This window comes from Dromiciops gliroides, chromosome 1 (genome assembly GCF_019393635.1).
Source record: "Dromiciops gliroides isolate mDroGli1 chromosome 1, mDroGli1.pri, whole genome shotgun sequence".
Lineage (NCBI taxonomy): Eukaryota > Metazoa > Chordata > Mammalia > Microbiotheria > Microbiotheriidae > Dromiciops > Dromiciops gliroides.
In genome coordinates, this window is record NC_057861.1 from 161,542,530 (window position 1) to 161,686,708 (window position 144,179).

Sequence of the window (144,179 nt, forward strand, 5' to 3'; positions counted from 1 at the left end):
GAGGCTTGGTAAAATTCAGTTAGTTTTCTTCCATGCTCTCTTAGAAACAACCAAAAAATAAATGTAGATTGTGTGAAGGGGGTGAGAGCATAAAATTCTGTTTTTCTAGTGTATTTCCTGCTCTCTTAAATGCTACCTTCCATTTCAGAAATCTAGAGTACTACACCCACTTTGGAGAATAAGGAACCTAGCCAAAATAAATTTAAGGGTTAATAGGACTATATAACTTTAGTGATGATGGGATTTCAGAGATTATCTAATCTGATCCGCTCAGTTTATAGAAGAGGAAACAGGCCCAGAGAGTTTTGGTGACTTGTTTAGGGTCATTCAGTTATAATGGAAATAAAACCAGGAAACAGTGAGATCTCAGAGTTAATGAGTGCCTAAAGTGGGATAGGGGAGGTTACATGACTTACCCAGGGTCACACAACTAGCAAGTGTCTGGGTAGGATCTGAACCCTGTCTTCCTGACATGATACTTCATACTTCATGCTTCTTTGGTAGAAAACGTGCCATACAAACACAAAATGTGCTTATCCTGCTATTTTTTGACAGAGGAAGTCCAATATCTGCCTCAAGTCTTCTCTATTTCATCATTTTGTCCTGATGTAACTTTTTTTTCCTGTTTGTACTTTAGGGCACTGTAGTGCCTCCCAAATTTGATGGGAGACAGATTTCTATTTTTAAAGAAAAATCATATTTAGAGAATTGATTGTCATTTAAGTCAATCCAAAAATTGAGACAATGACCACAAAGAAGTCAACACCATGAGCACAAGAATGGATTTCAGGTAGCAGGTCTGCACTTAAATTCCTAGTCTTCCTGAGAGAACAGCTTCTGAGAGCCTGTATAGGATCTGGGGTAAAGTTCAAGAAAACACTGATTCAGGAAATTAAATGTTGCTCCTCACATCCATTTCACCAAGTTGTGCCTTAGGAAGCAAGAATGACATTGAAATTAAATGGGTCTCTCTGTCTCTAGTTCTGGCTCTCTCTATGTCTTTGTCCATGGCTCACTCTCTAAAGTGGTTCGTTAGAACTCAGCTGGCAGCCAAAATATCTGAGGGAGCCAGAGGAACGCCTAGTGTGGAACAATAGATACATTCTTGGTGTCAATAGTAACCTTTTTTTAAATAATAAAAAATATTTCCTCTCTGTGATGTGACATTCTTCATGTATGAGTCAGTTTTGGAGTGATAAGATGAACAAAATGTTATCTCCCAGAATCTACACACACACACACACACACACACACATTCAGCTAAAAAGAAGAGCTATTTCCAAAAACGTAAAACCCAAGGATATTCACCTGAATCTCTTTTACTTAAATACATACCAAAGCAAGAACCAATGCAAGGCCAGTTTCCTATGTACAGCTTCTTCCTGACATGATCATGAGATCATAGCTCTAGAGATGAATGGGACCTCAGAGGTAATTTGCTTCAATCCTCTCAAGTTATAAATTTTACACCAGCCCTAGCATCAGGAGGATCTGAGTTCAAATTTGACCTCAGACACTACTAGCTGTGTGACCCTGAGCAAGTTACTTAACCCCAATTGCCCCCCCCCAACCAAAACAAAACAACATAAAACCAAACCAATGTTGGGGTTTTTTTAAAATTAAAATTTTAAAAGACCTAGTGACTTTTCCAAGGTCACACAGGTAGTAGCATTAGAAATCATCTCTGAACCCAGGTCCTCTTGACTCCATAACCAGTGCTCCTGCTGTGAGGTAGATAAAAATCCAGGAAGACCCAGTTTCATATGCTACCTCTGATAACTCACAGGCCATGTGACCCTTTGCAAATCTTTAACCTGTCAACCTAGACAATTTCATAAGGCTATAAATTGCAGAAGTTGCCCATCTGCACTGGTGGTGAGAGGTTCCGCACTTAGATGGAAATTTATTTTTTAAAAATTTTTAATCTTTCACTATTAATTTCCCTTTTCCCTGGGAATTTCTTTCTACCCATCTTCCCCTCCTCCGTTCAATTTAGTTGATCTTTACCTTTCATTTCATATTTGACTTGTTGTCATGCAAACAGGGTGTGTTGTCAATACTAAGAAAAACACCCCAAAGCAGAAAAACAAGAATATGATTACAGTTACATCTGTTTCTCCTCTTGCAGGGACAGCTACTGTCCCAGTCCCTGGTCCCTCCCTCCTTCCCCCTCACTTTCCCCTGGCCACTTCCTGTGCCCCAGAGTTTTCATAGCTTTGGTTGGGACTGGGGCCAAATCAGCACTGCCCACTGGAGTAAAGGGGGAGTTAGGCCCATGGGCTGCTGCTGCTGCTGCTGCTGCTACTGCTGCTGCTTCCTTGGCTTCGGCTGCAATGCCATTTATTTGTTTGCAAATCCCAGAGGGCTCATTGCCACGTTAGGCTGACGGTGTATGAGCACATCCACCTCTTACGTTATTGAGCTTCAGAAGTGAGAACTTCATCTCTAAATCCCGGAGGAGATAAGACCCCAGAGGGGACGGGGTGATAATTCAATTCCAACCTTTAGAATCAATCACATCCACCCCTGAGAAACAGCCAACAGTCAGAGTGTCCCTGGCTTCAGATGAAACAAAACATTTTAATATTGACCCATTTCTTCTTGCTCCCCAGAGATCCTTGGTGGCAAGCAACTCTGGGTGATAAGGGATTCTTTTGTTTTGTTTTTTAGATTTTTGTCGCTCTCTTAACCCTTAACCTCCAAACAAACTTTATTCATGATTTTAGGAAAGATTATGAAAGAGTCAGAATTCTGTAGCAAAACTGGCCCAAGACAGCTAGAGTCCATTGTAAGGTTTCAAACGTCAGGACTCTGTGATAAAGGCAGACTCAGTAAAACTCCATACAAGCAGGGTAGAAAAAAATCTATATTCTGCACTTTAGCCAAAATCTGTCAGAGACAACTTCTTAATATATAAGCATTTCTGCTTGGAAAGAGGTTCAGATGAGCCAAGACTTAGCAAATCAGAGTACCCTCTGACCTAAGCAATTTGTAAATGATATTTTATAGGAGAGAGATGGCCCTGAAGTCAAGGAGACCTGAGTTCAAGTCTCACCTCAGACATACCCTGGCTGTGTGACCCTGGGCCAGTCACTTATTTAGCTGTTTTCTAGGCAAGTCTCTGAGGAGATTAATTACAGAGAAAGTGGCAAATTGGAAAAAGTAGTCAGTCAACAAGCATTTACGAAGTGTCTACCTATGGGGGGTACCACAAAAGGCAAAAGACAGTCCCTGTTCTCAAGGAGGAGGAGACAACAAGCCAACAAGTATGAACAAACAAAATATATACAGGATAAATGGAAAGTAATCAATGGAGAGATGGCATCTGCGTCAAGGAGGAGAGAGAAAGGCTTGTTACAGAAGGTAGAATTTTACACAGGACTTGAGAAGCCTGTAATACCAGGAGGTGACAATGAGAATGGAGAGAATTCCAGGCTTGGGGAAGGGGAGGGGAATGGGAAAGGGAGGAGAGATGGGGGAAGGGCAGGGAGGTGGGGGAAGGAGACCAGACAGTGAAAATGCCGAGTCAGGAGATGGGAGGGGGAGGAGTAAGGTGGAAGAAGACTGGAAAGGTAGGGAAGGTGTCCCGTTAGGTTAGGAAGGTCTTTGAATGACAGAGGATTTTTTGTTTGATCTTAGGGATGATAGGGAGCCACTGGAGTTCATAGAGGAGAGTGAGTGCTGTGGTGAGAATTCCCTAAGGCAATGAAATCCTAAATCTAGTTGTTATCTCTATCCCTGTAAAACAAACATTCCATAGCGATGTAAAGTAGAGAAGCAAAGCTTAAATTTTGAGAAAGAATGCTTGGAGATAGAAGACTCCGGTTCAATTCCTGCCTCTGACATTTACTACTTATGTGACCTACATCAGTGTTATATGCTTCTATAATATATATTAAAGGTACACGAGTCACTCACCTCCCTGCAATGCAGCTTCCTTCACTGATGGCCTCTGAAACACCTTCCTGCTCTAATTCCATGATCCTATGATTTACTTAATTGACCAATGGGGAAAACGACAGGTGCCCGTTTAGCTGGTCAGAGGTAAAGTAATTGGATTGAACAAAGACACTCCCACTCTTATAGGCAATCAGGTAGCACAGTGGATAGATGCCCAGGCCTAGAATCAGGATTAGAAGTAAGTTCAAATTCTACCTCAGACACATATTAGCTGAGTGACCCTGGCCAAGTCACTTCACCTCTCTCTGCCTTAGTTTCCCCAACTGAAGAATAGGAGAAATAAGAGCACCTATCTCATAGGGTTGTTGTGAGGATAAAATAAGATATTTGCAAGGCACTTAGCATAGTGTCTGGCATGTAGAAGGTTCTATATAAATGCTATTATTGTTGTTATTATTATTTTAGTTTGACCAACAATAACCTGATGATCTCACCTAGGGAATTAAAATCTTTCCCTGACACTGATTAAGTCTTCTATTCAAAGGAGACTGACTAGATGATCTTTTTAAGTGACACTATTCAGACCAGGGCATTGTTATAATGTAGTTTCTCAATTTTAAAGCGATTAAGTACTTTAAACTGGGGCCTCAGTATTATAACTTCCAAGCTATACATTAAAAATATCTTATTAGCTTCTGGGGTGGAGCCAAGATGGCAGAAGAAAGGCAGTGAGCTCTCGAACTCATGACACAATCGCTCCCAAAAACATCCAAATAATGCCATAGGACAATTCCTGGAGCAGCAAAAATATCTTATTAAACTGTTGTTTTTGTCGTTGTTGAATTGTTTCAGTCTTGTATGTCTCTTTGTGACCCTATTTGGGGTTTTCTTGGCAGAGATATTGGAGTGGTTTGCTATTTCCTTCTCCAGCTCATTTTACAGATGAGGAAACTGAAGCAAACAGGGTGAAGTGACTTGCCCAGGGTCACACAACTAGTAAGTATCTGAGGTCAGATTTGAAGTCAGGAAGATGAGTCTTCCTGACTCCAAGCACAATGCTCTATCATTGCCCTACTGAGATGCCCCTCACCTTATTAAATATCTTAGTTTTAAATCTCCCCACCCCCTGTATTGATATCTAATTCTACTAGTTGTACTCTTGTCAACACTCCCATAGAGTGTGTTGTTTTTTATTGCTGAGATCTGAGAACTAGGCACTCGAATTTGGAACATGGATTGACTTCCTTCCCATGCCCCCTCCAAAGAAGGTGTCCACTTACTGGCAAATGCTCTCTTAGCTTGAAATTTATTATCATAAGTGAAAGAAAAAATACACACCTTAAAATAAAACCCAACCCTTTATAACCATGATACAGGTATTATATAAGAAAAACTCCACCAATATCTTTTCTTTATTTTTTTTAAATCCAAGGTATATGTACATACACACACATACATATATGTATATATATATATATATATATACACACAGACCTTGGACATTTCTATATATTTCTATGTGTTATAGAGATAAACATACATATACAGAATATATATGTATACATAAAACCTTAGATTTCTTTTTAAAAGGGAAACAGACAGTGGAGTTTTTCCTAATATAATACCTCTATCTATCTATCTATCTATCATCTATCTATCTAATCTATCTGTCCATCTGTCCATCCTTCTGTCCATCCATCCATCTATTCATCTATCTATCATATATGGATATAATACCTGCATCTATACATACACATATATAGCAATTTAAATGTGTATTTGTATTTTAAGCATTGAAGGTAAGATCTGAATGCAGGTCCTCTGACTCGTCTGTGCTTTTTCCTACCTTCCCTGATGTTTCCTACTCACATCAAAAGGAGCCAGGAAGAAGAAAGAACCAAAGAACAATAAAAATCAAGCAAAAAACCCTAAATGTTACCTGCAAATCATGTGCTTAGCTAGAGGTTCTACATGACTGAGCATTATGATAATTCAAGGCCAAGATTCCCAAGCCTGCCCTTGTCTTAAGTGACCGTTGGTGTTAGCCCACAATATTTTTGGCAGATAGACAGCTGCAATGTCTGTTAACAACCGATGTAATTCAATGCTCCATTTTTATTAGCTTTGGTTGTTTTTCTATGGGGGAAAAAAAAAGCATGTATATGCATGGTTACTCGACTTCAACATTAACAGGAAGGAAAAGGCTAGGTAATTAGCACGGGCTTTTCTTTTCATCCATACAACAACCTTCCTTTTATTACAACAAAGTGATTCACATTAATGATGAGGCATGCCTCTTGTTGCATGACATGTAAAAGGTTTAAAAAAAATACCACCCAAATTCCCCCCGCCCACTCACAGCTCAAACATGGCAAGGTACAGTTTGTCATTCAATGACAACTGCTGGCCTGTTGTAAAAAATTCTACTTCTAAATTCTCTTCACTTATTGTAAATGTGACCCCAAAGGTCAAAGTGGCTGTCTTGCTAAAGAATAAACAGCTCCTGTCAATTTACTGTTAGAGATATGATATATGTACACATGTGTATACATATATATTCATTTTATCGGAAAACACTTTTTGAGACTTTGGGGTATGTGACCTGTCTGATTTAGGGTACCAGGAAATGAAGCCTTTATCTAATGTGTTGGGGCCTTCCCCAGTCATGATAAGAACAATAACATTGCACTTTCCTTTCCCCTGACAGCCCCCTTTCTTGGCTAAAGGCATACAAAGGCAAAGTCAGAAGGAAGGCATTACATATCTCAGATTTAGTCTTGATCGAGCAAAATCTGATGAGAATTTAGCTTGGAAATTTTTTTTTAGTCAGGTAGGCTTTCCCTAAACAGCTTTCCCAGGATTTGCAAGATTTGGGGAAAGTCAAGATAAAAGGTATTGGGAGCTTTCTCTCCTCCATACAGGAGATGAGAGATGTAATGACAGCCAGAAGCTATCTGTGTTGACATTAACACCCTATTCTGGGCAGCTAGGTGGCCCAGTAGATAAAGCACCGGCCCTGGATTCAGGAGTACCTGAGTTCAAATCCGGCCTCAGACACTTGACACTTACTAGCTGTGTGACCCTGGGCAAGTCACTTAACCCCCATTGCCCTGCAAAAACAAAACAAAAAAAATACACCATATTCTTTTTTCCCAACAGGCTGCATTCCTCTGGATTTCTCCATCAGGCCCCAGGAACCTCTTCAACCTGGAAGATCACTTTAGACCTGGGCATCACACTGATGCCCTGTGGGTCCCCTCCCTCTATTTGGAAGGCCAAAGTCTCCTCTTAAATCCTCTATTTAAAGAAGGCATCCAAACCAGCTATCTCTTCATTTCCCACCAAACAGCACTCCTCTGGACTTTCCCATCATACTTTGGACTAGGTATATTCTCTCTCCGTCTCTCTGTCTCTGTCTCTCTATCTCTGTCAGTCTCTCTGTTTCTGTCTCTTTCTCTCTCTCTCTCTCCCCACTTCCTTTTATCTGTAGTCTTCCCCATTAGAATGTAAGCCTCTTGAGGACAAGAAACATATTTCTTTTTGCTTGTATTTGAATTTCCAGCACTTAACTCAGTGCAAAAGTTTCATAAATGCTTGTTGACTGACTAGTACAACATGAAGTTCATGAAGGCAGGGATCCTGTTTTGGTTAAGTTTTATAGCATTCTCAGTGCCTACCTAGCAAAGTGCTTTGCACACAGTAGGAACTTAATAATCCTTGTTCTTTTTTTTTTTTAAGTTTGTTAATTTTTAAAAGGCTAATCAATAAAAAGATTCTATCACACTTTGTCTAATGTGCTTCCAAACTGCTAAAAAGTGTAAAGCCTTCCAAATTTACTTTTTTTTTGGCGGGGGGAGGCAGACTATTAGGGTTAAGTGACTTGCCCAGGGTCACACAGCTAGTAAGTGTCAAGTGCCTGAGGCTGGATTTGAACTCAGGTCCTGTGGTTTATCCACTGCGCCACCTAGCTGCCCCCCCCCAAATTTACTTTTAAAAAAACCTCTCTTTAGAAATAACTTTCAGCAGTTTGGAGACAGGAATAGGGACTGCACCTGTGATTTCACTGGCAGAGGTTGCTCCCAGTGAAGAACATCCCTTACCAATGCATGTCAACACCTTCTCTCCACCCGACAGTCACAGAGAATTTAGTGGGAGCATTGAGAAGCTAAATGACTTTATCCTGCCAACAGTGTACCATAATAATAATGATAATTATAACAATAACTAGCATTTACAGGGTGCTTTAAGATTTTGCAAAGTACATATGTTGTCCCATTGGATACTCACTACTCTGGGAGGTAGATATTATTTTTCCTATTTTTACAAATGAAGAAATTAAGGTACACAGAGATTAAGTGACTTGTCCAGGATCATACAGCAAGTCTCTAAGGCAGAATTTGAACTCAGGTTCTCCTGACTCCAATTCCCACACCTTATTCAGGATATTACCTTGCTGCCTGTAAAATGAAGTTCCATCTTTCTCCATTTCAGAAGCTTTTTTTTGCACTGGGGTTCCCATGGTCCCAGGTCTCACGCATGAATCCAAATCTTCCCAGGAATGAGTCAGAAAGAGGACTTAAGGTCAGTTCTTCCTGGCTTTGAGCCTAGTTCTCTATCAACTATACTAAGCTGAAAAAAAAAAAGTAAAATACGGGGCAGCTAGGTGGCACAGTGAATGGGCCCTGGATTCAAGAGGACCTGAGTTCAAATCCAACCTCAGACACTTGACACTTACTGGCTGTGTGACCCTGGGCAAGTCACTTAACCCCAATTGCCTCACCAAAAAGCAAACAAACAAACAAAAAACAAAAATAAAACACTCAATGTCTGGAGAAACCACATGGTAGGGGGGTTTAGTTTTATAGAACCAATGATCAGTAGTGATTCTGTGGTGGTGTTTGGTCATAACTTATTAACAATGTAATCGTGAAATGACATTAGTCAGGGCCACTTACATATTGCTGGATTAGCTGAGACCATGCCATGTAACAGAATTAAAATATCCTTGTCTCTCTAATCTATCTCAATTATCTTGGATTCAGTTGTTACACCAAAAGAATAAGGGGGAAATGAGTCCAGTGGAAGAACTGGATTCAGAGGATCTACGTTACAGAATGGGATTTTCACACAAGGCGTTTTATCTCCATGGGCCTCACTTTCCTCACTGATAAAATGAGAGGGGTGGAATAAATGATCCCAAAGGTACCTTTCAGCTCTAAGTACTATGGCCCTAAAAGTGATTTTCTGGATTTTTTTGTTAATTTGTAAAGAATGGAATTGACCTAAAGTTCTCCCAACTCTGAAGACAAATTATGGACTTTTCCCCCCCAGGAGACAGAGAATTCCTCCTGAATGAATGAAAGCATTTATTAAGCACCTTACTAAAGTTCTGAGATTATAAATACAAAAAAGTCAGTCCTTACTCTCAAGGAGCTTACATTCTAATAGGAGGAGGCAGCAAGTATTGGGGAGTGGTGGTCAGGGAGGGGTTCTCAGTTTAGGAAATAGCAAGGGATGGTGAGTGAAGTTAACCCATATGTTTTTCTTCTAGAAACAAATAGTCGTATTGATTTGATTAGGTCTCTTAACACAAGAGGTAGCGATGGTTGGTCAGGTGACTAGGGCAGATGGATAAATAGGACATGAAGCGGGGTTTGGTCCATGAACTTGTAAACTATATACTGTAAAATCCTTGTTCTGTACTTTGGGGGTATGAAAAAGTAGTAATTTTTAAAAGGAGCAGAAATTTATAGACTAGAATATTCCTTATCATTCTCTAGTAATAATAAAACATGATGTAAGCACTGAATTGGACCATTGTGAACTTTCCTCTTCTGGGCAACCAGAAACTTCCTACTTGTTTTGGGGTGGAGTAATTAAACTCACAAAAAAGTCCTGAGTACTCATTAACACCTAGCAATCTAACAACTATTTTAGTAATAGGAACTAACTACCTATTTGTTTCTAGAGACGCGTGTAGCTCTAAAGAAGGTGAAACAGTCATTACTCTGTAACAATTTCTTTTTAAAAATACATATTTATTGATATCTTCTGTTTCTTATATCATAAAAGTTATACCAAGTTTCTAAGGTTGGATTATTTAAGATCCCTATTTGATATTCTGATAATTTGAATATTTTACATTTTGGAAGGTATTTTGCTGTTTCTTTTGTGTTCTCAATATGTTCTGATTATTCTTAAAAATTTCTTCTTACTTAGCTGTGATTTCCCCTTGACTATTTGCTATTTTAATGATTTGGTTTTCTGTTCTCTTATTTTTAATCAGATTATCTAAGGGTTTGTCAATTTTATTAGTGTTTTCAAAGAATAAGGGTTTAGTTTTATTTATCATTTCTATGGAGTTTTTTGTTTCCAGTTTATCTATTTCCCTTCTATTTTTAATAGCTCATCTTTTGTGCTTATTTTAGGTTTATTTGTTGACTTTCTGATTTTTAAAAAATGCACAGTCAGTTCATTAATCCTCTCTTTTTTCTATTTTGTTAATATATGTTTGTTAGGATATGATTTTGCCATGGAAGACCAATTTAGATGCACTTCAAAAAATTTTGCATGTTGTTCCATCATTATAATTTTATTTTACATAAATATTCATTGTTTCTGTGATTTGTTCTTTGACACATTCATTATTTAGGATTTCATTTTTAGTCTCCACTTGAGTCTCCACCTAGCTGCCACTGCATGAGTCTTTTTTAAGATGTGTTTCTTGCTTAATATCATACTAGAAATCTTAGCTATAGCTATGAGAAGAAAAAGGAATAGAAGGAATTAGAATAGGCAGTTAGGAAATAAAACTATCATTCTTTGTAGATGAGATGATGTTATATTTAGAGAATCCTAGAGAATCAACTAAAAGCTGCTTGAAATTATTAACAACTTTAGCAAAGTTTCAGGATACAAAATAAACCCACATAAATCATGGACACTTTTATGTATCAAAAACAAAGTCCAGCAGCAAGAGGAAGAAAGAGAAACTCCATTAAAAATAACTGTAGAGAGGGGCAGCTAGATGATGCAGTGGATAGAGCACCAGCCCTGGAGTCAGGAGTACTTGAGTTCAAATCCAGCCTCAGGCACTTAACACTTACTAGCTGTGTGACCCTGGGCAAGTCACTTAACCCCAATTGCCTCACCAAAAAGAAAAAAAAAATTTTAAGGGTCAGCTAGGTGGCGCAGGGGATAGAGCACCGGCCATGGAGTCAGGAGTACCTGAGTTCAAATCCGGCATCAGACACTTAACACTTACTAGCTGTGTGACCCTGGGCAAGTCACTTAACCCCAATTGCCTCGCTAAAAAATAAATAAATAAATAAATAAATAAAATAACTGTAGGGGGCAGCTACGTGGCACAGTGGATAAAGCACTGGCCCTGGATTCAGGAGGACCTGAGTTCAAATTTGACCTCAGACACTTGATACTAGCTGTGTGACCCTGGGCAAGTCACTTAACCCCCATTGCCCCGCAAAAAATAAAAATAAAAATAACTGTAGACAATATAAAATACTTAGGAGTCTACCTGGCAAGACAAACCCAGGAACAATATGAATACAACTACAAAGCACTTTTCATACAAATAAAGTCCTAAACAGTTAGAAAAATATTGATTACTCATGGGTAAGTCAAGCCAATATAATAAAAATTATAATTCTACCTAGATTAATCTATTTATTCAGTGCCATGCCAATCAAATTATAAAAAAGTATTTTATAGGGCTAAAAAAATAACAAAAATCATCTGGAAGAACAAAAGGTCAAGGATATGAATGGAATCAATGAAAAAATGCAAAGGAAGGCAGTATAGCCATACAAGATCTCAAACTGTTTATAAAGCAGCAATTATCAGAACCTTCTGGTTCTGGTACTGGTACTGGTACTGGCTAAGAAATAGAATGGTACATCAGTGTAATATATTAGGTACAAATCGAATTGTTGTAAATGATCATAATAATCTAGTACATGATAAACCCAAAGATCCAAGCTTTTAGAACAAAAACTCATTATTAGACAAAAACTGCTGGGCAAACTGGAAAACAGGATGGCAGAAATGAGGCATAGACCGATATGTCACATCATATACAAAGATAAAGTCAAAATGAGTACATGATTTACACATAAAGGGTGGTACCATAAGCAAATTAGGAGAGCGTGGAATAGTTTGTCTGTCAGATTTATGAATAAGGTGAGAATTTAGGACCAAAGAAAATATAGAGAGTATTACAAATTATAAAATAGAAAATGTTGATTATATAAAATTAAAAAGCATTTGTACAAATAAAACCAATAGAACCAAAATTATAAAGAAAGAAGAAAACTGGGGGGGGGGGGAATTTTGCAACAGGTATATCTGATAAAGACCTTATTTCTCAAATATATAGAGAACTGAGTCAAATTTATAAAAATAAAATTTATTATCCAATTGATAAATGGTCAAAGGATATGAACAGTTTTCAGACAAAGAAATCAAAGCTATCTATAGTCATATGAAAAAATGCTCTAAATCACTATTGATTGGAGAAATGCAAATTAAAACAACTTTAAGGTACCACCTCACACCTATCAGATTGGCTAATATGACAAAAAAAGCAAAACGAAGGTTGTTGGAAGGGATGTGGGAAAACTGGGATACTAATGTATTGTTGGTGAAGTTTTGAACTGATCTAACCATTCTGGAAAGCAAATAAGAACTATGTCCAAGGACAGCTAGGTGGTGCAGTGGATAGAGCACCGGCCCTGGAGTCAGGAGGACCTGAGTTCAAATCCGGATTCAGACACTTAACACTTACTAGCTGTGTGACCCTGGGCAAATCACAACCCCAATTGCCTCACCAAAAAAAAAAAAAAGAACTATGTCCAAAGGGCTATTAAACTGTGTATACACTTTGATCTAGCAATACCTCTGATAGCTCTATATCCCAAAAACATCCAAAAAAGGGAGAAAGGACCAATTTATTAAAAAAAAATTATGGCAGCTCTTTTTGTGATGGCTAAGAATTTAAAATCAGAGTGATGCCCATCAATTAGGGAATGGCTAAACAAGCTGTGGTATATGATTGAAATGAAATATTGTGCTAAAGAGAAACTCATTATCTGATTCAAGATGCTAATAATAATTCTCAGCTTGCTCTCTCTCTCTCTCTCTCTCTCTCTCTCTCTCTCTCTCTCTCTCTCTCTCTCTCTCTCTCTCTCTCTCTCTCTCTCTCTCTCTCTCCCCTCTGTATTTCTGATGCAGTCAGTGCTTCCACAAGGTAAGCATTCTAGACTCTCTGTTCTAGTTGGTTTCTGCTACTGTCTTGTAAGGCTTGCCCCATGGATTCCTCTTTTCTATAGTGCCTCACTTCCAGAAGAATGCCGACTATTGCAGGTGTCAGAGAGGACACTATCCCATGGTAGGAGCCTCCCCCCACCATGTCCCTGATTATGCAGCCCATCCTTGGGTCTATAACCTCCCCTGTTTACCTTTTTCCCCCCAATTGCCTAAAAATCTCCATTCTAAGTCACTGTTCTACCCTCCAAATGCCAGATGCCGTTAGGAGTTCCAACTCCCCCCTCCCCCTAAGGCAGGATGAGGGCTTTTCAAGCACTAATTCCCCAATCCACCTTCAGTACAAGGTCCTTATAGCTCTTCACAGACCATCTCTCTATACCCATAGGAGCCTTCATCAGTAGAACCCTGCCACCACTAAAACAAGGTTTCCTTCCTTTCCCTCAATCCTTTCCCCTCCTCCTTACCCATTCCCTGTAAGATTTTCTCTTTCTGAAGCCACAGGGGTCACCTTCTCCTCAAGCTAGCCATTGATTTGTCCTTTGCACAATGCAATATCCTCTCTATCTCCCTGCTCCTTATCCCCTTTTATGTATCCTTCCATGTTGTAATGCAGTCCCCCAAAATAACATCGATCACCTGTAGGCAGGCTTTGTCCATAATGCACCAGGCTCACTTCTTAACTGTTATCTCTACCATATTTCCACCTTCTCCCCTCTCTCCTTATGTTCATTTAGAAAGAAGTTTCTTATTGGTCTCTGTTGTTGCTCTGTTGCTGTTTCTGTCCTTGCCTGCTACATTCATTCACTCTTTCATTTCTGTTATTTGGGATGCTTGAGAAGCAAATAATCTCTTTAGTTCTGATTTTCCTTTTTAAAATGTTTCAAATTCTTCTTTATTACTGAACATCCATCTTTTTTCATATAAGGTTAAGCTCCTATTTGCAAGGTAGGTCACATCAGGCTGCATCCAGAGCACCACTGGTCTTTGGAACACATTATTCCATTGCCTCCTATATCTTCTGGTGGGTAATTTTTTGTTTTGGAGAGGTTTGATAGGTTGTGAGGATCAGATAAAATGTCTAGTTCTCTATCTTGTTGCTCATATGACCCAGAAGTCCCTGTTGTAATCATTTCTGCTTATCCCCAGTACTAATTTTACTTCAAACTAAATGAGAATTTTAAAATTAATAAAATGATCAATAAGCATGCATTAAATGTTTACTATGTGCCAAGTACTTACCGTACTAAGTGATGGGGATACACAGGAAAAATTTTAAATTGTCCCTTCCCTCAAAGAGCTTACATTCTAATGGGAGAGATTCCTAAATAGATACATTGTAAGATATGTACAGAGTAGATAGAAGATACCATTATAGGGAAAGGCACAAAACCTGGGGGGGACCAAGAAAGCCTTCCTTTGCAGAAGGTGACTTTTGAACCTATTCTTGAAGGCAGCTGAGGATTCTAAAAGCTGAAGTGCATTCCAGGCATGGGGACAGCCATTGTAAAGACGTATATGTATGTATGTATGTATGTATGCATGTATGCACACACGCATTCATAGACATATATAGATTCGTGGATATGAACATGTGTATAGAGACATGTTTACGTATAGAGACATATATAGACATACACACATGCACATGTATACATGCATACAACATAGATCAGTGTAAATTTGGGAAGAAAGTACTAGCAGATAGGTAAATTAGGAAAGACTTGATCCTTAAAAGAAATTAAAATTTCTAAGAGGAGGAGGCAAGGAAAAAGGACATTTCAGACCTTGAGGACAGTTAGTACAAAGATACAGATGTGAAATGGAAAGCTGTGTATGAGGAACTGTTTAAAAATAAAAAGCTAGTTTGGCTGGACTGTATAGGAAGGGGAGTAATGTACAAAGAGAAAGGAAAAAGTGAATGAGTTATAAACATGCCCAGGCCAATTCAGGTCAGAATCTGGGGCGGGGGGTGGGTAATGGAACATTTTGCTCTGTATTGTTTATACAATTCTCAATCACAGATCTTATATGCAACAGGTTTTTTGACACTATACTAAGACAGAATGTAGAGGCATTCACTGGAGCAGATGCCCTTCTCACTGAATTAGTCAAAATGGACTGGGATTATAATAGGTAGTTAATAAATAACTACTGTGATGGATGGAAGGATATAGATGGATCCATCTACAGAATCATGAAGACTCTGAAAGAATTAATTTATGATATTCACATTGAGGAACTTGAGGAAAAGAAAATGCATTTCAACAAGAGTTTAAAACAGTGAACTTTGTCAAAGAAGAAAGAAAAAGTTCATTATCTATGCTGCTGAGTGAGTTGGGGTGATAGTGAGTAAAGGCATTGAACTTGATAATTGAAGATGTGGGTTCAATTCCTGGTCCCACCACTTAACAGTTTTTTTTTTCCTAAGGTAAGTCACAACCTGTCTGAGACTTGGTTTCTCATCTGTAAAAAGAAGGGTTTGGGGGGCAGCTAGGTGGCGCAGTGGATAAAGCACCGGCCCTGGATTCAGGAGGACCTGAGTTCAAATCCGGCCTCAGCCACTTGACACTTACCAGCTGTGTGACCCTAGGCAAGTCACTTAACCCTCATTGCCCCACCAAAAAAAAAAAAAGAATTAATTAAAAAACTAAAATAATTTTAAAAGGGTTTGGATTCAGGGATTGTTCCATCTCTATTGTCGTTGTTGTTGTTGTTGTTGTTGTTGTTGTTGTTGTTGTTGTTATCCAGTCATTTCAGTCATGTCCAACTTTTTGTGAGCCTATTTAGGGTTTTCTTAGCAAAGATACTGGAGTGGTTTGCCATTTCCTTCTCTAGCTCATTTTTACAGATAAGGAAACTGAGGCAAACAGGATTAAGTGACTTGCCCAGAATCACACAGCTACCAAGTGTCCAAGGCTAGATTTTAACTCAGAAAGATGAGTCTTCCTGACTCCAGACCTGTCCTAGCTGTTCTCCCCCATCTCTATTATAAATGAGATGGCAGTTTCTCTTCAGAGCTTTTACATCTTTATAGGATCTGCCAGAGTTTATACCCTGCAAGACAAGGGGCATGATTTGCATTTCATAATGAGGTATTAGAGTAAGACTCCAGTGGAGAAATGTAGCTATGTATCATTATTGCTTTTTTTTTTAAATGTAAGAGGCAACCTTTGACCCAGCAATACCATTATTAGGTCTTTTCCCCAAAGAGATAAAAAAAAGGGGGGGAAAGGACCTACATGTACAAAAATATTTATAGCTGCTCTTTTTGTGGTGGCAAGGAATTGGAAATTGAGGGGATGCCCATCAATTGGGGAATGGCTGAACAAGTTGTGGTATATGAATGTAATGGAATACTATTGTATGTAAGAAACAATGAGCAGGAAGAGTTCAGAGAAACCTGGAAGGACTTGCATGATGAGTGAGATGAGCAGAACCAGGAGAACATTGTACATAGTGTCAACAACATTGGGTGTTGATCAACTGTGATAGACTTAACTTTTCTCAGCAATAGAATGGTCCAACATAGTTCCAAAGGACTCATGATGGAAAATGCTCTCCAAATCCGGAAGAAAAGAACTATGGAATCTAGATGCAGATTGAACTAAACTATTTCTATTTTTTGTTTTTTGTTTTTCTTTTTGGGGTTTTTTTCCTTTTTGCTCTGATTCTTCTTTTGCAGTATTACCAATGTAGAAATATGTTTAATGTGATTTTATATATATATATATATATATATATATATATATATATATATATATATATATATATATATATATCCCATATCAGCTTGCTTGTTGTCTTGGAGAGGGAGAGAGAACAATTTGAAACTAGAAATCTTATAAAAACAAATGTTGAAAACTATCTCTAAATGTAACTGGGAAATAATATACTTTTATGGGAAATAATGTAAGAGGCAAAGATACATGAGAAATCTGGGTTTTCTTTCAAAATGACAGTTCTATAGACCCAGAAAGAAACCACCCCTATCTATAAAAAGTTCAAGAATTTTAAAAATATATCAAATTGGCTGAACCAGAACTTTCAAACCTTTTTTCATTAATTTATATGTATGGGAGTGGCCATGGCACACTTAGGATGGAAAAGGAAAAAAAGGCTCCAAGTCACCAGATGAAAATTGGCACAGAATCAAGTGCTAGGATGGTGGTTTGAGGAAGGGAAGTTCTCTTTTTTTAAAAAGAATAAATTTGATCATAGTAGGATGGGAAGAAGAGGGAAGAGGAAGAGGAGGAGGAGGAGGAGGAGGAGGAGGAGGAGGAGGAAGAGGAGGAAATTTATGCAGCTTGCAAGGTTTACAAAACACGTTATTTAATTTGATCCTGACGACAGCCCTATGAAGTAAGTGATATTATCATCCCCATTTTACAGATGAGGAAATGGAGGCTGAGTGAGATTAAATGATTCATCCAAGGTTACACAGCAAAACTGAAGTGGGATTTGAGCTCAGGTCTTCTTGACTCCAAGTCCAGCACTTTATCGACTCTACCACCTAGCTGCCTGTGTCTCTTCTAAAGACAAGAATCCTTTAGATTGAAAACTCTTCAACAGCAGGGACTGTCTTTCTTTTTCATATTTGTATCCCCAGAACTTAGCATAGTGCCTAGCACATACTAGGCACTTATTGAATGTTTATTGACTGATTTTCACGCTATAAGCTATGATCATTCAGTCAAAAAATGATTTATTAAGTATCAGTTATATACCAAATATTGTTCTAGGTAGTACAAAGACAAAAATGAAATATTCCTTTCCCTTGAGGAGCTTTTTCTATTAGATGAGCTAGTTAGTGTTGTTTTTTGTTTTTGTTTTTTGCCAGTGTAGAGTTTCACATATGGAGTTTTTTACAGTGAGGTATATCTATATATAGGAATAGCATGATGGTACACACCACAAGATTAGAACAATTACAACTGGAAAGGAGATGTGCTTCGGCAAGAGACATCAAAAAAAAAAACTCAACATTTTTTCAATTATCTTAGGGAAAAAGAGGACCAGAGAAAATTACACACCCTTTTTATAGACAGGAAGGGAAAACTAATAACAGAGGACTGTAAATAGTCAGAGGATTTTAATGTCTTTTTCACTTCTGTCTTTACAAAGATCAAATGTAAATAGTTGACCACGGCAAGTCTTAGTTGTGAGAGAAAAATGAAAAGTCAAATTAAAATAAGGGAAAAAATAGTGTATTTACAGAAACTGGCAGGGCCTGATGACAATTCATGAAGCACTAAAGGAAATCCTTTTGAAAAAAATGCTGAAGGAATTGAGGGTTCTTTTGGTCTGGTGAAAAGAAAGTCAAAGGATAAATTGATGGTCACCTTCAAGGACGTAAAGGTCATTTTTCAGAGTCCTCTACTTCATTATGTCTGATAAACACTAAAGGGATGAAGCAAAAGGCATTGAATAAGTTCTTCATAAGGGCCAAGTATTGCACTAAACAGGGGGGTGTAAATAGAAAAGCAAAGACAGTGCCTACCCTCAAGGAGTTTACATTCTAGCAAAGGAAACCTAGGAGAATGGGCTTCAATTACAGTCTGAAGGTTGAGATGCATTTCTCACTTCTCAACCTCTATACAACTTCCCAAAACATTTGTTAGTGTATTGAATCCCTCTGCTGTGGTAACAGCACCATGGCCCAAGGAGGAGCTTGAGTATTCAGAGCTTAAAGAGTAACTGTAGGTTACACATATAACAGCCCTTCAGATATTTGAAGACAATGAATGCATCCCCTGCCATCTGGAAAATCCATGTAAATTTTTTTGGCCTTGTGATAGGGAAAGGCTTTTTTTGTTTGTTTTGTTTTTAATTTTTTGTTTTGGTTTTGGTTTTGGTTTGGTTTGGGGTTTTTTGGCAGGGCAATTAGGGTTAAGTGATTTGCCCAGGGTCACACAGCTAGTAAGTGTCTGAGGCCAGATTTGAACTCAGGTCCTCCTGAATCCAGGGCCAGCCACCTAGTTGCCCCCTTCTATGATAGGGAAAGTTGAGGGGGAAGGGATAACTATAGCCCTTTGAATGTTTCATGTTGTCTCTCCCATTAGACGGGGAGCCCCTGGAGAGCAGAGACTGTCTTTTGCCTTTCTTTGTCTTTCCAGGACTTAATACAGGTCCTGGCACATGGCAAGTGCTTAATAGATGTATTTTGACTGACCAAACACCCTGATTTTTTTCAACTGATCTTGTAATGGTTTGATCTTGGGGCTTCTCACCATGCTGGTCACTCCCTTCTGGACACTCTGTAGCTTATCAGAATTCTTCCTTTGGTATCGATTGGGAGACATGGGAGACAATGGCACAGGACTGCCTAGCATGGCATGTCCACATCAAAGAAGGGGTTGTGCTCTGTTGGCAAAGTAGGATCTCAGTAGCTCAAAAGAAATGTACAATGTGCAAATTTAGAGACGTCTCCACCCCAAATGTTCATATGGACTATTTGTGCCCGACCTGTGGTAGAGCCTTCTGAGTTCGGATTAGCCTGATCATTCACAGTTGGATACGCTGTTGGCCCCAACATAGTGTTGTCATTTTGGTCCTCTTCGAGCACAAAGTACAACAATGGATTCTTCCTTTGTCTTTCTATACCTTGCCCCTGGTACATAGTAATGAATCAATGCTTGATGGTTGATTGATTTGTTCTGTTTCTTCCCCAAGGACAGAATGAAGACCCATAGGTCATAGGATCATACTTCTAGAGATAAAAAGGAACTAAGAGGGAATCTTGTCTAATCTCTCATTTACCAATGAGGAAACTGAAGCCCAGAAAGGTTAAGTGACTTGACCAAGATTACTCAGTCAGTTTCAGAGGCAGAATTTGAACCCAGATCCTCTGACTCCAGAACGAATGCTCTTTCCACTTTACCACATTGAGATGAATTTTTGCTCCATATAAAGAAATGCTTCCAGGGGCAGCTAGGTGGCCCAGTGGATAAAGCACTGGCCCTGGAGTCAGGAGTAACTGAGTTCAAATCTGGCCTCAGACACTTGTCACTTACTAGCTGTGTGACCCTGGGCAAGTCACTTAACCCCCATTGCCCTGCAAAACAGAAAACAAAAAAAAGAAAAGAAAAAAGAAAGAAATGCTTCCTAACAAACTGATTTTGTTTTGTTTGGTGCCCAAGGGCAGTATTTAAAAGTCACCATTGCATTTTATATATATTATCTCATATGAACACCTGCATGATAGGTGCTATTATTTATCCCCTATTTATGAACCTCTATGAGGCAGGTGCTATCATTTATCCCCCTTTTAAAGATGAGTGAACTTATTTGCTTGTCATGACTTGAGGAAAAAGGTCAGAGAGGTTAAGTGCCTTGCCAAGAATGGCCAGCAAGAGTCAGAGTCAGGATTTGAACTGAGGTCTTCCTGACTCCAAATCCAGATCTCTATGCACTATGGCCATCTGGCTGCTTTAGTAGCTTTTGACATGATGTAGGGAAAACCTTAGAACTATTTAAAAAAATGGAATGGACTGCCCTACAAGTGTCCTGCACTGGAGACCTCTAAGTAAAGGCAACAAGACCAATTGAGGATTCTTGTTCCAGATACTGCTTGGAAGGGGCAGCTAGGTGGCGCAGTGGATAGAGCTTCCAGGCCCTGGAATCAGGAGGACCTGAGTTCAAATCCGACCTCAGACACTTACTAGCTGTGTGACCCTGGGCAAGTCACTTAACCCCAATTGCCTCAGTAAATTAAAAAAACAAACAAACAGATACTGATTGGATTGGGTGAGCTGAGGATTTTTCCAGTTCTTCTAGAATTCTTCTTCCATAAGATTTTGTTGTTGTTGAGTCGTTTCAGTCACATCCAGGTTTTTGTGACCCCATTTGGGTTTTGGTTTTTTTGGCAAAGACACTGAAGTGGCTTGTCATTTCCTCCTCTTGTTCACTTTACAGATGAGGAAATGGAGGCAAACAGGGTTAAGCTAGTAAGTCACACAACTACTAAGTGTCAGAGGATGGATTTGAACTCAGGAAGACGAGTCTTCCTGACTCTAGGCCCGGCACTACTGTTTTGGAGAATGTGCTCAAATAAAATCTTAGAATCATATAAGGATATAGTTTTCCTAAATATAATAGAAAACACAGGTGCATAGGTACCTAGTACTGATTCCTCTATTAGAAATGAGGGGTGTGAGCACACAGGAGTTATTCCTCATTCATCCTGCAAGTATCTTGTTTGTACACATCTGTTTGCATGTTGTCTCCCCATTAGAATATGAGCTCCGTAGGGGCAGCTAGGTGGCCCAGTGGATAAAGTGCCGGCCCTGGATTCAGGAGGTCCTGAGTTCAAACTCGACCTCAGACACTTGACACTTACTAGCTGGGTGACCCTAGGCAAGTCACTTAACCCTCACTACCTCACCAAAAAAAGAATATGAGCTCCTCGTGGTATATGATTGTGATGGAATATTATTGTGCTGTAAGAAATGACAAGCAGGGTGACTTCAGAAAAATATGGAAAGACTTACATGAACTGATACAAAGTGAAGTGAGCAGAACCAGGAGAACATTGTACACAGTAACAGCAGTATTGTACAATGAACAATTGTGAATGTCTTAGTTGTTCTCAGCAATATAATCATCCATGACAATCCCAAAGGACTCATGATGAAGCATGCTATCTGACACCAGAAAAAAAAAACTGATACTGTCCGAATACAGACTGAAGGACTCTATTTTTCATATTCCTTCCTTCTTTCCCCTCCCTCCCTCTCTCTCTCTCTCTCCTCTCCTCTCCTCTTCTCTCTCTCCCTCTTTCTCTCTTCCTTCCCTTTTCCCGTTCCTTCCTTGCTTTCTTCCTCCCCTCCCTTTCTCCTTTCCTTCCTTCCTTCCTTCTTCCCTTCCTTCTTTCCCTCACTTCCCTCCCTCCCTCCTTCCTTCTTTCTTTCCTTCCTTCCTTCCCTTTCTCCCTCCCTCCTTCCTTCCTTCCTTTCTTTTTGAGTCTTCTTATACAAAATGACTGATATGGAAATGTAGTACATGATTGCAAAAGTATAAATTATATCAGATTGTTTACCATCTCAGGCAGGGGAGAGGGGAGGGAGGGATAGAATTTGGAACTCAAAACTTTAAAAATTGTTTTAATATGTAATTGGGAGAAAATATTATAAATAAAATTTTGGGGGCAACTAGGTGGCACAGTGGATAAAGCACTGGCCTTGGATTCAGGAGGACCCGAGTTCAAATTTGGCCTCAGACACTTGACACTTACTAGTTATGTGACCCTGGGCAAGTCACTTCCCCTCATTGCCCTGCCCCCTCAAAAACAAACAAATAACAATTTCAAAAAAGGTGAGCTCTTTGAGAGTGGTGACTCTGGTTTTTGCCTTTCTTTGTATCCTTGGTGCTTAGCATAGTGCCTGGCACACAGCAGGTGATTAATAACATCCCTTTATTTCCCAGCTCCTCTCCTTGGCACCTATCTTCAATCTGTTGGATTCACTATAGACATTCCCCTGGATCAAGCTGCTCCCTATTCTAAGGAACAAGGACAGAGGTGCATCAGATATCCCAGATGGAGAAAACTACTGACAGAGACCTCATGGATATTTTGGCCAGCCCATCAAAGAATGAGGTGCCATTATGGTGTTTCCTCAGTCTATCCTAGCGGGCTACTAATAAGTCTAGATTAAGGAAGCATAGTCTGATAACTATGGTGTTCACATTTTGGTTCAGCCCTTGCTTAAAAAAATTAAGTTTTAAAAAAGTGAAATAGTGATCTTCAGGTCTTCTATCCTCACCCTAGACTATCTTTCCTATTTAGTAGCATCCCTATTCCTTCTTCTACTCTAAATATCCCAAAAGTTCTTTAAACAGCTTCAGGCCTCAATTTCCTCATCTGTAAAATGAGGCGCTTGGACTAGATGGTCTCTACAGGCCCTTTAGAGTCAAAGACCACCTTTTTGTCTTTATCTAGAGAGGGAGCCATTGTGTAATAACTAGAGTTCTGGATTCAGTATCAAAAAGAACTGGATCTGAATTCTTCTTCAGAGCCTTACAAGCTAGATGACCCTGGGCTAGTCGCTCAGCCTCTCTGAACCTCTGTTTTCTCGTGTGTAAAAGAGAGATGATAATGGCCTTTCACCTCACAGAACTGTGAGGACCAAATAGGAATGTCTGTAAAACACTTTGGTGACCTAAAGAAATGTGAGCTACAATTGTTATTCCCCATTGTCTGGTACACAGTAGGTGCTTAACAAATGCTTCTTGAATCTAATATTACTTCCTTTGTAAAGAGCCTATAAATGGAACATGTATCATGAGGCCTTTGGCTGCCTGCCCCCTGCCCCTTTGATTTTCATCATCATGAACTTTTGGGTGAATACAAATCCAAGAATCACAGAAACTCTACCACATGTGCAAATGTGTATGCGTGCATGCACATACACATACACACACATACCAGTAGACTCTAGTTCAAGAGCAGTTCTATACCACTCATTCCTTTGGCAAGGAAGCTGAGAGTCTTTGGGGTCACAGTTCCCTGTCACCTAGCTTGGCTTTTCATTTTTTCCCTCCCAAGAATACCTTCTTCAAGGAGTGGGGACATGTTAAGGACCAGGGGGAAAAAAAAGGAAAACCTGTTCCCCAACAGAATGCAGTTGTGTATCTCTGGTCAGAACTCATAGTGTAGCAACTTTTCAGAGGCCTCACAAGTAGCACTGAAGGGGATGCAATGAGTAAGATGGTGACCCCTGCTTTCCAGAATACCAGATAAGATTGGAAGCTCTGGGACTTAGTTTCTTCTTCTGTTAAATGGGAGAGTGAACTAGCTTGCACCTGAGGTTTCTTCTAACTCTTTAGCTATGATCCCATGAATACCAGTGTCCTTCCATACAAGTCATCCGATTCACAGGGTACTTCAACATGTAAAGTAAAGGGGCCAACAAGCATTTATTTATCAGTCATTACCAGACATCTGGAACAATGGGTGAAAAAAATGGCATTGTGCCGTATTTCTCAAAACTCTCCCATGCTTCCATGATCATGGACACTAGACTTACCCTTGAAAGGACTGTAAGATTACACATTTAGAGGTAGAAGGGAATTTAGAGATCATCTAATTCAACCCCATTTTACAGACAAGGAAACTGAGGCCTAGAGAGAGAAAATGACTCACCCAAAGCCACATAGGTAGCAAGTGCCTTAGGTAGAATTTGAACCCATTCTCCTGATTCCAACCAAGTTCAACACTTTCCACTGCACCACATTGCACCTAGCACTAGGACTCATCCACAGCCAGCACTTAATCAATATTTGTTTAACTGGGGGAAAGTTCATCTGAGAAAAGAATTTCTTCAATTTCTTAAAATTGGACTATGTTGAGAAAAACTTGGGGGCAGCTAGGTGGTGCAGGGAATAGAGTACAGGGCCTGGAGTCAGGAAGAACCAATGTCAAATCCAGCCACAGACACTTACTAGCTGTGTGGCCCTGGGCAAGTCACTTAACCCTGTTTGCCTCAGCTTCTTCATCTGTTGAATGAACTAGAGAAGGAAATGGCAAATCACTCTATTATCTTTGCCAAGAAAACCCTGAAATGGGGTCACAAAGAGTTGGACATGAGTGAAACAACTGAACAACAAAATAGAAAAGCTTTTAAAAAAAGCCCCCCACCCCAAAATTAATCCAGGATGTGCCTTTTCTACTCAATAGGCTTTTTAGCAAACAGCTGGGCACCACACAACTAAGACTCAAAATTGTCCAATAATCTTGGCCACCTGCTAAAACACACACTAGAGATGTGCCTATAAAAATTAAACTAGACACTTCAGGAAAAAGCAGGTAGTTTTGCAAGTGCATACTATTAACTCTTCATGATTTGAAATTTGCATGAGTTAGGACAACTATAACCCCAAACTTGCAGCTGTTCATCCACTGATCAGCAGAGTCTTGTCCCTCTGAGACAAAGTCACGGAACAGGCAGCTGCAAACTCATCTTTTCTGTTTATTTAAGTTGCTTATTCCTGTGCAGTAGAACAGACACCTAATTCTGGTCCTGGGTAAAATGCAGTTGAAATCATTTTATCCCTGAATTGCAGTCTCATCTTATAACCTCCCCTAAGGGGCCTAGAAAAATATGGAGCAAAGTGTCAATCATTCTATGACCATTTAGACCTTTGTGATAGGATATTTCCAATACTTGAAGCTTGAGTCATAAGCCATGCTGCTCTCTGCCCCATATCTTCCTTACTTCTGGGGGTGGGCCACACATAAAGGATGCTGGTATGTGAAGGAAGGCAATCACGCCTAAAAAACCGCAACTCCAAGACCCCTCAGGAGACTGGTTTCTTGATTTCTCCCCCTTTCCCTGAGCATTAAAAGGAAAGGGAAGAGGAACTTCCTTCTGAAGTCTTGGTGATTTCTTGTTAAGGATATAAATACAAGCATGTTGAAAGCATATTCTCAATAAGATTATTAATAACTCCATGTCAGGATGGGAGGAGTCATCCACTGAGTGATCACAGGGTTTTGATTCTCAATCTGTTCCCTATTTTTGTGGTCTAGCTGTGGGTATATACAGGATAACTCTTTAAAAATGGATTCTTTAGTGCCGTGTAGGTGCAAGTGGGCTTATGACGATGTGACTGAGTATACACACATACACACACAAAGCTCATTGTAAATTAATCTGATCATTATAAACATGACATGTTAAAGGCCATGGATGACAGAAGTTAAAAAAAAAGTTTTTTTAAAAAGGGCACTATGCCATCCCTCAAAAGGGTAAAGTTGTACCATGTTACTCCTAAGAGGGAGCTTAGGGGTCATTGAATCTAATCCCTTTCTTTTACAGAAGATGAAACTGAGGCACGAAGGTTAAAGTGACTTGTCTGGGTGACATGGTATTACTAGCAAATTCCAGTCTAAAATCCAAGTCTCTTAGTTGCTGGTCCATTGAACTTTCTACCAAACCACATTGACTGCCTTACACACACACACACACACACACACACACACACACACTTTTCCCTGTACATATTGAGAGTAGCTCTTAATACATAATAAAATGGAATTTTAATTTTTAATTTAATTTTTAATAAATGGAATAGTGAGCCCAAAAATATTGTGGAAAAAACCCCACTGAACTGAGTCTAGTCCCCTCTCTGCCATGAATTCACTTGAGCCAGTGACCCTAAGACAAATTGCATACTATCACAATAGACCCATTTTCTCAGTGGTAAAATCAGGGCACTGAACTAGGCAATCTCTGAGGTTCTTTCACAGGACTCATTATATGATGCCTAATTGGAAGCCTCTCGTGAAGTTCTGAGAGTAGGTAAATGCAGATGTTTCAAATGAGGGGAGGGGAAGAGAGGAGAAGAGGAAGATGAGAGGGAGAGGGAAAGGGAGAGAGGGAGAGGAAGATGGAGAGAGTTATATCTATAGCTATTTACCATAGTAGAAGTTAAATTTTTTAAATGTTTAAAATGGCAACAGTCCCTATATTCAAGGAGCTTACATTCTAGTAGAGGGGAATGAGTCAAGGACTAAAAGTAATTCTAACTCAAGTTGTTCTCTGAAATCAAAATTCTATCTCTTCCCTCCATGCCTTTGCATTAAACTGTTTTCTGTTCCCGGAATACACCCCTTCCTTATCTCTACCTCTTATAATTCTTAGAAGAAAGGAAAGAGAAATAAAGAGAAAAAGAAAATATAAGAGAGGAGAAGAGAACCGTTACATATCAACATAAATAAGATTTTTATGAAAAATAACTTCCTCTAATTTAAAAAAATAGTGAGAAAGGTGACATTGTTTTATATACTTTTGCAAATACTTTAGATGTTTCACTTAATAGAAAACAGCTGGATTCTCACATCAGCTTTATTGGGCCTGTTGCAATATATTGTTTTGGCTGAAGTATATGAAGAAAATCAGGCCTCACACAGCTATGTGGTTGAAAAAGGAAGGAGTATTTTAATAAGCAAATAGCATATTAAGATGAAAGTAGTTTTGACCCCACAATCCCCCTGAAAGGGTCTTGGAGGATCTCCAGAGAAGCCATGGAGCATAATTTGAGAACCACTGGTAGAGGGAATTCACAGGTGGAGAAACTGCTTCTACCAAGGCTGGTCGGTATCTTGTCAGCAATTTACCATCTCAGAGCAGCAGTTTTTAACTTTTTTTTTTTTGGGTCATGGACTCATTTGGCAATCTGTTGAAGCCTCTGGACCCACCTTAGAGTACTGGTTTTAGATGCATAAAATACATAAGGGTAAAAAGAAACCAATTATATCAAAGCACAGTTACCAAAATAATTCAACACCACAAAAATTCATGCCTCCCCCCTTCCACTCCCTCCCCAGGTTAAGAACTGTGGTCATAGAGTTGCTAAGAACACACTGAGGTTACATCACTTGCCAAACCCACATAGACATGCAATCCTTCCTGGTTCAAAGGCCAGCTTTCTATTCACTATACCATCTTGCCTTTCTAAGAAAGGGGTCCATTTTATTGACCCATGATGGGCTGAGACAGACTCTTAGGAGAAATCTGAGGAGCAGCCAATTCCAAACACAGGCCTCCAGTTTCCACAGCCAGGTTAACCTTTATCCTGTTTGTTCTTTTGGATTAGTAACCTCAGTATCATTCAGTGCTACAGAGCTCTAGGGCAGTGAGCCTGGGCCAGATGTAGCCTAACTTATAACCTAACACCCCAATGGCTACATCTTACCCAATAAACATTCCTGAGTTCCTACTACCTCCTTCCTAATATTTCACATATAAGCAAAGCTCAGCAAAGACCAAGGGGTATTCGTTGGAAAGACACAAAGGAAACAGGGCAAGGGACTGATCCTAATAGGTTTGACACTTCATTTCATGTAGGGACTAGCAGGGGCAGAACTGTGACTAAGCCATGGACCATGGTAATTAATAAGCTGTTTACATGGCAACATCCACATGCAGAAGATAAACACGTTGATAAGTGATGGCGCCTTGGTCTATCGACAAACTAATCAGTTGTTTTGATAATGCCACCTCTCCAAACACATCCATATAGATTGTTTGCCTATAAAGCTGAACTTGGATTTGGTGGCTCCCCCCACCCCGCCATAAAACCAGGCTCTGTCTCAAATGCTGTGGTAGCTGGAAAGATGCATTGGGCGGATTCTACGTATGTAAATAGAATCAGCATCATTACCCATGCTGTCTCAAGCATACCTACTGTGAAACCTAAACCAGCATTTCGAATATTTATTGAGGAGCTGTTTTGGGGGTTTTTTGTTGTTGTTGTTTTGGAGAAACATTCCTCAGGGAGCTATTAAGGTGTCATCACTGACAACATATTCTCAAACTCTTTCCATTTCTCTTGGATAAGCCAATTTTTCCATGGACCACAGTCCCATGAATTCAGGGGAAAATGAGAACGAGTTTGTATTCAGAAGTTAAGCCTGCCACCTGGAGTCCAAGGGCCCGAATCCACCAGCTCCTGGCCTCTCCTGCCTTGGATTTGATGAGTGTCTGACCCTCCAGAGTGCTAGAAGAGGAAATTGGGCACCGAATCTCCTTGCTGCTGCCACACCTGGATAGAAAACACAGATTTGGAAGGCCCCTTTTTGACATTTTACAAGCATCACATGGAGTGAGAATGATCATGCTGGTAAACTGGAATATATTCTGAGTTCCACAAACATATTAAATACCTATTACATGCAAGGAACTAGGGAAATAAAGATGGAAAATGGCCACTTCCGCTCTAAAGGAGCTTACAATATATTTTTCATGGGGAGGAAAGGGAGGAAGGAAACATCTATGCAATTAACTTAAATACTAGACAGTCTGGGATAGCAGAAATTCAGGAAGAGATTACTTACCTGAAAGGATCAAAGATTTCACAGAGGTGATCTATGAAGGATAAGGATTTTAGTAGGTAGAGATGGGGGTGGGGGGGGCTCATGTTTCAGATATTGGGTGGCAGAGGACAGGATAAGACTAGGGAATAGCCCGGAAACAGTCCAGCTTGCTGGAGACAGAAAGCATGAGAAGGGGAGTGAAATTAAACTGAGTTGGAAAGGTAAATTGAAATCAGGATATTCTATTGTTCAGTCATTTTTCAGTTGTGTCCAACTCTTCGTGACTCCATTTGGAGTTTTCTAGGCCAAGATACCAGGTTGGTTTTCCATTTCCTTCTCCGGCTTATTTAACAGAAGAGGAAACTGAGGCCAAGGTTAAGTGACTTGCCCAGGGTCACACAGCAACTAAGTAAGTGTCTGAGGCCAGATTTGAACTTAGGAAGATGAGTCTTCCTGACTTCAGGCCTGGAGATCTATCCACTGCCCCACCTAGCTGCCCATGTCAGCCTATAGGGGGCATTAAATATCTAACCATGGTGTTTTTATTTTATTTCACAGGAAATATGGAGCCACCAACTGTTTCAGAGCAGGAGAGTTGCATGGTCTAAACTGTGAATGAGGAGGATTATTTCAGCAAATATTGTTCACCTATACTAAGTGAATCGATTTGGAGAGCCTAAGCTGTCCCTTTGGGTACCAAAAGGGGGTCCTACTATTCTGCTTCTTTTCATGGCAAATGACTATTTTCTCCCAAGGTGAAATTAATTCATACCCCACAGTTCAGACAGACTTCATAACTAAATTTAATCTAAGGTGGAGAAGTACATCCTGTTCTACTCAAACTTGGGTGGAGACAGATCCTTTTGTCTAGATAGCCCAGGGCTGGGAGTGGTCTGGTATAGAGATATTTTCTCTATCCAAGAGTGACACAATGATGGGTGACATCGGCCCCACATTGGAAGGGTATACAAACTGTGAACCTGCTGCCATGATTGTCTTTGGCTTCAGAGAGACGGCCAGATGATCATCCTTTTATTAATAACCTACTGACCTTGGGGGCAGCTAGGTGGCACATTGGATAAAGCACCAGCCCTGGATTCAGGAGGACCTGAGTTCAAATCCAGCTTCAGACACTTGACACTTACTGGCTGTGTGACTTTGGGTAAGTCACTTAACCCTCATTGCCCCACCAAAAATAAATAAATAAATAAAATAACCTGCTGGCCTTATTAATAAAATGATTAAATTACCCAGAAACGATGTTCCTCAAACTATTTTAATCACTGCATCTTCAATGAACAAAAAGAACAAAGGTAAAGTTAGGAAAGGTGGTCTTTATTAATAAAAACATGGAGCTTTGATTAAACACACATCACAGATGACATACATCATGGAGAAAATTCAAACAGGGTAAAAAGCTTTGTACAGTGTCCCCCTGAGGTGCCGAAGAGCTCACGGGATGAAAGCCCCCACAAGTCACCAACTTCTCCACTGAAATCAGGCTTAAGAAACAATCAGCATTATACCAGAAACCAGAAAGGGGAAAACACAGGTAATATCCAGAATTGTTACTCCCCACCCCCCAAATTTAAATCCAACTAAATCAAATTCTTATTGTGAAAATAATTTTCTTTTGGCCAAATAGTAAACCCCAGTTCCTAAAAGTATACGCAGTGTCATAACAGAGCATCCACCTCAATCAAGAAAGACGGGAGCCTAAACTAGTTCAGTAGACACTTAAAACTGGAAATCTAGAAAAAATGACCACAGGGGTTATTTCCCCCTTCTTTTTGTCTTTTGGCAGAGCAACCCAGACCACTGAGAGGAAGCTCAGAAACTCCAGGTATGTAAAGAATGGCTCCCAGCAAGTATGATAAGAAGTAGACATCTTCAACTGTCCACTAGTCTTCTTAGAAATGACAAATATTTCAGAACTCCGGCCGTCGCTGTGGAGAAAGAGCATCACTGGCAACCACCATTTAAAACAGAATTTGGGGTTATGCATATTTAGGTATTCAAAAAATCTACACACACACAAACATATCCATGTACTTAGAAACTAACAACTCAATCCTCTAACTTAAATAAAATGTCCTTTTTGGTTTGACAAAAATGCTTTTTTAAAAAGGCAGGGGTTTTTTGTTGTTTTCTGGAGTGCAGTTATAACTGCATTAATAATATCTCTCTCCTCCATTTGTGGCAAAGAGCTTCTATCAAAAAACACAAGAGTCCATTCTTTCCTGTCCCCAGATGGCTCACCTTTAACACAAACCCTACAATGCACTGGATAGCTTTTCTTCTTATTCAGGGATTCTTTTGTGGTGGCATTCAGAAGAACAGGGTGGCAATATCTTTTTAGGGAGAGGACAGGCACATTTTTTCATTCTTGGAGCTCTGCGTGCTTAAAAAATCTAAGTTGGCATCAGGGAGTAGAGACCCCATGGAACACAGCAATGCTCGGCAGATGATGCCTACTGTTGCTCCCAAGTACACACAAGGCAGAGATTATACATCTGCACCCACATTTGTCCTCTGCTTTAATACTTAAATTCAGACCCATCAGAAAGCATCATTATTCAAGCCAAAGTTAGAAACTCTTAAATGGGTTGGGGTGGGCATGGAGATCCTTCTATTTCTCTTCCCTAAAAGATTTGAGCATGTGTAGTCATGAGTTGGATTCATCAGTTTAAAACAAATAAACAAACAAACAAAAAACCCAAATTAAAAAACCAACCACTTTCTATGAGGTAGCTGAGGTCAACTCCCAAGTCCACAGTACAAACAAAGGTGCTTAATCAATGCTCAGGCATTTATTAATGAACACTGTCCAGGTGCTTAATAAACACTTTCTTTGGACACAACACACAGATCCCTACAGACACATAGGAATCCTGAGAGAAGTCTATTAAAGAGTGAGGGTGAAAAATCAACTTATGCATGAAGGAACCTTTGAGGTGATCCTGGTGACAAGGACTGACATGGTGCCTTGCGGTCAACATCCAACAGAACTCAGCAGGGCGAGCAGCCTGCTCAAAAGTGCCCTGATCTCCCAGAGAGATGTGGAGACCACCTGGATGGGGCCAGGATGACTTGACGACAGCTCTCAAGTCTCCCAGTACAAATCCTGGCTGCCCTCCAGGGTCCACTGGCTCAAGGATGGCTGGGGAGCAAACGGCCTCTAGGGACCACTTTCTACTGGTGCTCATCTATCTCATCTCTCCCTCCCTCTCTGGCATCAAGCCTCAAATCATCCAAAACTAGGCTCCCCAGGAAGAACACTGCTCCTTCTAGCCCTCAGCCATTTCTGTCCTTGAGTTCTTTTAAACGTCAGCTCACATACATACAATATGATTTTCTTCCAGAGTTTTTTGTTAATGGATGGCTTAAATACTTCTGCATAGAGGCCTGCACCCACAAAAAGCTATTCATAATTCTAATACTGGTAGCATTTTATATATATATATATACACACATATAATAATTGTGATCATATATACAAGGACATACATTTGTGTACACACAACAGACACACATCCGTGTGTGCACACACATGCCCCTCCCCTCCACAGCAGTGCACTGTAACTGAGCAGCATCCCTTTTGCGAAGCAAGCTAAGGCTAGGGCCACTCGGGGGAGAGTCTGGAACTGCAGGGCAAGGAAGGGTGCCCAGAAAAGGAATACTTGCAGAAGGAAAAGCCCTCAATTCCTTCACCACTACAACTACCAGACCTCCACCACCACCATCATCCCATCACCCCCGGCGGCCCTCCTAGCCCCAAACCGTATGGATTGCAAAGGGGTCCAGTACACCACTGTGCATACAGAAAATATGAAAGACAAGCAGGAAGAAGAGGAGGAAGAAGAAGACTGAGTCCCGCTGAGTTATGTCTCCGTGGTATAGTTATTGCAGGTTAGCGATGGCAGGGTCGAAAAGCTACTCCACCGCCTCCCGCTGGGATTCTGCTGGGGTGGTTCTGCACGTGCTTGCTCTTTGTAATTACCCAGAATGTTTTTGGCTTCTTCTGCGTCCTTCAAAGGGTTTTCTCCATACTCGTCTTTCAGCCACTGCCGAAACTGGAGAGGTTCAGAAACAAAACCATCACATACATACACACACAAAGGGCCCAATAACCCAAACTGTTTAGACTTTCTCAAACAGGAACAGGGAGGCATGTGCAATACTCTCTCCACATAGTAGTAGGAACCTAATAAATGTTTGCTAAATAAATACCACCACCCCAGTTCAGGCCCTCCTCATCTGGAGGCTGGACCACTGCTAGAGCCTTCTGATTGATCTTCCTGAATCTACTTCTCCCCACTCCACTGCCGAAGTTGGATTCATCAGTTTAAAAAAAAAAACCCAAATAAAAAAACACAGGTCTGATCACATCACCTCCCATCCTCAATAAACTCCAATGTCTCCCCATTACTTCCAGATCAAATATATCTGGAACTGTTTGCCTTTTTAAACTCCTTCATAACCTGCCTCCATCCTTCCTTTCCCATCTTTTTCGATGTATTTACTGGCCATGTCACACACTGGCTTCCTTGATCTTCCTCTGTAACACCCCCCCCCCCCCCCGTGTCCTTCTCACCAGTGCCTACCAAGCTCTTCCCCTCCACCACCACCACCACCACCCTCAATCACTGCCACCTCTTGGCTTTCCTCATTACTCAGTTCAAATACCACCTCCAAGAGTTCTTTCCTTCTGTGGTGAACTTCCATTTACATTTTGAAAACGAAGGACGAACAACACCACCACTTTCCATTTACACTGTATATATTTTGTAGGTATATCATTGTCTGAATGTTGTGCTCCCCAACCAGAAGATAAGCTCCTTGGGGACAGAGATCAGCTTTTTGCCCTTTTTTTATACCATGAGAGTTTAGCACAGGGCCCGGCATGTGATGTCTGTTGAATGACTGACTGAATGATGCATGGCCACACCGTCTGTTGTTCCAACAAAATGTTGAGAGAGGCACCCTTATCTTTGAAAGACTTAAGAGTGAGCTCATTGAAAAAAAGCAGAATAAAGCAGTAATGTCAACAACTTGAGCGTGAGAAAGCGAGCATGTACAATGCTTCAGGTTTGGAATAGGATGGAAAGAATTGAGAAACCTGGAACAAAGGGAGAAGGAAATGTTCTGCAAGTTGTCCTCCCTGTAAATTCAAAACAGAGTGGAAATGCTGATGGCTCAGTGCTAAAAAGATGTATGGGCTGAGTTCCCAAGCATAAGGTTGCAAAAAGAAGGCCAAGGGGTTTTCAATACTGAACTGTCAATATGCTTTTGGGGGTCTCACTGAATGGCATTTCATAAACTGATTTTCCAATTCCAGTGGTCCTCTATCCCATGCAACAAATAACTGCACCTAAGTTGGATGGTTCCCATATCCCTCTCTGCTCCTATGCTCACCTCATAGGTTCCCCCCCTTCCCCCCCCCCAAATGCAAGGCTTCTTTATCCCACAGGCCCACTGTAGTAGAAATGCTACTAAATGGGGAAGCTAGGTGGCGCAGCAGATAGAGTGCCGGCCCTGGAATCAGGAGTACCTGAGTTCAAATCCGGCCTCAGATGCTTGACACTTCCTAGCTGTGTGACCCTGGGCAAGTCACTTAACCCCAATTCCCTCACCAAAAAAAAAAAAAAAAGCTACTAAAAGAAGTCTTGGCCTGTCAGGCTGTAATGTGAGCCAGAGTGCCTCAGGGGCCCATAAGCCAAATACTCTCTGAGTGTTGGTTTAGGAGCAAAAGACAGACAGGGAAGGGACACCAAATGCTAATTCAGTCACTGCTATTCTCTGTAAGCCTTTGGGCAAGTCATTTCCCCAAGTCTCGGGGCTAAAAGATGATCTCTCTGGCCAAAGAGGGCTGTAGAATTATATGATTAAGTATATAGAGGGGGATCTAGGATTATACAATCCCCTGGCTTTAAGAGCAGAAGGCACTGGTACAGACGCTTCGGTTAGCACACACAGAAAACTCCCATGGTTACCTGGTGAACTTCATTCTTTTCAAACTCCTGGAGCTGCTTTTGGAAGCCCAAGTTAGGATTGGCACAAGACCTTCCTGCCCGAACCATGTGTAATGCATCCTCCCAGCCAAAATCAGTAATCGTCATAACATAAGCAACCACCAAGGTCACGCTTCTGGAGACGCCAGCCAGGCTGAAGAGCAAAGAGATAGATAAGATGAGTGAGTCTGTGTGGGGGCTCCAAATGCAAATTTTTATTTTTTTTGAAGAAAGAGAAACATTTAAAAAAATTTTTTTTTCCCAACTAATATTTATTTTCTCTTTCCCTTATCTTACCTGGGGGGGGGAGGTAAAAATGAAACCCTTGTAATAAATATACATAAGCAAAATAATTCCTATGTTGGCCATTTCCAAAATATGTGTCTCAATCTATACTGAGTCTGACACTTCTCTATCAGGCAGCTGGTAGAACACTTCCTCAGTGGTTCCCTGGAACTGTGGTTGGTCATGGCATCGATCAAAGTTCTTATGTCTCTTGAAATTTTTTGTCTTTACATTGTATTCTAGAAACTGAAATCCTGATTTTGCTCGCTTCGCTCTGCATCAGTTCAAACACGTCTTCCTAGATTTCTCTGAAATCATCCCTTTTGTCATTCCTGAAGAATGTCATGTTATTCCATTGCATTCATATACCATAATTTCTTCAGGCATTCATTCCCCCAATAGATGGGAACTCTTTTAAAAGTTTCCAGGTCGTCATCACTACAAAGACAGCTGCTACATTTTTGCACATAGGAATCTTTTCCTTCTTTTCTTGATGACCCTGAGGCATAGATCTTGTAGTGATATTGCTGGGTCAAAGAGTATGGCATAGTTTAGTAACTCTTGGAGGACTAGTTCCAAATCACTTTGGAATGGACCAAATTGGCTGGACCAACTCATGGTTCTACCAAGAGTTTTCCTGTAGCCCCTCCAATACCTGTTGTTGTCGTCGTCATCGTTGTTATTTCTTCTTTGTCAACTTTGCTAGTCTGATAGATGTGATGTAAAACCTGAGTTGCTTAATTTTGCATTTCTCTAATTATTAGTGATTTGAAGCATTTTTTCATATAATTGTTAACTTAAGACTATGTCCCTTGAAATCTGCCAGTTCATAGCCTTTGACCCAACTGCAATTTAATACCAATAATCCAGTAACACAACAAGTCAAAGGGGAGGGAGCAACATGAATCCTGCTCCCCTAGATTTACAAAAAAGCAGATAAGCTTTATTCTGCTCCACAAATACAGTGAAATGATACTATATACATAATTCTATTTTCCAAGGAATTTGAATTAGGATTCCATTGATGCTTCTTCTCAATTTCTTATTGATATTTAATAAGCAGCAACAGCTCTTAATATTTTAGCTTAATCTGTCCAACCTTTGCTGCTTCCTTGACCAGCTATTAAGTGGTTCGTGAACCATAAAGCATTTAAATGCCTGAGGAAAGGATGAAATATAAAGGAATGCAGAAATGAAATCTGCCATTTGAAGAATATTTGATGCCAATAACATCCTTGGTCACTTGTGAATATGTTCCTATTATTTCTAGGTATCTGGTTTCTGAAGGCATTTTTTTTTGACAGACCTAATGTTTGTTACAAATTAAATGTAGCCAGCTTAATCTACAAAAATGCTTTGAAGAATCGGTGTTTTCACTAGTTTAGATTATTCCCTTCACTGATAGAAAGTGCAACCCTTCTGTGCCTGTCACTTCATCCCGTCCTTCTTGTCCACATTTTTCCAAATAGTCTTCACAGAGGATTTACTCAAAATGGATCTCCCAGGCTTGGCCATTTTGTTTTCTCTCCTTTTTACTCTGGGGCCAGCTGACCTCCACTGCTCAGACACATGCCTGCTGCTCTTGCACTAATCACTGGTGGCCACAAACATGCCAAACACATCCCATGTGTCCCTTGGTTTATATGTCATTTTAATTCCTCAGAGACCCTGGTATTCCAGGATACTCACCCCTATGGTACCACCAGAAGAATACAGGTGCAAAAAGTGGTCCTTTTGGAACAGTCAGTAGTTTGGCATCATAGAAAGATCTACATAATTTCTAAAATGCAACGCACCCCTGATCTCCTATAATCTGATTCCCAATCCAGTTCCTTCTCTATTTACACTGCTTATTTAATATACAAACATTGATGGACCCATTCAATGATATGAGCAAAATGTATCTGTCTTTTGTTGTGCATGGTTAGACTGACATATTTCACTAAGAAGGTTCTGAAGCATTCTAGTACTTAATTATTAATAATGATAAATAAATTATACAATTAATATGGCATCTGTAATGAGGAACACTTGGAGAACTTCATCATCCATAAAGAATTCTTAGGCGGCACATGTTCCTTGATGCTGGCAAACATCTTTGGTGACCCTGACTTGCCTTGCTTTAACACCTCACTGCTGTCTATACTCAGTGCATCTCTTAATAAAACCATCTCTGCCTTTGCCTCCATTGTGGAATTCTGCAGGGTTTTGCTTGAATAGTTAGTGCTTCATCAGTAGAGCCCTTTCCAGGGTGCATTTTGCTCTATGGAGCCAAATACTTTTATGAAGTCAATAAACACAGCAGGAGCCTATAGTTGCCACACATCTTATGCGAGAGGCTTTTAAAAACCAAAGATTTAATTACCGCCTCCTGATGCTTTTTCCACATCAATCCCAGAGGTAATGTTCTCTCAAGGAGAGAGTAGAATTCTGGGAGGGTCCTAAGGAGTGGTGTGAGACAGGGAGGCAAGACAAAATTCTAAGTCCTAAAACTCAAATATTCACAGGGCAATCTGCCTTAAGTATTAGGAATGCCCAGGGGGCAGCTAGGTGGTGCAGTGGAGCCCTGGATTCAGAAGGACTTGAGTTCAAATCTGGCCTCAGACACTTGACACTTACTAGCTGTGTGACTCTGGGCAAGTCACTTAACCCTCATTGCCCCCACCCCCCAAAAAAGGAATGCCTGGGCCACAGATGTAATCATATTCCAGTACAGTTAAAAACATACTCTAAAAGGTAGGAGTAAATGACATTTTGATTACCCGCCATTTTCCAGGAATTCTACTAAAATCTCCAATTACCCATGTAATCCAAAGTGGCTGAAGTCTGGTTTTTAAATTAAATATGAAATCTCATCATATAGAATATTTTCTAAAATAAATATGTCTTCCCCAAAGCTATTCTGAAGCAACTAAACTATCTGGCTTCTTGCCTTATGTTCTTTCTTCTTCTAGTATGAGGTTGCTACCGACAGCATGTATACCACCTCTGCCAAGAGGGAAGTGTTTACACTTATAAAGAGCTGTTTATTCACTAATAAGTACCATTTTACTCTTAAACAGAAACTTCATTCCAGACATCTCAAAAGCAGGTGGAGCTCCTTAAAACCCTACTTCATGGGAAATAAGAAGTGTCAAATATTTTCCCTAACTTTTAACAGACAGAAAGGCTCTGCTCAAAAATTGTCACTGAATTGACAAATCAAGTCAGTAGTTAGTGTAATTGGGTATGGGCATGGGAAACAGCAAGGGCAGCCACATGGCACAGTGGATAGAGTGTGGGGCCTGGAGTCAGCAAGATATCTTTCTGAGTTCAAATCTGGCCTCAGAAACGGTAGCTGTGTGACCCTGGGCAAGTCACTTCACCCTGTCTGCCTCTGTTTCCTCATCTGTCAAATGAGCTGGAGAAGGAAATGGCAAACTACTCCAGTAGCTTTACCAAGAAAACCCCAAATGGGGTGACAAAGTCAGACACAATTGAAAACAGCTGGACAATAATGGGAAGCAGCACTATAGGTGGTTAGGACAATTTTTAGGGGTAAACTGTGGCTCTGAGCTTACTGCTTTTTTTTTTTTTTTTTAGTGAGGCAATTGGGGTTAAGTGACTTGCCCAGGGTCACACAGCTAGTAAATGTCAAGTGTCTGAGGCCGGATTTGAACTCAGGTATTCCTGAATCCAGGGCCGGTGCTTTATCCACTGTGCCACCTAGCCGCCCCCTCAGCTATTCTTTTGAAACGCTAGAGGGAATCTTAGAAAGACAAAGTAATCCCTAACAACAGCTCAGAATGAAAAACAATTGGGATCCTGGGTGCAGACTTCAGTGAATGAAAATATCAATTAAGATAAATTTATAAAATGGTAGGAGGGGAAGGGAAAGGGAGAGTGCAGTAGAATATTCAATTCAACAAGAATTTATTATGTGCCTACTAAGTGGGAGGCACCGGAGAGGGCAAAAATGAAAACAGCTGATTATTTGGGGTGGAAGGAACGTTAGAGATCATTTAATCCAATCTAATAATTTTCAGAAAGAAGAAACTGGGGCTTAAAATCATTTAAATGATTTTGCCCAGGGTAACGCATATTAAATAGGCAAAGCAGGAGCTAGAATACATTGTAGTTCTCCCGACCCCCAAGTCCAGGACTTTTTCTGCTGTCCCCCAATATTCAGGATTCATGTGCAGGTAGAAACTCCAAGGAACCAAACTAATAATTATATGGGAAAAACAGGTGGCCAGAAAATGGCTTGGCGAAAGTAACAAGCTTATTAACAAGAAAATTCTTAGGTAGTAGTCATACGTACCAGTGTACAAGACAGCCCTCCCCTCTAAGCCGGCACTCATGAATGAACCTGATACTCTCTTTAAAATGTCTTGTCCTGGGCAGGGGAGAAAAAACAAGAGAGAGAAGCAGTAAATAAATTCCAATGTTAAGCAGACTCTGATTAAAAGAAATGTTTAATTGAAGCTTCTTGTAAAACCTCAAATTCTTAAAATTGTGGCCCAAGCCTGAATCCATCTCTGTAAAAGATATTGATGAATGAATACATGAAGCTCACAAGAGTGCCAGAGATTTTGGAAGCTCCCAAATGTTATTTCCCTGTTGTTCACTGAACAATGGGACCCGAGGTGTCCTTCCTGTTTGACCCCACCATCCCAAGTCAGAATCCATGACAAAGAAGCAGAAGGAGCTGGCCACACCCTCACAGTCGGGGTGACAAATATAATGATAACATAGACTAATTGGGGCCATTCCTTTGTGAAGCCACAATTACCTATTGGGAATAGGCATGAGACTTAGCTCTCCATTCCTTAGCTCCCAAATTCCTGAAAGCCAAGTTGTAGCCTAGGTATAACACAAATATTATGAAACTGAGAGTCAGAGATTGTTGCTGTTGTTCAGCCCTTAGTAGGTTTTTTTTGTTTGTTTGTTTTTTCCCAGTCATGTCTGACTTTTCAGGACCTCACTTGGAGTTTTCTTGGCTAAGATACTAGAGTGGTTTGCCATTCCTTCGCCAGCTCATTTTACAGATGAGGAAACAGAGGCAAATAGGGTTAAATGACTTGCTCAAGGTCACACAGCTACTAAGCATCTGAGGTTAGATTTGAACTCAGGAAGATGAGTCTTCCTTACTCCAGGCCTGGTGGTCTATGCACCATGGCGCCACCTAGCTGCCCCCAGAATCTGAGAAATTGGGTTCAAAACCCAGCACTGAGATAGACCAGATCAGGGATCTCCAAACTATTGTCAGACAACCAAATCCAAGCTACTCTCTGCTTTTGGTCTATGAGCCAAGGATAGCTTCTATATTCTAAAATACAATAAAACTTTCATTTAAAAATGCAAAAAGCCGGGGCAGCTAGGTGGTGCAGTGGATAGAGCACCGGCCTTGGAGTCAGGAGGACCTGAGTTCAAATCCGACCTCAGACACTTAACACTTACTAGCTGTGTGACCCTGGGCAAGTCACTTAACCCCAATTGCCTCACCCCGCCCCCCCAAAATGCAAAAAGCCTTCTCTGCTCACTGAGTTGGACTAGATGACCACTGAAGGCCCTTTCTACCTCTAAATCTATAATCTTATGACCACACTAATGAACAAAATCTTAGTCCTAGATAATTAATTTTCTCCACTTCTGGCCAACTTTAACTGTACAGTCAAACAGGTCTTCCTTCAGAAAGGCATCCACAGAGCAAGGATAAGGGCTATACTGGCAGGTTTGGAAAACCACCTCCCTTGACCCACCCTCCCACACCTACTGTTTGAAACCTGCAACCCCCTGCATGCTATGCCTTGGATAGCTCTCCTCCTTTGCTACAGTTGGTCCCAGCTCTGTTCTCGTGCTGTTGGGAACCACACCTTGTTACTCCTAGAGAGAGACCAAAAATCTTGGGGTATATTAAACTGTTGTCAAAGAAACACTAAAAATTTTTTTTGTACCATTCTTGTCACTTCTTCCCCCTACTATAAAGCCAAATCAGTAACAGAAAACACTTTTTTCTCTTTTAGAGAAGCAAGTACACACTTTGGGGTGAGTTGTATTTTGGATCATGCTGAGCATACTGTAGATGTTCCAATGTTAGTGCACAAGCACTTATTAAACACCGATTATGCATCGGGCATGGAGCTAAGTATTGGGACATAAAAGGAACAAACACCATACCCTGCCCCTAAGGAGTTTAAGTTCTAATGGGGGAAATAACATGCAAATAACTACTTATAGACAAGATCTTACAGTGCAAAGAGAAGGTAATCTCTGAGGGCAGAAGCCAGCAGGCAGGCTAGGTGGGTCAGGAAAGGCCTCCTACATTAGATGGGCTTTGAGCTGAGTCTTAGAGGAAGTTAAGAGGTTGGAAGTGAGGAGGGGGGATGCTCCAGATATGGAGACCAGCCAGTGAAAAGGCAGGGAGATCAAAGAAGGAGCTGCAAAACAGCCAGTGCGGGGGGGCAGCTAGATGGCGCAGTGGTTAAAGCACGGGCCCTGGATTCAGGAGTACCTGAGTTCAAATCCGGCCTCAGACACTTAACACTTACTAGCTGTGTAACCCTGGGCAAGTCACTTAACCCCCATTGCCCCGCAAAAAACAACAACAAAAAAAAAAACCCCAAAACAAAACAAAACAAAAAAACAACAGCCAGTGCAACTGGCTCACAAAGGCCATGAAGGAGAGGCAAGTGTAAGAAGGTTGGAAAGGATGATAAGTTTTCAGAATCACTGTGTGTTCCTGCCTAGCACTGGGGAAAGGGGGAGGGGGGAAACTCAAGGAGGATAGGAATGCAGGAGTGAAAAAGAACCCAATCAAAAATCAAATGGCAGATGATAACCAACTGGAAAAATCCCAATAGGAACAGCCAATTGGCATGGGTGCATCAGTAGACAGAAAAAAACCAATTACTTTCTAAAGACAAACACATGCACAGATATCGATATATAAGGATACCTCTATATATGTGTGTGTGTATGTATGTATAATGGATATTTATACATACCATAAATGTAAGGCTTTAAAGTTTTCAAAGACTTTTGAATGCTTTTTTGGTTTTAATTTAAGCTTTACAACAGCTCTGTGGGACAGGGAAGACAGGTATTATCCTCACTTTATAGGTAGGAAAACTGATGCTCAAAGGGATTAAATGATTGGACACAGTTCCATTTCTACAAAACATATAAAGGTGGGATTTGAAGCCAGGCCTTCCTGCCTCTCATGTTTAGCATTTGACATACTATGCCATACTGTCTTTCTCTGTCTCTCTCTCTCTGTCTCTGTCTCTCTTTATACACACATGTATGTATACCTATAACCAACATTGATGGAGCATAAATATATTCTATCCAGTGGAGAGTTCTAGGAAGAACTAAGAAGACCAACATTTGCCTGTTCCTCAAATTCTCTCATTAATAGAGGCCTCTGGGGCAGCTAGGTGGCGCAGTGGATAGAGCACTGGCCCTGGATTCAGGAGGACCTGAGTTCAAATCCAGCCTCAGACACTTAACACTTACTAGCTGTGTGACCCTGGGCAAGTCACTTAACCCCAACTGCCTCACTAAAAAAAACAAAACAAACAAACAAACAAAAAAATAGAGGCCTCTACAATTATATTGTGGCTATTTGCAAAGCTATATATACTCATCAGGAGTGTATGAAAATGGCTTAACCTCTCCCTCTTGGGTGTGAACCACTGCTTGAAAGACAGTGGGCTCTGGCCAGGGAAGAGGAATGGCTGCTTCTCCATACCCTAGTTCCGAGTGAGCTAGATAAGATATGGAAGGAACACAGAGCTAAGGTGTTCCCCCTGCAGCCTCACATACTCTGAAGCTGCAGACAATTAGAGACAACACAGGGTGATGGGAGGAGCAGTGGAACTGGCATAAAGGGGCACAGGTTTGAATCCCAGTTCTGCTACTTAGTTTACTTCCTGTACATCTTGGGGGAAGTCATCTCTCCTCCTGGAGTCTCAGTTTTCTCATCTGCAGCATTCAAGAGATCGGAACAGGTCCTCTTTAAGGCTCCTTCCAGCTCTGAATCCTAGAATCCTATTCAGAAAAGCCCTTACCATTCACCCATGTCCACCTCACTTTCACCTCCCTCCCACACCCCCAGCCCCCAATCCCCAGGTCTGAGTGTCCTTCCCCTTCTTTGTGGTATACTTTTCTGGTAGAGGGGAGATCTGGGTCAACGATAAGGGGTATGTAAGAACAAACCAAAAAGAAAAATCAAGAAATGACAATTATCTAAGTAGAAATAATAAGGCCTAAGGATGCATAGGAGACATGGTCACATTAAAAATTATACAGTCATCAAAAATACACCCACTCCCATGTTCCTAGACAAGGCTTTTCTAAAAGCTCAGTGGGCACCCCCAGAAGCGACAGCGGCGGGGTGCAAGCATCTGAGTACAGTGATGACGATGGCCTGATCCTTTTACCGAAACTTAGAGTGGGGACAATTTCTTACATCTGGTTCTTACACCTGCGATCCTCAAACCACCCACTCTATGAAACCCAGCTTCTTGGCATTTGTTTTTTTTTTTTCAGTACCAAGTATAGTGAAGTCAAAGCCTCTCTGATTCGACGTAACCAAGGCTCGAGCATTCATGGTCAACAAAGCAGCATCTCCCTGAGTCACTACAAATGAAGCCCAGCCAAGTCCAGAAATGAGAAAGCTTTTGAGAAAGATGGATCAAAGCATCCGAGGCACATTAAAACTGCAAGGCCAGGGCAGCTAGGTGGCACAGTGGATAGAGCGCCAGCCCTGGAGTCAGGAGGACCTGAATTCAAATCCGGCCTCAGATACTTAACACTTACTAGCTGTGTGACCTTAGACAAGTCACTTAAGCCCAACTGCCTCACTAAAAAAATCCAAAAAACAGCAAGGCCCTTGAGGAGTCATCTTTACCCACCTCTTTGCTCTAGAGATGAAGAAAAGGAGGCACAGAAAGGCAAAGTGATTTGCCCAAGGTGGTATCAGAGTCAGCCCTCTAACTCAGACCCACCTTCCCACTTCAGCCTACAAAGACGGATGAGAAAGTCCTGTGACCAAAGCTAAACAGTGGAGCTCAGAATCTTTTCCACCACTTGGCTGCAATATAAGGCAGCATGTGGGACCCCCATAGTCAGGACCCTCTGGCAAGACTACTTGCTATATGGTTTCTCCAGACCTACTAAACAGACAACAAACAGAAAATGTTAGGGATAGAAACGTTCAACAAGCACCTGTGACTCACAACCCAATTAAGGCACTGGACTAATTTAGCCTAACCAAGCACTACATTCCTAGAAATGCCTTTTCCAAGAAAATCAGGAGGTGGGAAATTACATTATGATTTTGGTGCAGACCTCTGTTGTGTGCCTCAGAGAGCAGGGTATTTCCAGGGAAGAGTGTGACATAAGACCAAGCTCTGCTCCTTAAACCCCTTCTCCTCCACCCTGGGAAAAACCCCAGACCTCAAATCATTATTATTACTTAATCCAAATTTGGAGCAGAAGCACAGGCTTCCAGCACATTGGCTACCACAAGCTGTTTCAATAAATGCAAGTTTCCCCTTTTCGCCACTCGGTTGACAGGCAGCCCACTTCTAGGGCAATGGCAGCAAGCATGAAAGAAGACACCAGGTCTACTTGAGCCTCCTTCAGGCTCTATCTCCGTACAGGTCCCAGGGAGGGGCAAATGGAAACAATTATCTGGATAAACCTGGATAAATTGCACATTGGCCCTCTGTCACTTAAATCCTAAGAATATTTCCTGGTAAGACCAAAACTGGACTTGGTGTAAAGACGAAATTTCAAAGAGGATTGACAAATCTAGCTTGCAAATAATCTTCAACATTTTTGGTCAATTAATATCATAAATTTTGGAATAAATCTGGCAAAAGTGTCTTTACTTTTCACTCTCTCTTCTATCTTGATAGACATACATATGAACATAAATATATATGTATATATAAATATAAACACACAAACCCCTAATCTCCTGAAATCCAGTTCTAGATCACTAACTGCCTATTCAATATTTCAAATGAGATGTCCCCACATGCATCTCAGACTTATCATGTCCAAAACTGGACTCACTGTCTCTGCCACCCCACCCCCAACCCTTCTGAACTTCCCTATTTCTGCCTAGAGGAACACTATCTTTTTAGTCATTCAGATTCACAACTTCAGAGTTAACCTCTGCTCTTTGCTCTCCCTCACCACACATATTCAATCAGGCGCTAAGTCTTTATGTTTCTTATCCTTAAGACATCTTTCTTATCAGTCACCTTTTTCCACCAACTCACAAGTCTACTGCTCCCACTGTGCCCGAATCACCTCTCACTTGGATTACTGAAATAGCATCCTATTTGGTCTCTCTGATTCAAGTTTCTCCACACTCCAATCCATCTTCTTCTTAACTACTTAAGAAATATTCCAAAACTAGAGTGTGACTATATCAATCTGATGCTCAGTAAACTTCAGTGGCTCCCTATTATATCTAGAACCAAATATGAACTCCTCTGCTTTGCATTTAAAGTCCTTTGCAACTTGGCTGCAAGCTACTTTCCCAGCATTCTAGATTGTTTTGCTTTGTGCACTTTCTGGTTCAATCAAAGTGGTCTTCTTGCTTGTTAGTCAACAAACATTTATTAAGCACTTACCAAGAACCATGCTAAGTGCTGAGAATACAAATACAAGAAGAAGAAAAACAGTCCCTACCCTCAAGGAGCTTACTATCTAATGGGGAAAGACAATCCATAAAAGGAAGCTGAAGCAAAGTAGGGGTAAAGGGTGAGCCACAACAAAATGCAGAGTGCAGTCTTGAGAGGAATGAGATATGGCTGGCCTGGATGCCTTCCTTAAATACAGGCTATGAAAGGAGTCTGTCAATCGGAGGGAGAGAGGGCCAAGAAGAGAAAGGGCTTCCAATGTGTGAGACCTTCGCTCTTTCCCCTGCCCTGCCCCAGCTGCTAGTGCTTGCCAAATTACCCTGGATTTATTTTCTTTTTTAAAAAATTTACTTTTTTTTTTAGTTTGTAAAATAAAACAAGCATTTCTATAACAGTACAATAAAAAAGATGATTGCACATGAAACTGCAATCTATTACGCGCAACTTGCTATTCCTTTCAAATATACAACAAAATTATCATGTAAATTTGTGGGGTTTTTTTCTCCGGCCCTATGCTTCCCCCATCCCCATTCTAGAGATGGCTACCATTAGACACAAATAGGTATATTGGTCTATACATACTTGTATTTATCAGTTCATTCTTTGGATATGGATGACATCTTTCTTCATATGCCCTTTATAGTTAATTTGGGTATTTATAATAGTCGAAATAACTTATTCCCTCAGTTGTTCTTAAAATAATATTGCTGCTACTGTATACAGTGTTCTCTTGGTTCTGCTCATTTTGCTGTTATTTCATGCAAGTCTTTCCAGGACTTTCTAAGATCACTGAGTTCATCATTTCTTTCTTTCTTTCTTTTTTTTGCGAGGCAGTGGGGGTTAAGTGACTTGCCCAAGGTCACACAGCTAGTAAGTGTCAAGTGTTTGAGGCCGGATTTGAACTCAGGAACTCCTGAATCCAGGGCCGGTGCTTTATCCACTGCGCCACCTAGCTGCCCCAGAGTTAATCATTTCTTACAGCACAGGAGTATTCCATCACAATCACATACCACAATTTGTTCAGCCATTCCCCAATTGGTGGGCATTCCTGCAATTTCCAGTTCTTTGCTACCACAAAGAGAGCTGAATTTATTTTCTATGCACTCATTATACGTTGTACAGGATATCTCCCTTTATAAAATATCATTTCCTTGAAGGTAAGGATTGTTTCATTCTTCATATTTGCATCCCTGGCACCTAGCGCCTGGCTCACAATACATACTGACGACTACTTATTATTCATTCACTCATGGAGGCATTACGAAGTCTTCTCCCTGCCTCACCATCTCCTGCTGGCCACCTGTTTTCTCTACCCTTAGATTAAGAGAATACATGCATTCTTTTCCATAATCACATTTTCATAAAAGTTCAATATCGAAGAGCAAGGACTAACAAGATCTATTACAATCCTGCCACCATTGGTCTGCTTGCTTGCTTTCTATTATTATTATTATTATTATTATTATTATTATTTTGGTGAGGCAACTGGGGTTAAGTGTGCCCAGGGTCACACAGCTAGTAAGTGTCAAGGGTCTGAGGCCGGATTTGAACTTAGGTCCTCCTGAATCCAGATCCGGTGTTTTATCCACTGCGCCACCTAGCTGCCCCTAGCCTGCTTTAGAGGGGTTTGTTTTCCGAAGTTGCATAAGAAGCTGTATTTCCTGGAATTTCTTTTTTCTGGCCCTCTATCACAGTAGTTCACAGACCTGGGGGATAGTCCCTAAATGGCTTTGCCAAGCTACCCCACAGTCAAGACTATGAGCTGAGGCTGCACCTGTAAGTGAGACTGGAATCAGATAAGGTTGATAGCTGAAAGGTTCCTTTGAGGGTATTTAGTCAAATCCTGTCCTTCCACAAATGAAAAAGAGACAAGGAGACAGTGCACTGACTGGTGCAGGGGCCACACAGCTCAGTGGTCCTTCAACTTGCTCTCATTTGAAAGCACAAGGTGTGAAAGGATTTCAACATTTCATTGATAGTTTGCTCTCTTGATGCCTAGTGGAGGCTCAGACCATCTTTTAAAAAATATTTTTGCATCGTGGTCATTCCTTTTCTTAATTTTTTTATTATGTACTTGATTAATATAAACAAATATGAACATAGAAGAAAAGAGAATAGCTGCTACGGTTTGTGTTTTTAAAGCAGCCACTTAACTTAACATGATAATAACAAAACCACCCTGTCTGTCTCTTTCTGAGCTTCCGTCTGCTCTCTTCTCTGTATTTTTTAAATGTTTCATTTTCTTTCTCTTCTTTTAGTTTTGTGGCATTACTATCACTACCCATCAACTCTCCCTCCTCAAAACAGAAGAGCTCCCTCCTTCCCTCCTACCACTTCCACTTCCCAATGCCTCTCTCCATCCCCTGCCACCCAACAGAAACCTCTATTATAACAAAGAAGAGCAGGTAAACAAAATAAATCCACTCTTGGCCACATCTGACAAAGGATATACCTCAAACGGAGCAGCTAGGCAACACAGTGGATAGAGAGCTGAGCCTGAAGTCAAGGGAGACTATCTTCCTAAATTCACATCTCACCTCAGACATTAGACAAGTCACTCAATCCTGTTTGCCTCAGTTTCCTCATCTGTAAAATGAGCTAGAAAAGGAAATGGTATCTCTGCCAAGAAAACCCCAAACAGGATCATGAAGAGTCAGACATGACTGAAATGATTCAACAACAAAGTCCACCAGTTCTTTCCAAAGAGGCAGGAGAAGCATACTTTACCATCAGTCCTCTGAAAGTTACAATTTAACTTGCATTCACCAGAATTCCAAAATCTTTCAATGTTGTTTAGTCACTGCGTAAATAAGTCTCCTTCTGCAACTTATTTGCTTGATATAAGTTTAATTTAATTAAATCTTCATGGGTATCTCTACATTCTTCCTTATTCACAATTAAGGCACATTCATTTACCACCCTTGGTTCAGCCATTTCCCAATCAATGGGCAACCACTTTCCTTTCAGTTCTGTTCTACAAACAATTCTGCTTTAAAAACACTGTGTGTGTATTCAACATACAGGGCCTTTCCCTCTACTGCTGACCACTGTGGGGTATATTCATTTGAATATTTGTATTATTAACTTGGATAGACAGCAGGCTCATCCCATTTGTAGATGAAACAAAGCAGAACACTGTACTATTGGGCACTGTTGTTATCTGTCTCTCATTTTCATTTGCTCAATCCTAATTCTTGAGCAATTATTTCCGCTTTTGCATCTCCTTTTCCATTTGGTTTTTCAAGCTGTTGACTTTTTTTCATGACCCTCCTGCATCATTCCCATTTCTTTTTCCATTTTTTCTTCTACCTCTTTTACCTTATCTTCAAAGTCCTTTCTGAGTGCTTCCATGGCCTGAAAACAATTCATATTTTTTCTTGGAAGCTTTGGATGTAGGAGCTTTGACTTTGTTATCTTCTTCTGAGGGTGAATGTTGATCTTCCTTGTCACCAAAGAAACTTTCTAGGGGCTGCATTTTTTTCTGTCTGCTCATTTTGCCAGCCTATTGACTTTTAATTAATTTTTTTTTTAAGTGAGGCAATTGGGGTTAAGTGACCTGCCCAGGGTCACACAGCTAATAAGTGTTAAGTGTCTGAGGTCGGATTTGAACTCAGGTACTCCTGAATCGAGGGCCAGTGCTCTATCCACTGCGCCACCTAGCTGCCCCAGCCTACTGACTTTTAACTCCTTCTTAAAGTGGGGCACTGCTTCCAGGGCACATTGTCCCAAGCTTCGGGGGTCCCAGGTGGTATGATTTAAGGAGGGGCAGGTTCTACACTCCCCTGGCCTGTGCTCTGGTCTGTCCTGTCTCTCATTTTCAAAGACGACTGATGACATCACAGGGTAATGTTCTGACTCATGCGTGAATTGGATTAAAGTGAGGCTGAGTTGCACAAAGTGGTCAGTCTCACTTTCTCTTCAAGAGTCATCGAAGTCCAGTGGTGAGACAAAAGTCAGGATGACTGGTGATGGTCTAGGATGCAGTGAGAGTCGGGTGAAGGTAGACACCAAAGGTGGATGAGCAGCCCTGGAAAGGACTCAACAAGCCCTAGTCTTCCCTGAACACATCATATATACACTGGGCACTAAACAATGAAATGGAAGACACAAAGATAAATAAAACAAGTCCTGGCCCTCATGGATTTTATAATCTAATCTAGCAGAAAATAAATTGAAGTAGATTCATCAGGAAGGAAATATTCTGCCTAAGCAACCAGTGCGAAATGCTATTTTAAATAAAACATTTCTGTACTATTAGAACCCAGACCAAGGGTGGGGAAAAACAAACAAACAAAAGAAAATCCTAAAAAACTTAAAGACTTATTGAAGCCTGGTGCTAATGTTATAAGTACACCAAGGTCATAGACTTCTTCTGAGTTGAATCAAATCAAAAAGAAAAAAAATCGGGGCAGCTAGGTGGTGCAGTGGATAGAGCACTGGCCCTGGAGTCAGGAGTACCTGAGTTCAAATCCGACCTCAGACACTTAACACTTACTAGCTGTGTGACCCTGGGCAAGTCACTTAACCCCAATTGCCTCACCAAAAAAAAGAAAAAAAAGAAAAAATCCCTTTCTAATATTTAGAGATTGTGCAGCATGTATTTATTACATATCGGAGACATTCTGACATAGATTAATGTAACTAAATCTAATACTTATGGCATGATAATAACATCAATAACAACAGTATTTAGATAGCACCTACAATGTGCTAGGCACTGTTAAGTGCTTTACAAGTATTATCTTATATGATCCTCATAACAACCATGAGAAGTATGTGCTATTACCATCCCCACTTTATAGTTAGGAAACTGAGGGAAACAGGTTAAATGACTTGCCCAGTGTCACACTGCTAATAAGTGTCTGAGGTTAAATTTGAACTCAGGTCTTCCTGACTCTAGGCATAGCATTCTAAGCATTACACCACTTAGCTGGATAGAATACTGCATTCAGATCAAGGAAGAAAAAGATGAGTTCAAATCCTGTCTCAGATGTTTACAAGCTATGTGATCCTATGGGGGAAAAACACCTAATTTTTTTTTGTCTCTCTCAGCTTTCTGTTCCGTAAAATGGAGATAGGGATGGTGTGAGGATCAAATGAGAACACACAAACATATACATAAAACATGTCATCTATGTCATATGTGTCATGCTTTATATAGTGTTCTGTATGTACACATACATACATACACATGTATAACACAATTGCTGTTACAATAAGAATATAACCTTTTCTTATGTTGGAAAAAGAAAGAGCAAATATTTCTAACAACTTTAATTCTTACCCCCTCCACCCCAACCTTTCCTACATCACCCAATACATACAATCACATGAGTGGCTAGTTAGAAAAGATACAATGTGAATCAGCTATCCACTTATTCTTTCCTTTATCTCCTTAACTGTAAGATGTTCCTCTAACATCCTTCCTCCCTTGTCCTCCCTGCCCCGCCCTGCCCCCCCCCAACTTGGGTTTATGAGGTTATTTAACTCTGAGAACTTGAACTTTCACATTTCCTGATTCTGAAGAACAAAATATTGGCAGAACTGAGGTAAAACTCTGAAGTCTTAATGTTATGTCATCATAGGTTGCTGGAAGGACTTGGGGAAATGATTGGGGACTAAGGCAAAGATACAGACTTAAATGACCTTTCGATAATTAATCACCCTCTCTGGCAGCAAACAGCAGCTGAAAAACCAAGAATAAGCAGCTAAAATACAACATTAAACAAACCTTCAAAGGTCAAATTATGCTGCACCAAGCCTAATAACAATCCATCTCCTTTGGCCTAAGGTTTGTTAGAATTCTAGACAATGAGAAAAAGTTCAGGACAGTAGAAATAAGGGGGGCATCAGAGGACATTCAAAGCTAAAAATCATTAGTCCTTCATCTCATTCCAATCTGACAGCAGTCTAGCATGTATGAGGATGCTGACATTTCATTCTGGGATTGGGATTCAAGCACCTGATAATCTGACATTGAAGAAGAGTCAGACAAAGGAAGATTCAACATTAGTCTACGTCTAATCATTAGAAAGGTATGTCTTTATTCAACCACTTATATGAAGGTTATTTATCCACTTTAACAGGAATGCTTTATTGAGCATATCATTATATATACAGCTAATGCTGTGTGGAATGGGCTAGTAAATTATGATGGGTCATACATTCAGAGTCAACTGAGGACTATTAATCTATTACCAGCAGTTATGTGTTACAGTGGACAGAGTGATGGGACTTGGGAGTCAGATGGGCATCCTGCCTCAGACACTTACTAGCCCTGGGATTCTGGGAAAGTCACATAACCTCTTAGCCTCAGTTTCCTATTCTGTAAAACAGAGAGAATTATAGTGCCTGCCTCCCGGGATTGTTTCAAGGATCCAATGAAACAACAGATGCAAAGTGCTTTGCAAATTTTAAAACAGTATATAATGCCAATTGTTATTAATATCATTAATTGAAATCACATAGACCATTGATGTCCAGTAATGTCTGACTCTTTGTGACCCCCTATGGGGTTTTCTTGGCAAAGATACTGGAGTGCTTGCCATTTCCTACTCCAGTTCAATTTAGAACTGAGAAAACTGAGGCAAATAAGGTTAAGGGACCTGCCCATGATCACACAGCTAGGAAGTATCTGAGGCAGGTTTAAAAAAATACAATAAAACTTTATTTTCAAATGTAAAAAATATTCTTAGCTCATGGGCTAAAAAATGAAAGGCCACATCTCCCTGAAGGTCATAGCTGCCAACCCCTGACATAAACTATTATGGTTTATCCTTTGAGATTAAACATTCCCATGGAATATTTTTTTAAAAACAGCAGATTTTGTAAACTAGGTACATACATAGAAAAATAATAATAATATAATAAATTAAATTAAACTGTACTACAGCACTGTAAATGAAAAGATCAGTAAAAGGAAGTTGAATGTTTGAATAAAGGGGGGGAAAAAAGTTCTCAGAGCACAGATAATGAAACACAACTCTCCCCATGGCAGAGGGTGACAAAAACAGAATACTCAGAGTCAGAAGCGGTGACTTTCCTGGATGTTTTCGCTTCATTGTTTTTCTTTGCCACAAGGGAAGAGTCAAAGGGGAGTGGTCGGGGAGTGAAAGACTGATGTCAAAAACAAAAAGCTTCAATAAAACAGGTTTTTAAAATGATCCCAATAATATATCTATAACAAGGAGAACTGAAACAGCTACAGAATGGCTGTTTTGTGTATTAAAGGCTATATAGTGTGTGTGATTTCACAGTGATTACTAATGGCTTAAAAATTTCAATTTTAACTAAGGGTCTTTGAAAAAGCCACCTTTTCTCCATTAGATACATTGTAGTCTTGCCTCACCCCACCAACTGAAACAGAAGCCTATCCTATCCATTGACACAGGCCTTAAAGAGAGGATAGTAAATCTTTCTGGTTGTACCAATCAGCTGTTCCCTCTGCACATTCTTCCTCCACACAAACCCCACACACCAGTGCTGCTACAAACCATACCATCTACTGCTACCTGAGACCCCAATGTGAACTCTCACCAGTCCCCCATGATGGAGTTACGCAGGAAGGCTGGAGGATGAGATACAGTGTGACCCGTTGAGATCACTAATGTGTAGGGGAATATGTGTGGACAGGAAATGACTCACACCCAATAGAAGAGCCATACAAGATTATCAGGCTTTGAGGGTACTTATGTTTCAGGACTATGATTTGACAAAGAGAGGATCTGAACCCATGCAATAAACCAACCCAATTCTCACACCGGCCTTATATGTTCATCATCACCAAAGGAACGGTTTCATATATAAGTCAACTCTCCTGTTGACTGACACTGGTCCCCACCTTGAAGAACTGGAATTTTTTTTTTAAACGTTTTTTATCAAAATCGTTCTAAAATGTATCCCAAACTCCCCTGCCTTATCAGAATGCTCTGAACAGAACTTCATCTCTTCCTGCTGACACAGATGCATCATGATGAGTGCCAAACCACCAAGGTGTGAGATGGCAATGCCCTCAGTGGTTCTTGAGATTGCTGCCTGCCCTCCTAAGGTTCAGGCGGCCACTTCGCAGATGAGGATTCTGCTAAAGGTTGCACAATGAAAATCAGGGAAATAGGCTCCTGAACATGGTAGAATCTCTTGAGGTTTGAAAAATACTACCCAGCTAAAAATAGCCACCAAAAACATCAGCCAGAACACTGCTCTGATCTTCAGAGAAACCCAGAGCTATACTTCCTTCCGTACGCAGCATGCCCTTTCAACCACTTCTGTTTCTCGGCACAGCTAGTTACCAGGGAAGTTCTGAAAACCTTCCTCCCTTCGCTCCTTCCATCCAGGCCTTATGTGCATTGTGGGATAGTTAGCTTTGATCAATGACCGGATTCCCTCTTCCACCATGGCAGATGGTAGACAATGGGACATCTTCCCTGCCAAGGGTCAGGTTAGGGGTGGAAATGAGCTCATGGGTCCAGGCTCCTACTTTCTCCTACCTACCCACACCCCCTCCCTTCTTCACTACAATGCAATCCTAGTCACTTTTCTCTAAAATGTGTGTGTGTGTGTGTGTGTGTGTTTATAGAAATAGCATGGCATAGTGATTAGAGAACTGGCCTTCCCAGCTGTGTGACCCTGGACAAGTCACTTACCTTCTCAATGCTCTAGGCAATCTCTAAGACTACAGAGAAGGTAATGATTTGCAAGGCAATCAAAGCTTCCTCATCCAGGAGATCCTTATAACCATTTTAGGTCTGATCCCTATCCCTATATGTTTACATGTGTGTAACTACACACCCACACATAGGTGTATCCACACACACAGGCTTGGAGAATCCATGAGCTATTGTCCAATTGTGGTCTCTCTATCCCAAGGGCTTCCCTGAAACAGTGAAATCAAAGTTGACTGATATGGAAGAATTCGATAATCTTTAGTAACCATTTGTATCCACAGTGAAACATAGAAATTAAAATAACTGCTATTGATACTATTAATTTTAGATTCATATAATACCTTTTCCTCAAATGCCTTATTTCATTTGTCATCTCAATATCCCTGTGACTTGGATACAGGCAGGTACTATTTTAACCCTATTTTAACAATGTGGAAACTGAGGCAGAGTAAAATGAAGTAAGTGACTTACCTATGGTTGGCGAGCTAGAAAGAAAAAGATATGGAGCTTGCTGGTTCTCAATATGAAGAGGTATTCACTGGACTTTCAGGAAGTCTTAACATAGAAAACCAATGACTTAAGATGACTTTTTCCTTTCTTTTCTTTTTTTCTGGGACAATGAGGGTTAAGTGACTTGCCCAGGGTCACACGGTTAGTAAGTGTCAAGCATCTGAGGCCGGATTTGAACTCAGGTCCTCCTGAATCCAGGGCCAATGCTTTATCCACTGCGCCACCTAGCTGCCCTGAATTTTTCCTCTAAGAACAATACACCAGCTGGGTAAATAGGTAGGGTTACATGTGGGGTTTGAATGTGTTGTTACTTTTTTTTTATGTTTTTTTTTTTTTGGTGGGGCAATGAGGATTAAAAGACTTGCCCAGGGTCACACAGCTAGTAAGTGTCAAGTGTCTGAGGCCAGATTTGAACTCAGGTCCTCCTGAATCCAGGGCCAGTGCTTTATCCACTGCACCACCTAGCTGCCCCGAATGTGTTACTTTAAAAGTAATGATCTCAAATCCTCCATGAGAGTCAAGCTGTAACAAAGAGTGTTCAACTAGTCAAAAAAGGTGATGTGGGTTCTAATCCCACCTTCAATAAGCTACCCAGCTTTGTGACTTCCAGCAAGTCATGTCACCTCAGCATCTTCACCTGCAATAACAACAGCTAACATTTATATCCCACTTACTATGTGCTTTATAATTATTATCTCATTTGATCATCAAAACCACCCTGGGGAGTAGGAGTGATTATCCCCATGTTACCAGAAGAAAACGGAGGTAAAGAGAAGTGACTTGCCCACAGTCACACAGCTAGTAGGTGCCTGAGGCTAGATTTGAACTCAGGTCTTCTTGACTAGTTTGTTATCCACCTGCAGCCAAAGAAAGTTTATCTGAATAATCTCTAAAAATCCCCTCTGGCCTTAATAGCTTGTCATTTCTATGCTCTTTTATGGAGTTTTTTATTATCATAAAAAAATCAAATAAACTTACAAATTCTGAGAGGGTGAATCAGCAGCAGGAATACACAGGTACTTCAGTCCCTGTCAAATAAAACACAATATTGTTATCCCAACAGTCAGTCAGTCAGTCAGTCAGTCAGTCAGTCTCTCTCTCTCTCTCTCTCTCTCTCTCTCTCTCTCACACACACACACACACACTATTTAAAGGAACCACTTGCTCGGGGTCAAAAAAAAAAAAAGGAGAAGTTTTTCATGAGCATTTTGTTGCCAAGAAACAACTTAAATTAGTACTTTTCTTCATATTCCTGGTTATTTTCCATGACTATAAAAACAAATGCTCCTATGCCATCATGTAAACATTCAAAAAAAAATTTTTTTAGGCCAAATCCATATTCTGCACCAAAAAGTAAAATGCTGAGTGTTTTCCAATTAGGTTTCAACCCCCCTCACTGCCACTTTGCATTGTGTTCATCTCGTTTAGGATTCAAAATTACTAAAGAAAGGAGATGTTAGCAAAAAGCTTTCAGTCTTAAACTAAAGGACTGTTTCAATGTTACACTGATCCCTATTAATGAGCATCACTTTTCATTGCTTCTACAACCCAAACTGCTTTTGCTTCATTTGTCAGTTTTTAAATATTTAGTTGTGTTTTTGTACCAAATCAGGGATTCATTTAAAACCATGAATTCTGAGGAAGAAGTCCTTTTGCTATTCCTGCTTCACTGTTATGCCTTTTTTTTTTTTTTTGGCAAGGCAATGAGGGTTAAGTGATTTGCCCACGGTCATATAGCTAGTAAGTGTCAAGTGTCTGAGGCCGAATTTGAATTCAGGGCTTTATCCACTGCGCAACTAAGCTGCCCTCAATTTATGCCCTTCTTAAGCCCCAGGGCTATACAACTCTGAAGGCAAGTGGGGACTACCCTACTTCCTTCAGAGAGATTTAAAGTAGCTCTTCAAGTGACTTCTGAACATTCAAAATGTATGCCTGGCTTGCCAAAGCATCAGCAACTATGGCTGTGCTCATAAGATAGGGCTTTTGGAAGAGCTGGGAAAAAGGCCTTAAAACTCTTAGGGAAAAAAAACCCACTATACTCACTGATCTCTCAGACATACCTATAATCCCTCCCACACTATAGGCAATACAGAAAATAAAAATTACCATCAAGAAATGGGAAAAGTTACCAGCATGATAACTATAAAAAAGGAAATACAATTAAGGCCCAGTGGTTTGTGCCTGGGTCACACTAACAGGACTGGGAATGACTCCTGCCTTGGGAGAGATAGGACACTGTATTGTAAGGTCGTCTACTTGGAAACAAGACATTCCAACAAGGAAGAGGCCAGTCCTCTGTTCTCTGCATCCAACCACTACCTTATACATTTCCCCATGCCATTTAGTTTTTGAGGCATGTCAGTACCAATTCACCAGTAATTCCTCAGACACTATCCCATCAGGAAATCTGTGCTACATTTTTCCTGGAATACTTCTCCCAGTCTGTTTCTCCCCAATTTTGACAAGTCAAAAAAAAAAAAGTTTCCCCTGCACTATCCTCCTTCCTCATACATTATTTCCTGCTTTACATGAGCAAACAGCTGTTAGCAGAGGCTTACACCCAGGGTTTTATGAAGTTAAGTTTCATAAGAAACATGTGTCTGAAATTCCAATGTACCAACAACCCTATATAGTGTGATCTCAGAGCAGTGAATGAGGGACAGGGTAGCAGCCTCATTCTCCCAGACTCAAAATACTAAAGCCACAAACCTGAAACTTGAAAGGAAAGGAAATCCTGAATCAAAACATTACCTTATATCTGTTTTCTTTCCCCCTTTTTCTGTCTTAGAAATATACAGGCATACAATACCTCCATCCATTTTTTTCTATAATACCTCAATTAAAGGTATTTTGCTATAATCTTGAATGGCAGGGTAACTGGAATAATGTCATTAAAAACACTTTACTTTGCAGTCCCTGTATTAGATTTAACCTTTCTGAAGATAGCGGAAAGTTACTCAACTAAATATGGAATGTCTTCTTGGACAAACATCTAACTCCCTGTTTAGAGGAAGGATATAACATGTTCCTATTGAAAAAACTAGCATTTACCAATATGGACAATATTTACCAATATTGGATTCATTCTATTGGGAGTAATAAGAGTAATTAATACCCACCGTTGGTGGAGTGTTCAACTAGTCAAAAAAGGCACCAGTGCTTTGGCTATGGAGAGCAATTTGGAACTATGCCGAAAGGGCTATAGAACTGTGCATACCCTTTGATCCAGCAATACCACTGCTAGGTTTATATCCCAAAGATATCCTCAAAAAGAGAAAAAGACCTATTTGTACAAAAATATTTCTAGCAGCTCTTTTTGTGGTGGCAAAGAATTGGAAATCAAAGGAATGCCCATCAATTGGGAAATGGCTAAACAAGCTATGGTATATGATGGTGATGGAATATTATTGTGCTATAAGGAATGACAATCTGGATGATTTCAGAAAGGCCTGGAAAGACATGTATGAAATGATGGATAGTGAAGTGAGCAGAACCAAGACAATGTTGTGCACAGAAACAGCAATACTGTTTGAGGAAGAACTGTGAATGACTTAACTATTCTCAACAATACAATGATCCAAGACAATTCCAAAGGACTAATAATGAAGCATACTATTAACCTCCAAAGAAAGAACTGAATATTGATGGAATGTACACTGAAGTATGCTATTTTTCACTTTCATTTTTTCTTTTATTCAAGTTTTCTTGAACACAAAATGACAAATATGGTAATGTTTTATATAATTGTACATGTATAGCCCATATCTGATTGCTTACCGCCTGCGGGGGAGAGGGGAGGGGAGGGGAGGGGAGGAGGGATAAAAATTAGAACCCCAAACTATAAATAAAGATGTTTATTACTTTTTTTAAAAAATAGCAATCATTACAACTGCCATAATATAGTATTTTGCTTTTCACCATTTCTATTAGGCAGGTAGTGTATTATCATCTCCATTTTTCAGATGATGAAATATTACACACAACACTTAAGACTTCTAAATATGAGAGTTAAAAAACTCCCAAAAGATTACCCATCCCCATCCCCATGCCTTTCCTTTCGCCTGCCCCCAGGACCTTTAGGGAAGACCAGTCTAAGTCAAATCCACTGTACAAAATGGACTGCATCCAAGAGAAGCAGAGAAGGCTGTTACCTGTCACAAGAAGTGGGCTGCTAAAGCCTGAAGACTTCTAATAAATAATATCTGGATAACTGTAACATTCCCCTCCCCCGAATCCTGATGAAATCCCAAATCTGTCTTAATTTGGGGAGGGGAAGAGAGGAGGGAAGAGTTGAAAAGGAGGGAAAGGAGCAGCTCAAAGGTCCATTATGAGGAGCATCCATTGTGAAACATCACAGTGAAGTGACAAGAATATGTAAGGAGAGCAGCTAGGTGGCGCAGTGGATAGAGCACTGGCCCTGGAGTCAGGAGTTCCTGAGTACCTAGCTGTGTGACCCTGGGCAAGTCACTTAACCCCAATTGCCTCACTTAAAAAAAAAAAAAGAATATGTAAGGAGCATGGTTTCCTTTTGGTACTTTCAGTAGGAAAAAGGGCTGGGGTGGGGGAGAAAGAGACACCTACATTTACAGCACCTGCCATAGAAGAGGAATAATATCTTATTCAGGGTTTTACAGTTTGCAGGTACTTTCTCAAAAGTTATTTCATTTGATCCTCATCACCCATCTGAGATATAGAGAGCAAGTATTCAGATATCCACTTTATAGCCAAATAAATGAAAACTTGGAGAGGGTAAGCCTGAAGTGACAGCCAATAATCAATTGCTGCTACATTTAGTAAGTATCTACTATGTTCTAGGTGCTGGGGATACACATTTTTTTTTCCAATCAACTACTCTCAACAAGTATGTATTCTATAGTGAGTAGCCTAGCTGTGACAAGTCTGCTTTCAAATGCATTCTGCTTCAAGGCAGGGATCAACCCATGCTTAATCACAACTGAATAGACAAGATAGGCTAGTAGCAGGTGCCGCCACACTCTCCTCCAACTCCAACTCAATGATATTTCAAGTGGTGATCTTGAGGAAGGTAGAACAATGGAGTTTAAACCTGTAACTTCAGCCAAAATGGAAGACCCAGAATTCACCCATTATCAGGCAGAGAATAGATGTTCTGAGTAATACGTTCTGGGAACCCTTTCCTTCCTGTGCACAAATGGGACAATATAAGCAGCGCCCATGTGAGGATGCACAACAGGAACAAAATGTAAGGGAGAAGGGGGATCAAAAATGCTACACTTGAGTGACTGCTTATGGCCTAAGAAGGCCCATTTAGCCTGGCTTAGTCATTACAAGAGGCCCCCAGAGTCAATCTCTTCAAGACTCCAGGCTATACCAACAGCCCTGGTGCTACTGGGGGATAAAGGTCTATCATATAACTACTCATTTCTGAAGTTAGGACCCAGCAATTAATAGCTAATTCAGAAAGGACAAGCATAGAATATAGACCCGGAAAGATTCAGATAATCTTGGTATGAGGGAAAGGAAAAAAGAGACTCACTTCTAGCTTCCTTTTTTTCCACCTATTAATAGGAATTTAGATTTTTCATTTACTAACATCTGCTGAATGCCAATATTTTTTTTATTGCTGTAAGTGGATATCCAATGCCTGAAATTCATACCTGTCTAGAATCAAATAATAGAGAATCTCTGGCCAATTACAAGCTGAATGTTAACACTAAAAAAAAAAATCAAAGTTAAAATTTTAAATTCTAGTACAATCTAGAAACTTCATAATCACCAAAAATTGAGATGACTTTTTATACTTTAAAAATCCTTTGTGTTCTGTTCAGTACAGAGTTGGTGTTTATTACTTCACATTTCTTTTTTTTTCCTTTTCTTTTTTCTAAAGGACAGAGTCTTTTTTAATCTTTATTTTCCACTTTCAAATTCTCTCCCTCTGACTCCCTGTCCCTTACTCACAGAGAAGTAAAGAAATAAACAACCATTACAAATACATATAGGCATGCACAACAAATTTCCACATTAGCCATGTTTCCCCCATATACAACACAACCCCCTCCTCCAAAAAGGCAGCAACCAAAAAAAATGATAGGAGACAGAGAGAGGGAGAAAGAACATGCTTTATTCTACCCTATAAGCCCATCAGTTCTCTATCAGAAGGCTGATAGCATTTTTTATCACGAATTATTTAGAACTGTGGTAGACCACTGTGCTAATAAGTGTTATGAAAGGTCTTTCAAGGTTGATTAACTTTACAATACTGCTGTTAGCTGAATAGCTTGTTCTCTTGGTTCTGCTCACTTCACTTGGCATGAGAGTTCATATAAGTTGTCCCAGATTTTTTCTGAAACCATCCTCTTCATCATTTCTTATAGCATAATAGTAATAATATTCCATCATATTCATATGTCATAACTTGTTCAGCCATTTCCCAACTGAGAGGTTATCCTCTCAATTTCCAATTCTTTGCCATTACAAAGACAGCTGCTATAACTATCTTTGTACATATGGGCCCTTTTCCTTTCTTTGATTTCTTTGGGACATAAATTTAGCAGTACTGCTGGGTCAAGGGGTATGCACAATTTAATTAATAGCTTTTTTGGCATCATTCCAAATTACTTTCCAGAATGGTTAGAAGCCTTCACATCTTCACCAACAGTACATGTGTGCCTGTTTTCCCATAGTTCTTCCAGCATTTATCATCTTAGCCAATCTGAGAGGTGTGAGAACTACCAATTAATGAATTACTTTCCCCCAATGGGGGTGTGATTTCTAATACCAGAGTACTGATATTTCTTCCTTGAAACAGAATTAGTGAGGAAGAAGGGAGGCATTGGGAAATGTAAATCATGTAGATGTAAACTATATTAATAAAATTTTCTTTTAAAAGAAGTCCTTGAATGAATAGAAAATTCATTACCTGCCCTGCTCTGTTTCTGAATGTTCCTGGCTTGATGTTAAGGTTGATTCCAGATTTTCTATGTTCACCCAAACACAGACAGATCTGAAAGGAACTATGATGTCCTTGTGATGACATACAAATAAAATATTACAGATACTTCCTTTTTTTCAACATAGACAAGACTAGAATTCATTCTAACTGCTTTCTTGAGTGTCAGGGTAATGCAGAGGACTTTGCTATATGCAATAATGGGAGGAGGGAGAGGAGATGAGAAGAAGGTATAAAAGAGCCTATCCTTAGGAGCTCATAATCTACCTTGGGAGAGTCTGTATAATAGCCAAGGGACAACACTAAGCAATCCATCTTCAATAAACAATCCATCTCCGATAACATGCACTAAGAAAAAATCAGACCCAGAGCGGAGGGGTATTGGAATTGCTATGCCAGATCAGTCATGCTTTCTGGAGCTCTAAGTCAGATTTGATGGGTAGCAATGGACATGAATTAACAGAGAAAACAGTGGAAAGTGAATTACAGAAGGACCTTCTCGAAATGTTATTAAAGCAATTTGTAAGTCAATATTTTCAAAATTTCTAATACTTTTCTGTTTTCTGTTTCAACAAATGTAGTAACCACCAAAACTTGAAACTAAGAACTACACTTAAAACGATACAGTGAGAGCCTGAAAAACCTGACTTCAAGGCAGTCAAGAAATATAACTCTCGCTTGTTTCAAGTACAATTTCTAAAATTTACTGTCCTCAGCTCTCTGTGATATCACTGCATAGGGAGCTATGAAAACATAACAGCATCAAGCAAAAGTCTTTACAAGAAGTTAAAGGGACTTTTTAAAAATAAGAAGAAGGGAGCATTTCCCCAACTTACCTTTCTTCTATAATAGAGTCTCACAAAACAACAAGAACAACTACTAAGATGACTATGGACTAGGATAACAACAAAAACCTTCAGAAATAGCTCTAAAAGCTTTAGCCTGTTAGAAAGGAGTAAGCTATATCAAAGACCTGAGCAGAAATGTTAAGGACAAGGATGGTGAGAGGCCCAGTGGACATCCCTGAGGAATTGTGTTCTAAAGAGCTGCAAATGATGCAACTTTACCCTTTAGCCCTGGATAACCCCATTTCATCATAACTGTGCCTCAATTTACACAGTAGGCATTTTCTAGATAAAATGCATGTAAAAATTTTTCAGAAATTGAATCAAATTAGGAATGCACTTTCCCACAAAAAACTGTAGTGAACCTTCCTACAAGGTAAAAGAAACCTCCCCACATCTCTATTCATTTGCTCCAAAAATTCAGATGTTTAAGTGTTGAGTTTCCTTTAAGTAACATAGATAAGATGATATAACTCATTTCTACTGAAAAAAACTAACCATGTGGACAAAATTTGGAATCGGTTACATTGGGGGTAATAATAGCAATGATTTTTTTTTTAATTACTGTTATTGTATTTTACTTTTTGCCAATTCTGTGAGGCAGGTAATGTATGAATCATTGCATGAAGATGGAGGATTGTTAGATTGTGCAAGTCACTATCACCTTTCAAAATCTAGTTCTCAACTGGAAGATTTTCCTTTTTTAAAAAGCACACGTGACACCAATCCTTTCAACATTTGTCAAATGTCTGAAACACTACCAATAATGACTTCCAAGAAATATGTGGGTACTTGATGGGGGGGGGGGCAGTTAGTGGAAAGAAGATTTAGCTAGCCCCTGGCTTGAATTTGTAAGACCAGATGCAAATTACAAACCTCCAACACCTGTTGGCTTCTTTCAGGTTACTCAAAAAATGATGTGTATTTTACTTGTCACATCAACAGATGAGGGCCCAAGGACTTATTTTTGTTTAGGGTATTTCAATGAAAGGCCGAAAGTAGGAGCAATCGGCACCCAGGGTTTCATCAAGTCGGTACGGGAGTTAATGAGAATCAGTGGAGGATGTCCAAGCCGACCAACGAAACACAACTGAAAACCCTTCCCCATCCATACTGTCCTTTCGGTTAAGTTTTTGGATTGCAGTGTGGCTATTATAGTGACTCATGAAAACAGGGCCAGGGTTTCAACAATCAGTCCAGCTTGCCTGATTTGACAGAATTATTTCATGAGTTCTGTGGAACATGCACAAGAAAGAAAACTGCCAAAGATGAAATGGGATCCTTATAGGAAAGAAGAAAGAGAGAGAGAGAGAGAGAGAGAGAGAGAGAGAGAGAGAGAGAGAGAGAGAGAGAGAGAGAGAGAGGGAGGAAGAGAGAGAGAAAGAGAGAGAGAGAGAGAGAGAGAAAGAAAGAAAGGAAGGAAGGAAGGAAGGAAGGAAGGAAGGAAGGAAGGAAGGAAGGAAGGAAGGAAGGAAGGAAGGAAGGAAGGAAGGAAGGAAGGAAGGAAGGAAGGAAGGAAGGAAGGAAGGAAGGAAGGAAGGAAGAAGAGAAAAACCCCAAAATAAGGCAAAGCAAAAACAAGTGAGGGGCTCAACAATCAAATCAAGATGCCCCCATCCAGAAATCTTTGCTGAGCCTAAGTCTTGTCTTAGTGGCAGAAGAGGATTCTGAAATCAATGGTATAGTGACAGGACCTGAGTTTGCAGTGATCAGGGCAAGAGTTCCAATCCCAGCATGGTCAATTGCTACTCCTTTGACCTTAGGCAATTCACTACCTCTCTGGGCCTCAGTATCTTCATCTATAAAATAAAATATGACCTCTTAATTTCCTCCTAACTTTGAATCTATGATCCTATGAGCCTAATGGGCACTTAAGTGGTGCAGAGAGTGGATAGTGTCATGCCTGGAGTCAGAAAGATTATCATCTTGAGCTTAAATCTGGCCTTGGGCATTTATTAGCTGTGTGACCCTGGACCAGTAACTGAACCCTGTTTGCCTCAGTTTCCTCATTTGTCAAATGGGCTGGAGAAGGAAATGACGAACACTCCAGTATCTTTGCCAAGAAAATACCAAATGGGGTCATGAAAAGAAAAACAAACCAAACAATGTGAGTCTATTACTTCTTGGAAGTCATCATAGGCATTATCCTCTGCATGGAAATAGAACTAGAGGAGATGGGGGGAAGGGAGAAAGAGAGAGAAGGGAATTTTATTTTCAGGGTCTTAAAATTTTAGCCCCAAAATTGTTACTCCTGGCAATCCCAAATGCTACCTGGAAAGAATACAAGACATGGGTATGCTTAGACCGGGACAAAGTACTCTAAAAATCCACCAAATCCTGAACCTGTAGGCTTTCATAGATGGTACAAAACAGAATGACGTGAACAGGTAGCAATTAAGAATGGGAAAAAGAAAGTGCAAATAGTAGCAAGCCACACTACTGAGTCACTTCAGGGACTGCTATGACCTGGGAGATGGCAAGTCACATAAAGAGCTAAATTATATTTCACTCTGCTCCTTCTGAGATAGGCATCCCCAAGTTGCAAATAGGGAAAACTTCTTTAAATTACTCAATCTATTTCACAAATAACAGATGGCATTTGAATGCCAAGGAGGAAAGTGCTATCACTTATTAACTAAGATCACAAAAATCCTAATTTATTTCTCATCGTTTACATTCTCTCACACTTGACAATATATCCCCACAAGAAAGCAAATGAAACAATTTGTTAGCATGAGACCTTTCCCCACAGGGCTGGTTAATCATTTACATAAGATCCCCCAGGGAGCTGGCAGAAAAAGAACCTCAGCCAGTCTCTTTCTTTTGAACCACAGACCCTAAAACAAAGGTAATTATTGTCAGTCATCACCAACCCCTTCCTAGCAGACGATTTCATTTCTTTTAAAATACAGACACAGGGACATAAAGCCACTTAGCAGCGAGATGGATAGCTGCCCTTTTCAATCCATTATTCTTCCCCTTATTAACCTTTCTTATCCACCAAATGAAATTCAGGATTTCAAAAGGGAAGGGCTTCACTAGGCAAATCTTCGTAAAGCCAGGAAGAGGGCCTGGACTTTCCCTGCTATACACAATTGGAGCTGACAGTCTACTTTGTAGAGGATCAATTTCTAGGTCCTTGACTTTCTAACCCCCTTCTTGAGATAGACAGACTTTGGAATCCATCTCTCAATTAGTTGCAGTTTTCCTCTCCCCATCTGACACTCCATCCCCTGGGTTCAATTAGTAGAAATGTTCTTTCTAAATCGCTTACACTTTACTGAGTATCTTCTGTGTATAAAAGCCACTGTCTTATTTCCAGTTGGAGAACATTAAAAGGCCTCAGTCTCCAGAATGCTTTCACATGAATTATCTGAGTTAACAGAAGACACAGGTCTTTGGACTTCCTGAAGAAGATGGCATTTGAGCTGAGCTTTCAAGGAAGAGAGAGATTTCAACAGGTGGAAATATAAATGAAGACACCTTATATAGGTATGAACAGAGGCAGAAGGCAGCAGCTAGGTGGGCTCAGTGGATGAAGCACTGGGGCTAGAATCAGGAAGACCTGAGTTTAAATCCAACCTCAGACACTTACAAGCTGTGTGATCCTGGGCAAGTCACTTAACCCTGTTTGCTTCCGTTTCCTCATCTGTAAAATGAGCTGGAGAAGGAAATGGCAAACCACTCACATTAGTGTGCTACGGTCCACGGGGTTATGAAGTGTCAGACACAACTGAATGATTCCACAACAACAGATGCAGAAAGGATGGGCTGAGAAAGGAGTGCAGTGAATCCTGTTTGGATAGACCATCGAAGGAATTAAGGAAAGTATCATGAAGTAAATTTGGGAAAGTATAGTAGAGTTAGGATTGTGAAAAGCATTGAGTGCCAGGACAAGGAAGGAAGGCTTAGCAACCTGTACCCTTCCCCCAGAGAAGATGAAAGCTTGGACAATATAATGTGTTCAAGGCAAAAAAAAAAGGTAGTGGCCCCAGGGGAAGAAATGTAAATTGGAAGAAGTATAAACAAAGGGAAGTGACTATAAGCTCAAAGATGTCTGCCAATGTGCATTATGACAGGTAAGGCCTCTTTTATTCCCAAAACACAATCACGCGCACAATACTGGATATGTTTTTTTCTCTGAAGAATACCTTCCTTAGCACAAAAGATAGGCCCAAAGTCTTCTGCTAACTAACAAGTCCTAGGCTTCAAAAGTCTCTTTAAGAAACACCAGCTCACTAAATGCTCTCTCCTTCTCCACCCACTCCTCTGCAGAAAGATGGACCCATTTAAAGAAATCTGACAGGACTATTTTTCTTGTCTACAGCTGCATCCTCTTCTGCCACAGTGCGGGAGGAAACCCCGGACCACCTTGGTCACTAGCGAGGGTAGAAGTTTCTTTCGTCATCACAGAGCTCGGGGAAAGCTTTGCTTGAGGATTCAGGATGCTATGATTCTGCAAAAATAAATGCTAAGAGGGTGGGGAGCAAAGAAGAAGGTATTTTAGGAAGAAAATGACAGCCTCACTCTAGGTGGGAAGCAACTTGAATTTAATAGAGATGATTTTGCCAGTGTTGATGCTACAAGAAAATCTTTTTTCAGAGTGAACACTGGAAATGATCAAGCTATTTAAACAATTGGCAAAATCATCTCTGGTAGGTGACTGTACCTGTCTTCCATAGAAATCCCAAGGTGTCACAGGATCATTTATTTAGGGTTGCCAGGCCCAGAGTCAGGAAGACTCACTTCATGAGATCAAATCCAACTTCAAACACTTACTAGCTGTGAGACCTGCAGCAAGTCACTTAACCCTGTCTACCTCAGTTTCCTCATCTGTAAAATGAGCTGGAGAAGGAAATGGCAAACCATTATCTTTGTCAAAAAAAAGCTGAATGTGGTCACAGAGTCAGACACAACTGAAAAATGACTGAATAGAAAGGACCATAGGGATCATCCAGGCCAATGCCCTCCTTTTACAAATGAGGAGTACTGTGAGTTGCCCAATATTCCATTAGGTGGTAAATGCAGGGGTAGGTTTTGAAGTAAGGTCCTTTAAGTCCCAATCTAGTATTCTTTCCATTCTTTGCTCCTTGAAAGAAAAATACATGAAAGATATAGTCAATTTGCACTTTTGTTACCCCCTCCAGGCCCCCAATTAATGTTGCACCAGGTAGAAGCACATAAAAAGATGTGAAATCTCAAATGATTTTGAAAGCTACATGATTGAATATAAGTTTCCAACACCCGAAGTCAATAGACCTGGGTTCTAATTCAGACAATGAGCAAATCACCCACTCCTCCATGTTTGATTTCACTTCTACAAAATATGGGCAAAGTTATAGGATGTTCTATATAGAAGGGACCATAGAAATCATCTGACCCAACCCCCCCTCTCATCCTATAGAAGAGGAAAGAAAAGACTAATGAAGTGAGAATCTATTTAGAGCATCATATCCGTTTCTAAGTGCCACAGTTTCAAAAGGACATTGCTGAGCTAGACTGTGTCTAGAAGCCAACCAGAAGGGGTGAAGGGCCTGGTGCCCATGTCATATGGGAACTGGGCATGTCTAGCCTGGAAAAGAGAAAGTTCAGAGGGGACCTGAGAACCATCCCCAAGTGTCTGAAGAGCCATCATGTGAAGAAAGGGTTCTACCTGCTTTGCTTGGCCTCTGAGGGCAGAACCAGGAGCAGGGGGTGGAAATTACAAAGAGGCCAGTTCAGGCTTAATGCCAGAGAAAACTCCCTAACCCCTCCACAAGTGGAACGGGCTGGCCCAGAATGTGATGGGCTCTCCTCCCCCGAAGCTTTTCAAGCAGAAGCTAGATAACCACTTTTCAGCTAAGTTCTAAGTGGGGATTTCTTTTGTGTCCAGGCTGGACAAGTCAGCTGCTAATCTCTTCCAAATCCCAAATTCTATAATTCTGTAAACTTGCCAGCAGTGACAAAGGCAGATCCAGAACTAAAACTCAGGGTACTTTCGATTCAATTACACTGCCTCCTCTTGCCTACTTCAATGCAATGCTGGGAATATGAATGACTGACCTAGGTTCCTGCAGTCTCCGGGTCTCAAGTTGTCTACCTTGTTACCGCCTCCCCCTGCACTTTGGAAACATGGATATGATGTTCACACAACAGTCCTTAAGAAAAAAGCTCAAAGTTAGAGTTTATATAGAGTGCAGCGGTCTTAGGGAAACTAAGGTTTGGTCAGATAGTACTTTCACCTCTCATTTTATGAGCTTCCCCATCAGAAAGTCATTATTAAATAACTGGCGATGCCCATGTCTGCTGACAAATGCAGACACAACATTTGCTCCTGCTGTGGTGGTAACTGAAAGGGTAGAGAGAATTTCTTTTTCTAACACAGGTCTCCCTCATACCACCATACAGGGAAAGAAGTAAAACTAAGAAGAAAATGAGTCATTGTAAGTACTTATACCATTCATACAGAAAATTAAAACAACAAATTAAAACAACTCTGAGGTACCACCTCCCACCTATCAGAAAGGCTAATATGTCAAAAAAGGAAAATAATAAAGGAGAAGCTGTGGAAAATTGGAACACAAATGCATTGCTGGTGAAGTTGTGAACAGATCCAGCCATTTTGCAGAGCAATTTGGAACTATGCAAAAAGGGCTATGGGGCTGTGCATAGCCTTTGATGCAGTAATACCACTACTAGGTCTATATCCCAAAGAGGTCATATAAAAGGGAAAAGGACCCACCTGTACAAAAATATTTCTAGCAGCTCTTTTTGGGGTGGCAAAGAATTGAAATCGAGGGGATGCCCGTCATTGGGGAAAGGCTGAACAAGTTGTGGTATATGAAGGTAATGGAAAACTATTGTGCTATAAGAAATGATGAGCAGGTAGATTTCAAAAAATCCTGGAAAGACTTAAGTGGACTGATACTGAGTGAAGTGAGCAGAAACAGGAAACAGGAACATTGTGCAATGGATCAACTGTGATTGGCTTAGCTCCTCTCAGCAATACAATGATCCAAGACAATTCCAAAGGACTCATGGTGGAAAATGCTCTCCATATCCAAAAAAATGAACTGTGGAATCTGAATGCAGATTGAACCACACTATTTCTACTCTTTTTTTGAGGTTTTTCCTTTTTGTTCTGATTCTTCTTTTACAACACGACTAATGCAGAAATATGTTTAATACAATTGTACAAATATAATCTATATCAAATTGCTTTCTGTCTTGGGGAGGAGGGAGGGAGAAAAATTTGGAACGCAACATGTTACAAAAACAAATGTTAAAAAAAAAACTATCTTCACATGTAACTAGAAAAAAAAATAATAAGATTTTAAAAAAAAATTAAAGCAAGCTCAACTCTCTCCCCTTCCAGATATGGGGAAATACCATATGATCCCACCTATCAGGAACAAGAATTAAGAGCAATTAGGAAAGTCAGATTCATCAGACAAACCAGTCCTCAATAAAGCCAGCCTAAGTCTGAAACATTTTTCTTCCTGTAAGTGGCCAGGAAATTTAATCCCTTAGATATTTTTGACCAATGGACCCTCACTGATGACAATTCCTATCACATTAAAGCCCTTCATTGTAGGCTCTCAGGTCTGCCCTCAAACATTCATTGCTTCTTAACCTAAATGGCATCTTGCCCCAACCCCACATCTGGAAGGGGAGTGCATCGAGCTTATTTTAATTTTCCATATGAATGGCATTAAGTACTTAGACTAACCCACTTCAGCAAAGGGGTGCTCTCCAAATGAGGTAATATTTGTCAAATGCTTAGCCTGGCAAATAGCAGGAGCTTAATAAGTGCTTATTCCCTCCCTCTCCTCCAAATAGTTCTGGCAGATCTACCTGATCACATTTTATGCTTCATCCTTTCCACCCCAAATCAAGAAACACATCAGTTCCCCACACAGAGAATGCCTCACTGCCACACACACCTCTATGCTTGTCTCTACCCAATTAATAATGTTCCTCATCTTTAGAACTCTGTTTAAGACTGATGAACCTTCTCCATGGAATCTTATCAGACTAATTCCCCGAGCTTTAGTCTCTCATAATCATTCCATTTTTCAATGTATCTAAAGCAGTACTTTTGAGTGGGCATGAGCTCAATGCTGATGGACAATGGAAAACCTGCCCTTCCAGGGATCAAGATATATAATCTGCCACAATATTTACAAGACCATCTTTACTGCCCAGAGGATGCATTAGATTGTCTATGGGCCAAACTGTCAAGATTCAGATCCTTAAACTAAGCGTAAAGCTAAAACACTAAAGTGCCTACACAACCAATTCTGAATATGCACTATACCACCTGACAATATTTTGGGGGGTGGGGGTATGTGGGAGTTAAAGGCTGTTCGAACCATAGGCATTGCTACCTAGTGCCTCGACAGGGGCTAAGGCTCCATTACCCTATTCACTCTCTCCTTCTATCCTGCCACCCAATCCTACTTTGTCTTTTGAGCACATTAGAGTTAGCAGGGCCAAGGGAATAGTATCAACAAGAGAGAGCCTTTAGCAGCTACATGAAGAGATATGGGAAGATATATAAACACGGGAGGGAAAGGTCTGAGGACCAAGGGATCTCTAAAACAATACAGAAAGGACCCTAACTTTGATTCTTTCATTAGCGATTTAAAGAACTGACTTCTGAAGAAAGGGGTTGGCCTCCTGGAATAGCCTGAGAACCTGAGCCATGGTCAAGGCCTCTTCTAGCTCTCTGAAGGCACTGGGGTGCTCCATTTCAATGGGAGGTTACTCTTCAATATCTTAGGTAGCCAGAAACAGGAAACCTTTCCATGCACTTGACTCCCTGAATACAAGACACTCAGATAGAACTTAATTCAAGAAACAGCAACGACTAGACAGTTTCCGATACCTGCAGTCAACATTTCCATTTGAGTCATTTCTATTTGAATCTCAGCTGGCTTCAAATAAATAGACCTACACACATCAAAGCTGCTTTGGTCTTTGGGGCAGAGATGGCACTGGAGATGCAACAGAGTTCTGGCTATAAAGGAAGGCTTTTTTGAGGACAGTGAGCCTTCCCAAGCCACACAATGGAAAAAGCCACAGACATCTTGCAGAGCCATACAACGCAAACCCTCCACTTTTGCCTTAATGGTTCTGAAAATCTGAACTGTCAAGACCTCCTTTGGAACACTTTTCTTCTGTATGAACAGTTCATCAACACCGTGCTTCAACAATTTCTCCTGGAGTCCCCTTGTTGGGGATTCAATGCTTGGATGGAGCTGTTATATTATTAAGGGGGCTACTTCCTACAATGGTGCCTCTTCTGTGATTCTCGCCTACAGTCTCCTGAGAGAGGGGAAGGAAGGTTCTGTTCCTCTTCCTTGAGTCCCTACAGTTTTTGTGTCACGAACCCCTCTGGTAGTATGATAAGATCTATGGACCCCTTCTCAGAATAATGTTCTTAAATGCATAAAATATAATACAAAGGAATTCAATTTTATTGAGTTATCAAAAACTTTTTTTTTAAGTTAGCAGATCCCAGGTTGAGAATTCCTACTCAAGACCACCTTGATTCAACAAACACTGATTAAATGACTGTTATGATACAGTGCAGAATTTGTTGGGCAAAAAGGAAAAAGTTCAGAAAAGCTAATTAGAAATTTCAAAGGAAGAAGAGTTATCTGTCTCTATTGGAAGGAATCAGGGAGAACTTCGTGGACATGACATCTGAATAGCCTTGAAAGAAGTGAAGAAATTGATCAATGGCTATAGGGAAAGACGAAGAGCTCGTGCCAAGCACAAGGACACACTGAACAACAAGGGTATGACCTAAGAGGTGGAACAGAATGGGACACTACAAGTCTAACTTTCTAGAATACAATATTCAAAGGGAAATAACATCAGAGGACTGGAATTAGGTTGTGAGAGACATTGAATACTAGTTTATTTGGAAGGCAATTGAGAGCCAATGAAGATCGTGGAAAGGAGTTATAATGTGATCAGTAACTGCATTAGCAAGATTACTTGAACAGCAGTGTGAGAGATGGACTACAGAGAGAAGACAAGGCAAGAGCACAGAAAAGGTTATACAATAGTCCAAGGCCTTCAAGAGGGTGGTTGTAGTAAATAAGGATGAATGGTTAGATGGATGGATGGATGGATGTGAAAGATACTACAAAGTATTCCCCAATTCCTAATAGAGCACCTTATACACAGTAGGCATTGAATCAATGTTCATTGAACTGAACTGACTGGCTATGAGGAATGAGGAGGGAGAGAGAAGAGTCTTAAATTACTCTGAAGTTTCCAGCTTTAGTGCCTAGAAGAACAGTGATACCATATGAAGTGGAGCTCGAGGGAGAGGTCTGGGCTGAAGAGTCAGACTTAGAAGTCATTTGCATAGGGGTGATAATGGAAGCCACTGGAGTGGATGAGCTCACCAAGAGAGAGACAGTATAGAGAGGAAAAGGGGCCAAAAACAGCATCTTGTGGTGGTAGGGGGTGTCACTGAATGTTTAAGGAACAGACAAAATTAAGGTGCAAGAGAAGAGTGTCATAGAAGTCAAAGGAGGTAATTTTTTTAAGGATAAAGAAAACCTGAGCATATATAAAGACACAGGGAAGGGTGCCATTTTTAAGAGTTCATTTTACAGATAAGGAAACTGAGGTACAGAGAGATTAAATTCCTTATCCAAGGTTACAAAGGTAGTAAGGCTCTGAGATGGGATTTGAACTCTGGTCTTCAGATTGCTCAGAATCAATTGTTCTTTTCACTGTACCTCCAGGCCTATCAGTGGCCAGATTAAAGAGGGGTGGGGGGGAGATTCCCTAAAGTCTTTAAATCCTGGTAAATTCTGGCAAGAACACTAGTTTTACAATAAGAAGAAATGGGTTTAAATCATGTCTTGGACACTACCTGTGTGGCCTTGAGCAAGGCACCTACTCTCTCTTGTCCTATTTTCTTATCTGTAAAACCAAGATGCTGGACTAGCTGGCTTCTGAAGACTCTTCCATCTCTCCCTATATAAGCCTATGATTCCTGCATCTTAACAAGTTTACTTCTTTGGCCAAGTGAGGGAAAAAAAAGTATTTTTGGTATGTTTAAGAACAGACACTGTCACAATCAACTCATTTTTTATTTAAGCTCAATTCTTCCTGCTACAAAATTGGTATGTCGTCAGAGTGTCACAAAATCTGGTATACACCCAGGACATTGGTTTGGTTTGCGTAGGGGTATGTTATCTATGGATTCGAGAAAACCCATAGTATGGAAATTAACATTCTAATGACTTATCTGAGAACTGTGCAGGGAATAAGATACTTTTTTAAAAATTATGTCAAAAATAAATAACTCAGCTTCCTGCAGGTGCTCTGGTAAGAGACAAGAATGAAAAATGAAACGTACTCTGAAAAATTTACATTAGAAAGACATATGGACGGGGTGGTGATAACCCTTTACTGGCAGGGACCCAATATTATTTCTTCTACACCAACAAACAACAGATGATACTCCACATGTACAACAGTGGGGTTTTGACTCAGAAAAGCACCTACTTTGGTAAAAAAAGGAATGACTATTCCCCAAACCAGTGACAACCAGTGCTCACACCTGTTCACTCTACGATAAGACAAATACCATCTTAGCACGTTCAAAATCAGGAATATCAGTGCTAACCAACTCCATAGCACAGGGACTGGAATTAGTCTTGAAACTAAAATATTGCCTTCCAAGTAGTCTGTGAGTTATCCTGATGGGCTGCGGCCATCACATCATTTCTCTACTGAAAAACATTCAGTGCTTCCCCACTGCTTATCGGTATAAATTCCCAATCCTGGCATCCAAGGCTCGCCAAGATGGGGCACCGAACTGTCTTTTCAGCCCTCTCTTACATCGAGCCCCTTCATATCCTCTATGTTGTAGCCTCTGACTGCCATTCTTGTCCTGTTCTCCTCTGTCTCTGGATCTTATGCTGTTCCCCATGACAAGAACGGATTCTACAGGACTCTACCCCCATCTTGGGTCGTCTCACCTTTCTTCCAAAGGCAAATTCATTTGCCACTTCTTCCATGAAGCCTCCCCCATCATCCCTCAAGGAAAAGGCTCCCTATTCCTCCTCCCAACCCATCCATCAGTCTCTGAATGACTCAAATTTGACAAATATTTATTCACCACAAAAGTTTTACACTCCAAAGAACAATTCCCTAAGCAATGCATTCAAGGGTGACCTGGGGAATGCTTTCCTGACAAAAAACAACAATAAAAAAATTTCAAAGTCAAAAAAGAAAAAGAAAAAAAAACAACCTAGGTTGCTTCTTCCCCAGCCAGGCCTCGGTTCTGAAATAGCCCTTTGTGATTTTATGTCAGAGAAACTAGGAGCTTATACCCAAATGTATGTCCTATATATGACTGAAAACTGATCCAACAGAATAACTTTGTCTCATTCTATCTCCTTGGGGAAGCTAGTAGATAGAGTGCTCAGCCTGGAGTCAGGCAGACTCATTTTAATCTAAGTTCAAATTTGGCCTCAGTCACTTACTAGCTGTGTGACCCTGGGCAAGTCACTTCAACTCAGTTTTCTCATCTGTAAAATGAGCTGGAGAAGGAAATGGCTAACCACTCTAGCATCTCTGCCAAGAAAACACCAAATGGGGTCACAAAGAGTTGGACACGACTGAAAAACAACTCAGTATCTTCTTCCCTTGAGCTTAGAAAAGGAAAATCTTCTTGATATTGGAAATAAAGTAATCAAAACACTGTTTGTTTGTTTGAATTCCAAATCCAAATGTTCAGAATGGCTCACCTCTTAGTAACTAGGTTACACAAATTCACTCTAATGTTGTATGAAGGAGGCACACCCAACAAAGTATATTTGGAGGAATGATTATTTAAATTTTTTTAGTAGTTGAACCATGCAGAACAAATCCTCTTATTGAAATCAGAATACATTAGATACCCGAAATAACAATGGGGCCAGAGGACACACAGCAGAGTGGGGATCCACTGGGATCCAGGGAAAACACTAACTACGAAGCTGGACAAGTCTTTCTATCTCTCCAGGACTAAAATTTTCCCAACTATAAAATGAGAGGACTGGACTAGATCAAGAGTTCTTAACTTGGAGTGCATGAACTTTTTCAAATATTCATATACATATAATATTTTGATAATTATATTTCAATAATTGATTTCCTTTGTAATCCTATGTATTGTGTTTTATTCACTGAAAAACATTATCCTAAGAAAGGATCCACAGGCTACACCAGATTGCCAGAGGGACATATGACTTAAAAAGAAAAAAGTTCAAAATCCCTGGCCGAGATGATCTCCAAGTCACTTCTAATTCTATAATATCATTTTCCCATATGACTTTTTCAAGTATGTGATTTAGCTCCCCACTAGATAGAGTGTTAGACAATCTTGGGTGGCCCCAGTGATGGAAATGATGTGCAGAACTCTCTGAGAGGACTTTGTTATTAATTCATCATTTGCTTTAGCTCAGTTCACTAAAATAAGCCAATGTTCTCCAATTTTCCCACTCCATTTCACCCTACAATTGTAGGTAGATAGGATCACAGGATTATGGATTTAGAGAGAGAAAAGATTATCAGGGTGGTCGAATCCAGGCCTCTCATTTTTACCCCTAAGGAAGCTAATGTCAAGGGAGGCTAAGTGACTATGTCATGTTGCCTAAAGATAGACTCATCTGGAAAAGCACTATTTACAATATCCTTCCCTTTTATAATACTGGGTCTGATTCTACTCACAACATATGGTTAACTAAGTCCATGTTCAAAGAAGTTAACAAATCTTTTCTTGGTCCATTGAAGAGGCTATGAAAGCCTGCCCAAAAAGTGATGAGGTTCCAAACCATTCTATATGTCCAGGTTAATTTTTGCCTCAGGCTTTTGAGAAGAATAATGATCCTGATGATGGAAACCAGCAAGAATCAGTTCTAATCTCTTTAAGGTTATAAGCATGGTAAAGGTAGAGGACTGGTGATGTATCCTCCGGCATCCCCTACAGCACCTACCAATTCTGGGCACAGTTAAATAAGGACTCAATCAATGCATGTCAGTTAAGAGGAAAGCTTTTTAGAACACCAGGGATATTCAGACATCCCTCATCCCTAGGGTATCTCTAGGTCTATCCCTACTGCCCAGGGCATGTCACAGTATTATTATTTAACACTCATTGTTAAGGATAGGCTTAGGAATTGTTTCAACAAATTGAAAAATGTCATTTTGGTAACATATAAAACAGGACAGGAATAAAAGTGAAACTGGACAGTCTGCCATTCTATAGAGCATGTGTTGACAAATTCCCATTTTAAAACAAGCAAAATATCAATAAAGTGCAAGAAAGACTTATTGTTACCCCTTAGGCTCCACTTGCTTTAGCCTACCTGCACATATATCACTTATTTATGCCTATTAAATCCACCCAAATAGATTATTCTATTAAGGCAGAGCTGCTATAGCCCTACTTCAAGGCCTCACAATCTCTTGCCTGAACCTGCTTGCCTCTTCTTTGCCTCTTCAGCAACAAGGCATTACTTAACATGTTATAAGTACTCAAATATCTGCTGAATGAATGGTGCCCAGATGGGCTGTGATCTCTTGGTTGGCCCAGATCCAAAAGAATCATGAAGATACAGCACTATATTAGTCAGAAGATTCTGAGAACACTTCAATTATTTTTAAGAGACATTTATGAAGTGCCTACTGTGGGGAAGATGGTTCTACTTTTCTCTCTTTCCCTCTCTGATCCAGCTATCCTCCAGGCCAAGTGAGCAGACTGGTTGGTACTCTGTGTACTACATTTCCTTCAGTGAAGGCTATCAAATCCCCAAGGAAAGTCTATGTTCTCAAGTTGCTCCCTACATGACTCATCTCTACCAAGGTTCACAAAGACGTTCGTTCCCAAACCCTACAAAAACAAGGATCTCTAGTCCCACACTCCATGATCTTGAAAAAGGCCATATATGTATCATGTCCCTGTTGGGTCTAAGTATATCTTTCAAATCCTCTCTGCTCCTGGACCATGGCCTTTGCAACTAAGCTTGAAACCTAAGCCAGAAAAGTGGTTTGGAGAATCAACTCTATGGTTCAATGAGCTATGCAAAGAACTAGAGTCAAGGAAACTCTCAAGAACTCTACTCCAATAGTCTTGAGGTGGAGGCAAGATGACTAAATAGAGGGGGCATTTCAAGCCAAACTCTCCCAACATTCCCTTCCAAACAGCCTTAAAATAACGAATCAAATCACATTCTGAAGCATTTTAATCAACAAAAAGTCAAGGTAAGACATTTTTCCAGCCCAAGACAATTTAGGAGATCAGAAGGAAAGACCTATGACACAAGGGCTGGAGCAGGCCCTGAGAACAGCCGTGGACCCTGGAAGAAGGGGCAATGACAATAGCAATAGCGGTGGTTTTCAGGAACTCTCACCAACCAGAGACAGTCAGAGGAATGGACAATTGGTCAGAAAGAGATTCTAGGGGACTCCAGTGCTAGCGCTGGGTACAGGACTGGGCACTGCTTGTCAACTCCAGAGCCAATGGAACTCTACTCCAGTAGTCTACCATATGACTTCTTTTCAGGTTAACTGGGTGGAACCCTGGCTTGCCTACTTCTAAAATAAAACTAAGTGTCCTATGCTGTACCAGAATACAAAATCCTTAGAGAACCCTTGGTAAATACTGCTATTTTTTAAAAGTTTAATAATAATAGTGCTCATCCAGGATGCCAGGATTGTGTAAGACTATTCAAATGGGTGGGGGGGGGGGAGAATTAACAACAACCAAAACTCCAGAACATCTCTTTAAAAAGAGGAGATTCGGGTTGTTTTTTGTTTTGTTTTTTAAAAGGCAGATATCATCTTTTTTTTCAGATATCATCTTTATGTCCATGATATTAATGAGGAGAAAAATATATGTAGGATAGGGAAAAAATAGTCTGCCCATGGTTTTCTGATCTGAATTCTAATCCTAGTAATTCCATTAATCAGCTATTGTGGCCTTAGATTCCTCAACTATTTTTTTTAAAGAGGGTGAGACTATAACAATAGCTCCAATTTATATAATGCTTTAAGATTTACAAAATGGCTTTCTTCACACAATTTCAGTAGGTAGTACAAGTATTACTATCACCCATTTTGCACATGAGAATGTTGAGACTCCAAGAGGTAAAGTTACTTGTCCAAGGTCATACAACTAGTAAATGAGAGAGCCTGGTCTCCTAACCACATCTCATGACTCCAAATCTGGCCCTTTCCCCATTATACCAGACGATTCTTTCTGCGGCACTAAGATTCCATGATTCTGTGTCTGAGGGTCCAAGCAGAATTTAATATCTGCATAGTTACAGACCAAACTTTGATCTGGCTTCTTTAAGGATTTTTTTGTTTTTGTTTTTGTTTTTACGGGGCAATGGGGTTAAGTGACTTGCCCAGGGTCACACAGCTAGTAAGTGTCAAGTGTCTGAGGCCGGATTTGAACTCAGGAACTCCTGAATCCAGGGCCGGTGCTTTATCCACTGCGCCACCTAGCCGCCCCGTTCTTTAAGGATTGTAGAGAATGGTTATTCTTTGTGTAAGGGGCTAAAATTCCAGCTAGTCTGTCTAAAATATCTAATGAGTGGTCGCCAATAAATTATAAGCTTTAGCAAGCGTTAGACTTTTAAGCATTTATTAAGGAAAATAAGAATTTGGTAAAGAGAGAGAGAAAGGCCTACATTCATCTGTCTATTAAAGGGAGAGCACATTCCTAGTTTTATTCTCAACCAGAGTCCTGGCGAAAAAGAGCAGAGAGCAAGAGTGCCAGTCTCGCCCCCTCTTCCTTCTACAAGCAACATCACTTCCTGATGCCAAAGGGCCGCATGTCTTGCCCTCAGACGCCTTCCCCTCATGGCGGTGTGTCCTGCAGTATGTCTCCAGCAGGTGGAGTCATTCCAATTGTTACATTTGGGATCTTCCTGACAATTATCAAATGAAGACAACCCCATACCTCATTCTGTGAATCTGAAGGACACTCACTGAAGCTGCACTAAACAGATTCTAACTCTGGTATATCTTGGCTACTCTTCTGATGATGGAAGTATTCTTAGCAAATGAGATCTTCATTGCCACCATCATCAGAGGGAATTACAAGGATGACACTATCACCCATCTGGAATGCTCTCATAACCTCTAATAGGTCTTTTCTACCTTCATTCTCTTCCTACCTTCAGCTCATTCTTCACAATGCCCCCAGAGTAAATACCTTTAATAACATCAGTGTTTCTTCTTGTCCAAAACCTCTGATGGATTCCTATTGCCTATCAGTAAAGTTTAAACTATTTTTTTTTAAAGCAGCAGCATTCTTGACAAAGGAATTGTGGGACAGCGCTGGAATGTTCTCAGTGAGGCTAGGAATGGTACTGCCATTATAGTACCTGAATTCAAAGCAAAGCTGTGTGATGCAGGAAGAAGCAGGTTCATCAATTTAGAGACTGAAGGAACTTTAGAGGTCACCTAGACCAAAGGTGTCAAACCAGTGGTTGGTCCCAGAGGCCTGTCCCAGTGCCTCCGGAATCAGATTTGGTAACAGGGAGACATTTAACAAAATAAACAAAAATATAACAGAACACAGATAATGTTAATATGTGACTTTCTAAGTCAGTCTGTGTATGGTTTAATGGCTTCATTCCCCTTTCCACTGACCTAGACCAACCCTTTACAGAGAATGAAAAGCGATTTGCCCTAGTTCATAAACCAAGTAGCAGAAATGAGAGCCTGATTCTATATCTAATAGGGAAAAGAATCATTTAAATTCTAATCCATCTAAAAACCTAGTGCGCCATACAATTTCTTTGTTAACATAGCTATTTATGGAGTGCTTAAATGTTGGCAAAGAATGTTAAAAATATTATATCAGTTGACCCTCACAACAACCCTGGGGGATAGGTGCTATTATCAACCCCATTTTATAGATAAAGAAATTGAAACAGGCAGAAAGTGACTTACCCAGGTCACACAACTAGTGCCCAAAGCTAGATCTGAACTCAGGTCTTTTTAAGTCCAAGTTCATTGCTCTATCTACTGTGACCTAATATTTAACATATTAAGTCCCTGGCTATACAAGAACAGCTTAGGTGGCACAGGGAATAGGGCACCAAAAGCTTGTTATCAGGAGGACCTGTGTTGAAATCCAGCCTCAGACACTTACTAGCTATGTGACCCTGAGCAAGTCACTTAACCCCATCTGCCTCAGTTTCCTGATCTGTAAGATGAGCCAAAGAAGCAAATGGCAAGTATCTTTGCCAAGAAAACCCCAAGTGGAGTCACAAAGAGCCTGACAAGACTGAAAACGACTGAATATACAGAGAACTAAAAACTCCTTGATTACCCTGTACTCAGGTAAACTTCAGGACCTCTGTCATGCTTATTGAAACTCTGACAGATGTGGTACCTAAAGAAAACAGGTGAATTGACACTACTGCCACATCTGAATTTCAATAAAAACAGGCTAAAGCAGAATTCTTTCAAAGCAAGCTTTCCCGGTCCCCCACCCTTCAGCCACCCCACCCTAAAAAAAGAAAAACACACACACCTCTTTCAAAAAAAAAAATGGTTTTGTGGCTATTATCTGTAAGTGAGATGGTCAACGCTCATTCACAGAAATAGATTTTACTCCGGACCAACAGTTCAAACCGTCCATCAGCTTAAACTTGAAAATGTTTTTGGAATTAGTGTACATCAACAAGGAGACACACCCTGTTTACCCTGATACACTTGAAATACAATAACAGCTTCTGTCCTGGCCTCTTCTGCTACAGAGCCCCAAGAAAGTAACAAGTTCCAACTCACCTTTAATTGCCTTTTTCCTAAATGCCAACCATGGCTAATTGAGTCTAAGTGGGGAAGATCAGGAAATGAAGGGCCTAAGCTCTTCTGAGCACTAGGCACAGGAGCTGGCTTTGGAAGAGACAATGAAAATGGTTTTTAAGTGTGCTTTAAATTCAGAGGAAAATGCAGAGAGCCAAGTTTCTCTCCCTTGCCACTGAGTCAATGAGAACAGGGCTGCCCCACCAGGGAAACACTATGAACCTTACTTCATTTGGTACCAAAAGCACTGATGAAGATAAATAAGGATGAACAATGGGCAAAATTAACACTGCTCATGATTTCACTGCCAGAGGACAGGAATCTGTGGCAATGAGTTGTGTAACTGATTAACTTTGATTTACACATTTAATGCTATAGAAATGTTAACTTTTCACCATCATTACTGATAATGATTAAAGTTAAAGGCTTTAAAATATGCTCTAAGGGCAGCTAGGTGGTACAGTAGATAAAGCAGTGGATAAAGCACCAGCCCTGGATTCAGGAGTACCTGAGTTCAAATCCAGCCTCAGACACACTAGCTGTGTGACCCTAGGCAAATCACTTAATCCTCATTGCCCCATCAAAAAAATAAAATAAAATAAAAATAAAGGAGTCTTGAAATGAACTCTTTCCCAAAGCAAATCACTTGCCCCTTAAATTTGGGGGCAGCTAAGTGGCAGAGGGGATAAAGCACCAGCCCTGGATTCAGGAGCACCCGAGTTCAAATGTGACCTCAGACACTTGATACTTACTAGCTGTGTGACACTGGGCAAGTCACTTAACCGTCACTGCCCCACCCCCAAAAAATATGCTCTATATGTAGACACATACACATAGGCAGATACGGACATACTGACGAACACAGAACAAGGCTGTGCTGGGCTTACCTCAAGCATAGGCCTGGCACTATCATGGATAGAGAGAATGTGTGTAACCTTATTCTTGCTCAGCTGCTCTGCGTCTCTTGCATCTGTAGTCAAAAAGAGGGGGAAAGAAAAGAAAAGAAAGAAGACAAAGTACATTTACAATTTCTGACAACATGTTTTAAAGTTCAAGACAGGATAGAAGAAATACTCATATGAACTCAGCTCTCTTAAAAACTTCACAAACTGAAATACTCGGGATATATCTGGTTCTAAAAAAAAAAAAAAGCAACTTAAAGAACTATCTCTGCTTTTACAAAAGCTTCCAAGGATGAAACTGATTAAATGCTTGACTGACTTTAGGAAGAGGCCAAGTCCTCAGGTGGCATTTGTAAATTAGAGGCTGTGCCAAAATGCAACCAACTGACAAGACGATATTCCAAAAGTTAAAACCAGGTAATTACCTTTTTTTTTTTTTTTAAGTGAGGCAATTGGGGTTAAGTGACTTGCCCAGAGTCACACAGCTAGTAAGTGTTAAGTGTCTGAGGCCGGATTTGAACTCAGGTACTCCTGACTCCAGGGCCGGTGCTCTATCCACTGCGCCACCTAGCCGCCCCCAGGTAATTACCTTTTAATGAGAGGAACCTTAGTTAAAAACTAACAACAAGGGGCAGCTAGGTGGCGCAGTGGATAGAGCACCGGCTCTGGATTCAGGAGGACCTGAGTTCAAATCCAGCCTCAGACGCTTAACAATTACTAGCTGTGTGACGCTAGGCAAGTCACTTAACCCCAATTACCTCACCAAAAAAAAAAACCACCAAAAACTAACAACAAAACAGTACCATGTCTGGATAAAGCACTAATCCTGGATTCAGGAGGACCCAAGTTCAAATCCGGCCTTGACACTAGCTGTGTGACCCTGGGCAAGTCACTTAACCCTCATTGCCTAGCCCCCCAAAAAACAAACCAGTACTACGTGGAAGGGAGAGAAGGAACCTGTCAGGCAATTAGTTCTCTGGACATGCCTGAGCAAGTCCACATGGGGATGTGGTTTCTTCTATATTCTATAGTTCTGTTAGTGCAGTAGTAGAAATAGAAACTCTCCAGTCTGAGCATCCTAAAAGGATTGCTGTAAAATCACTTGTTGCTACTCAATACTGACTATTGTACCCTAGACCAGCATGGTGCTTAGGGCCTCATTCCCGCCAAATCCTGACAGCCTACAGAAAGATAAAGAGAACTTCACCCTCATGGAAATCAAGAGGCTGCTCAAGTGAAGAAGGAACCTTCTGTTGAGGCCCAGAACAAATGAGCACCCCACAAAAAAAGGAGGCAAGAATGTGAGTTGCCATCATGCTCTTCCCCACCCTGGATTGCAATCACTCAAAGACCAAAGCAATGTTATGGTACCAATAAGACCAAGGGATTTTGGTGTAAGATGGTGTCAGAGGAAAATCAGTGGTGAAGGTCCTTAGATATTCCTCTGTAAAGAATTACAACTCTCACACACAATCCAATTAGAATAAAATGGTCTTTTATTTGGGCACTTAGAGAAAGTGACCAAGAGGAAAATCAGACTTCGACTAGAGGAGAGGAGATATCTTAGAATTCTCTGAGATATCTTCCTCCTCCACTGGAAAGGAGGCCAAAGCTTTTATGGAGGATGGATGGGGTCACTACCTAACAATGGAAAGTTCCCTTTGAGGGTGGGGAAATATTCCTGAGAGTCAGGGAGGGGTTTTCTTTTAGAATGACAGTCCTGACCTCTGGAGTTACCTCTGTCTCCTAGCTCAGGTGGTGGCCATGCCTAACTTTCCTTCTATAGAATATAATCTCCCCTAACTTCTTAGGTATGTCTATCCTAATAGCCAGTTGACCAGTTTAAGCTTTAGTCCTTTTAATTCCTCGATATGTCCCCACCCCATATCAATGATAAAAGGCAAAAATTATTTGAAAGGGTTAAAATTCAAATGCTACTTTCACTTTTGTAACTGTCTCCACATCTTTCTTTTAAATCCAGATGCCACCAGCTGCTGGAATTGCCATCACGCTGACCTCTCACCATGACCATTAGTAACTGTAATTAGTAACTTTGCCAGAGCAAAGACAACTGTGTATTCACACAACAGTAAAATCACATGGTTAATTGGGCTTTCCAACACATACATATCATTGGAGATTGATCATTAAATATTATGCCCTTATTTTCTAGGAGCTCACCCTACTAAATGGGTGTGATCTCAGCAAAGATGAGCCCCAACAAAGCAAGAGAGCACAAAACAAAGCTATATGACCATGAGCAAGGAATTCAACCTCTCCTGTCTTCAACCTTCTCATCTATAAAATGAAGGGATTGGACTGGCTACAGGGGTTAACCTGGGGTCCATGAAAAGTTTTAATAATCATAATTCTGTATTATTGGTTTCCTCTGTAGTCCCATGTATTTATGCTATTCATTTAAAACTATGATTTTGAGAAGAGTTCCACAGGCTTTGCTGGACTGTCAAAGGAGTCCATGACACAAAAAGCCCTGGTCTGGAGTATCCCAAAGGTCTCTTACAACTCTAGATTTTTGTGATGCTGTGTAATAGGATTCATTTAATTTTACCTAATATTTTGGATTTTAATAGGTCTGCAGATTTCAAATCTACTTTAAAAACATATGAAATAAAATGTACTTTTGGATTTTAAAAAAATCCATACTTTGTATCCTCTCAATTACCAGTGGTAACCTATTCACATATGTTGATATAATTCAGCCTAAATACAACATATAAAAAAATAAACTAGTAGTACACATTTCTATGAGGCAGCTAGATAGCTAAGTGGATAGAATGCTGGTCCTGGAGTCAGGAAGACCTGAGTTCAAATCCAGCCTCAGACTTATTAGCTGTGTGACCCTTGGTAAGTCACTTAACCTGTTTGCCTAATTCTACTAGAGAAGGAAATGTCAAACCACTCCAGTTATCTGTGCCAAGAAAACCCTATGGACAGTATGATTCATGGGGTCATGAAGAATCAGACACAACTGAACAACACCACATTTCTATAGCATTTTAAAGTCTGCAATGTACTTCTTCACCACCAGTGAGGTAAGTCGCTCAAAGCATAATCATGCCCATTTTGCAGGCGAAAAAACTGAGGCTCTAATAAGTACAGTGAGTCACCCACAAGCACACAGCTAGTAATAGTCTGAGACTGGGTTAAAACCCAGCACTGCATTCTCAAAGAACTATTGGTTCACAAGTTTAACTCTTATATGCATTGATACTGCAAAGTTGATAACTGGAAGCACCCTAATTACTTTATTCCCCTATGAAAGACCAATGAAAGAGGAAGTGCAGTGGGCAGCTAGGTGGCGCAGTGGATAAAGCACTGGCCTTGGATTCAGGAGGACCTGAGTTCAAATCCAGCCTCAGACACTTGACACTTAACTAGCTGTATGACCCTGGACAAGTCACTTAACCCTCATTGCCCTGCCAAAAAACAAAAAACAAAAAAACACACACAAAAAAAAAAGAAAGAAAGAGGAATTGCAGCCTGAAGAGAAGGCTCAAGGGGACTATGAAAGCTGTCTTCAAGTACTCAAAAAGCTGCTGTGCTAAAAAGGGGTTAGACTTCTTTTGCTTGTCCCTCCACCCCCCAACAAGACTGGGAACAGTGGGTAGAAGTTGCAAAGAGAACATTTAGGCAACTTAGCAGAGAACAACTGAACAACTGAAGTCAGCCAAAAGGGGAAGGGACCCCCCAGATCGGGGTTAGGAGTGGAACACATTGCCCCTCACGGGGGTCTTCAAACAGGCCAGAAGAGCAGCTGTTGGGTGTACTGTGTATTAACTTGACCTAGATGGCTGCTGAGTGCTGAGGTCCCTGCCAACTCTGAAATTCTATGATTCTGTGATTCTGTGTAAATGTTTCTTCCTCACACTTCCCCATTCCTGTTTGTTCAGTCCAGGGTCCAAATCTTGGCTCTGGAGTCCTCTTCTTCAAAAGCTGTGAGATTAAACCCTTTTTTAAAGCTCTTGAAACAGCCCAGAGACAGACTCATCAACACATGCAGAAATTATGCATGGACCCCACAGTTTCAAGCAGGGTCCCCCTCAGCACAAAAACAGCAGTGGGGTCATCCAGCCAAAGCTCGAGAGAAATGTACAAGTTGACCGGCATCTTTGAAATCAAGACATTTCTCTCTGCTATCAAGTTTTTGGGTTTTTTTCCTTTTTCAAAATTTTTTCAAATCTTTTTAATTGATGGAATAAAACAAGAATTTCCCTAACACAGTATATATACTATTTTTTTTTTTTGCAGGGCAATGAGGGTTAAGTGACTTACCCAGGGTCACCCCGCTGGTAAGTATCTGAGGCCAGATTTGAACTCAGGTCCTCCTGAATCCAGGGCCAGTGTTTTATCCACTGTGCCACCTAGCTACCCCTATACTTTTTAAAAAGATGATTACACTGCCAAGTTTGAATACCATTTTTAAGTCAGAAAACTGAATTTACCAACATAGTCATAGTTTCAACATGTAACATCATGAGAGTCAGCCCACACAACTGTTTTTAGCATACCATCTTTTGCCTGACATGGGGGAGAGCAACAAAATGTCCTCTCTGTAAAATGTAATTCAACAAACATTTATTAAGCACCCACTAAGTCCCAGGCAGCCAGGAGGGACAGAGAAAAGAACACCAGGCCTGGCCTCAGATTCAAATCTGACCTCAGAAGCTTAACTAGCTGTTGGGACCCTGGACCAGTCACTTAACCCTTTTTGCCTCAGTTTTCTCACCTATAAAATGAGCTAGAGAAAGAAAGAAATGGTAAACCACTCCAGTATCTCTGCCAAGAAACCCCCAAATGGGGGTTTCATGACTGAAAACAACACAACAACAAGTCCTAGGGACTGCTCTAAGTATTGGAGATTAAAGGACAAACAAACCTGTCTCTGTGCTAACAGAGCTTACATGCTATTTACTAGAGAAATACAAAATGGGCAAAGATTAGTAAATACTATATATACATATATGTATGTAGTATATTACACACACACACACACATTTATAAATCATTTCCAGTAGGAGGCAGAGTAATATAGTAAAGTCCCCTGGCTAGGGGCTGGGGGGGAGGGGGTGTAGAGAATCAGGATTCAAATCTCTTTTTTTATATTTATTGTCTCCTTGACTTTGAACAAGTCTTTCAACCTCCCTAGACTTCATCTCTAAAATCCAGGGGTTGGCCTAGAAAGTCACTTCTAGCTCTATCTACATCTAAGATCCTGTTATCCTATAAGTACTTCCTCAGACAATCAGATGACATTCCATTTGGTGCATGTCAAGTTCTGAAAAAATGCTAAGCCAGGGCTAAAGAGCTGACCTTTCCCATTCCCGTTCCCTGCCTTGCTGCTTGTCTTCAAATAAATTCACAATGTGTAAACAGAGCTGACTACAGGATTATTATTAAATCAACTCTAATTAGATTGTATGTATTAGACTAAAACATTGTCATCTCCTAGAGTTTCCCAATCATGCTTCGAAGAAAATCACAATCTCTACATACTGATCATATATTCTAACTTTTATCAGCATTCATGACTCTGGACTGTAGACCTGGATAATGACGGTCTCTTTTATGTTCAAATCTGTCCCAAATGTCACCAGCTCTTTTTCTCTGCTCCCCTGCTGGACAAAGTGACTTTTTTGCTACTCTTGGGCTGCTGGAGATTGTTCAGCTATTTCAATAACAAACAGTTGGGGCGGCTAGGTGGCGCAGTGGATAAAGCACCGGCCCTGGATTCAGGAGTTCCTGAGTTCAAATCTGGCCTCAGACACTTGACACTTACTAGCTGTGTGACCCTGGGCAAGTCACTTAACCCCATTGCCCCATTAAAAAAAAAAATTATACATTAAAAAAAAAAATTATACACTCAATGACAAACAGTTCCCTGAAATTGTAGAGAACTGCAAAGTTTCAGATCTACTCTCTGGGCAATACAGACAAGCCCCGCCAGCAGGATTCTGCTTCTTTGATGAGCTCCCAGGAGTTACAGGGCTCTAATCCAATCAAAGTAGCTCCTAGATCAGCAGCAAGGCTTGCCTATCCCCAGTCAGTTCTCAAACGCAGTCAAGACAAACCAACACTTCACTCTGCAGGATTCTGCTTTCTCCAACAAGTTCTCAGCCAACTATACAGTTCCCCTACAAACAAAATAGCTACTAGAGCAACCTGAGAGCCTTCCAGGCTTAAGCCTGAAGCAGCTACTCTTCTCTGATCCATTTTCCCCACCCAAATAGCAAGGAGCATCTCTCTGCTTCAGTCTCCATAGTTAGCTTTCCCCTTCCAGCCACAGCTGTGCCTTCTCCTCTTCCTCCTGATCTCTAGCATCTCATTTTCTCTTGCAACCAAAACACAAACTCTTAAGTACAAAAATGTACTTATAGTTTTCTCATGGTCCCCGAATAGTTCTTTTGATTTAGTTTCTGAAATAGATCCTTCAAAAGCCTGAAAACAGCCATATGTAAATGAGGTGATAGATACCAATGCCTTGCAAGCCATTCCTGCCTTTCATCATCAGTACTTGTGACTTAAGGAGCATGCTTTCACTCAAATCCTGTCTCTCTTGAAACATTCAAATCTGAGGGGCTGTTTCTCAAGTTACTTTGATTTGTATTCCTCTCACAAATGGTTTTTTTTTTTTTTTGGCCCTTAAGAAAAGAAAGTATCCACATACAAAAGTGGTAGTATATTGCAGAAGGAAAGTAAGAATTAACTAGCTCTATCTTCGCTTTATCTTCAGTTATCACTGCCTTATCCACTCTGAGCATGAGTCCTATCCCACCCCCCCTTTTTTTGTGGGGCAATGAGGGTTAAGTGACTTGCCGAGAATCACACAGTTGCTTTATCCACTGCACCACCTAGCTGCCCCCACATACCAATTTCTTTGGACATTTTTTCCTCCTTGATCTTCTCCCATAATCTCTCTATTGTGCTCTCTCTGCCCTAGTTCCTGAGTTCTTCATATGAGCATTTTCTCTTAATATATGATGCTTCTTTCTCCCCTTCTTTTTACATATCCTTTTTCTTTTAAGCAGGTACGATATCAATAAGTAAACATTTATTATGAATCTACTGTGTGCCAAGCACTGACTATAAATATAATGACCAGGAAGGCTGGTTTTTAAAAAATTACATTTATGGTCTCAGTGGCCCATACATCAAAGCACCAATTATGGGTAACAGAGAAAGTGAACTAGGAATCTTAACTTGAGTCAGTAAATATGAGCTCACAGATGTCACCAAACTCTAACAGGACAAACAACATGTCTGGAGTGCAACAATGGAAAAATCCACTTCATTCAAAAGGAACAGATTGGTTAGGAAAAGAACTAGGGTAACACTGAATAACAAAATAATTACTTGATGGATTGAATAGAAAACATATATTTGGCAATTTATTGGATGTGGAGGGATAGAGGAAGGGAATAGTCCTCTGAGATTATCTGTAAAAGGGGAAGAAGCAAGAACAGAAAACCTGCATGAAAATCCATAAACTTAAAGTGAAAAGCATGGTAGAAAGTATTCAGGGAAAGACCAAAAGGAGTAGAAATAGAATTGTACTGGATAAGAGAACAAAAAGAGAGAGAGAGAGAGAGAATACTACTCATCTCAAGAAAAAAATTTATAAAACACTTTCCATGTTCAAGGTACTATCTTTGGCACTAGAGATACCAAATAGCTGATTGATGTAATGGAACAGAGGAGACTTTAAGAAAATATACACCTGCTCTCAATTAGTTCGTATCACCTAGCTGAAGTGAGTTACATTTGTGACCATAAAAAAGAAATTACACATGTGATTGTCAAAACACTAATGGTTATCTCTGAGGAACCAAGGCCAACAAGAGAGATATCACAGACCTAGATTAACAAATCTTATTTAAGAAAGTTAGTGAGTTTCATGTAGAATGCTCGGTATATTCTGAGATAGATCCTGAAAGGGATTGGTTTTGTAAGCACCTAGAAAACAAAGAGGTGATTACTTTGAGCTTTTATGGGTTCACTAAGAAAAAGCTGTGTCAAATTATTTACAAATTATATTATTGATAAGGTTAGAAGGCTAGTTCATCAGGGAGATGAAAGAATGAACAAGCATTTATTAAGCAATTACTACATGACAAGGTTAGGCTAAGCACTAAAGATACAAACAGAAAAGCAAGACAGTCTTTGCTCTCAAGTCTCACATCTAGGCTAGACAACACATATAAGAGGTTTCAGTTGCAAGTCAGATGGAAACCCAGTGGTCCTTAGAGTGCAACAGTAAAGCAGATGGTAATGCATCTTCTTTAATGTCATCTCCATTAATAAAAACCATATCTATTTCTGATGTTGCACCATTTGACAGTGCCAAGGCCTTTGATGACAAGAGCTTTCTTTTCTGAGCCTTCAGTAACTATGGCTGCTGAGGATGCAGGAACCCCAGCACCTGCAGAGAAAATTGCCAGGTCATATTTCCACAAGAGCTGTTCCCCTGAATGATGTCTTTGTGAGGTGGTCTGGAAACCACACTGGTGGTCTGAAGGTTGCTACTGGTCTCAAGGCTCATCTGCTTACCTGCTAGTCAGTGGCAGTTAGCTGACAGGTGGTATTAAGGGTGGCAAAAATACTGAGCCCCCCTTCTTCACAAGGGTGATTCCCCTTAACAATGGCTGCAAGGGCTAAGAGGGAAACAGGGTCAGTCATTTTTTTTAGTTTTTTTTTTTTTTATGAGGCAATTGGGATTAAGTGACTTGCCCAGGATCACACAGCTAGTCAGTGTCAAGTGTCTGAGGCCAGACCTGAACTCAGGTCCTCCCAAATCCGGGGCCGGCACTCCATCCACTGTGCCACCTGGCTGCCCCAGGGTCAGTCATTTGAGAGGGCAGGGGTTGGGGGTGGGAACAGGACACTAATATTTCTTGGGCTCAGCATCCTAGGATATTTCCAGCAGGATCCCAGAGGAGGTGATGACTAAGGTGGCTTGACCCACCCAGTACCTCCTGTCTGTCCCTCAGTGGGCCTTGATGCCTCAACTAGATTGACTTGCCTGACCCTTTGGTGGTAGTTGTTAGGTGGTTGGTATTAGTGGCTGCAAAGATGGCAGACTCCCTCTTCTCTCTACAACAGCTCAGGGGCCAAGCTGGAAACACATCATGAGATCTGGAGAACACTGTTATTGCCAAGGCATTTAGGTCCAGGGTTTGGGGCTGTCTCTATCCCTACGGAGGGGGAACAGTAGTCCAGGTGATAGCAGTAGTCTGGCCTACATTGGTACATTCTACCTTTTGTCTCTTCCCAGGGTGGGCTGCCTGGCCTATTACAGTTTTGCTCTTCCAGGAGCATTTAACAAAATCAATTACAATTCTTTATAGAGAAGACAGAAATGAGAACTCCACTCCTGACACTCCCAACCTCACCACTATCACCCCACCAGCCTTCTCAGCCTGGAAAGTGCCTCCATCCCTGTGATCCCCTCCTCCCACTGGTAAGTTCCTATCAAAACCCCCATTTCGAGAAAGCATCCAGGTCAGTCACACTTACTCCTTCAGTCCCCTCCGGACTGAGCTTCTCCAACCCACACCTGCACAGATATTTTCTCTCCCTCAACTCCATTTGCAGCTCCCTTTAACTTGCTGTCTTACTCCATTAGAATGTAAGCTCTTTAGTGGATAGAGCACCGGCCCTGGAATCAGGAGTACCTGAGTTCAAATCTGGCCTCAGACACTTAACATTTACTAGCTGTGTGACCCTGAGAAAGTCACTTAACCCCAACTGCCTCACTAAAAAAAAAAAAAAAAGAATGTAATCTCTTTGAAGGAAGGAACTATCTTTCTTTTTACTTCCAGTTGTATACCCAGCATGTCACATAGTGCCTGCCACAGAGAAAGCACTTAATAAATGTTCTTATCTATCTATCTACCTACCTCCCAACCTATCAATCAATCATTTAGTGAACTGAAAGCTCAGTAGGAGTGATTAGTATGTTGTGGCTGCTATTTAAAAAAAAAAGGTAATAATAATACTATCGTAAGTAATGTTATCTTAGACTTCATGAATGGAAAAACTGTCCAGAGCCAGGGAAGTAATGGTCCTTGGTGGGACCACAGCTGACATACAGAATCTAGTGATAGGCATCACATTTCAGAAAGGACAACAGACAATGTGGGAAAGAATGGCAAGTCTGGCGACAGCATTGAAATCATGTCATCCTAAGAACCAGGTAAATGAAGTGGACGTGTCTGGCTTGGAAAACATGTGGCAGGGATGGAATTTTGTAGGCAGGAAGGATGACACAATCACCATCTTTACATTTTGAAGGGCAAGAGGAATTACGCATGTTCTGCTTGGTCCCGGAGGAGCAAAACTGTAACCTAATTATAGGAAGGCAAATTTCAGACTGATATAAGAATTTCAATCAAGTTCAAACATTTCTTTTTTTTTTTTTGGTGAGGCAATTGGGGTTAAGTGACTTGCCCAGGGTCACACAGCTAGTAAGTGTTAAGTGTCTGAGGCTGGATTTGAACTCAGGTCCTCCTGACTCCAGGGCCGGTGCTCTATCCACTGCGCCACATAGCTGCCCCCAAACATTTCTTAATTAACGGTTAATAATTAAGAGTCCTACCCTAAAGAGGAGTGAGCTTCCTTAAGAGGCAGTGGGTTGGGGCAGCTAGGTGGCTCAGTGGATTGAGCACTGGCCCTGAAGTCAGGAATACCTGAGTTCAAATCCAGCCTCAGACACTTAACACTTAGTACCTGTGTGACCCTAGGCAAATCACTTAACCCCAACTGCCTCACCAAAAAAAAAAAAAAAAAAAAAAAAGAGGCAGTGAGTTAATCACTTAAAGGTCCCCTCACTGGGAGCCTTTAAGCAGAAGGTAAATTACCATTTATTAGGGATAACATGGAGAAAATTCAAGCCTTATATGGGCACGAGGCTTGATGCCTCCCAAGCCCTTTCAATTCTCAGACTCTATCATTTTTAGTGGTCTCTCAAATGGACAACAGGGAACTACCTGCAGAAGGTAGTCAGACACCTGCCTGTGCCCAGCATGATAATCTATGTTCTCTCTATTTCATGAAGAGGGACCTTCAAGATGAGGAAGGGAGAAAAGAACTGGCCAAACATAATTCTGTATAATGAACTTTTAGGGGCTTTACCTGGATTCCACTGTGAAGGAAATCTAACCTAGTACCACCATCCATTCAATATTTTAATGACAGTAAAATGGGGTGGGGAGAGGAAGAACAAACATTCATTAAGCACCTAATACACTAGGCACTATGCTAAGCCCTTTTCAAATATCTCATTTGATCTAGGAATCAAATCACAAGAGCCCTATAAAATGGAAATAGAAGAGTCAAATACACACATACATATAAACACATATATGTGTATGTTATCTCTTTTATTGGACAAAGGTCAAGTCAACAGATATTTACTAAGCCCTTACAATGTGCCAGGCACTAAGCTCTGGGAATACAAATATAAGGAAAAAGACTGTTCCTGCTCTTGAGAAGCTGACATCCTTATTTGGAAGTTAACACATAAAAGCTGAAGGGCAGGTGTGTTTACAAGTGGGGGGTTGGAGGGAAGGGGGTTGCCAAGAAAGAAGAGGGAAGATGATGATACAGGTCCATGATAGAAAAGTCCAGAACACTGCAGTCTGGTAGGAAATGAAGAGATGGCTGGCCTTGGTGCCCTCCTTAAATAGAGGTTTTGGAAGGAATTCTCCACCTTCCAATGAGAGGGAGAAGCCCCAAGGGCAGAGGGTACTTCTGAGGCATGAGTTTGTGAGTCCCAGGCCTGAAGTGATCTTCCAAGATGAAGAGCTTTCTGGGCAGTGATGGAGAAATTGAGAGGGGTGCAGCCTGTTGGGACTTGCCCAGGGTCACACAGCTAATAAGTGCATGAGACTAAATTTGAACTCAGGTCCAGGTTCCCGAGTCCAGGCCCAGAGTTCTATCCACTGGGTCACATAGCTGAATCTTCTCTTATACAGGCAGCACAGTATCCAAGCACAATAGTTAATAGTCAAAGCCAGGAAGATCTGAGGTCAAGTCACATCTCTGACCCTGGGAAGTCACTTAACTTCTCGATGGTCTAGACAACTCTCTAACACTCTTAAGTTGTCTAGGTGGTGCCCACCTGTAATGGTAAAGGGAGCTTCCTCAACTAAGAGTTCCCTGTACCAATGAAATCACAGATCTGGTCCCTATCCACAATCTTCTCCTATGTAAGATGGCTTAAGGGAAAGGGGAGGGAAGAGTTGTACAAACAACTTAGCAACATCCGTGGCACCCATCAAAGTAACAGTGATACTCCTCTGAGTCCTGACCAAGTCCAATTGTATTTAGCGTATCAGATCAGAAAAGAATGGACCCTTTGGTGAATACTATAATTATACAGCACAGGTAAATTCTTAGAGGTTGTTTTCAGTAATACAGTCAAGTCAGTAATCTGAAAGATTTTAAGAGTTCTTCCTTCTGTGGTATTTAAAATGTTTAGTTTGTATTTGTTTGTATTCCATAAATCAATGTAACAGTAACCCTTTAGCTTCTTGTTAACAGTGTTTACATCAGGTACAGAGTTTAAGTTGAAACAAAACAGGATCTTAGCAATCTAAATTTTTCAAAGCTTCAAGTGAACTCTGGGTTCCTATTTTGGTGTTCCCCTTTCAGCTCTGTTATTGATTAGGTTAGAACCTCAAGGTTCCAGTTGGGTTTTCACTGCATGACTAGTACTGAAATCTTGTATTGAGTTCTGTCTTCGTAAAAGATTTTAGCAGGTACATCTAAGGAGTCTTTACAAGTAACTTGGAACCAGAAAAGACATCCAGTGAAGGGGTGCCCATGAGGACACAATATTTCATAGACTGACCCAGGGAAAGATGCACCACGGACCTGGTGACTGCATGGAATGTCTGAGACCAGAAAAAGAATGTATTGAACGAATGGACTCTGAGGAAGATTACCAAATTTCAAGGAGACTTCATATTGGTTAACATTGATGCCCATTATTGTACTCCTTTGGAGTTCTCATAAATCATCTTGCTGTTGTTTGGTTTTCCCCTTTAGATCAGTCCCTGATTTGAGACATTCCTACTATGTCTTGTACTGTTCTTGGTTAATGGTTCTGATCTCACTTTGTAACTGGGGCTATCCCTGGTAGTATCCGGGATAATGTTTTACCAAGTTTGTTCTCTGCGGTCATCAGCATATCTAGGGGTTGCCTTTGACCAGCAAGGGGAAATGTTAAGGAATACTCTTAACTTGTCTTTTTGAGCTGCCTTATCTTCCAGAAACAACAGGCCCAGAATATGAAGGAGGCCTTGAATGTGTATCAAGGATGAAATCCCCCCTCCCACCAGCTGACATAATTTGTTGTGTGCATCCCAAGCTGGACTCCCAGAGTATCCTTGGGAGTAAAGACAAGAGTCTGTCAGTCTGCAATAGACTTGGAAACTGCTTGTGCAGCTGGGATCCTTGTAGATAAGTAGACCAGCCTATCTTAGTATCTTAGCAGTTCCCAAGGGGAAAGAATGCTGCTTTTGCCATCTTAATTATTTATGATTTCTCCTCCCCAACCACTCCCATTTAGGTGATTTCTCCTTCTCCTCTCTTTGTTACAATTTCATAAATATGCAAGTATCTGTTTGGATTGTGAACTCTGCATCTATTTAGGGTGCCACATGCACGTTCATTTCTCTTGTAATAAATCTAGTTGTGATGCAATGTCCCAAGGACTTGTGATATTATTTTCGGTTAACAGTTTTCAGTAATGCAGTCAGGTCAAGTCAGGCTATTTTTTTAAAGGCTGCCCCCAAATGAAAGCTTGCCTCATATTATGCCCCATATTATAAGGTAGCTTCATATTATACCTCATAAAATTTAAATGCTGGTTTTCTGAATTACCCAATGACAACAAGGGCCAGACCTCTAAGCCAGAAGGGACAAGAAAGGGTAGGGGAAAGAGGGTAAAGTGACTAAGGTTGTTCAGAATGCCAGGCCCCCAAGGGCTCTCCCGGATCCTCCTCTGAGAATCCCAGAGAGATGTCAAAGGGAGAGAAAAGGAATGTGACAATCAGGTAAGCATGCTGAAGAAAGATGCTGAGGGCCAGGCTAATGGACCCAGGACTGATCACCTATTATATGTAAAGTGCTGGCTTCTGTACATGGAAAGCTAGATTGAAGGAGATGGAGACAGACAGACACACACACACACACACACACACACACACACACACACACACACTCTGACACCCATACCAACTTATAGACTCAAAGAGTAATGCAATAAGAAGACAACACAACAAGCCAAAAAAATTCTTAAGGTAGTACAATATTAATTTAAAATTCCAAGTGAGGGATAGAGGATAAATGGTACCACTTCTGGTTGAAAGAGAGATCATTGTTAGGAAAAGGATGCATCCTTCTTTTCAGAGCAAAGAGATGGGGACTACAGATGTGTAATACAGTACACACTGTCACTTGATTTGGATTTTTCTTCCTTATAAGAGAGTAAGGTGGCACCCACTGAAAGGAATATTGAAGCTGAAGTCAGGAATACCTACTCCTTAGTCAGCTGTGTGATGATGGGCAAGGCACAGAATCTCTCTCAGCCCCAGGATCCTCTTTTGTACAATAGGGGTGACAACAGCCTCTCACAGGGTGATTGTGAAGACAAAATAAGCTAACTCACATAAAATGCTTTGCAAACCTTTTAAAGCACTAGGCAAGCTCCAGCTATTTTATTGTTATTACAAAGGTTCAGGTGAGAGGGATTAAAGGGAAAGAACTAAGATATGGAAACAAAAGGCAAAGATCAACTTAATAACCATTATTGCTCCTATCACAAAGTTTCAATTAAAAGGGATTAGAGGGAAATAACTATGCTAAGTCTACATAGCACTTTAAGGTTATCTCATTCACATCTGTTATCTCATTGATCCTCAAAGCAATCCCACTATACAGATGAGGAAACTGAGGCCAAAAGAAATCTTGACTGCCCAGGGCAGAATTCAAACAGCAGGTCTTTCTGACTCCACCCCAACAAAAGGTGGGCTAGGAGAGCTTCATGGAATTGCAAGGATTTGAACTGAACCTTATAAGTATTGAGAGATTTTGAAAGACAGAAAAGGGAAATGAGGAGGGAAGGGCAGAAGCAAAGACCCAAAGACACAAGGTAGCCCACAATGACAAGGGAAGTGAAGTCTGCTAGAAAAGGCAGGTTCAGGTCGGATGCAGACTGAGCAGCTTTGACTTAAGGGGCCTTCTACAATCTGATTCCAATTCACTTTTTTAGCTCTCTTTCCATCATTACTTCATATCAGGACACCCTATTCCAGTGAAACAGGACTAACTGTTCCCCAAACTCCAAAATCCATCCCCAACTGTATGCATTCAGAGAGGCCACCCCAATATACCTGAATTATGCTCCATTGCCTTCCCCTCTCAGGATCCTAGTGGTCCTTCCAAACTCAGCTCAAAGGCCACCTCTTCTAGGAGGACTTCCCTGATAGAGACGTCTCTTCTCTCGCTAATCTTCCCAAAGTTGTTAGTGCTTTCTCCTTCCCTAAATTACCTTAAATTACATTTATTGGTGTACATGTCTATATGCATTGCAGTATGCATATACCACCTACCCCAAAGGGTAGTTACACAAATCTTTAAAGTGTCATGTAAATGACAGTTCTCACGATGTTATACACCTGTCCCCAAAGGGATCTAAGCTCCTTGAGGGTTGACATTCTGCTTTTTGTCTTTGTAGTCTCCCATCACTCCACCAGGTGGCAAAGCGGCTAGAGTATAAGGCCTGGAATCAGGAAGAGTTCAAATCCAGCTTCAGATACTTATTAGCTTCTTTGACCCTGAGGAAGTCACTTAACTCTGTCTGCCTCAGTTTCTTCATCTGTAAAGTGAACTAGAGAAGGAAATGGCAACCCCCCCCCCCAGTATCTTTGCCAAGAAAACCCCAAATGGGGTCACAAAGAGTTGGACAGGACTGAAAACACTACAGCCCCTAAGTAGGCCCAGTGTCCAAGGTAGAGACTAGGATTTTCAAATATGTTCCTTGAACTGAATAGGCAATAACAGGGGACCATTTCTGAGGAGGGGAACTGGATGCTAAAAGCAGGGATTTAGGAAGAATAATGTGGTGGTTGTGTTCAGGGTGGGGTAGAGACAAAAGAGACTGGAGTCAAGGAGACCATGTAGAGACCATGGAGGAGTATGGACCTGAGGTAGAAAGGGACTACAAAAAACCCAAAAAAACAAAATAAGCCAATGCTGATGAAAATAAAATTCCTTACAAATAAGTAGGGCCACAGAGGTATCTACAAAGGCATTCCCCATGGCCACGGCTGCTTTTTCAGAATTTCACAGCTTACCAAATTAGCAATTCAAAAATAATTATAAATGGTACTATTTTTAACAATATGCTCTAATAGCAATTAGCATCTGCCAGCTCCCTGAGCTGAGCTTCCTATGAAACCAATTAGTTGGCATGAGGAGTCTACAGGGGTAAAGAGGAGAAAGTAAATATTATGGAGGAAAATGTTTGGAATTTTTCCTTCTTTTAAAAATAAATCAATTTTTTAAAGTAACTTGTGGATTGTATTATATTCTTTTATTTAAAAAAGCAAGTGATGTGAAATTGAGATTTACAATTTTACACAAAACTAAAAATACTCATACCTGCTACACTTCTGCTACTACTTACTATATTATACTTCCCAAGACAGAATATCTGTACCTATTCCAGAATGTGAACTGGAATTTAGTATCATATTATTCATAGCACTAAGTGAGCTCTATGCATTTTAAATACAGTTGTCTTGAAAATAAATCAATTTTGGGGGCAGCTAGGTGGCGCAGTAGATAGAGCACCGGCCCTGGATTCAGGAGTACCTGAGTTCAAATCTGGCCTCAGTCACTTGACACTTACTAGCTGTGTGACCCTGGGCAAGTAACTTAACCCCCCCTGCCCTGCAAAAAAAAAAAAAGAAAGAAAGAAAATAAATCAATTTTAAAGAAAAGCCATTTCAAAGACCTGAAAGCACACAGATTAAAACTAGCTAAAAATGTCTTAACACCAGTGACTGTGCCACCCCTGGCCGGGTTATATTTGGCTTCTTTAGGAGGGAAGAGAATGTGCTAGGCAGGCATGTGTGGGGAAAAGGCCCTTTTACTGTAACCTGGCACCCGTAGCAAAATGTCCTTACCAAGCTTCTTAATCTAGTCCACCTCTGGTAAATCACATCAACCCCTGGAATGCCAGGACACCCAACCACGGATATGTAGTGGTCTACCAATTCATGACAGAGACTCAGCTACCACACAGGAAATAATAGCAGCATCTAACCCACAGGGCTGTTGTGAAGATAACTCCCCCCTATAAAACACTATATAAATTTTAGCTATTATTATTGTTGTTATTCAAAGGTTCAGTTGAGAGGTATTAATGGGAAATAACTGGTATGGAACAAAAGGTAATATAAACGTTAATAATAATTATTATTTTTGCTGTGTAAGCTAGGATAGAATACAGGGCCTAGAGTGTAGAAGACTCTTCTTCCTGAGTTCAAATCCAGCCTCAGATACTTACTAGCTATGTGACCCTGGGCAAATAACTTAACCCTGTCTGCCTCAGTTTCCTCATCTGTAAAATGAGCTAGAGATGGAAAATGGCCAAACCACTCCAGTATCTTTCCCAAATGGGTTCATGAAAAAGCTGGGACAGGACTGAACAACAACAAATTGCAAAAGTTCAGCTGAAAGGGATTAAAGGAAAATTCCCCAAAGGGAAAAAAGGGCAAAGATACATCTATCAGAGAAGCCCTTGTTGATTCGGGGAACTGTAGGATGTATCCAATGTTTATCTATATACACATTGTATCACCCCAGAATATAAACTGCACTTTAAAGTCAGGGATAGCCTTGCTAGGTATCCTCTAGACAAGCACAATGCTTGGAAAACGATAGGCATGTAATTAAGGCTTGTTTCAATAGCTGATATTAAATCAATATAGACTGTAGACAATGAGTGCTATGTACTATGAGGGAATATAAAACAAATCCTCTACCAGAGTTATTATCACAGCCAAGTTTTCCTCTACAGTGAAAACAGACATCTGGGAATTTGCAGCAGTTAACTATAGCAGGGATTCTTAACCTGGGGGTCTATGAACTTTTTCTTCTTAAAAAAATAGCTTGAAAACTATTTCAACATTAATTGATTTCTTCTGTAATCCTACACATCACATTTTATGCATTTCTTAAACATTTCTTCCTTCTTTGAAAGCTGCTTCCAAGTCCCAGATAAGGATCCTTAAAATGCTCTTTTAAGGTCAGCACTCACCTTTAAAGTTGCCAATGTAGAGACCAGGCAGGATCTAGGGAAAAGAGAGGCACACAAAAATGTAAATATTAGGACAAAGGTTGACAAAGTTTCACTGGCATTGAGGAATGGGCAGGGTAGGGAAGCAGCCAGCTAGGTGTGTTCTGAGTACATACAGTGCCCTGCTGTCTTCAGCATCAGCTTCCAGTCATCCCTTGGGGCAGGCCTAGGATTCCATAGTTCGTTTAATCACACTGCGTTTTAAGGTATCTAGGATTGGACCCTCAGACCTATAAGAAACCCACTCCAAAGGCTTTATGGAAGGTGAAGTGTCATAATCAAACTCAAAGGAGGTAAGTTCAGGGAAAGGGCCCCACTATTTCCCAATCTTTTTCCTGTAGGTGATCCATTGGCCCACTTTCTAAGAAAAGACCTTGAACTTGGGAAGTGGCTCTGCTATACTCCTGCCTTTCTCTGTGTATTCCCATTTGTAAAATGAGAGAGTTAATGCAGATAAGCACTCTGAGGTCCCTTTTGGCTTTAAAACTATAACCAGATGGCAATGAAGAACCCCAGCCATCCTGGAGAATACATCTGTATTGACTATGACACTGGAGGGGGAAGTCAGAAGATATAGGCTTTGGTACCAAACCTGTCACTAAGTAACCAGTGCAGAACTCTGATGAGGCAGCTTTCTCTGGCATCCATTTTCTCCTTTATAAAATAAGGGAGTTGGGGCAGCTAGGTGGCGCAGTGGATAGAGCACCGGTCCTGGAGTCAGGAGGACCTGAGTTCAAATCCGGCCTCAGACACTTAACACTAGCTGTGTGACCCTGGCCAAGTCACTTAACTCTCGTTGCCCCACAAAAAAATAAAATAAAATAAAATAAGGGAGTTGGCCTAGATCAAAGAGCCTTAACTTTGTGTCATGGACCTCTCACTGACAGTCTGGTGAAGTCTATGTACCCCTATATATTGTTGCCAACATTCATAAAAATGTCAGTTAGAAGATAGTGAAAATAATGATGTAAATGTTTTCTCCCATCCAAGTTCATGGATTCCCCTGACATCTATTCATGGATTCCAGGCTAAGAAATCTGATACTTGAACATTGCTAAGGTCCCTTCAAACTCTTACATCCCATGATTCTAAGCACAGGAATTCGATTGGTATGGGTCTGGTGCCCTTTCACCTGGCCCTACTCATCAAGGTGATGGGAAACAGGTGTTAACAAGAGTCCTTCAAAATCACCACTAGTAACCAAAACCTCTTGGCCTTTCTTTTCTGCCTATTCTGCCACCTTAAATTCCCCAAATCCTTTTTCTCCTCCCTCACTCCATTTTCTTGAATCTGTACATTCAGATGAGCCATGAACAAATATATATGAGCAGAACTTCACATAAAAAGCCAAGGACTTTCCTTGAATTCCACTCTTCCAAAAATCCGAATATAGATAGAATCAAGACTCTAAAGGCACTCGTGACACGGATTGATCTCTCTCTCTCTCTCTCTCTCTCTCTCTCTCTCTCTCTCTCTCTCTCTCTCTCTCTCTCTCTCTCTCACACACACACACACACACACACACACACACACACACACACACACACACACACACACACACACACACACACTCTACTTCACATCTAAGAAGCTTTCTGATCTGCCAGCATACCTCACTGGCATTCTCAAATCCATATATGTCCAACAGTTTGGAGTATCTAAAAATATGCCAGCTCCAATGTATGATGTTTTTTTAAGTGCATACCGAACATGCCAGCATTAATGACATTTCCCTCCCAACATCCTAGCAACACCCTCCTGTCAGCACAAGGCTAGCACACACTCTCTTACTTAAGAAAAAAGCCTCCATTTATTTTCTTCCAGTGCAACCAATTGAAAACTCAACCTATGTGGGGGCTTCCTAGTGGGATAAAGATGGTCCCTACCTCAGTATACCATGCTGAGATCCACTACTGGGGCAACAAAGCCATTTTCTCAAGTTTTATCACACACACAGGAAGATGCCTACTTTCATACGCTTATTTCACATTATCCCATCACAAAAGCTGGGTTCAAATTCTGACTGACGTTCACTACCTAACTATCCTAGTCAAGTCCCCACCTCCCTGGGCCTCTGTTTCCCCATCTCTTAAAGAGACAGGTTGGGGTCCTTTCCAGCTGCAAAGGTTTGGTTTTATGATCCTACAGTAGCTATTTGGGGCAGTTCGAGTAGTGGACTTGGAATCAGAAAAAGTCAAGTTCAAACCCCTCTCAGACAATTAGAGGTATGACCCTAGGCAAGTCATTTCACCTCTTTCCATATCAGGCTTCTCTGAAAAATGGCTTTTTAAAGTCCTTACCAACTCTAACTATCTGTTCCTATTTCCCCAAATCTGCCTTCCATGCCTGGAGACTGCTCCCTTCTCACCTACACCTCTAAAAATCGCTAGCCTCTGTGAGGAAGGAAAAACCCAAGAGAGTTTCTGGATAATTATCAATTTATAAATTAGGCTAATAATCAATAAATTAATGGTCAGTGGTTTCTCCCAGTAACCAAAAAAACAAAAAAACATGAAGAGAATAGAAGCCTTAATATACTTTTAGAAAAAGGGGTGCCCCTGGCAGGTGAAAATCGACCCTGACAAGTGAACAATTAATGAGAGGGTGAGCTAAAAGTCTTCAGCTTCTCCTGATGAGAACATGGCTTGATCAGGAGACTCAGTTACTTCCAGCAATATGGATGGGCAAATGAAGCTTTCTCTACACAGACCACTGAGGTTGGTTTTCTCCTTCATGAGTTGGGTCACCCTAAATTCCAATGGAGGGGTGCTAGAGCAGGAGCTTATTCCCTCAAGGCAAGAATTTACCTAAATTAGATTCAGTTTATACTTCAGAAACAGTCTCCTAGTTGAGTGGAGTCCTGCCCAAAATCAAGGTGTATATAACCCCAAGGATTAGGGCAATCTCCTAAATCAACCCTTCAGAGACTGGCTGCCTGACCTACAGGGGCTGCTCCCTGAATAAGGAAATTAAAAGCTTGGATCCTAATTAATAAGTTGTTAATAAAATAGAAGGGGGCAGCTAGGTGGCTCAGTGGATAGAGCACCAGCCCTGGAGTCAGGAGGACCTGAGTTCAAATCCAGCCTCAGACACTTAACACTAGCTGTGTGACCCTGGGCAAGTCACTTAAACCCAATTGCCTCACCCCCCCCCCCAAAAAAAAGCCATCTAATAAAATAGAAAATAATTTCTCTCACCTCCTTTAAGACAGCTATGGTACTGCTTCACATGAATTCTGTTCCCATTGGCTCCTTTCCTCATCCAACTTCCCAAACCTAGTTCCCCAAGTTCCCGGTTCTCAGCCATCTTCTCTAGCTATAGCCCTGAATCCTACTTTCTACTCCCACCTCTGCAGATGATTCTCCAGTCTCTATCTCTGGTGCCTACCTCTTTACTAAACTCCTGTGCCCAACTAGATTCACAAATTTCCAGGAGACTGAGACTGAGTTGCCCACTATAGTGGTTTGCACATAGCAGCTACTGAGTATCTGTTGAATGAATGAAAGAAGAATAATCAAGGTACAAGAGATGCAAGGCAGATAAGAGGAGCCTGAGAGGGGCTGATGGCCAGGAGGTGACTGGACTTTCTCTTTTGCTTCACTCCATGGGCATCCACAATGAGGTCACTAACCAAAGCCACATCAGAGCAGAGGAACAGGTGCTAAAAAGCCAACCAGGGACCCAGGAAACAGAAGCAGCAAGTCAGATTTGAAGAGATAACTGAGAAAGAGCAAAAGGAAAATCAGCATCTCATATGCAGTGTGAAGATTTTTCTTTCTTATTGTAAGCTGTTAGAAGACGAAGCTATGCTGCTAAAACATGAATAAGGCCAATAAGGAATTATCCCATTGTTCAGACTGGGAAATCAAAGTAGAATTTCAAGAGCAGGAGATGGGAGTTATGATTGCCAAATGACAGACAGTCCAATACTCAGGTTGTGGCTCCCTTATTTCCATATACAGCAAGATAAGTTGTGTAGTATGATGGAAAGGTTGTTGGCTCTGGATATGGAAAACCTGGGTTCAAATCCCACCTCAGCAACTTACTACCTGTATATCCTTGGGCAAGGAACTTATCTAAGCCTCAGTTTCCTCATCTGAAGAATGAGGCAATTTGGAACAGATAGGTTCTAAGTTCCCTTCGAACTATAAATCTACAATCTTATCAGCCTAAATGTCCGAAAAAAGTAAAATAAAAATTTCATTATGTGACAAATCTCAGATGCTACTCAGACAAGTAAATGCAAGCAGCCTTACCAAAAGAAAAAGAAAGGGAAGAACATCTTCTCACTTGTGATGTTTAAAATCTAAATTGTGGTCGCCTTAAATTAGAAGCTTTAGCACCAGTCCTTGGGCATTAAACATTTATTAAAGCATACAGATATTCCCATGGAGTTCAGAAAGTTAAGAAAAAAGCCTATTTAGCCTAGAGTTGCAGCCTGGTTGGATTCTTCCTCAAGTCCTTTGCCACAAGCCTGCTTTAATCAGGAACTCTCTCCAGCAAACTGATTGTGGAAGCTTTTTATAGGTCTGGAACAGAGGCGGTCCTTACACACTGCTTCAAGCTGATTGGTTGGCATCATCCAAATCCATTGGTTCTGAAGGTGTTCTCAAGGTGTGATTACAATCCAGTTAACTTGAAGTAGGCTAATCAGCAGTTAATCACTCTCACTTGATTCAATCAGTCTAAATTAATCTTCAGGTGGGTCTGAGTATCTGCTAAATCTCATTATTTCATCACACACTGAAAGACAGCTGAGCGAGGGATGGAAATCTCGATCAGTAGCTAGGGAATAGCCCTCCAAGTGATAAAAGAATGGGCCTCAAAACTAAGTTTGGACACCTGAAGAACTCTTCTGCCGCTGCTGCACAAGAGTGGCTGAGACAAAACCTTAGCCTGATGCTACATCATAAACAAACAAAGGGAGAAGCCCTGACAGAATGAATACCAGTCAAAAAGAAACAAAGAGTCCTGGTCCATGTTGAAGAACTGTCAGATAAATGACGAAGGCACTTACATTCCAAGGGATTGGCAGTGCTTACTAAGATTTGGAGACCTTCCTAATGATTCTTCACAACAGATGACTCCCATTCTTGGAGGTTGTACACAACACTATTAAGAGTATATTCAGGGGGTGGCTAGGTGGCGCAGTGGATAAAGCACTGGCCCTGGATTCAGGAGGACCTGAGTTCAAAGCTAGCCTCAGACATTTGACACTTACTAGCTGTGTGACCCTGGGCAAGTCACTTAACCCCAACTGCCCCACCAAAAAAAAAAGAGTATATTCGGGAAGACCTGAGTTCAAATTTGGCCTCAGACACTTAACACTTACTAGCTGTGTGACCCTGGGCAAGTCACTTAACCCCAATTGCCTCACTTTAAAAAAAAAAAAAAGAGTATATACCAGGGGGCAACTAGGTGGTGCAGTGGATAAAGCACCAGCCCTTGATTCAGGAGGACCTGAGTTCAAATCTGGATTTGACTCAGACACTTGACACTTACTAGCTGTGTGACCCTGGGCAAGTCACTTAACCCCCATTGCCCCACGCAAAAAAAAAAAAGAGTATATACGAGTGAACTGGCCTGTGATCACAGGGCTGGATGGACAAACTGCTTCAAAAGGAAGAGATACACCTGGCTTATCATAAAAAAACAAAACCAAAACAAAACAAACAAAAAAAACCCAACCCACCTACCACCTTTTTGTGAATACTTGATGATATAGTGTTCTACCCACCCCAATCCTATCTGAAGCACACATATCCAACCCCAAATTCTCAATTTGACTTTGAGGCTTTGGGATACTAGATCTAATAACCTATCCAAACAAGGGCAAGTATACAAAATATCTCTGTAAACAAGACTGGGAACCGGAAAGACCAGATTTCCTTCCTGAGAGTCAAAAGGGGCTGCTGTCTGACTTCCCTGGGACTCCAAGTCACCATGTATCAAAGAAAGGAAAAAGATTTAGCCATGTCTTCCCTCCCCCCCAAAGATTCCATGTTACAGATGGTTACTTGATGCCACTGAGCCACAGATCCGACAAGTTTACAATAATACAGGGGAAGAGTCTCAAAGCTGATGCCTGCAGAGTTATAATGTTATGCTTTTTTCCTTTTAAAAAAAAACTTAAAAAAAACAAAACAAAAAAACTTTTAAAAGGAAGGAAGGAATGGAAAAGGAACTAAAAATCAAAGGTCACACATAGATTGGGAAAGTAAAGAGGAACCTTACCAGTTAACTAATCCAATGCATTCATGGGACAGGTGAAGCAACTAAGCCACTGAGAGTATGAGAGTTTAAGTGACCTGCATAAAGTCACAGCTAGTAGGAGGAGAGAAGGGGAATGAGTAATTATGTAGCACCTACTAAGTTCCAGGAACTGTACTAAGTGCTTTTTACAAATGTTATCTCATTTGATCCTTACAACAACCTTGAAAGGTAGGTGTTATTATTCTCCCCTTTTTACAATTAAGGAAACTGAGGCAAGTGGAAGTTAAGTGACTTGCCCAAGGTCATCTAGTCTGAGGTTGGATGTGAACTCACATTTTCCTGACTTCAGCCAAGCCTGGTGTTCTATCTACTCTACCAAGCTGCTTCTAGTAAGTAACAGAGATAGGGTTCAAACAGGTCCTCTGACCCCAAAGCCATCACTCCTTCCACTGTACCACATGGCCTCCCACGTGTGGGTATACCACACGTACAAGAGGCCACAAAGACACAGCATCATGAAAATAACAAGGCATTTGCCACCAAGAAGAGCATGTTCCTTTTCCTTATTATCTTCCCATGATTCATAAATATCTTTGATTTTATCTACAACAGGAAAATCTTGAAATTAGCAAAGAATGCTGACAGCAGCAGTAGTAGTAACAATCACAATAATACAGATAATACTTGCTAGCATTAATAGCACTTTAAGGTTTGCAAAGCACTTTCTACAAATATCTCACTTTTTTCCTTAGAACAACTTGGGCGGAGGGATGCTATTATTATCCTCATTTTATATCTGAGGAAATGGAGGCCGACTGAGGTTAAATAACTTGCCCAGTGTCACAGAGTTACTAAATTACTAAGAACTCCAGTTTTCCTGACTAGTAGATTATTGGACACTACAGCTACCAGAAAAGATGTCTTAGCCTCCTCTATCTACACTCTTTGTCCAGAGCCCATGCCAATCTTCCTAAGGATGACAGAGCCACTCCGTGTGTCAAAAGTCCAACAAATGAAAAGAACAACATATGAAAGATAATGCAACTGCAATCACTTTGGGGGGACAAACTGTAGCACAACCTTGCACACAAATGCTTGCTGAATTAACCTTATACGAAAGGACAATTATGACAAAATAATATGAGCAGAACCAGGAGGATAACTTATGCCACAAAGACACTGTAAAGATAAACAAAATTTTGAAACAATAGTAAAGAACTATGATTGATGCAATGACCAACCATGATCTCAGCAGCCTGATAATGAAACTGGGCAACAAGAGGACCATGAGCTTTTTGTTCATAGACTGAAGGAAGCACCACCCTACCCTGATATAGTGAAAAGAACACTGATGCTGTGTTTCTGTCATTTATCAACTATGTAACCTTGGGGAAACAAATTTAAATTCTCTGGGCTTTACTATGGGGGGGGGGGGGATACCATCATTATCTACCTCACAGGATTGTTTCAAGGAAAGCCCTGCACAACTTAAAAAGTTATGAGTTATTTTTATTACCCAAGTAGCCACTCCACTCAAATTCACATGCTCAGAGACTAAAGGGGTCAATTGATTGTAGATTTAGAGCCAGAAGTAATCTTAAAGATCCATCTAATCTAATCCTCTCACTTTATAGCTAAAGAAACTAAGGCCCAGATCATTAAAGTGACTTGCTCAAAGTCACACAGAGCCAGAATACAAATCCAAGTTCAGGAAACTTTCAACTCTTATGACAATCTTAGCAGATTTTTGCAAGGCATCACAAAGTACTGTATTTACCTACAGTACAGATTTTTAGATAAACTTAATATTCAGAAAGTGTATACCTCTGACATGATCAATCATTAGGCTACTGCGTGGCCCAGTGAATGAAGTTTTGGAGTTAGAAAGACCTGAGTTCAAATCTTGCCTCTTACTGACACTTAATAGCTATGTGACCCAGGGAAAGTCATATAACCTTGCCCTGTTCCTCCTTCAACACCTCTCTCTCTGTCTCTCTCTCCCCCCCACGCCCCCACCCCCAAATGAGAGAGCATGTGTAAAGCACTTTGTAAACCTTAAAGTATTGCATAAGTGATAGCAATTATTACCAATATGCTTCCTGGAAGTTGTCTATGAATTTTTAGACTGTATGAGGACTTGAGAACAGTACTCTCTCACAGGATACATTCAAACAATGCATTCCCTCCATCTTCTGTCTATCCAGTCTCTGGGTTAATTTGAGCATATCCCATGTTTAATTATCATTTCTACATAGTTAAGTTCCAAATCTTCCTCTCTAGACTGAGTCTCTCTCCTGATCATCAACTGCTTATTGGACATTTCAAACAGAATGTCCCATAGATATCTCAAACTTAACATGTCCTAAGCAGAACTCATTTATGGCTCTCACCAATCCCACTTCTCTTCCAAACTACCTTCTGTTGGGAATATCACCATTGTTCTAGTCACTTAAGTTCACCGCCTCAGAGTCATCTTCAATTCTTCACCCACTCTTAAATATAATCAACTGCCAAATGTTCATTCTATCTCCACAAAATCTCTTGCATCCATCACCTGCTTGTCCCTACTCACACAAGCACCACCCTAGTTGAGACCCATATGGTCTCTCACCTGGACTGTTACAATAGCCTTCTAAGTGGTCTCCCTTGCTCCAGTCCCTCCCCTCTCCAAACCATCTTCCACACAGCTACCAAACAGAGCCTAAAGCCCAGATCTAATCAACCACAACATTATCAGTCAGGGATTCAGGAGAGAGGAGAGTTCTGATGCCATTTCTGACAATAACTATTGGCCTTGGTCAAATCACTATGTCTATGTTTACAAAATGTAGGTGGCTGTCCTAGATCCCTAGCACTGCGGTTGCAGGGGGAAATCAATAATAATAAAAGACTTGGAAAAAGTTTTGGAAGAAATGGGCAAATAAAAACAAAAACTGCTGTTTATTGCAAAGATTAAAACTATGAACTTGTAGAATGAATATAACCATTTTCATCTGTACATATTTTAATACATAATTTATCAATTATTCAGGGGCAACAAAAGGCAATTCGATTAAGAAACATTTTAAATGGGAACCTAAAGTCGACTAGTATAAAATCAGTATCAATCTAACCTATCCCACAAATTGGTGACAAGCTTCCCCTCCTTTTTTTTTTTTAAAAAGCAGATTCAAAGGGCATAATAAAGGTATATCTCCAAACTGAGAAAGTACTCCTCTCTTTTATTCAAACGTTCTCTTGAGCCAAAGAAGTTAAGGTCTGAAGACCCTGCCTGGTGTAATAGAAAGGACAATGAACTTGGAATAGTAAAAGCCCCAGTCAAATGCCAGCCCTGCTAAACCCTGAGCCTCAGTTTCTCCATTTTTTAAATGAGACGGTTGTACCGATGACCTCTAAGGTCCCTTCCTGCTCTAGATCTGTGATCCTTTGAACCAAAACCAGGGTGGTGATTAACCCAGACCAAATACACAAAACGATTCCTTCTCATACTACTCAGTAACACTGAAACTATTTGGTATTTCCACTGGTGGCATTCAAGAGTCAGAGGATGCTGGCCCTAGAGTTAAAAGCAGCAGAATGTAAGTCAACAATTCCCACTTAATCCGACCACTTGAAAAATGGAATAAATGCACTTATCCGGGTAGTGTGAGGCTAACTGGGAAAGGGTCATTTCCCTTCACGGGAATCTCTCTCTGGCTACCAGTTCAATACATTCCTCCTAGGAAGCAAGAGCAGCGCCTGGATTCTGCCACCTTCCTGAGTCGTCAAAGGAACAGCCTGGCCACAGGACCTCAGAGTAACACCCGCCTAGGGGTGGGGCAAGGGGAAACTGGACAAGCCTAGGGTGGGGCTGACAAGCAGGAAGACAAAAGCACCGGGCTGTAGAAAAATGGGTCCTATTCAGGCAAAAGCAGCAAGGCGTCGATTTTCCAACCCCACTCATTAGCCAGGGGAGTGGGCTAGGGGTGAGGGGACAACAGGTTTCCCTCCAAGTGTAGAACGCCGGCACAGACACCGGACAAAAAAAGCCCACTGTGAATTCGCTTCCTCCAAGACAGGCAGCTGTCTTTTTAAAAAAGGGTTCCACCCTCCACCAGACTAATAGGTAGCTGTCCCAAGCAACTTCTATTGGCACATGGGAGAAAAAAAGAAGAAAAAACCCCACACACGAAAAACCTCTAGGGGAGTGGAAGGTGGGGAGGTATCCAAGGAGATAAAGGAAATTACGGCAGAGAAGACGCCCAGATGACCCACGAGATGGGTGGGCGACGTTTAAAGAGCCTCATAGGGGAGGGGAGAGGAAGAAAAGAGAAGAAACCACAAGCTCTCAGCTCCACCGCGCTCCCGCTGGGGACAGGTCGGAAGCACGTCCTAGCCCAGCAAGTGTAAATAGCTTTTAAAAGGGCATGGTGGTTGGTGAGAACAAGTGGTCCTCAGCCGCAGAAGGCATCCAGCGGGCAGAGCAAATGCCTGGGGGCTGTTTGCCGGGAAGCCTTCCCAAAAGGGAGGGCGGGGGATTTTCAACAGCACTGACCTCTACCCGCCACCAACCCCCCTGTTCCCCAATTAAAAAAAAAAATTGCAGAAGCATCCGTCTCATCCCTGATCTGTTCCCCACCGCTTCCATCAATTACCTCCCTGCCCCAACCAGATATTAAAAGTATTAAGGGGGGAAAAAAAAACTACACCCAGTCCTAAACATGCAAACATTTGTCTGAACGAAGAAGCAAAGCATGCTTTTTTTCGAGAGCTGGCTAAGCATAATTAAAGGAGGAAGATGCAGGGTGGAGGGTGAAATCAGGGGGAAGGGGCTAAGAAAGAAGGAATCAAGGCTTCCTACACCTTTCCCAGTGCTCGATCCTACAAAGGTGAGTTGAGCAAGCAAACAAGCAAGCACAAACAAACAGAAACATACATTACCTTGTTCATCCCATTCCCCATGGTGGCTATAAGCGAAATGAACTTTAGCACCCCTGGAAATGTGGCTGCAGGATCGCTAATTGCATGTTACAACAGGAGGAGGACAAGCAGGAAAGGGAGGAGGCACTAGGGAGGAATGGATTACACGCAAGATAAATAATAATAATAATAGAGAGGGAGATGTTCTATACTTTTTTTCCTTTTTTTTTTTCCTTTTTTGGTTTTCTCACGGCGGCAGGAGATTGGCCGCCTAGGGACTTCCCTAGCCAGAGACCAGCTGAACTAAAGGGATTCTTTTGCCAGGAAATGGGTTCTAAGCTTGGCCCTTCTCCGCCCCCACGTGTGAGTCAAGAAAAACCTCCTCCTAACCCCTCCGAGGTCCTCGCCACACCCCGCCTCGGCACGACTCTCGCTCCCTTCCACGGGATTTGTAGTCTCACCATAGGAGGTGCCGCAGTCTCAGCCCCAGGCTGGAGAACTACAATTCCCGGCGTGCAGTTCGGTAGGGACTGGGCACGGGGGTGGGGGAGCTGAGGAGAAGAGGCAGTGACATTCACACTGCTAGTAGCGCGCAGACGCCGCTGCAGTGGCTTTTGCTTTGGGTGTGCTGCTGCTTTTGCTGCTTTTCATTCACTTTCATTCCTGGAAGGATGCATGAAGCTCAGGTTTGGGTGGGTGGCAGAAGCCAGTGTTGTCTCTGCTGATCCGCAGACAGAGTGCACAGAATAAGGTCACAAGATGCTACGTCTAAGTATGTTTCTAAGTAAAATGCAAAGCCACATTGGGGGCTTTTTTTCTTTCTGGCGCGCCTGCTTTGGTTAAATCCCCTTTGGTGAAATACGGGGAGGCCTGTTACCAGAAATTGCTGCTCTGACTTTAATTAATGCCTCAGTGAGCAAGGTGCTAATCAAAACCCCTTGGTCCCTATGGCTAACCTGCTTGGGTTTTCTTGGGATTGTCCGGACTGGGGCATCGGAGTTCCCCCAGCACTGCCCTCCTTAGTGATAGATGAGTTAAGGCTAAGTAGGGATGCAGTGTCCCGCACTCACTTTTTGGCTTTTCGGCATTTCCATCCAAGAAACTTCCCCTTTTTAAAAGTAATTTAATTACTAAATGTTTTTCTCTTAAAAATTCTAATTTTTTTAAAATAACAATTATTTTTCTTTCCTTCCCTTATCCCCTCCCCCATTGAAGCAAACAAACAAAAAAATCTTAAAAGATGCATAGTCAAGCCATGCAAAGTCCTTGAATTGGACATATTTTTTAAAAAACAACACTGCCCGTAACCCCCCCCCCCAAAAAAAAGACCATGGTTCGTTTTGCACTGGGGTCTATGGTCGGTCTCTCTTTCAAGAGGTGGGTAGAATATTTTATCATCATCTCTGTTGAATTTCTTGATCAGCGTTCTTAAATCTTTCAAAGTTGTTTGTCTTTACAATGTTGTCATTATATCAACTATTCTGGTTCTGCTTCGCTCAATCAATTCATAAAATGTCATTGAGGAAGATGATCCCCAGAGGAAAGATGAAGAGGAGGTGGGGGTGGGGAGTGGGGAGGAACTGGACCTTAAAGATCTCTTCGAGCTCTAAGTCCACGATCCGACCTTATCTGACCAAGGACATTATAAACTTCTTGAGGGCAGGGGCCAAGCCCTACAAAGAGCGCTTTGGTGGTGATAGATAGCAAGAATAGCATCTTGAAGGGCAGCTTAGCGGCCCAGTGGATAGGGCACTGGTCCTGGAGTTAGGAGGACCTAAGTTCAAAGCTAGCCTCAGACACGGTTGTCCTGGATATATATCTTGCCATTGGACCCATATGACTCTGGAGGAAAGTGAGTTTGGTGACATTGCACAACCCTTCCTCACTTCTCGGCAAGTCCTCATTAAGAAGGAAGGACAGGGGCAGCTAGGTTGCGCAGTGTTTAGAGCACCGGCCCTGGAGTCAGGAGTACCTGGGTTCAAATCCGGCCTCGGACACTTAACACTTACTAGCTGTGTGACCCTGGGCAAGTCACTTAACCCCAACTGCCTCAGTAAAAAAAAAAAAAAAAAAAAAGAAGGAAGGACAAGGGCAGCTAGGTAGTGCAGTGGATAAAGCACCCGCCCTGGATTCAAGAGGACTGGAGTTCAAATCCGACCTCAGATACTTGACACTACTAGCTGTGTGACCCTGGGCAAGTCACTTAACCCTCATTACCCTGAAAAAAAACAAAAAAGAAGGAAGGACAAAACAACAACCATTCCACCCCCTTCCCCTTCTCTCCCTCTCTTTATAGGGAATCTTACCTTTACCTGTGGGTGTTCTACCCAAAGGAATATATTTGCTGAAAACCTACAAATGTCTTGGGGTTTTTCCGAGCTAGATTTCTTGTAAGGACCATTCCTTAAACCTAAATAACTGGCCAACAATAGGTCCCAGCCCAGGCCTCATTTGGACTTAGTTTGGCCTCTTAATGACTCAGAGTGGGTGTAATAGCAATTGTTTCTATTTTGGCCAGAAACCTTGAGGGTCTTTCTCTCCCTCTCATTTATCTTTTTTATTTTATTTTTGACTAGGTAGTCAAAAAAAGGTCTTACTTGGCCTCATTTCTTACCTAACCTTAATCACTGAGTGGGCAGTTGCCTCGGGCAAACTGACCTGTGAAGGCCTTAGCTTGAAATGCCAAGGTCTCCAACTGTGTCTGGGCCACTGGACCCACCCAGATGGCTCTGGAGGAGAGACTTTGCACAGCCCTGCCTCATTTAAATGCAATTCACTACAAGTCATGACATGATGTCATGGTTTTCTTCAAGAATAAAGGACAGACAATTCATTGCACCATAATGCCTCTCTAAACTATTTGTTACTACCTTAAAAAATTGAAGTTGATCAATGAAAAAAACTAGATAAGCAAGCTAGCTAGATAACCTGATAGCTTCATGTTCAATAAACCTCCAACCACAAATTACTGTTAACAGGGATTTCCTTTCACCTCCACACCCCCTCCCCTTTTTTTAGAAGAAACTGGGGAAATTCGAAGGCATTTTGATGGATATTAGGTTTAAACTGATATCTCAGGCTACCATGTCAATCAAGTTCTAAACAGATATGTGAGCTAAATACAAAAGTTCAAACCAAAAACAAAATTAGGAAAGAAAAGAGGAAGTTTAGTACCTTATACAAATATAAGGTATGGGGACAATTTATTATGGAATAAGAGAATAATCAATAATAAAAAAGAAAACATAATTCTGATTAGGTTAAATTTTAAAACTTTTGCACAACTGGGGCGGCTAGGTGGCGCAGTGGATAAAGCACCAGCCCTGGATTCAGGAGTACCTGAGTTCAAATCTGGCCTCAGACACTTGACACTTACTAACTGTGTGACCCTGGGCAAGTCACTTAACCCCCATTGCCCCGAAAAAAACACAAAAAAACCTTTTGCACAACCAAAAAACATTGCAGAAGAAAAGTCATGGATTGGGGGAAAACCTTCCCAGTAAATATCTTATAAAGTCTGATATGCAAGAAATATAGGGAGTGATACAAGAATAAAAGAAACCATTCTCCAGTACCTAAGTGATCAAAGAATATAAATGGATAATTTTTAAAAGAAAGTACAATGTCAACTATATGAGCTAATTTTCTAAGTTACTAATAATAGAGAAATGCAATTTTAAATAATCCTGAGTTTTTGTCTCCCATCAGATTAGTAGAGATGGCAAAAAACCTTGGAAGGAACTTTGGAAAAATAGGGCACTAATTCACTGTTGGTAAAACTAAGTTGGTCAACCATTCTGGAAAAGATTGGAATTATACTAAAAGAGGTCCTAAACTTTTCTTTCCTTTATATGTTCATTGATCCAGTTATATTACAACCAAGCATACTCCCCCACCCCCAAAAGGTCACAGATGGAGGAAAGCATCTCTTTTCTCTCTAGAAAGAATATGGCAGCATTTTATATGGAAATAAAGGACATGTCTTTTGATTGTTGAATAATCAAACAAATGGTGTTATGTAAATGTAATCATAGGACAGCTGGGCAACACAGTGGATAGAGTGCCAACCCTAGAGTCAGAAGGACCTGCCTTCAAATTTGACCTCAGGACACTTACTAGCTGTGTAACTCTGGGCAAGTCACTCAACCCTGTTTGCGTCAGTTTCCTCATCTGTAAAATGTGCTGGAGAAGGAAATGGCAAACCACCCCAAGTATCTCTGCCAACAAAACCCCAAATGAGGTCATGAGGGATTGTATGTGACTAGTCCACATGTTAAAAAAAGTAATCTCGGGTATACTGGTAAATTTTTAACAACCAGCTCTCTATTGGGGAAAAAGTTTCCACAATGCTCTTTTTAAATTTAATCTGCATCATTAACATCTTCTCCTTTACTTTCTTTTCTTCTTTTTTTTTTTTTTGGTGAGGCAATTGGGGTTAAGTGACTTGCCCAGGGTCACACAGCCAGTAAATGATAAGTGTCTGAGGCCGGATTTGAACTCAGGTCCTCCTGACTCCAGGGCCGGTGCTCTATCCACTGCGCCACCTAGCTGCCCCTCTTTACTTTCTTAAGTGGAGACAATCAATAAAACAATAAATCAAGCCCTGGTTTGTAGCATTTGCTGATTTTTGAGATGTAAATGCTCATAGTGAAAATTTATCAGTCATCTCTCAAGAGCCAGCATTAGCTGTTGCCACCATTAAATGTAATGAAATGTTTAACTATAAGAAGCAACACATATCAGGGAAATCTGGGAAGAGTTTATGATCTGATGCTGAGCCTCCTGAGCAGAACCAGGAGAACAGATGGCAAAATGTGCACAAAACAAAAGATGATGATGATAGCTAACATTTTTATCATTCTTACTTATGTGGGCGGCTAAAATTAGCCTTGGTCTGCCCCGAACGGAGCCACCCTTCCCCCTCCATTTCAGCTGCAAGGGCCTCAGATCCGGGCTAAGTGGCACTGATGAAAACTCCAGGCCCCAGGCATTCTGTGGCACAACCTGTTCAAAGGCCCTGGGCGTACAGAGGGAGGCATGGCCCCCTTGAGCCCTGGGCATGATACGCACGGCTCCCTTGAGCCCCTCTGGCCGCAGCCCTAGGGTACTAGCGAATTAGCTTGGCATGCATAGGCATAGTCAGCCTGAGTTTCAATAGGACAAAGAAGGGTTATATAGGCTGGGGGGGTAGAGACGCTGGAGATCAGTCGGGAAGAAGAGTGAGGGGATGTAGTGAAGACATAGGAAGAGAAGGTCGGTTGGTAGGAGACACAGGAGGACGCTACAAAGACAGAGAAAGGAGCAGAGCAGTGAAATCGAGAGAGACACTATGGAGAGCAGGGCGGCTGACCACAAAAGGGAGCCTTCGAAGGAGGGAGGCGTGGCTGCAGTGGCTGCACAGGCAGAGGACACAGGCAAGAGACAGGCAGGCAGCAGAGAGAAAGTTAAAACACAGTCAGGTCGTATATTTATTTTCTTTGTATTTAACTCTAAGTTTATTCATATAAATAATCTTTTGCTGTTAAATTGAAAGAGGGTTCCTAATCTTTTTTCTTGTAGTCTGGGAGAGGCAGTGGGGGAGGGGAGAGCCTCCATTGGCTCTTTCCACATTAAATTAAAATCAGTCAGATAGCCAGCCAGCCAGGAGTTCACAGATGAGGGCCCAGTTAAAATATTTTTTACATTAAATGACAACCATGGCAGGACTTACAGACCAGTTATAATTATTCAGCTAGATAGAATTTTTCAGATGCTAACATAGTTATAATTTTTTCAGATTAGATAGCAGTCAATTTTTTTTACACTTATGTGCCAGATCCTGTTCAAAGCGTTTTATAAGTATTATATTATTTGATCCTCGCAACAGCCCTGAGAAGTAGGTGATGTTATTATTCCCACTTTACAGATGAGGAAACTGAGGCAAATCTCTTAGATTATCTTTAAAATAAAGTCCCTTCTAATGGGAGGGAGGGAGATAATTCAATGATAATTGGGATTCTGAGATAAGATTTTTTTTTTAATTATTATTTTTTTTTTAGTGAGGCAATTGGGGTCAAGTGACTTGCCCAGGGTCACACAGCCAGCAAGTGCTAAGTGTCTGAGGCCGGATCCAAACCCAGGCACTCCTGACTCCAGGGCCGGCTCTCCATCCACTGCGCCACCTAGCTGCCCCGATAAGATTTTTTTAATATACTATATGCTTTCACATGGAAAGAAGGATTAGAATTGGTTTGTTGCTCTTGACCTCGAACTCTCACAGGCCAAGACCCATTTACAATCCTCAGTTCCTTTTTCTCTGCTGAATACAGAAAGTAGTGTTCAGACAGGAGTTTTGGATTTGAATTTTCATTTTCTCGGTATTGCCATCCAAAAGCTCCATCTAATAACCTTATGATTAGAAATAATATCATTTTTACACTTCTTATAATTTTGTTTGACAAATATATGCATGTAAAATTGGAAATAAAGCATAAGTGTCAATTATGGAATGGTTGAATAAAATAAAGTATATGAATGTATTGGAATAATGTTACATTATAAGAAACTGTTGTTTCTTATAGAAGGAATTCAGAGTGATAACCACAAATTTACTGAGAACTGATTGATCCCCACCTACTCCCCCTTCCCAGGAAAATGAATTGCCTGGGGCTAACCAATATTTGTCAATGCCAGACTCTTGATTGACTTATGGATCTCCCTTAAGAAAACTATCCCCTCCCAAGGATTCCCAACCTTACTCCCAGGACTTTATGTTATTATGTAAAAGGATCCATTTACATTTAAGTAGTTTCTATTGATAGTTAAGTAGCTTCTACTTTTAACTCAAGGGCAGTGTATAGTTCCCTTTGTTAACAGTTCATTTACATTAAGTAGTTAAGTAGTTTCTATACTTACTTGAGAACAGTCCAATAGTTCCCCTTGTTCTGTTAACCCATAAAAACCCTGTCCTTGGTTCCTATCTTTGGGTATTCCTAGTTTCTTGCTTTGCAATTCTACCAGCTATAGTTCCTCTGCCCTTATTTCTCTTATATTGATTGTTACCTTAATACAGGTTAACAAAAGAAAACCAGGAAAATTTTTATGATGTGGTACAGAGCAAAGAAAGTAGAATCAAGAGAACAATACACAGAAGAGTTATAATAATGTAAATGAAAACAGCAAAGGACAAAAATATTTGACAGTGAAACACATTCTCTTCACCAACTTGGGTGTAGGGATGTGGTGGATTGTAATCCAGATTATTCATATAATGTCTGGCAGATGATTGTTTTAACTTTTTTTTTTTTTAGAAAAGAGGGTTCCAGAGGAGCAGAACCAGGAGAACATTGTACAGAGTAACAGCAACATTGTGTGATGAACAATGGGGATAGACTTGGTTCTTCTCAGCAGTACAATGATCCAAAACAGTTTCAAAGAACTCATGATAGAAAATGTTCTCAACATCCAGAAAAAAAGAACTGAATTATGAATGCGGATTGAATCATACTATTTCTACTTTTGGACTATTTTTTTTTCCCCTTCTTTTTTGAGGTTTTTCCCTTGTGCTCTGATTCTTCTTTCACAAGATGACTAATATAGAAATATGTTTAATGTGATTGTACATATATAACTTGTGAGAGAAAAACAATCCTCTTCTCAATAATTCTCGGGAACTCAGCAACGATGTGACAAAGGCTCTTTTATTTCCTTCTCATGAGAAGGAGGCACCCTAGTGTGCAGCTAGTGGGTGCCAAGAAAAGGGGCTCGCAGGCCCTGTTTTATACCCTAGTCCCTAACAAGAATGGACCCTCCCCTTTTTCATCATTGGTCTGATTACTCAAGGGTTACAATCTACCCGAAAAAAAACTAGCTAATCGGAACGCAGTATTCCCACCCTTCTTCCTTATATGAGTATAACTCAGGAGTGGACCTTATTCTTCCTTATATGGACACAACTCCAGAGCAGACCTTATTGAGACCAGGGCTTCTTGAACTATGTGATTTTGTTAGCCAGAGGGGGAGGAGGGGATCTGAGACCTTTGTCCTACAAACAGGTCAGGAGGAGTATGATTGACGTTATATCCTCATTGAGAGGAGACAACTACCCATTTTCTCACATAACTTAAATCAGACTGCTTTCTGTCTTGGGGAGGAGGGAGGGAAGGGAGGGTAGGAGAAAAAAAATTTGGAACTAGAAATCCTGTGAAAACAAATGTTCAAAAACTATTCTTATATGTAAACTGGAAAATAATCAAATACTTTAAAAAAAAACCAAAAATGATGGAATCTTTAAAAAAAAAAGAAAAGAGGGTTCTGTGGTGTGGGGATTAATTGGAATAGAACAATAGTATAAAAATTTTAAAGTCTCAGTATACTATTTTTTTAAAGAATGCACCAGGGGACAGCTAGGTGGTGCAGTGGATAAGGCATAGGCCCTGGATTCAGGAGGACCTGAGTTCAAACCCAGCCTCAGACCACTTGACACTTACTAGCTGTGTGACCCTGGGCAAGTCACTAAACCCTCACTGCCCCGCAAAAAAAAAAAAGAAAAAAATGCACCAAAGAGAATCCTGAAAGAGGAAGAAAAACAAAAAGAAGGGAGGAAGGAAAGAAGGAAAGGAGAGGAGAAGGTAGGAGACAAAGAGAAGGAAGGAAGGAAAGGAGGGAGGGAGAGGTAGAAAGAAGGAGAGGAAAAAAAAAAGGAGGAAATAAGACTTTGACATCGTCATATGGTTTAAATTCAGAAACAGATGATTTTTATCCATGGAAATTACATTTTAAAAGATTCATTATCATCCATTTTGGGTGGGGCAGTAAGGCATCGGGACTCAGAAATACCTAAGTTCAAATCTAGCCTCTCATACTTACTAGCTGTGTGACCTTGGGCAAGTCACTTAACCTCTATTTACCTCAGTTTCTTTATCTGTAAAATGGGAATGATAATAATACCTACCTCCCAGGGTTGTTTTGAGGATCAAATGTGATAATAATTATAAATCACTTAGCACAGTGCTTGGCACATTATAAACACTATATAAATATTAGCTATTAAAGCCATTAGATTGATCACTTTAACCTCTCTGTGCCTCAGTTTCCTTATCTGTAAAAGGAGATCATTGGACTAAAGAACAGATTTCCTTCCAGCTTTAAATCTTTACTAGTATGCCTGTGTACATATTTGTATCTTTTAATAATCTACAATGTAGAATATTTTATATAGTCTACAAAGAGGCAACTTAGCATAATGGATAAAGAGCAGAACCTGGATTCAGGAAAACCTAGACAAGCCCTGCCTCTGACATATACTGGCTGTGTGACTCTGGGCAAATCACTTAACTTCTCAGTGTCCCAAACAACTCATTAAGTCTGTAAAGTTCAGAACAAGGGCTAATATGAGTAGAAGGAATTCCTTACCAGGTGCTTCCTATGCCAATGAAATCATGAGCCCATTTTTAGAAAATAGTCTACAGTACCTAGCATAGGGCTATTCACATGATCAGCTCTCAAATATTTGCAGATTGCAACTCTCAAAGATTTGCAGGTTGATTTTGGTTTTGTTGACTGATTAGAGGCAAGAAAATCAGTTAAGAAGCTATTGTAAATAGACTAGATGCAAAGTAATAATATTTTTATTGTTCAGTCATTTTTCAGTTGTGTCAGATTCTTTGTGACCCCATTTGGGGTTTTCTTGGCAAAGATAGTGGAGTAGTTTGCTATTTCCTTCTCCAGCTCATTTTACAGATGAGGAAACTGAGGCAAACAGAGCTAACTAACTTGCCCAGGGTCACACAGCTAGTAAATGTCTGACCCTAAATTTGAACTCAAGTAGATGAGTCTTCCTGACTCCAGGCCTGGCGCTCTATGCTCTATGGCACCACCTAGCTCCCCTATAATATTAACAGATAATATTCATTAATAGAATATTCATTTTAGCTTCCCAGCAGCCTAGGAAGTAGGTGCTATTATCCCCATTTTATAGATGGGGAAACTACAACTGAGGGAGGGTAAGTGATTTAACCAGGGACACACCTCTAGGACCTGTCTAAGATGGAATTTGAACTCAGGTCTTCTTGATTACAACTCCAGCACTCAACTGAACTAGATGAGCTGAACTGCTACAATCCTCCTGCATTTGAAGACTAGGAAGCATACTTGGTAATGATCCTGGGCCCTCTCCACTGCTTTTTGGAATAGCCCAAGCCATTTTTTTCTCTCATCCTTTAAATTGATATTGTGAATCAATTACCTTTGTCATCTGCTTAAAGCTAAAAAGCACCTCAGTGGCTATCTAGCTCCCTTCCCCTATGGTGCATACGCTGAAACTAAACCCAGAGATATTAAGTTACTTATCCAATGTCAAGTCACTTTACTAGTAAATGGCAGACCCCAGGATTCAAATTGAGGTCTTCTAGCTACAGATTCAACCCTTATTCTACAGTACCATGGTGCCTCTGTGGAAGAAGGAAGGAAAAGAATAATTTGCAATGACAACAATGAGACAACATATCAAAATTTATGAGATACAGCCAAAGTGGTACTTAGAGAAAACGTATCTCTCTAATTGCTTACATCAATAAAATAGAGAAAAAGCATATTAATGAATTGGACATGAAACTGTGAGGGCCAAAATTTGATATATGGAGCATTAATTGGGCGACTCGCCAGAATATTGGGGTCCTGGAAATATGAGGGACCTTTTAGGTTCACCCTCCCCTCTGAACTGCCTTTTTTAGATATTTCTCCCAGGCCAATAAGAAAGGAGCCTTTAAGCTTTAATCCACAAAAGGATCAGATTTTATTACTTGGGAATTAATTAAACAACAAAGGTGAAACTAATAAAAATTTAAAATAAGGAAATAGGAAAAAAGAAATACAGATAAAACACTCTTAACTCTAAACTAAGCCTATGCAATCCCCAGATCATTTCCAATTAAGCTAATTCAAAGAAATTTAGGATTTTCTGTAATTAACTCACCAAAACCTAGACAGTCTACAGTTGCTTGCGCCATTGGAAAAGCAGACACCAGAGAGAAATGCTCTCATTTTCGAAGAACCTCTGCCTCCCCTCTTGGAGCATTCAATCTTCCTCCCCCAAAAGGGGAGGTCCTTCAAAAACTGCCTAGGGAGAGCTCTCCTTCTGACCTCAGTAGTATAACATAACTTCAGGGTGGGCCACATGTGGCCCCTCCCAAATGAGTCAGCTAAAAACTGATATGATAATTTTATCACAAATAATTTTTACCACAAAACTAAAACACTAGAAAATGAACACATTTTAAATCCCCAATTAAAAACCAAATCTTCTTCACTGGGAGCAACCTCTGCCAGTGAAAACACAGGCTCAGTCCCTATTCCTATCTCCACACTGCTGAAAGTTATTTATAAAGAGAGGTGTTTTTTTTTTTAAAGTAAATTTGGGGGGCAGCTAGGTGGCACAGTGGGTAAAGCACCATCCCTGGATTCAGGAGGACCCAAGTTCAAATCCAGCCTCAGACACTTGACACATTAGCTGTGTAACCCTGGGCAAGTCACTTAACCCTCATTGCCCTGCCCCACCCCCCAAAATCCTGAAAATCAAAGGAGAGATTAATAAAATTAAAAGTAAGAAAGCTATTGAACTAATAAATAAAACTAGGAGCTGGCTTTATAAAAAAAACCCAACAAAATAGATAAATCAATGGTAAATTTGGTTTAAAAAAGGAAAGAAAAACAAATTACTAGTATTAAAAACGAAAGTGGGGAACTCACCACAAATGAAGAAGAAATTAAAACAATTGTTAGAAGCTATTTTGCCCAATTATATTCCAATAAATGTGACAATCTAAATGAAATAGATGAATATCTACAAAAATATAAATTATCCAGATTAACAAAAGAAGAAATAAAAAACTTAAACTGCTCAATCTTAGAAAAAGAAATTGAACAAGTCATCAATGAACTTCCTAAGAAAAACTCTCCAGGAACACATGGATTCACATGCAAATTCTACCAAACATTTAAAGGAAAATTAATCCCAATAGTATATAAACTATTTGGGAAAATAGGTGAAGGAGTCCTACCAAATTCCTTTTACAACACAAATATAGTGTTGATACCTAAACCAAAAAGAACCAAAAGAGAAAGAAAATTATAAACCAATTTCTCTAATGAATATTGATGTAAAAAATTATATAAATTACTAGCAAAAAGATTACAACAATATGCAATAAGGATTATACACTATGACCAGGTGTGATTTATACCAGGAATGCAAGGCTGGTTCAATATTTTTAAAATATCAGCATAATTGACCATATCAATAACAAAACCAACAGAAACCATATGATTATCTCAATATATGCAGAAAAAGCCTTTCACAAAATACAGCAGCCATTTCTATTAAAAACACTAGAGAGCATAGGAATAAATGGAGCCTATCTTAAAATGATAAGGAATATTTATCTAAAACTATCAGCAAGCATTTTCTGTAATGGAGATAAGCTAAAGGCCATCCCAATACAATCAGGGATGAAGTTAGGATGCCCATTATCACCTCTATTATTTAATATTATAGGGGCAGCTAGGTGACTCGGTGAATAAAGCACCAGCCCTGGATTCAGGAGGACCTGAGTTCAAATCCAGCCTCAGACACTTGACACTTACTAGCTGTGTGACCCTGGGCAAGTCACTTAATCCTCATTGCCCTGCAAAAAATAAATAAATAAACAAATAAAACTAAAATAATATTATACTATAAATGTTAGCTATAGTAATAAGAGAAGAAAAGGAAATAAAAGGAATTAGAATAGGCAAGGAAAAAACAAAACTATCACTTTCTGGCAGATGATATGATGTTATACTTAGAAAATCCTAGAGAATCAATTAAAAAACTACTTGAAATTATTAACAACTTTAGCAAATTTGCAGGATAAAAAATAAACCCACATAAATCATCAGTATTTCTATATATTACTTACAAAGCACAGCAGCAAGAGATAGAAAGAGAAATTACATTAAAAATAACTGTGGACAATATAAAATACTTGGGAGTCTACCTGCCAACACAAACCCAGGAACTCTGAACACAAATATAGAACACTTCTCACACAAATAAAGTCAGATCTAAACAATTGGAAACATATTAATAGCTTGTGGGGAGGCTGAGACAATATAATAAAAATGACAATCCAACCTAAATTAATCTATTTATTCAGTGCCATACTGATCAAACTATCAAAAAATATTATATAGGTCTAGAAAAAATAATAACAAAATTCACCTGGAAGAACAAAAAGCTCAAGGATGTCAAGGGAATCAGTAAAAAAAATTCAAAAGAAGGTGGTCTAACTGTACCAGATCCCAAACTGTATTATAAAGCAATAATTATCAAAACAATCTGGCACAAGCTAAGAAATAGATTGATGAATCAGTGGAGTAGAATAGGTATGAATTACATTATAGTAAATGACCACAGCAATCTAGCATATGACAAACCCAAACATCCAAGCTTTTAGAACAAAAATTCATTATTTGACAAAAACTGAGGGGGGGGGGACTAGAAAACAGTGTGGCAGAAACTACATATAGATCAACATTTCACACCGTATGCCAAAATAATGTCAAAATGGGTACATACTTTATACATAAAGAGCATGGAATAGTTTATCTGTCAGATTTATGGATAGAGGAAGAATTTAGGACCAAAGAAGATAAAGATAGCATTACAAAATATAAAACAGATAATTTTGATTATATCAAATTAAAAAGCTTTTATGCAAACAAAACGAATGCAACCAAAACTATAAAGGAAACAAAAAACTGGCGGGGGCGGGGGGGGGGGCAGAATTTGCACTCTGATAAAGGCCTCATTTCTCAAATATATAGAGAACTGAGTCAGATTTATAAAAATACAAGTCATTCCCCAATTGATAAATGGTCAAAGGATATGAACAGGCAGTTTTTGGACAGAAATCAAAGCTATCTATGGTCATATGAAAAAATGCTCTAGATCACCATTGATCAGAAAAATGCAAATTAAAACAACTCTGAGGTACTACCTCACACCTATCAAAGTGGCTAATATGACAAAAAAAGGAAAATTTTGCATGTTGGAGGGGATGTGGGAAAACTGAGGCACTAATGCACTGTTGGTGGAGTTGTGAACTAATCCAACCATTCTTAAAAGCAATTTGGAAATATACCCAAAGGGCTATAAAGCTGTGTATACCCTTTGATCTAGCAATACCACAGCCAGGTTTATATCCAAAGACATATAAAAAAAAAAAAGGGGAAAGGGGAAAGGATCTATTTATACAAAAATATTTATAGCAGCTCTTTTTGTGGTAGCTAAGAATTGTAAACCCAAGGGATGCCCATCAGTTGGGGAATAGCTAAACAAGCTGTGGTAGATGCTTGTAATGGAATATGATTGTGTTATAAGAAATGACAAACAGGATTACTTCAGAGAAACCTGGAAAGACTTATAAGAACTGATGTATAGTGAAGTGAGCAGAACTGGGACAATGTAGTACACAGTAACAGCAATATTGTTCGTTAAAGAATTGTGAATGACAGCTATTCTTAACAGTACAATGATCCAAGACAATCCCAAAGGACTAATGATGAAGCACACTATCCACCTTCAGAGAAATAACTGATATTGATTGAAAACAGACTGAAGCACGCTATTTTTCACTTCCCTTCTTTCATTTTTTGTTTTATTTGAGTCTTCTTGTACAAAATAACTAATATGGAAATGTTTATGTAATTCCACTTGTATCACCTATGCCTGATTGCTTACTGCATCAGGGAAGGAAGGGAGGGAGGGATAGAATTTAGAACTCAAAACTTTAAATAAAAATGTTTTTTAAAAAAGAGAATAATTTGCTAACAACCCTTGTACACTGTGTCCCAGTAAAAAAAAATGCTCACTTAAGACTCAACACTCTAGTTCCTATTTGCAGAGCTCAGGGGCTGGTTACTATTATGCTGCCATTGTATCTTGGGTCTCCTAAGAGCTTTTGTCATTTGAGCTTTTCACCTTGACTAACAGCAAAACTTGGGACAAAGAGGATTAAAAGGAATTTATTATTAGTATGTCAAGGTAGCAATAGGTTGACTGGCTGATGACTGTAGATCAGCAATGGCTTCAAGGTGGGGACAGCTTTTATAGGTCATTGTTGTTGTTGTTCATCCTTTGTTCTTGAAGAGGACTATGACATCAAGGTGATCTTGTGATTTGCAGTGTATTGGATTTAAGTGAGGGAGGGCTGTGCAAGGTCACCAATCCCTCTCTTCCAAAGCCATCTGGGTCCAGTGGCAAGATATACATCAGGACAACTGGAGATGTCCCTGGATGTTTTTTAAGGCATTTGGGGTTAAGTGATTTGTCCAAGGTCACACAGTAAGTATCCAAGGTGAAATTTGAACTCAAGTCCTCTTGACTCCAGAGCCAGTGCTCTATCCACTGCCCCTCCTAGCTGCCCCTATAGATAATTTTATCACAATTCAGATAGGTCCACCTCAGCAGAATTGGCTGAGCCCTTGCATGTCAGTTCCTCCCCAGGGTGGCAAGAATGTGACAATTTGCAGGTAGGGGTCCGGGATGAAAAGTAGGGAATGCAAAAAGCTGCCGACTTGGAGTCTCCTTCCTCACCAGAACCTCCCCCCAACACTGGTTGATAAGCAGGGCTGAGAAAAATAAATCAACATAACTTTTAACATAAGATTAGCAATTTTGGCACTTGCAGCAAACAGTACAAAATGATTTAAAATCAATTTTCCATAACAAATTCCATTTGGGGCTGAGCTGAGACTTTAGTACCTGCTGGGAAAGAGTCCTGGGACACTGCTCCCTATTGGGGAAGACCCTGATCACCTGTAAGGCTGCTGCTTGGTAGGTCACTAAGAAAAGGAAGAGCTCACTTGGTGTGGTTACCAGGGAGTGGGAAACATGGTATTTGGTAGTTTCCTAGTCTAACCACTTATTCTTACAAACGAGCTACTAGACTCAGTTGTTTCTATGATGCTAAAGGAGTATAAGGACACTCTTTAAATTCCAGTGTCCTGAGGCAAATTCCCAATTGCTCCTCCCTAGTTTTGTCAAAAAGTATCAACCCATGCCTGATTGCCTTATATAAGTTAAATTGTTCTGTGCTATGAATTATGAATCTTGCTTGAAAAACCTGTGACCTTATTAAATCGCTCCCTCCTGGGGGTGATCTCTTAAGATAACCAGCAAGTCCTATGAGAACTTGGGGTACCAATAATTCCTCTAGCTGACAAAAACTGGAAAAAATGGAAAGCTCCTATAGTTACATAACAGCATCCTCTTGTACTCGGTGGAACCCACATTCTTATAATATATCTTGGCATCTTACAAAAAGGGCTAATGTGGGCAGATGGTACCTTTTCCCTTTGGTGTGGAAAGTTACCCTTTGCTTTCTCTCCCTGACCTAATTGGACAGCTAAACAATGACCTTTTAACTTCTCCAGTCCAATGAGATTACATCATGTATTAACACACCTGCACCTCTGCACATCTGACCCCTTAGAAGCCCACTTCTCCTTCTCTGTGCTGTTTGGGGGACCAGGGCTGCCCAGTGAAGCAGAAGTATTTGAGTGAGGGACATACGTGAGGCAGGCAGGGAAAGCCCCAAACCTTGAAGTGAAAAGGGACCCGACAAAGAATTGTTCCCCTGACACGTGCAATATCTCTTCACAGTATTAAGTCAGTGAGGAATCAAATGAGAACCTTGCCTAATGAGATTATTTTTCTTTTTTTCTAGTCTTTTCATGTGAAACAAAATGAAATGTTCTAAGATTAGCCTGGGTGAGGGGGTGGAAGGGGATTAGGGTGGGGGTGGGGTGGGGGAGGAAGGGTGGTTTCCTTACACTCTAAGGTTAAAAGTTTGGAATGTCCCAGAAGAAATCTCATGAGATAATGCAAAGTCCACTTCTTTTTCCTGTAGCACTGTTATTATTTAATAACTCATATTGGGTTTTGTTTGTTAATTGTTATTCTTTTCATCATTTTTCACTTAAACCCAGTGGATTAAGTTGGAAATCTCATTTTAATGTTCAAAAAAACTTATGTAGCTAATGTCATTTCTGTCTCGAAAACTGAGTCCTGGATTTGTTTCTGGGTTGGTCCATTAAAAGATCACAGATTTAGAGCTAAGAAGAGGTGTCAAACACACCAAGTATGTTGGAATGGAATTGGGAAATATTTAACAAAATCAAAATACAATAACACATAGATAACATGTAACCCCAGTCTCAAAGTCTATTGGTATGGGGCTCTCTCCTTATTGGTTCAGATGAGTCCCCTGCCCTTTGTGAGGAGGTGGGAGTCGGTCCAGAGTAGGAGAGAGGAGAGAGCCCTTCAGTTTTCATCAAATAGCTTAGCTCTCTGCAATCATTTGGGGGGCTTCTAACTTCCAGCTTTGATAGAGAAGATGGAAGATGTCAACCCCACTTCAGGCTGCTGAGGGAAAAGACTCTGGGAAGAAGCTGACATAAGAAGAGCTGGTAGTCTCCCAATTCCCAGTTTGCTACACTAGAGACTATGGGGAACTTCCCCTTGGGTGACATCTAAGACTTGTTCTCTCAGCTGAGCTGAGATATCTCACTCCCAAAGGGAGGAGCTCTTTTATTTTGTATAGTCTGGTATATATTCTCCTAACTATACCTTCTCTAATATCTGTTTTGCTACTGATTTGGATAAATGGGTTTTCTTTGCTATTCACTATGTGTGTTCATTATAGAATTAGTATTTTGCCAGAAAGAGGTCAAGCCTTGAATATAAAACTTGAGGTGCACCTTCCTCCTAATAATGAAATAACAATCAGAAATTAGATTGAACCTGATCACAATCCCCTAGACTAATAATATTTAAGGGAGCAGGTAGATCTATTTCTGGTATTCCCCCACTCTGAGGAAAGTGGCAGTCTCTGGCCCCAATTTCCTACTTCTTCTGGCAAGAATTAATGTCTCCTTGGGAAAAGAGGTGGGGAAAGAGTATAGAAATGTCTAATTCTGTTTTTCTTTAAGCCACACTATGACATGACCATGACAATAAACTTTTGTGCTACATGTGGGGGACAATCTAGATACCTCTGTGTGTGTATAGATAGATAAAGATACAGATATATAGATAACATACATACATGTATGTGTATATATGCATATGTGTGTGCATACATGTGTGTATATATATATATATATATATATATATATATATATATATATATATATATATATATATATATATATACACATATACGTGGGTCCATTGTCATAATTACATTTTAAAACTAAATTGATATACAGCCACAGGGATTCTTATTCTTATTTGCATTTCTCTTTGAGTTTAACAAAATCAAAATACAATAACACTGATCTGGTCCAAGCTCCACATGAGGAAACTGAGAAGGCGCCTCCCTAAAGCCATCCAAGCCTGTGCATGTTAAAATAAGCTCATTTAAAAAGTCATTCGATTTGATTAAAAAAAAAAAAAAGCAAAGGCTTCTGTTGCTATAAGGACCTTGAATTCAAACACACAGGTGAAAGTACCTGAGGGCTTCCTAAAATATGGTCACTTTAGTAATGTCATATGCTCACTTTTGTAGGAAGGAGTCATAGTGTTTTGGACAGCAGGCTTTGAGTGGGTTTTTGAGGTCAGCTTGTGTGATCATTCCATTGGCAAGGATGACCACAAAAGACAATGGGAGTAGCTGGAAGTACACGTTGTGGCCAGGTCGATGACAAAGCAAATTTTACCAAATAGAGGTTATAAGTTCATTGCTCCTTCTGCTGAACTGTTCTGTATTTCTCCAGAGAGAAGAAGTAATTATTATTCAGGATTTCTTATTTCCAAAATGTTTTGGAATCACTTGAAAAACTTGCATTTTCCCAATGTTTTAGCTTCTTGTGTATATGTATATGTATGTGTATGTGTATGTATATGTATACATATGTATGTGCACACACATATATATATGTCTTCTATACAAATGAATTTAGGAATAAGGGTTAAGTGTTTAATTGATATTTTCACCACCTACTACTTAGATTACACATCTAATGTTTCAGTGATGGTGAAGAAGTAGCTCTATCCATCCCCAAAAAGAGAAAAGACCTATTTGTACAAAAATATTTATAGCAGCTCTTTTTGTGGTGACAAAGAATTAGAAATCGAAGGAATACCCATCAATTGGGAAATGGCTAAACAAATTGTGGTATATAATGGTGATGGAATATTATTGTGCAATAAGAAATGACAAGCAGAATGATTTCAGAAAGGCCTGGAAAGATTTGTACAAACTGATGTATAGTGAAGTGAGCAGAACCAAGAGAACATTGTACATAAAAACAGCAATATTGTTTGATGAAGAACTGTGAATGACTTGACTATTTTCAACAATACAATCATCCAAGACTATTGATGCAACATACTATCCACCTCCAAAGAAAGAACTGATATTGATGGAACAGACTGAAACATGCTATTTTTCACTTTCTTTCATTTTTTTTCTTTTAATCAAGTTTTCTTGGACAAAATGACAAATATGGTAATGTTTTACATAACCATACATGTACAGCCCATATCTGATTGCTTGCCACCTATGGGAGGGGGAGGGGAGGGAAGGAAGGAGGGATAAAAATTGGAACTGAAAACTATAAATAAAAATGTTTATTACATTAAAAAAAATAAAAAGAAGTAGCTCTATCTAATTACTGAGTGAGACCAGAAGGTGTTCTGTTTACACCAAGCAGATACTAGTTCCTAATGAAATGCTATGAAGGTTGATTGACCTTCCCATTCTCATGCTGGAAATGTCAATTCAAGATAAGCCAGAATCATATTGTCTTCAGAGAAGGATACATTTTGATATCTACAAAACATGTCAGTAAGAGTGAAATTATATTTCATTTGAATATTTTCACTGGAAGCCATCTGAAAATGACCAGAAATGCCCAAGAACCTTTCCTGGTATCAAAAAGTAAAACAAAAGAAAAAAGAAAACCAGATTTTTAGAAAAATGAAGCATTTACTTCATTAGAGAATTCTCTCCCTCAAACCCTGCCCCCTCCACCCCCCCTTTAAAGTTAGCTACTGCCTATGAGAGTAAAGAAGATGCCTGGGGGAGCTTTCCAACAGAAGGGAATTCAGAAGGAGCTAAGGGTGGGGCCAGCTGCTCAAGTCCAGAAATAAAACTAGGCATGTTCCCACAGAACATGCTAGTACAAAAAAATTGAGAGAGCTCTTTGTCAAGTTTTATAGTTTATTTATTCCTTAGTTCAATATGGAACTACTATAGTCCAACATATTTCCCTGTATCCCTCCCCAGGTCTCTCTCTCCCTTCCCACCCCCACCTTCCATTAGTCTCCTTAGACTGGACTGTAATTCCTGGGTTTGCCCTTGCTTACTGATTCTCTGATTCTTCAGCTGTACCCTCTATTATTCCTGATTTTTGATATCAGTTTATCCCCCCTGTAACTCTGTTTCCTTGGATGTACAATAAGTTCGTCCCTTTCCCAGCTCCCCAAACTTGGAAGCCTTTGCTCAGTCCCATGGAGACCATTGCCATTGCCCAGGAAACAAACTGTCCCTAGCCCAGAACAGTATAGAGTTGGGCATTCATTTTCCTAAATCTCATAATATTCAAAATACTCAAATAGACCTGTGATGGTTCTGATCAGAAGATTCTCCCTAACAATACCAATTGCAAATCTGTCCATATGTTCCATTCTTGCCCATGTCCTCCCATAAGTTTGATTTCTGCTAACAGGGTATTCATGTCCTAATGAGATGATGAAGGATTATACAAATCTTCTGGATTTGTTAGAACTCCTTATTTTCCAGAGGAACTGTATGAAAACCGGGCCTAACATATCAAAAACCCTGAGACTAATAAAAAGCACATACCAAGCAGACCTAGAAACATTTAGAAATTTATGGACCACTTTCCTTATCTGCAGAGACTTCACCCCTAAATCATTTGGCAATTTATGGAGACACTCTTATCTGTAAAGATTCCCAAAGACTTCACACCCTCTATTTGCATTTTGCAAATGGAATTAAGAGCATCCTGTGCAAATCAGGAAGCAGGGAGTTAATGAATCCAGACCTGATTGACATAGCAAAGAAGCCATAAAACTTAACTGCCCAGGGACTGCAAAACCCGATTTTTTTAAAATTTTTTTTTTGGGGGGGTGAGGCAATTGGGGTTGAGTGACTTGCCCAGGGTCACACAGCTAGTAAGTGTTAAGTGTCTGAGGCTGGATTTGAACTCAGATTCTCCTGGCTCCAGGGCCAGTGCTCCATCCACTATGCCACCTAGCTGCTCCCAAACCCCATTTTTGACAATTAGGTTGGCCCAATTGCTTAAAATACTCTCTTTCCTCAAGTCTGAGTTGAACTTCTCTTGAGAAGTTCCCATGCAATGCATGTATTGTTTGCTGATCAAAATAAAGATGGGGACTTGTCTTGCCAGACCATACCTCACTCTGTTCCTGTTCCAGTGGGGGAAAGATTTCTGTTTTTAACAACTTCATGATACGTCTATGGAATTGAAACTTCTCAGATAAGTAAATTGTTTCTAAACCCCCTCACCTGTTACTTAGGTCCTATTCTTATCTGATTATCTCAGGTAACACCGAGTATGGTTTTGATTTTCAATATGAAGACATTTCTGGCTTACAGCATAGGGTTGAAATGATAGAATTTTCCATTTTTTCCTTTTAAAAACCAGAACCCTATGGGCACAGCCCCTTCTGTTATGTAAGAAGGTGAATTTAAGGCTAACTGCATCTTAATGCCATGTTTTGAAATTCTTTGGTACATTGGGCAATATTTTCAAAGTGGGCTGAAGTAGAAGGGATGCACACACATGCCACATTTCTATAAATAAGAAAAGGCTAGCCAAGCCAACACAGTGCAATGCACTCTTGTTTCTAAGCTAGAGTTGTATTTGATGGTATTTCTTCCTCTTTCCCTTTTCCCCTACCCCTAAGCCAGACATTTATGAGGAAACCTTTCAATTTTCAAAGGAAACCTGCAGGGATTGGTGAGATAGCCTGATTATATATAAACATGACTTTTCCCTAGGCAGTTATAGGAATTGCTTGGCCTTCTTTCCACAGCCTTCATAACTGAAAATGATACTCGTGGGATTTAAAAAGAACAATCTTAGACTTGATGTATCCCAGGAAAAGCCTTGTTGTTCAGTAATGTCCGATTCTTCATGACCCCATTTGGGGTTTTCTTGGCAAAGATACTATAGTGGCTTGCCATTTCATTTTATAGATGAGGGAACTAAGGCAAACAGGATTAAGTGACTTGCCCAGAGTCACACAGCTAGTAAGTGCCTAAGGCTGGATTTTGTTGTTGTTCATCCTTTATTCCTGAAGAGAACCAATGACACCTGCAGGATGATGTCTTGACTTGCAAGTTAATTGGATTTAAGCGAGGCAGAGGTGGGCAGTCATCAGCTTCGCTCTCTGTCATCAGAGTCCAGTGGCAAAACACAGGTCAAAACAATTGGTGATGTTGCTGGATGAAGTAGGAGACCATGGCCTTTTTAACCTCTTTCCCAGGTCTCAAATTTAGATTCAGACACTTGCTAACTGTGTGACCCTAGGCAAGTCACTTAACCCTGTTTGCCTCAGTTTCCTCATCTGTAAAATGAGCTGGAGAAGAAAAGGGCAAACCACTCTAGTATCTCTGTCAAGAAAACCCCCAATAGGGTCACAGAGTCAGACATGACTGAAAAATGACTAAACAACACAACAACATGCTATATGGGGCTGGAAAATCAAACCATCTCTTGACCCACGGAGGCCACATTCTACAGCGGGCTATTACACATAACTAGGTCAGGAAATTTAACACAATTTGAGGAGAGATATATATTGGTTCAGATGGTTGTTCCAGAATCTAATTAACCAATCACAATAAATATTTATTGAGGAAAAGAGGATATTAAAGATGGAAGAGACCTTAAAAATCATCTAGTCATCCTCAATTTAGATGAGGAAACAAAGATCAATGATTATCTCAAGGTGACACTGATCACTAATGGTGGCCCTGATGGAACTAAGACCCAGGTCTCCTAACTCCCATGTCAGTGGGGTTTTGTGTGTGTGCATTTTGGGTTTTTTTTCCCTTTGGCCCTTTAATCTAGTAAAGTCACCCATCTTTAGTCTTTGTCTTCCTGATAAAGCAGTTAACTCATCACTCAAGTGTTCAATCAGAAGTTTAGATGACCATCAGGGAAACTCATAGAGGCTATTTCTACGTTTTGGGAAGGTAGTTAGACTGGATGACTTCTGACATCTCTCCTAATTCTACAATTTTCTTATTCTGCACAGATTATGCTTTATTGTGTCTTCGTTTCTCATAAAGTCACTAGCTTCCATTTGTTCAATCCTAATTTTTAAGCAGTTATTGGCTTCAGAGAGCTTTTCCATTTGGCTTTTCAAGCTGTTAACTTTTTTTCACGACTTTCCTGCATCACTTTCATTTTTTCCTATACCTCTCTTACTTTATCTTCAAAGTCCTTTTTGAGTACTTCTATGACCGGAGACCAATTCATATTTTTCTTGGAAGCTTTTGATGTAGGAGCCCTGACCTTGCTATCCTCTTCTGAGGGTGCACCTCAATCTTCCTTGTCACCAAAGAAACTTTCCATGGTCCGCATCTTTTGTTTTTGTTTTTGTTTTTTCATTTTGCCAGCCTATTTCTTGACTTTTAACTCTTTCTTAAAGTGGGGTACTGCTTCCAGGACTCACTGTTCCAAGCTTCTGGGGTTCCCAGGTGGTACAATTTAAGGAGAGGCAGGTTCTCCACTCACTTGGCCTGTGCTCTGGTCTATCTTCTGTACAGATTATGATAGAATCTCAGTGTATGCCATTTCTTTTACCTTTCTCAAATAATCAGTGACCCAGAGGAGAGAGTAATCATGGATCCATTGGGCTAAATATCTCACCCAGTAGGTAACCCAAGGATATGGACATTATAAATCAATTATTATTTGGTTCAGACAGAAAATAAAGGCCCTGGATGGAGATTAATTTTAGAATATTCTCCTGTCAAATTTTCCATTGAATTAAATATTGCTTTCTTGGCCTTCCAGCTAAGATAAAGCACTGGTATCATTTCAATATCTATTCTCTTTTACCTTGACAGGGGAGTAGGATCTGGGCTCTGATCATTTTATCTATTTTAATAAGCATCAAAATGTGAGTTTTCATAGCACATTACGGACAATCAATAAATTATTCATGTGTGTGTTTCTAGTTTGGCAGTCTTGACTTCTTTAATGATCATTCATCTCCTGAAGGAATGCTCAGCAAGTATTTATTTAATTTAATTTAATTAATAGCCACCAAAAAAACTCTACCGGAGTGTGTGTGTGTGTGTGTGTGTGTGTGTGTGTGTGTGTGTGTGTGTGTGTGTAAAGAGAGTACCTAGGCTAAAGATCAGACCAAACCTAAGCCAGGAAAGACCAATTAGTAAATTAATAGTCTTATTTGTACTTTTGTTATTAATAATAATAATTTCTTGAAACTAGAGTCTTTTGTGCTTGTCTTCATTAGTGCAAGTCCAAGAATGATAATGTCTTTACATCTCTATGCAAACAATAAAAAGAATCCATAGATGGCACCAGTACCAAAAATGTCCATCTTACCACAAGAAGAGAAGCTTTGTTTCTAGATGAGGTAGGGGAGGGGAGCTTCCAGAAAAGGCCGAGGGTCAACCTGACACAAACAAATGGGCTATACACTCCATTTACCTTGAATGTGAAAGAGACCCTTAAGACACTAATCAAATCACTACTCCCTACTGGTGATATGGCAACAAAGCATGTGAGAACCAGAAGGAATCTAGAAGGAATCTCTAGAGAATTTCAAAGACAAGGGTAGCACTGGAGGACACAGGTAGCATTTTCGTCACCGCTTCCCACTGAAGGCGCGAACTTGAGAAGAGAAAGGATGAATGGGAAATGATGAGCTACTAGGAATTTAATACCAGAGAATAAGACTTGAATTTCTAGATCATAAAATAAGATATAGGAGTGATGGGCTAGTGATAGAGTGTTTCTAACAAGAGCAAGGAAGAATGTGTTTGTCTGAAGGTCTGGACTGGAGGACTTTAAACTGAAAATAGATCAGGGGAGGGGAGGGGAGGGGAGGGGAGGGGTGTAGTGTAGACATGTGTAAGCAGAAGGAATAAAAATGCCTATGTATGCCTGCCAATCAGATAATGAAGAAAGCAACAGATATGAGGAAAGGAAAAGGAATAACACTAGTTGTTAAGTTGGATCTGACTCTTTGTGACCCCCTTTGGGGTTTTCTTGGCAAATATACTGGAATGGTTGGCCGTTTCCTTCTCCAGCTCATTTTACAGATGAGGAAACTGAAGCAAACAGGGTTAAGTGATTTGCCCAGGGTCACACAACTAATAAGTGTCTGAGGCCACAGTTGAACTCAGGAAGATGATGAGTCTTTCTGACTCCAGGCCTAGTACCACCTAGCTGCCCCAGTAAGAGCACTAGCTGAATCTAATTAGGAGCCGGCCCTGAAAATTATCCTATTTGATCCAACCCAACAGTAAATTGACCCAGCAGCTAAGACATAGTGTCCAGCTAACAAGGGAATTACTCTTCCATGATCTATGTAAATTCAGAAGTTAACTTGGAGATTCAAGAGGGGGGAAATTTTGAAGCAACCACTTCGAGTCCATTATCCTCAGGGACCAAATATATGTTTAGCAGAGAATATGTTTCTTAGTTTGGGAAGTTGTTTATATATTTTGCTCCTGGCAAAATACCTTACTTAGTAAATATTCCTTTGTAAAAAGCTAATTGATTTTAATTGGTTAATTGGCAATGGGGAGATGTTAATTGATCAAATGATAGAGGATAATACACTGAATCAGGATTCATGAGTGATAGAATTAGGGGAAAAAAATCCGAATCTTAAACTCTGATTGGAGAAGTAATCACTGCTTTCTGAGGGCTTGACTGACTAAGCATGAACACATAGCCCATGCAATGTGGAAAATGAAAAGTCAGAGAATACTTAAGAAGGGTGGTAAGGTAACTGTGTATCTAAAGATTATATTCCATGGAAATCTGCAAAGCATAGAGGAGAATGTATAGTTTTGCAACCAGGAAAGCAGGATATCCAAATTATGTGAGCAACATGGTAGCAGATGAAAGTGGATAGAAGTGGAGGTTTTGCTACTATTATTCAAAATTAGTCTCCATGACTGCTTGCAGGGAACTTTATAGAGTTTAAGGAGGGAGAAGGGTTACAGATAGGATCTCAGGTCTGCCAAGCACCAAGGCTGTGAGGTCTGAGTTTTCCTGAGTGTGTTTTCCTGTGTGTTTCTAGATGTGCATCTCCTGGGCCAATATGTATTCTCTAGAAAACTCCTATTACCAGGTGACGCTACTGAGCTACATCTGGTCTGAATACAGAGGACGCAGACAGGATACGGAAATGATGAATCTGTTACGGGGCTAGTTGATAGATACATTTAAAAAAAACCTTTTTTGTTGATATCTTTTGTTTTTACATCATCTCTGTTTACTCCCCATATTCCTCTTAAGCCCTCCCAGTATATCTGCATTTTTAATAGCTGCCTCCTACCTAAGTCCATATGGAGATAAAAAAAAAGATCATGTTGAAAAGTACAATATAGAACACAGGGGCAGAAGGAAGAAATGGTTACATAAGGCTCACAATGAGTTAAGATATCAATTAACCAACAAACCTTAAGTACTTATTATGTGCCAGGTACTGTGTGAAGCACTGATACAAAGTCAAAAAAGGAAACTTTATAATAATCACGAAGCTTGCCTTCCATGGTATATAATTGTGACAAGGAATTCAACTACCTTACCATCTATTGAAGATTTTTTCTGCTAAATCGAGAGTAAACTATGTGTGTGTGTGTGTGTGTGTGTGTGTGTATGTATTTTGGGGGAGCGGGGCAATGAGAGTTAAGTGACTTGCCCAGGGTCACACAGCTAGTAAGTGTCAAGTGTCTGAGGCTGGATTTGAACTCAGGTCCTCCTGAATCCAGGGTCTGTGCTTTATCCACTGCGTCACCTAGCTGGCCCCTTAAACAATATATTCTTGATGTGTCTTGCTGATGATTTCATCTTTCAATGGATGGAATGCTGGATTTGGAATGCCAGGGCCTAAAGTTGAATACCAGTTTTGACACTTACTATCTTTGTGATAATGGAATTAGATGACTGTTAAGGTCCCTTCCAGAGATTAATCTATGATTCTCAGGATCACCATCATCATCATCATCATCATCATCATCATCATCATCATCATCATCATCATCATCTTTTTTTTTGCGGGGCAATGAGAATTAAGTGACTTGCCCAGGGTCACACAGCTCCTAAGTGTCAAGTGTCTGAGGCGGCATTTGAACTCAGGTCCTCTTGAATCCAGGACCAGTGCTTTATCCACTGTGCCACCTAGCTGCCCCTGTCATCATCTTTTATAAATTGGAAAGGTTAATGAGGAAAACTGCTGTTCTAGACCTGATTGTCACCATTGATGGGATACTAGCTGATGAACTGAAAATGATGGGAGCTTTGAGAGACAATGACTATGTCATTATAGAATTATAAATAAGGAAGGAAATACTAGGGTAGCTAGGTGAAGCAGTGAATACATATAATTTAAATCCTACCTCAGCTGGGTACTACTAGCAGCATGACCTTGGGCAAGTCATTTAACCGCTGTCTGCCTCAGTTTCCTCATCTGTGAAATGGGGATCATAAGAGCTCCTTCCTCCCAGGATTGTTGTGAGGATAAAATGAGATTATATTTGTTAAGCTTTTTCCAAACCTCAAAGGGCTATATAAATGCTAGCCATTGTTATTAGGGCTGGTCTGATATGTGGCTTAAACTTTGAGAGCAATTATCAAAGAGAGCAGATGTTGGATTGCTTGGCTTGAGACTAAAAGGTCAGTTGGCTGAAGAAATATTGGAAACTTTCACAAATGAAATTCTGGTGTAAATTATTTTGATGAGAAAGAAAAGAGCCAAGTGTTTAAAGAAACTGAGAAGCTCAAATCTTGAAAGAGCATGTCATTGAAATTTAATACAAAAGAAGGGCAAAGTCTGTTAAGAAAATCGAGAGCCCATTATGAATTGTGGCTTGCAATATGTAATGGAAGTCAGTCATTTCAGTCCTATCCGACTCTTCATGACCCCTTTTGGGGTTTTCTTGGCAAAGAGATTGGAGTGGTTTGCCATTTCCTTCTCCAGATCATTTTACAAATGAGGAACTGAAGCAAATAGGGTTAAGTAACTTGCCCATGGTCACACAGCTAAGAAGTGTCCAACTTGTCATCAACCTGTCCCATTACTCAACATATATTTGATTCTCTACCTTTTGCCAGACTATGTGGATACGTATTAGGGAATTAAAAAAAAATCTATCAATAGACTGGGAAGGAGAAGGTCAGGTTAATTTTTTTTTTTTTTAGTGAGGCAATTGGGGTTAAGTGACTTGCCCAGGGTCACACAGCTAGTAAGTGTCAAGCATCTGAGGCCAGATTTGAACTCAGGTACTCCTGACTCCAGGGCCAGTGCTTTATCCACTGCGCCACCTAGCCGCCCCTTCAGGTTAATTTTTTATACGAAAATTTAAGAACCATTCTCATATGCCAGGGTGTATAAAAACAAATGGCAGGCTAGATTTGTCCCATATGCCAGTTTCCCAACCCCTGATCTAGAGCAGGGCTTCTTAAACTTTTTCTACTTGTGAACCCTTTTACCCCTGAGAAATTTTTACATGACCCCTGGGTATATAGGTATATAAAACAGGTATAAATAACCTCTTACTGTTGCTGAAATTTTTGAGACCTGCCCCACACCCACACATTCAGTTATATTGGGACCCACGGTTTAAGAAGCTTTGATTTAAAGTAATTAGAATGGTGAGGGGCTCAAAATCATGCCACATGAAGATTATTTGAAGGAAATCAGTACATTTAGCTGAGAGAAGAAAAAACTGAGCAGGACATGGTGCCAGCTGCTGAATTCTCAAACCCTTGCTAAGGTTGTGGGGCAAGGTCTTGCAACAATGCCATATCAGGGATGACACCCTCAGCTGTCTCTGAAATGATTTATCATCACAACAGCACTCAAGGCTGAGGGTGAGGAGAACACAGACACCACAGGCATGACTCTCTGGGCCACTTCCTTTAAAGGTTAGTGTCCTCAGAGAGACAGATTGTAATGTATCTATGGAAACCCTATAGGGCGACTATGCTCTTCCCCAAACCCCAGACATCCACCAGAGACTAAGTAAATGAAAGCACAAAAAGTCTCTCATGTAGTTACCTGGAAGGCAAACTTTGATGCTTTTCTTCCCTGGATTGTCTTTTATAGTTTCTTCCCACATACCTATAATGGCAACGGAAGAGTAATTCAGCCAAGAGCAATTCCAGATGGCTTTATATAAAGACTATATTGGGGGGGGGCAGCTGGGGGCACAGTGGATAGAGCACTGGCCCTGGATTCAGGAGGACCTGAGTTAAAATCTGGCCTCAGACACTTGACACTTACTAGCTGTGTGACCCTGGGCAAGTCACTTAACCCTCATTGCCCTGCCCCCCCCCCAATTTAAAAAAAAAAGAAAGAAATTAAAGACTATATGGTACAGTCTCCTGCTGCCAGGACTAATTGACATAGCAATCTTCAATATTTGAAAAGTGGTCAAGTGAAAGTGACATTAGGCTGTGAGATCTTCGAGGTGTTGTTGGTCATTTCACAGTCATGTCCAAATCTGTGACCCCATTTGGGGTTTTCTTGGCAAAGCTACTGGAGTGGTTTGTCATTTCCTTCTCCAGTTCATTTTACAGAAGAACTGAGGTAACCAGGGTTAAGTGACTTGTGCAGGCTCACACAGCTGGTTAGTGTCTGAGGCCATATTTGAACTCATAAAGATAATTCTTCCTGACTTCTGGCCCCAAATTCTATCCACTGGGCCACCTAACTGTACCTTCCTTTGTATTTAAAGTGCTTAGCAGAATTCCTGACACATAATGGGTGCTTAATAAATGCTTATTGACAGAATGACTAAAAGTGGAATTAGGCTCATTTTGCTTGACCCTGGAGGGCAGAGTTATGAACAAGGAGAAGAATTTCCAAGGTGACAGATTTCACAGAATCCCAGAATATCCAAGTTGGACAGGATCTCATTGATCACTGAGTCCAACCAAAGATTACAACATAGCTAACAAAGGGTCAGCTAGCCTTTGCCTAAGACCTCCAATAAGGAGAAATTTGCTACCTCTGGAGTTAGTCCTATTGCACTTTGAGATAGCAAAAACATTAAGGGGGAAAGGAAATTGTTCCTGACATCAAACATAAAGTTTCCTCTTTGTAACTTCCAGCCATTGTTCCTCCTTCTGTCCTCTGGGACCAAATAGAACAAGTTGAATTGCTGTTCCAGGTCCTTCAAATACCTCAATTAATCAACAAACATTTATTAAATACCTACTGTGTGCCATGGAGAGAGCCATCCCCTAGGACAGAGGTAAAAAACAAACAAAAACCAAAGCAATTCAATACATCAAGAAAAATCTGCGGATTTATGCTGTGTTTCATGTTCCTAGTCCCCACCTCTGCAAAGAAGTCAGGCTGGTGCCTCCCCATATTTCTTCTTTGGGGCCATGTCTGGTCATCACAATCTCCCAATACTCACTTTTGCCATTATTTACCACAGGATCATAATTCCATCCATCTAGAGGTGGAAGGGACCTCAGACACCCATCTAGTTCAACCTCCTTATTTTACAAATGAGGAAACCAAAACCCAGACAGGTTAAGAGCAATCAGTCAAAAAAATCAATCAATCGATCGATTGATTGATTGATTGATTAAGGGCAATTGCTCAAGGCCACTCAGGTAATATGTAGCAGAGGTGACTGGAATTCAGATTCTCATAGTCAGTGATCTTCCCTGCATATCACATTCATTCCATTTATGGTACTTCAGTGATCATATATATTGTACAATACTTGAGGACAATTATCTTGACACCTCCACTCCCATGTCTTCTCTTTTGTAGGCTAAACAATCCTGATAAAGCATGGACTCATGGTCCTTTATCCTTCTCTAGATTTTTCATTAATTGTGGCTCTCACAAGGGTTCTTGGTCCATCCTGATTACCATTGTCTAGATGATTTTTAGCTTTTTCATAAAAATGGGACTCCCCAAACTGAGCATAGTATTCCATATGTTGTATGGGCCGATAAGAGAGTACAACAGAACTAGCAGTATTAGTATAAACTTCTTAACTGTTGTTCTTCAGTCATTTCAGTCATGTCCTACTCTTTGTTTTGTTTTGTGGGGCAATGAGGGTTAAGTCACACAGCTAGAAGGTATCAAGTGTTTGAGGCTGGATTTGAACTCAGGTCCTCCTGAATCCAGGGCTGGTGCTTTATCCATTTCACCACCTAGCTGCCCCCTATGTCCTACTCTTTGTGACCCTATTTGGGGTTTTCTTGGAAAAGATACTGGAGTAGTTTGGCAAAAATGGCAGATTATTTTATGGACAAGGAAACTGAGGTAAACAGGGTTAAGTGATTTGCCCAGGGCCACACAGCTAGTAAGTGTCTGAGGTCAGATTTGAATTCAGATCTTCCTGACTTCAGGCCCAACATTATCTACTGCTCCACCTAGCTGCCCACCCTTATCAACTAGAGGTATCTAGAAATAGAACATTTTGCTTGGATAAATAGTGAGTTCCCCATCTTTGCAGGTCTTCAAGTAAAGACCAGATCATGCCTTGTGAATGTTGTAGTGGGAATTCATATTTCAGGTAATGGTTAGAATAGATGACTGCTGAAATTTCTCTGAACTCTAACATTCTGTGCTTCAAAGGTAGAAGATAGGGCAGCTAGGTGGCACAGTGGATAGAGCACCGGCCCTGGATTCAGGAGTACCTGAGTTCAAGTCTGGCCTCAGACACTTGACACCTACTAGCTGTGTGACCCTGGGCAAGTCACTTGACCCTCATTGCCCCACAAAAATAACCATGGAAGATCTTCCCATGTACAGGAATCACAGTTTAGTCAA

General features: G+C 40.5%; 1 protein-coding gene across 1 annotated transcript; it reads right to left on the minus strand.

Moving 5' to 3' along the window:
* Nucleotides 1–31,157: 31,157 nt before the first annotated feature.
* On the minus strand, nt 31,158–112,463 carry DUSP22 (dual specificity phosphatase 22). Its single transcript, XM_043978203.1, has 7 exons — nt 112,118–112,463; nt 100,946–100,979; nt 82,585–82,667; nt 56,081–56,130; nt 39,590–39,664; nt 34,987–35,158; nt 31,158–33,066 (listed from the first exon to the last, which is right to left on the minus strand). The coding sequence occupies exons 1-7, from the start codon at nt 112,136–112,138 to the stop codon at nt 32,875–32,877; spliced, it is 627 nt and encodes a 208-aa protein (XP_043834138.1). The 5' UTR covers nt 112,139–112,463; the 3' UTR covers nt 31,158–32,874.
* Between the last annotated feature and the right edge of the window lie 31,716 nt (nt 112,464–144,179).

What these genes read in the sequence shown, in the direction of transcription:
- DUSP22 (XM_043978203.1), bottom strand. Translation starts at nt 112,138, where the DNA reads ATGGGGAATGGGATGAACAAG. An exon ending in GTGCCAGGCCTATGCTTGAG is followed by an intron (nt 56,131 to 82,584) that starts GTAAGCCCAGCA and finishes TTTATTTGACAG; the next exon opens with GGACTGAAGTACCTGTGTAT. An exon ending in GATTCACCCTCTCAGAATTT is followed by an intron (nt 39,665 to 56,080) that starts GTAAGTTTATTT and finishes TCCCCTGCCCAG; the next exon opens with GACAAGACATTTTAAAGAGA.